At 44.8% G+C, this 144,179-nt stretch overlaps 2 protein-coding genes across 2 annotated transcripts; both read right to left on the reverse strand.

The window, feature by feature from the left end:
• Window positions 1-10,504: 10,504 nt before the first annotated feature.
• LOC138266562 (fetuin-B-like) lies at window positions 10,505-88,499 on the reverse strand. Its single transcript, XM_069215408.1, has 7 exons — window positions 88,203-88,499; window positions 64,858-64,965; window positions 63,920-64,007; window positions 63,357-63,520; window positions 50,313-50,420; window positions 31,001-31,084; window positions 10,505-11,344 (listed from the first exon to the last, which is right to left on the reverse strand). Exons 1-7 carry the CDS (start codon window positions 88,416-88,418, stop codon window positions 10,799-10,801), a joined length of 1,314 nt encoding a protein of 437 aa, XP_069071509.1. The 5' UTR covers window positions 88,419-88,499; the 3' UTR covers window positions 10,505-10,798.
• A 36,832-nt stretch (window positions 88,500-125,331) lies between these two features.
• On the reverse strand, window positions 125,332-143,833 carry LOC138266563 (fetuin-B-like). Its single transcript, XM_069215409.1, has 4 exons — window positions 143,699-143,833; window positions 141,079-141,186; window positions 130,950-131,033; window positions 125,332-126,097 (listed from the first exon to the last, which is right to left on the reverse strand). Exons 1-4 carry the CDS (start codon window positions 143,777-143,779, stop codon window positions 125,579-125,581), a joined length of 792 nt encoding a protein of 263 aa, XP_069071510.1. The 5' UTR covers window positions 143,780-143,833; the 3' UTR covers window positions 125,332-125,578.
• Window positions 143,834-144,179: the final 346 nt, after the last annotated feature.

A 144,179-nucleotide genomic window follows, 5' to 3' on the forward strand; every position in this document is an offset into this window, starting at 1 on the left:
TGATGCGCTGGCCAATCATTTGTCTTGTTCCATGAGTGGGATTTCAGTTTCTCAAAAGTTTTGAGTTGGCCAATGCTTATCCTATTGTATTATCTAGGGATTGTAGGTCATTCCTGTAGGCCCTGCAATGAAAACTGGGGTGAGTCATGTGGATAACACTTGTATCAACAAGAGTCGCACTGGAACTCATCTCAGATTTTGTCTGCATGTCAGACTCACATTCTCCCAGATTTGTACTGCAAATCGCTTTCCAAAAGACTTCTGCTTCCCTATTCACCAAAGTACTCATTAAACTGTAGGTTGAACTTTCTAGCAGCATGTACTTCCACATGTAGTGCTACAAGTATGTGGAACTTGAGTGCAATGGCCTAGGTGTGCATGCAAATCATGATCATGGGAGTTCTTGCAACTCTGTGTCTGTTGAAAGTCATGCCTTACTGGAAGTATATGATGTGGACCAAGGTCTGCATGTCCTGACGTGTGGCGCTAGGATTGGTCAAGGGTTTGCAGACTCCTAATTGATGATAGACCTTACCTGTGGTGTGTATAGAGCCAAACACGTGTTGAGCTTTCTATACTCTCCTGGGTGTGCATGTTGTTTGGAATTGTTTGTTGTTTCTCCCCCCCCCTCTCAAACACAGGCATCTGTTTGTGAATGGGGTACCTAGGACTGATGCTACCAGTATGTTAACCATACATGTGAATAAGTGAATGTTTGGTCGGAACCTAGTATACACACTCAGGTATGGCACATGAGTACTATACTAGCAAGTCCAATTACAATTTGCAGACCATGTGGCTTTAGTTTTTCATCACGTACACTGACATCTGTAGCCGAGGCATTGGCGGAGCATGTGCAGCATGATTGTTAGCTGACAACTGGCAGAACTCAGATGGCAAGTTAATGCCAGTTGTTACCCATCTTGTAGCTTTTGGATGTGCTATTTGTGAGATGACCTTTGTAGGCTGGCCTGCCATGTACTTCCTCAGGGACATTCGATGATCTGTATGGTGATATGAGCTGTTACAAGTACGGTAGATGTATTGTCTGATTTACTTCTTGTGCCATTTCACACAATGCAGTTCCTAAAGGTAAATTGTTGGCCTTTGTCTTCACAGCTGCAAACATGACACCCATCCAGGTCCATGAGTTCCAGAGGCGAGCCATGAGATGCCAACATATCCATCTGGTAGAGTCGGGGTTCAGGAGGATGGCCCGTAGATACCAGAATGAACGGGCCTCCGGAGCATGGTGGGCTTCACCACAGGGTGGCCCTACTTTGCCCACCACAGCCACCACCAGCACAACCACCAGTTCCACCCAGTTGGCACCACCCACAGCTGGGACTGTTGTCCCAACGTCTTCTCTTGTTGTTCCTGGCCCCAGCAGTGCAACACCTTCAGGGCAGCCCATAGGCATTGGCTCTACACGCCCACAAACCTCCTCCGCCAGTACCCAGACTGCACCAGCTGCTACAGTGGACCCTGCAGATTTCCAGGCAATGCAAAGAAAGATGGACCGCATCCTGAGGAAAATTAGTAGACTGAGCCAGGATGTTCGCCAGATGGACAGGCGTGTGCGGTCCATAAAGCGGACCCTCCGGAGGGCCAACCTCTAGACATTTTGTTATGGACATGATTCCCTCCCCTCCCTCCTCTTTCCTTGTTCTCATACTTAGTGGGCTTAGGGGGTTTAGTGTTAGGTTAGTATAGGCTGGTAGTTTAGTTAGTGTTAGTGGGTGGGGGGTCCTGAATCTTTCTATTTTTACTTATTAAGTGTGTGGGTGGGAGGGTGGGGGGCTATGTTGGGGTTCTTGTGTGTTTCAAACAAAAAAAACAAAAAAAATACCAAAAGAAATTAACAAATATCAACAAACTACAAAAAAATATATATTTGTTTAGGAAAGTATAGTATGTGTTTAGGTTAGTATCTGTTGTCCTCCATGTGTACCGTCTCATAAGGGGGGTGGGGGGGTTGATGTTTAGAACGTTTCGTTATATGTGATAAGTAAGTTTAGGTTAGGTTAGTTGGGGACAGTTGTGGGTAATGAGTAGCCACGGTAGATTAGGGTAGGTAAGACTTTTCCCTCAGTTTCCTCTTCTGTGATTACCATTTAATAAATATATATAGTGAACCCTTTACAGTATGTGTTAAATGCTTGTTGATCATGGCCTTGGCATTAGTGTACATGAATCTTGTACTATTACATTTGTGTCCTATGCTACGAACAAATGCCAACTGAGCTGTATGATTGGCAGCTACCCCAGAGCTACCTTGCAAAGATTCCACCATTCATTGCAACCACCAATCACAGTTAATATGGATCCCAAAATTTTGTTTTCTATAAGTATGTTTTCTAAGTCACAAACAGTGCTTCCAGATTTGGTATTGGGGGAACAGTTTTAGGTCTGACTGCAGTGTGATGTTCAAGGACACCCTTATAAGATGAGTTGTCGTAAGCACTCTTCTAGTGTCGTCTTCATGACTCACATAGATCATTTGTGACACTGTTCAGCATGATTACCTATTTGGATGTAAACTCAGACACCTTCTCTCATGCAGTTTTTGGAGTATTTGCTTAGATTTGTGTGCACTGTTATATGTGTTTGTATTGCATGGTGACAACATTTAGCGGACACTATTTGATGACTTAGATATCCCTTGAGGAAGCTTTATTCTGTCCAACACAGCATGATGGTGTATGGTTTCTCACTTCATCAGATATTACCCTCAGGAAGGGCAGAGTGTGATGCAATCCTGGCCACTGTGCATAGTTATCAGGCCACATTTTTTCAGAACAGTAGTATTGACAATCTACAATTATTGACAGGAGGCACATTTCAATTATCTACTGCACAGTTGATATGTCACATTACCCAGAGACAGATTTGTTGTGTAAGTGCTATTTATTGAAAAGTGCTGTAGTGCTATAAGTACATTGTCCATGATTGTGAGTCCATTATAGTGACATCTTCCATTGTGATCCTACACAAGTGGTAAAGGAAAATGCATTTGACATGCTGGGGTGATGTGTCAGACAGTGCAGAGGGACAGGATTTGCCAATGAGTAAGTGAGAGACAATCACTGGGCAGGATGACAAGGTAAACAGTGGTTTGCAGAACACTCATTGAGTAGAGTTGCTGTAAGACTGGCATGTTACAAAGCGCAGGACCTTGGTAATAGGTGGCCATGTGGCAGGGACTAGTGCTTCCGGTACTTTTCCGTGTGAAGGTGATCTGTTCCACGTCTCCATCTTCTGATGTGTGTGTTGCCTCCTCTGCGAAGGGGCTACACACACCTCAGTGTTAGAAGACGTGGAGTCAGACATCCTGGTCGCTGCTACCTGTGAAGGTCTTAAGGGCAGTACTGCTGCAAGGAGGATCTGCTGATTCTTAAGAATAGCAGCCACATCACGATGGTAGGCAGCCAGATCGGCCCTGAGGGGGTCATGATTGCATTCGTGCATGCAGTGGAAGGTTTGGGGTGCGAGGTGTTGTGGCAACTCCCTTACTGAAGTGGTGAATTCCTTTACAGTTTGTTGTAGTCCTTGCAGGATGGATGTTAGCGCTTGCATAGCTGCTGCCTGATCTGCAGATGACATCGTGCACGAACGCACCCCCTCTAGGCTGGCTGCCATAGTTTGCATCCCCACCCGCACCTCCTTGACCAGCTCCCGCTGTACTCCAACTACAGTCCTCTCAAAGCTGGTGCCTGTGTCGTCTGAGTCCTCAGCTGTATTTGAGCTGGCAGGACTTACAATTGGTGTTGTGGGTGTGTCCTCTGTGATGGCTGCTTGTTCTGAGCTGCTCCTTGTGACAGAAGGTGGGGTCTGGAGGGTTCCAAGGACCTCTTGGAGGGTCTGCTGGATGATGCTTGTCAGCTCATCATCCATGTCATCAGGGTATTCCTGGACAGGCATATCAGCAGGAGATCCATCGTCCTCTGCAATGAAATAGGGTACAATTAGTGTGTCAGTGTTGTGGGCTTTGTAATGTGACATGGCTGCCTTGTGTTGATTTGAACATTGTGCTCTTGTTTCCTGTTCATTGCTCCAGTCTTTCAGATGGACATTCTCCCAGGCCTATGGCCCACCTGCATGTCACATGTATAGTGGTAAGTTATTGGACTTGTCGGCATCATCTCCTCTAGTGTTGTGTTAGGCCAAATGGTGAATTGCCACCTTCTTGTCCTACTCAACCCTCAGTCTACGTGTATTCTAATGGTGAGGCCTTTCACTGGCTGTGGGTGTTCTGATGGCACTAGCAGCACACTTACTAATCTGGAACTGCCCCAGTCTCTGATCTTTCACATCCACTTATATGTAGTTGACATGTAGCGTATCCTATGCATAGCATTGCTATGGCACGATATGGATGATAGCACTGGTAATATATACAGCTGATGTTGGGTAATGTGTGGAGAGTGGATTGCCCTGATAGTTGTAGCAGTGTCCTATTTCCTCCTCTGACTGTGCAGGTGTATTTCAGTGACCAGTTACATGTGTCCTCCCCCTCAATGCTGTTGTCTGAGCAATATGTCATTTGGGATGTTGTATTGTGAGCCAGGCACAGGATGGACCCTGGCATATGCAGCATGGGTGTGTCCTTAGTGCTGTGTAGCTCCTACTGTTGATGACATTGGCTGTTGTTTTTGGCAACTATGGGCATTCACGATTGCAAGGATTGGAGCATTTCATTTGTTTCAGGGGATTGTTAAGAGCTGTCATCCTCTACCCACTAATTTAGGTGTGTATGATCCATGGGGACGTTAGTGCCATTGGCTACTTGAGCTGCACACAGAGCGGAGGTGGTAGTGGCAACTGTTGTTACTGTAACATTCCAGTTGTCGGTATGGCTAGGTGTTGTTAATTGGGCCCTAGTTAAAGTAGGGGGTATAGTGGCTGACGTGGCCGGGATGTCAGTTTGACATTGTGCTCTTCCATCCTAGCTTGGCTTTACCTTTGCTACATTGTTGGCATGGCAGCATGCCCCCATGGGACTGTTGTTGGTGTGGGGTTATGGTGTGCCCCAGATTCTCTCTGTACAGGCCATGCCCCCATGCAATACCCATTTACCCATGCCACTCCATGAATATCATGACTTCTATGCATTGTGTAGTAGGTATGTCCACCCCCCCGGTTGCAGTTGAGATTAGTGCTTTTTAATTTCCCATGCGACTTACCCTGCATGTGCGTTGTCTCCTGGTATTCTGCGCTGTCCTGTCCTTGAATCCCTGTGACGATCTCCTCAGGGATGACGGCTGCGACCATCTCCTCCATGTGGTCCAGGGCCTCCTGGTGTGCTGGACTCCCACCTCCAGTCTGCAGTGCTGCCTTCCTGTTCCTGACCATCTTTTCCTTGGTCCTGCGCTTGCAGTCATGCCAGCGTTTCTTGCACTCGATGACTGTTCTGTGTACTTCTGCCACACTGTTAATCTTGTCAACAATTTGTTGCCATATTGCCTCTCTCCTACTGGTTGGCAACTTTGAGGTGATAAACAGTTGGTACTGGTGTTCCGTCACCTCTTTAACCAGAATTTCCTGTTCCTCTGCACTGAAGCAACACTTCCTTTTCTTCTTCAGACTGTCCTGGGTCTTGTGTCTGTCCTCCTGGCTGGTTCCTGGTCTGTTGTCATCTTCCTGGGGGCTGTTCAGGCATCTGAGATCCATTTTGACTCTCCTCTGCTGAAATGGGTGTGTTTGCGGCGATTTTTGACGCTATTGCGCCGCATATCCGGTGTGCGGGGTCGTAAAGCGAGTTACGTCGCGTATGCGTTGTTTTGCTTTACGACTTGCCGCAGAGGTGTGCGTAAAAAAAAAGACTTACACCTGTGGTTTGCGCCGCGGCGGGCGACAAAGTATAAATTTGACGCCCGCATGGCGCACCGAAATGGCGTTAGCCTGCAGTAAAGAATTTTTACGCAAAACTGCGCCGGTGCAGTTTTGCGTCAAAAACTATAAATATGGGCCAGAGAGCCTACAGTAAACAGGCATGGCAAACACTTTTAAACAAATATTAAGATTTTCCAGAAAAATCTGGGGCTCCTTACCTACGTCTCCTAGGAATCTTTGATCACTGGGCTGTATTAGGGCACAGGGAAAAAGCTGGTCTCACAAAATGGAGTTGGCTGTCTTGGGGTTCCCTGCACAAACTTAAGGGGCCAGAGCAGGTGTGGAAGGAGGGCTCAAGTGGCCTGGGACTCAGGGAGCCAATCAGCTAAGCCCAACCCCTGTTTGAAGGGAGGAGGGAGCTGCTGCTCTATTCAGAATCTCCTTGGATACAGACAGGCTGAATCCACACTTCCAAGCCAGCAGAGTCTACTTTCCAGGTAAGTGAGAGATTATAAAAGACACTGAAATACTGCTTGTCGCGCACTCAGAAATTTGGCCTTTTTAAGGCAAAACAGGTGATGCAGACAGTTCCTAAACATAATTGAAATCACTGAAACATATTAACCAGTCTCCTAAACACACTCTGGTTAGCCACTGAGGTGTATGTAGCCCTTTTTACTTTAAAAAGGGGGGGCTTTATGTAGTCTTTTGCCACAAATTAGGAGGGAAATTTCAAACAGTCATGGCTAAAAAATAGCACTTTTAAAAGGCCAAGCTGCCTGAAACACAGAGAGTCTACAGTAAACAGATACGGCTAGCAGTAGAAAACACTTTTAAACAAATATTAAGATTTTCCAGAAAAATCTGGGTCTCCTTACCTAGGTCTCCTAGGAATCCTTGATCACTGGGCTGTATTAGGGCACAGGGAAAAAGCTGGGCTCACAAAATGGAGGTGGCTTTCTTGGGGCTGGCTCCACAAACTTAAAGGGCCAGAGCAGGGGTGGGAGGAATTCTCAGGTGGCCTGGGACTCAGAAAGCCAATCAGCTAAGCCCAGCCCCTGTGGGAAGGGAGGAGGGAGCTGATGCTCTATTCAGAATCTCCTTGGATACAGACATGCTGAATCCACACTTCCAAGCTAGCAGAGTCTACTTTCCAGGTAACGGAGAGATTGTAAGAAACACTGATATACTACTTGTTGCAAACTCGGAAATCTGGCTTTTTCAAGTCAAAACAGGTGATGCAGACAGTTCCTAAACACAATTTAAATCACAGACACAGAGTAAGCAGTCTCCTAAACACACCCTGGTTAGCCACTATGGTGTATGTAGCCTTTTTACTCTAAAAAGGAGGGGGGCTTTATGGAGTCTTTTGCCACAAACTAGGAGGGGAATTTCAAACAGTCACGGCTAAAAAACAGCACTTTTACATAGCCAAGCTGCCTGAAACACAGAGAGTCTACAGTAAACAGGTAAGGGTAGCAGTAGAAAACACTTTTAAACAAATATTAAGATTTCCCAGAAAAGTCTGGGGCTCCTTACGTAGGTCTCCTAGGAATCCTTGATCACTGGGCTGTATAAGCGTGCAGGGGAAAAGCTGGGCTCACAAAATGGAGTTGGCTGTCTTGGGGTTCCCTGCACAACCTTAAGGGGCCAGAGCAGGTGTGGAAGGAGGGCTCAGGTGGCCTGGGACTCAGGGAGCCAATCAGCTAAGCCCAACCCCTGTGGGAAGGGAGGAGGGAGCTGCCGCTCTATTCAGAATCTCCTTGGATACAGACGGGCTGAATCCACACTTCCAAGCCAGCAGAGTCTACTTTCCAGGTAAGGGAGAGATTATAAAAGACACTGAAATACTGCTTGTCGCGCACTCAGAAATTTGGCTTTTTCAAGTCAAAACAGGTGATGCAGACAGTTCCTAAACACAATTTAAATCACAGAAACAGAGTAAGCAGTCTCCTAAACACACTCTAGTTAGCCACCTAGGTTTATGTAGCCCTTTTTACTTTAAAAAGGAGGGGGGGGCTTTATGCAGCCTTTTGCCACAAACTATGAGGGAAATTTCAAACAGTCATCGCTAAAAAACAGCAATTTTAAAAGGCCAAGCTGCCCGAAACACAGAGAGTCTACAGTAAACAGGCACGGCTAGCAGTAGAAAACACTTTTAAACAAATATTACGATTTTCCAGAAAAATCTGGGGCTCCTTACCTAGGTCTCCTAGGAATCCTTGATCACTGGGCTGTATTAGGGCACAGGGAAAAAGCTGGGCTCACAAAATGGAGGTGGCTGTCTTGGGGCTGGCTCCACTAACTTAAAGGGCCAGAGCATGTGTGGGAGGAATTCTCAGGTGGCCTGGGACTCAGAAAGCCAATCAGCTAAGCCCAGCCCCTGTGGGAAGGGAGGAGGGAGCTGATGCTCTGTTCAGAATCTCCTTGGATACAGACATGCTGAATCCACACTTCCAAGCTAGCAGAGTCTACTTTCCAGGTAAGGGAGATATTGTAAAAAAACACTGAAATACTGCTTGTCGCACACTCAGAATTTTGCCTTTTTCAAGTCTAAACAGGTGATGCAGACAGTTCCTAAACACAATTTAAATCACAGAAACAGAGTAAGCAGTCTCCTAAACACACTCTAGTTAGCCACCTAGGTTTATGTAGCCTTTTTTACTTTGAAAAGGAGGAGGGCTTTATGCAGCCTTTTGCCACAAACTATGAGGGAAATTTCAAACAGTCATCGCTAAAAAAAAAGCACTTTTAAAAGGCCAAGCTGCCCGAAACACAGAGAGTCTACAGTAAATAGGCAAGGGTAGCAGTAGAAAACACTTTTAAACAAATATTAAGATTTCCCAGAAAAGTCTGGGGCTCCTTACCTAGGTCTCCTATGAATCCTTGATCACTGGGCTGTATTAGAACACAGGGAAAAAGCTTGGCTCACAAAATGGAGGTGGCTGTCTTGGGTTCTGTACCTTGAAACCTTATAAAAGCTGCTGTATGTTGAAGATCTCTCTGAATTTCATTAGAGAGGGCACTATATGTCAGTGTTTTCATTTGCTTTATATTTTGTGCTTGTTTTGGATTTCTTCAAAGACTGACCTTATTTTAATCCTCTTGTAGAATATGACTATTTTGTTTTAGCTCCAAGTTTTACCGTTAAATACAAACACAAAACAGTCTGTTTCCTGTCTGTATTTATGTTTAAAAGCATAAAAAGCTGTCTTTCATGATTACCAGGACAACAGCTGAGCAAAGAGCATGGGAAGTTTAAAAACAGGTTGAGAGTTCCCTAAATATAGGCATCTTAACATATGTTTGTATTATAATGCTGATATTTACCTGTGGATGTAGTGTTTTGCTATATTTGACTGCTTGTTTAGCTAAAATGCAACATGCAGCAAGGTAGGAGTGCATGTTTATCAGTTAAATAAATGTGGAATTATACCATTTTTTGACTCAATCTTCTCTCAAAACACAAAATAAATATGGATAAATACCAATATGATGGCCAAAAATAAATATGTATAAATACAGATGGAAATGATTAAAAAAATACCATAAAACCAGGTGCCTTTTGCTTTCTGTAATGACTATGGCCCTTTTTCTGACCCTGGCGGTCTACTGACCAACTGGCCGCCGGTGAAGACTGCCACAGGCCAACCCGCCACATCCCTACTCATACCGTCAGTGCGGTTGGACCCACCGGACCGGAGATGAGCAACTCCAATCCGGCGGTCCACAGAAGACCGCAGGCGGTATTTTGAGCCAGTTTTCCACCAGGGTTTCCGCGGAGGTAGCACCGACACAAAAACCCTGGTGGAAAGGCTACTGGTGACAGGGAATTTCTTCCCTGTCACCGGCAGACGACTCCCCTCCTCCCCCCAGCAAGCACAATACCCCCTTGCCCCCTCCAGGTGCTAACCCCCCACACCCGCTCCCTGCATACATGCACACCCACACAGACACCCACACGCACCCCACATACACTCATTCACCAACACTGACATACACGCATTCATACACATGCATCCAGACACACATTCACTTCAGCAGGGAACAGGCGCTTCCACCACTGGCAGCGCCCTGCCATCAGGACACCACCAGGCCCTATTACAGCTCGTAATACGGCTGGTTGAGTTCTTCTGGCAGGGTGGGCCGGTTGTGGACCCACCCATACACCTCTGCACACCAACTCGACTTCAGCTGGATTTCCACCCAAAATGTGGCAGAAATCCAGCAATACTCGTAATACGATCGGCGGAAGACCGCCAGCACTGGTCAAAATGAGGGCTTATATTTTTTAGTAAAACCATTAAGTTTTAACAGGAAATTCTGTTTTGCACAGGTTTATGTTCCTAAGCCTTTGGATAAGTGTTATGTTTGCTCACAAGTTCTTTCCAAGAATCAGACAGTCCCTATCTTGTGCATCGCCCCTTCTAATTAGCTAATTAGAGCACCTACACATTTTTTGCAGACTTCACTTGTGTTAATTTTACCCTTAAAAATAGATATTGTGGTCCTTTTTAAATAGTATGTTATCTGGGTTGTCTGCAGATGACATGTTCAAATCCCAGAATAACCAACTCTGCCATTTGCCCTTCTGAAATTTATAAAGTGAAAACCTTGGACTTTGGTGAGCGTGTCTGTCTTTGTGCACCAAAAAAAGTTCCTTTTGCGCATTACATCAGTGTCAATTTTAATAATGTTAATGGCTGAATCACAATCACAGCATTTCTGCTCTGCATCACATATACATATCAGACAGAGGTGCAAGCACAGCTGAAAGGGTAAGACAGAGGAATATAATCAGAACAAAAAATGAAACCAATGAAAGGTGATTTTTCATTTTTGCTTTTGACCATCCAGTACTGATAAAAATAGCAAGGTGCTGTGATCAAATTATGCTAATGAGAAAGAGTTTTCATTAACAGGGAATAAACATTAACTTAATTGCATTTATTACATCATTCTTCATTCAAGGTTTCGGGAATAAGGATGAAAGGTAGTGCCAAGTGTGGTCGGGATCTGAGGGGCACCCTGCTGAATCTGAAGGGTGAAGGGGAAATGGCTGTGGTTCTGGATCTTTAAATGGACTAATAAAACCTGGTACAACAGGTTGTTCTGGCTTAACAGGACTTTGAACTGGAGGAGATCCAGGGAAAACTATGGGGTGTGAGGGGCCAGGATTGCTTGGGGAAGGAAAAACATCAGTGTCATTCTTTATGTGGTAGTACTCCACTGACCCAACAGGTCCCCTGGGAGGTGGAGCAATCAGCTTTTGTCCTGTCTGTTCTGCCGATGAGCCTTCATCAGGTGTTTTGGCAGGGTGACTCTGAGGTTCACCAGCGGGAGATTTGTGTTCATGGTTTTCCTCATGCTTTTCCTTAGGGTAGTCTTTGCTGCCTTCTGGAAGATTGACAATTTTTCCACTAGAATCATATCGGTGTTTATGAAATATGTGAACATTCCCATGATCTTTACCGTGATGCTCATGTTGTCTAAAACGTGGAAGACCAAGTTTCTGTAACGGTAAGAAACACAACAAATGGAAAAATTAGAGATTTTTTTAATATACTAATGAAATTCTTGCCAATTTTAACATAATTATACCCAAATGATTGTCAGCATTACTTTTCACTTTGTTACACTCTTCTATAAAATCTAAGCTCCAGGCTTATGGACAGACGCGGAGAGTTGTTGCGTTACACCACCCCATCTAAATGTATTTTCTGTCAAATAGTTGAGGGAAGGGTCTTTCAATCGGGAATGGTGAGTTGTCTGTTGGATTTCACCAGCAATTTTTACATACGCAGAGACAAAACGACACATATCTTCTCTCGCTTTCTGTTTTGAAAGTCCTATAGAATTGTGTTTATTTTACACACTATTTTGTTTTCTCTCATTTAGAACCCCTATCAATTCCTCACCCTTTCCACTGCCTCTCACGCCCCAATCATGCACCCTGCTTGTACTGTAATGTATTAAACATTATGGTGGTCAATTTAACCCTGGCGGTACTAGACCGCCAGGGCGAAAATGACGGAAGTACCACCAACAGGCTGGCGGTGCTTCCTGGCCTATTTCGACCGCGGCGGAAGAGCCGTGGTCGCACCGTAGGGGCAAATCTGGCGGTATACAGCAGCGCTGCCCAGGGGATTACGAGTCCCCAACCGCCAGCATTTTTCTGGCGGTCTGAACCACCAGGAAAAGGCTGGCGGTACGAGGAGTCGTGGGGCCCATGGGGGCCCCTGCACTGCCCATGCCACTGTCTGCTATGCAGACAGTGAAAAGCGCGACGGGTGCAACTGCACCCGTCGCACGGCCGCAACACCGCCGGCTCCATTTGGAGCCGGCTCCCATGTTGCGGCCCACATCCCCGCTCGGTTTCTTGGTTTCTGCCCGCCGGCCCAGCGGGGATGTGCAAATGGGCACCGCGGGAGTGCGGGCGCATCGGCGGCCGCCTGGCGGTTACAGCTTGGCGGGCGGTAAAGTTGTAATGACCCACTATATGTCGGTATGATTGTTGAAAACGTGAAGCTCACACTCACCTCCCAGGCTCACTGACCAAGCTATACCCCTACGTATGGACACTGCACAAACTGAATGAAAAATGCAAGCACTTTACCCAAATGACAAGTATGCCTGTTTTTCATTTTAAAAGGTCAAGCCTTTTTTTTCAATTTAAATGTTGGTTTTATGGTATAGATACCATTCTGTGTGTGAGATGAAAACTTTTCAATTAGTTTTTCCTGCTTTTTGGTAGAAATGAATTCTATGAATATTATTTGGTTTCAAACTGAAATGCCACAACACTTGTTCTAACATGTTGCTTGGTCAAAAAGGTAATCAAAAAAATAATTAAAGCCCATCAAACAATTGAATGGACTATAGCAAAAGAAGGAAGTGGTGACCTGCCCACCCTTTACTATTTCATAGAGACAAGCCTTCGTTCCTCGCCTAAAATATTTTTTAAGTAGTGCATTAACTACCAAATTGTTTAATAGATTTCCATGTGAATTCTGTTTTCAAAAACATTAGGTCAAACTGCTCTACATTTTATTTATTTTCTGTGTGTCTTGCCTGTGGTTTAGACGTGTCACTAGTTTTTCTTTCATGCTGAAATTCATATTTTAAGAGCCTTTATTAAGTAACCCAAATTTAAAACAGATACATTTAGAACAGATGATTTTTGACCTTTTGAAGAAATACTTATCCTATGTCTGGAATAGTCAATGGGTAAGGGAGTAAGGTAGCATACAGAACATGGTCTTTGAAATCTGCGTCTTTATTTGGTTAACCATATGTCTTTTTTCGCTGTCCATTTACACTCCATGAACTCAGTATCCAACACCCATCTAGAAGTTACAAAGATTACATTTGCTGCAATAAGGATTAGAATCAGACTTATTGACCCACTCATGTAAAGTTCTGTATGCATGTAGTGCCCAGACTGTGCATTGACATCCCCATCTATTTGTCTGCCTTACACAAAGAATTGTTTGCCCTGTAGAAGTTAGAAAAAAGGGACCATCCCTAGCCAGTTCATGACAATAGACAGTGGACCCAAATCCCCTGTCTGAAAAGTATGTATAAAAGTGGGGGAACCAAATATTCTTACTTGGCTCCAGTTCCAGGATACTTTACTAACCAAGGACAGAGGTACTCCAGAGAGTTCTCAAAGAGCTGCTGTGATCCAGGGTTGGTATTATTGAAAGGCAGTCTACCAGAGGAGAGAGGTTATCACCTGAAATATGTACCTTTTGATGGAGAAACTCTGGGTCTGCCTGAGACCTGAGTGCCTTCCTGCCTACTGAGACTGGAGCAGGAAGTGCATTGTCGAGCATGAGCTGTCTGCCCAATAAGGAGAAGCCTAGCCACTGAGTCTGGGGAGAAAAGCAGACTAAGAGAAGAAGAATGCTAAAGGGATGTGTCAGGAGTTGACCAATGTGACATGAGAGTTTCATGGCCTTTCTGCCTGACCAAAACCCGACCAAGACCAACTTCATAAATAACGATCAATCAAAGAGCCTGCTCCAGTTACTGCCATGGAGGAACACAGAGTGCTGACTCTGCCTTCGCTGTACTCAAAGAGCTCACTCCAGTGCCACTGACAAGAGTGATGAATCCGTTTGTTCAGAACTACTGCGGTCTTCCCAGTCCCAAAAGGGCAAGAAGCAGGTAGGTCAGCTGAAACAAACTTCAGTGGCCAGGGGATGACTGCTCATCCTCTGACTATAACAGCTACACACTTGTAGTTGAACGTTCTGAGTGAGACACACATCAATGAATGAGAAACAATGACTCTTTATGGTATAAACTGATTTTGATGGGTGTAAGAAAATAACTGCAGCCCAAACTCAAGAAATGTCTAGTCAAACATTACAGGCTGAGTTATGGGTCAGTCAACACAGGAAAGCTACTCGACTTCTCAATAGTGAGCCTGCACCTGTGGATTAATATTAGGCTTTCTGTTGCTCTGTTAAATGAACCCAGTAACCACTAAAGCTTCTATTGTGCATCCAAATTGTACCGTTTCTTCTCTGTGTATTCTATTAAATTTTGGTGTACTAAAGTACTTCTTTTTTCTTAAATGAATGGCACTGACTTGACATTCACTTATTGTGCCTTTTGTTTAATTGCTGGTGTTCTGAGTCTCTAACCCATAATGCTACAGTCCTGAGACACCTTGCTCTCTCTACCCTGAGAGTCAAATGTTGTAGGGGTGTACCTGGTGCTGTTATAAAACAAACATATGTGGCAAAATGCCCAATTCTGGACATTTGAGACCCAGTAATCACCTCTTGCCCTGTTGTACCACCCCAATTTGGTTCTGACAATGGTTCACAGACAGACTCTATTCTAGCTAATAACATCTTCTTCTTCACTCTACACTGGGATATGACAGCTCATTTATGGATGAGATGCTTATTCTTGCACACCATCTGTACGGCATCCCACAAAAATAACTATTATTATATTTTAACATATTAATGGACACACCAATAGATTGCATTCCAGTTCTTTGTAGAATGCTCTGCTTGGAAGTAAAGCTACATATTAGAGTTAAAAATTTGATAATTGTTCATAAAGCAATGTTAGGACCAGACTATAATTACTTGAAAAATAGGTTGAACATCTACAGTTCTATTTGCTGTGGTGTACAAAAAGGACCCTGCAGCCCCTGTGGTGCAGGGGGTGGGGGGGCCTGAGCTCCAGGGGACGCCCTCAACACAATACACTGTGCAAAGAGGCAGGCCCCTGACCAGGTCCAGAAGGAAGGGGGCCACCTCCAGGTACGTTGCAGGGGGTCCCCTCAAGTTTCTTTACGCCACTGCCTATTTGGAATACACAATCTTTTGGTATATGTTGTGCAAATTTTCCTTAAGTGCAATACAGCATGTATTGGTAAGAAATCTTTTTTTGTCATGATAGTAAATTGTGCAGTCCACTCAAAACATACTGCCAGACTTTTGACATATAGAAGGATTAATAGAAACTTTCCTGTTTGGATCTATCATTGGCTGTGAAGTCATGTGCTGAGCACTTAAATACCCTTTTGGACTGTTTTTAGCACTTTAGTCAAAGTTGATAATGATGCTAAAGATGCCATCTGGCGACACATTTTCCTGATACTTCTTAGAGAATTTGGGAATGAGTTTCAACCAATTGGTGAACTGTCCTGCGCCCTAGGCAGATCACATTATACCTATTCGCTACAGTTAATTTTAAAGTCAAGGTAGCCACTCTTGAAAGAGAACTTCAGACATAGGTTGACTATTTAATAAATCTTAGTCTCAACCATCTATCTTCTATGGTTTCTTAACCATCTGAAGGTTTACTCTTTTTTGGGCAGACAACAAAATAAACATGAATGACTCACAGATTACCTATAACTCTTCACACTTGAACTTGAAGCCCACAAATAGTACTGGGTACAGGCTGAAGGACCTTTATCCCATTATAATTATGAGACCTGATGAGAATTCAGAACTGAACATAAAATTAAAACATTTAACAGCCTGTCCAGCAGAGAACTATCCATCACTAAATAAGGTAAGAAAAAACATTGGCATATGGCATTTATCTAGCAATTATACTGATGGAAAACAATGTAAAATATACATGTAAGGATACTCAAGCAGTGCAAAGGGTCATAATATTCCTTTGGGTAAAGATACCACTGATGCAGATAGATAATTTGCCCAACAACAAGGCTTAGGAGTGTCTTATGGTCCTAAAAGTTCTTGACCTGGTACAAAGATAAGGTAAACCCCCACTTGAAGGGACATTCTTTGGGATCGATTCTGGCTAGAGCCATGCAAAGTGTTTTTATCACTGATGTAATTTCAGATGTTGCAGATGTTATCAATGAACCTGTCATGTGGGATATATTATGTGAGATATTGAGAAATGTGTGGCAAGGGCATGAGTTATATTTACTTTAGGGCACCAGGTATAGTTATTTGAGATATTTATAATTGGTGAATTTCATTGCTGTTTAGTTCAAAATGGTAGTTTGTAACTGACATTCTCACCTAACTTTGATGTCACTTTAACCTTTGTTTTTCAGTAAATTTCTAGGTTTAAAAAAAAAAAAGTGCCACTTTAATCTTTGTTTTTTTCAGTGAATTTATAGAGTCTTATTTAATCTAAATTACTTTCATTATAAAAAAGGCAAGCATTTGAGTTTTGTCAAGAAGCATTTCAATAATGTATTTAAATAAATAGAATATATCAGTCACTTTTCAAAACTCCTCAGACCTCATAGTACAGCCATAAAGCCAACCAGAATGGGTCCCTGCATTCACAAGTAGAATAGAAAAAGCTCCAGCTCTGGGAATTACATTTCCAGGGGTCATATTCAATAGACCCCAGGAATCTTAGGGTTAATTTTTTAAGAAGTTGTGGGAAGTTGCAGAACTCCCAGCAGCCCACCCCACAACAGTTAAAGACATGCTGGTGGTGCCTCTGCCCATATTAGGGACATATGTAAATTAGCCCACGAAGGGCATTATAGGATGCTCTTGTTCAAAGCAGAGGATAACAAATGAGTGTCTCTGGCCACTCATTTATTGTTCTCCCCTTTTTTTAACATGTTTTTATTTTTTTGTTAGTGTTCTGCTTCCACCTGGGACACCTACAGCTTTATTCTTTTTTTTGCAGGCTGGGAGGAAGAGCCCCAGGGCCCTGCACCCTGCCCACTCCCTGCTAGCGGCCCCACTCCATGGGCTTCTGCAGGAGATGGCAACACTACATTTATTAAGTTCACCAAGGCACTCAGGTACTCACCAGGGGCACCCCACAACATTTTTTAAGTTAGGGGCCCCAGCGGGAGCCCCAGTGCCCCCACAGCCCCACCAGCTTCCTGCAAGAAGCCCCATACTACGGGGCTGCACAAAAGGCAAACATTATTTTTTACAGTGGCATTCCCCGGTGCCCACCCACGGCACCCCACAACATTTCCAATTTTGGAGGCTGTGGGGGAAGCTCATGGGCCCCACAGCCCCACCTGCTCCCCTGATAGCACTCATCCCTAGTGAAGGTGGAGCCAGCAATGCTCCCAACCGACTGGGCAACTTTTCTTTCTACTTCCACAGGTGGGAGCAATTTCCTCTGCCCGTGAGGGTTCAGGTAAGGAAAAACATTTGTGCTCCCACCCGGCGAGTGTCTCAGGGGATTGGGTCCCTGTAACAGCATCAATGAGCCGGCCCCAGGGGATGATGTTTCCAAGGCCATTCTATGGCTTGAGGAAGGGGGCCAGATGCTCCCATCCTAAATTTTATATATATCTCATGGGAATGGGGTCCTCAGGGCTTTAATGAGGCATGGGGAAGTGGCTGTATGCCCCATCTGCTAAAATGTTTACACGTCCCCAGGATTTGGGTGCATGGGGCCTCAATGAGACATGGGAGGGGGGCTGCACACCACCCTTCACTTAACTTAATTCTGGGCAGGGGGGTGTAGGCTTTGTTCTCTTTATAAATTAATTAACCCCGGAGAATGTGGTCCCCAGGGCCTAGAAAAGGTTTGAGAAGAGGAGCCACATCCATCCCAATTCAAAATATGTAGCACCCTCCCACCCCCCAGACTCTGGTCAAATAGTAAACATTTTTTCCTCAAAATACACCCACCTCTTTTGAAAAATGTTTTTCCTGTAGATTCACAGATCCTCCGTGAATTTGTGGTACTTGTTTTTAAAACATTATGGGCCTGATTTATTAAAAGTTAGTGCCGCCATTACTTCATTTTTTTAACCAAAAACGGTGCAAACTTACAAATTATTATATTTTGTGAGTTTGCACCATTTTTGCATCAACAAATGAATATTATACTTCTTAAGTTTGCACCGTAGCACACATCTACCCCTAGGGTATGTGTGTGCTTTACATGTGCACAATTGTTTTGGGGGGTGCATCAAAGGGGGCCTTAGGCGCTCAGCACCCTTAGTTTTGTAGGAAATCGTAAATTAGGAAATGTAAAACCATTCGCACCTATAGGCCTTCCCATAGGAACAAATGAAGTCGCAATCCCTAATAGTGATTGCGATTCTGTAGGAATCGCTATTAGGGAATCGCTATTTTGTTCCATAACATTTTGCATTCCCTAAATAGCAATTTCTTTAAATTCGCTATTTATGGAATGCAAAATGTGATTTTGATACATCTGGCCCAAACTTCCTTTACCCAGCATTCCCCAAGTCTCCCGATAAAACTGCTACCTCTGTTGTTTGGGTAGGCATAGTGCCTCAAATCAACATTGATAGATCACATTTTTCCTCTCAAAGTTGACCCTTTCTGCAAAGTGGGTAGGGGTGGATTTTGGGCCCTAGCTCAGCCGATACCCAGAGAAACCTAGCAAACCTGTACATTCTCAAACACCTGGGGGAATCTAGGCTGAGTGATCACCAGTTTTTAACCCAAGAATTCATTGCAAACCTCAAATGTTTACAAACAAAACACATGTTCTTCACATTTCTGTGATGGAAAGTTCTGGGATCTGTGGGGAGCCACAAATGTCCTTCCACCCAGCATTCCCCCAAGTTTCCTGATACAAATGGTACCTCACTTGTGTGGGTAGGCCTAGTGCCCGTGACAGGAAACGGCCCAAAACACAACATGGGAACATCACATTTTTCCCACTCAAAAGTGAACGCTTTTTTTTTGCAAAGTGGGTAGCTGTGGATTTGGGGCCCCAGCTCAGCTGGCACCTGTGGCAACTTGGCAAACCTGTACTTTTTTGTAAAGTAGACACCATGTTTTCTTGTTACCCCAGAATCCATTGCAAACCTCAAACTTTGACTCACAAAAACATTTTCCTCACATTAGCACAAGTGGGGTAATGCTGGGTGGAAGGATTCTTGTGGAATCCTGCAGTGTCCAGAACTTTCCATCACTGAAATGTAGAGACACTGCATGATTTCAGGCAAAGTTTCAGGTTTGCAGGGTATTGTGGGTAAGAAAACTTCAGGGGATTCACACAATGCACCCACTCTGGAATCCCCTGGTGGTCTACTTTTCAAAAATGTCTGTGGTTGGTAGGTTTCCATGGGTGGGGGCCGAGCATAGCTGAAAATCCCATAGCTACCCCTATTGCAAAATCTCCTCACATAGCATTTTAGGGCCTTTTGTGTCAAGGTCTCTTGGCCCACCCACACAAGTGAGGTACCATTTGTATTGGGAGACTTGAGGGAATGCTGTGTAGTAAGACATTTGTAGCTCCCCACAGATTTCAGACGTTTTCCTCACAGAAAATATGTTTTTAGTCAACGTTTGAGGTTTGCAGGGCATTGTGGGTAAGAAAATGGAGTGGAACGCATGCAAAACACAGCACCCTGGACTCCTGTGGATGTCTAGTTTTCAGAAGTGTCTGGGTATGGTAGGTTGAATACCCTATCCACCTGCCAGGAGTGATAGCAGATTTATTTGGCCCATGGTAGGGTGAAGCATGGGCCCATGCTAAGGGAGAGTCTCTCTTCCAAAAAATATTAGGAGAATCTAGTCCCTAGTGTCTAGTGGGCTTTATGCCCTCCAGGGTCAGATTGGGGTAATTGCCCCTATCCACCCCCAGTGCGCAGAAAGGCTGCCTGTATTGTTTTTGGGTTGGGGCATAGCCATACCCATTGTGGACAGCCTCACCCCTATACATCTTTTAAAATGAAATCCCTGGTATTTAGTGGGTTTTCTGCTCCCCCCACCCCCAGTGGGGCAGATCAGGGGTAATTTCCCCACTGGACCTGCCACAGGGAAGAAAGACTGAGGCCCCATTTAGTGGGAGTGGGGGCATGGCCATGCTTATGTTGAACAGCCTCCACTTCTATTTTGAATAACAACACTTTTCCTGTGTCTAGTGAGCTTTCTGCCCCTCTGGGGCAAATTAGGGGCCTTGGGTGGTGATAACACAGTCCTATGCCCAAGGGGACCCCTGCACCCTGAAAGCAATATTGCAGTACCTCGTGTCTAGTTTGATTTCCTGCCCCCCAGGGGAAGAAAATTAGGGGTAATTGCCCACATCCACCTCCCAGGGGTCAGAAAGACTGTTGAGCCTTTTATGGGGTGCCAGGCATTGCCATGCTTATGGTGGGTAGCCCCCACTTCTGTGTCTTTTTCCCTTGGTGTGTGGTGGACTTTCTGTAGCCCAAGGGGGACAGATTGGGGGGTAATAGTTCCCATCTGCCACCCAGCAATGCAGAAAGACTGTGTGTGCCATTTCTGGGGTGGGGTATGGCCATGCCCATGGTGGGCAGCCTCCACCCCTATGTTTATTTTTATTTTTTAAAACTATACCCCTGTGTAGGACCTGGAACAGGCTTCCATCGCCCTCAAGCTGCTCCTACCCTAGGAGAGGGCCAGCAGCCAGAAGACTGACAACCAGCAGATCCTAGTAGCTAGCCTCTGCGCCTGCCACCAACAGACCTTCCCCAGGCTTCCTGCCACTCGCTGTTCTCTGAGCGCCCTCCTTTTCCCACCTCCCACTCTTCCCTTTTTCCAGCCCTGCTCTTTTCCCTCAATGCCCAGCTCCCACCTCCTTGGGTCCCCCTCCCCCATCCCTGAGGACTATTAAATGAAGGCCGCAGCACTGTTAAACCACTGGTGCACCGAAGGCAAGCCCGTCTGCTCCCGTCTGAGCCTGGACCGTGGCCAGCGCCAGGACCCCTGGTCCTCTCACCATCCACTGCTACTCTGCTGACGTGCTCCTGGTCCTCAACACCGGATGTCAAGACTCCTGCTGCTGCACTTACTCCCCGCATACTGCTGAAGGACTATTCCCTGCCACCACTGCTGCTTCTCCTGCCTCCCAGGACCACCTACCCACAAAGGACCCAACACCACTGCTTCCTAGAACACCAGCATCAACCCAGAACTGCTAAACTGCATTCTGCTCAATGCCCGCTCCCTCAGCAAACTCGCCACGGATATCTGGGGCACCATCCTCACCCCAGACGTCGCCTTCAACACCAAAACATGGTTCAACCCTGCCTCCAATGCAGACATCACCACCACCACCCCTGATGGATACAAGATGCTACACTGGGACGGCCCCAACAAGCTTTACAGAGGAATCACCATAATATTCGAGGATACTATCCAATGCTCTGCCACGAATGACGACCCAGCACCAGTCATGGAGCATTTTAGCTTCCTACTACACATCAATGCCAAGACAACCATTAGAGGTACCCTCGCATATAGACCAACATGACCCCGGCCAGCATTCTCTGACATCATCAACAACATCATTGCCCCCCTCGCCATCGACTCCCTCGACTACATGCTGCTCTGCAACCTCAACTTCCACATCAAGGACCCCAATGACGCCAACTCTACATCCCTACTGGAGAACCGCAACAACATCAGACCCAACTAGTCTCCAAACCCAGCCACAGAGAGACGGACACACCCTCAACAAGATCTTCTCATCGAGCAACAGAATCAAATTCACCAACACCACGGAACTCTCCTGGAACGACCACACAATTATCCATTTTACCATCTCCAAGACCCAGCACACCATCACCAAGCACAAAAGCGACCCACACCGCAACTTTAGAGCCAATGTACGCAAGCTCTCAGCACCACACCACCCGACAAGTCAGCCAACCTCGACCATGTCATCCACAACTTCTCTGCCTGCATCAGCAAATATGCCAATAAAAGTCACCCCTCTGAAACCAGAAAAAGCCAACAGAATGCCAAGACAAGGCAGCTGGTAAACCCCAGAGCTCAGAACCACCAAGCGCAACTGTCTTCTACTCGAGGAGCGATGGCAAATCTCCAAGGACCCCTCCGACGGAGCTGCACACAAAAGAGCTCACATCGACTACCACCGGCGCAAAAGAGGCTAAAACAAGGAGGCTTAAAGAGCAGCCATTATAGACCACATCAACACTGCAGCCCACCCCACCAAGAAACTCTTCAAAATCATCATGGAATTCTCCAACAGACTACCACAGAAAACACAGTACACTCCTCCCAACAACTCTTCGACTTGTTATCCGACTACTTCCACAGCCTGATTGCCAGCATCTACAACAACTTTATCCCTCAACCCACCTCGTTCAGCCTCAACAACCTCATGCAACCAGCAAACCTCCGCCCAGCCATAAACACTGGATGTCCGGACAACCGCCACCATCATGTCCTCCATCCACTCCAGGGCACCCACTGGCCCCTGCCCCCACCATCTCTTCAACATCGGATCCAAAATAATCAGCACTGAACTCACCAACCTCCTCAACTATTCCATTTTCATAGCATCCTTCCCAGATGGATGGAAGCACGCAGACATCAGATCCCTCCTAAAGAAGCTCTTAGCTGACCCCAGCAACCTCAAGAACTACCAGCTGATCCCCCTGCCCACATACTCAGACAAAGTACTTGAGAAGGCCATCAACCGACAGCTCACTGACCACCTAAAACAAAACCACCTACTTGATGCATCATAATCAGGCTTCTGGGCCAACCATGGCACCGAGACTGCACTCATCGCTGCAGCAGATGAACTCAGACCCCGCCTCAACCAGTAGCTTATTTCTCCTCAACCTGTCTGCAGCATTCAACACCGTTGCCCAACATATCCTCATTGACCGACTCCACAACATCTGCATCCAACAATACGCCCACAAGTGGATTGTCTCATTATTCTCAGGACGCACTTAGAGCATCAATCTACCTCCTTTTACCTCTGCTCCCAAGAACATCATATGCGGTATGCCCCAAGGAGCATCACTCAGCCCCACTCTGTTCAACATCTACATGACCTGCCTCGCGGACAGCGTCAGATCCTACAGACTCAACATCATCTCCTTCGCCAACAGCACTCAGTTCATCCTCTCGCTCACCAAAGACCCCTCTAACTCCAAAACCAAGTTCCACAATGCCATGATGACGTAGCCAACTGGATGAGAGACAGCTGCCTCAAATTGATCTCCGACAAAACCGAGGTACTGTTCTTCGGATGAATATCTCCACTTGGGACCACAGCAGACCGAACCGGAAGAACTCAGATCCACTCCCACACCGACTGACAATGCTTCAACCCCGGCATAATCCTGGACAGCCAACTGACCATGAAACAACAAGTCAACGCAGTCGCCACCTCTTGTTTTCACACCCTCTGCATGCTCCACAAGATATTCAGATGGATCCCCAGAAACACCAGAAAGATTGTCGCACAAGCTCTTGTCACCAGCCACTTAACTATGGCAAAGCACTCTACACTGTTATGTCCTCCCAGCTCCTCAGAAGTCTCCAGACTGTACAGAACACGGCAGCCAGACTCATCCTGGATCTTCCCAAGCGAACCCACATCACTCCTCGCCTAAGGAAACTCCACTGGCTCCCTGTCCAGAAAAGATGCCAGTTCAAGACACTCACACACGCCTACAAAGCCCTCCACAAACAAGGATTTTCCTACATCAACCACCCGCTGAACTTCTATCTTCCCTCAAGACACCTGCACTCCACTTCATTCACCCTTGCACACGTCTTCCACAGCCATCGCACCCGTAGCGGGGCCACGCATTCTCGTACATCACCGCCAAGTCCTGGAATGACCTCCACTTACAAACGGCACCCTCCCTGGCAGACTTCAGAAAGCAACACAAGACCTGGCTTTTCGACGCAGACGCAGCAACCTCAGTGTCCAGATAACTCTAGGAGCAACTGGGTTGCCTGTTAAAAAAGACTGCTTGATTGAGTGATAGGTGTCTGCGGGGCAGAAAGACTGTCATATGTATATTTTAGGTGGGGTCATGTCGATATCCTCGTAGGCAGCCCCTTTCCTATATTTTTATATATATTTAAAAGTTCCCTAGTGTCTAGTGAGCTCCCTGCCCCAGGGGTGGCAGATCTTGTTAATTGCCCCCATGTACCCCCCAGGGGGGTTTAAAGACTTTTGCATTTTCATTGGGGAAGGGAAAAGGCCATGTCCTGGGGCCAGCCACATTCCTATATTTTTATATATACAAAAAATATCCCTGGTGTCTAGTGGGCTTTCTGCTCCCCCCTAGGGGCAGATCGGATGGAATGGTCACATCCACCCCCTGAGGGGCAGTAAGACTCTTATATGCAAATATGCTGGGGAGCACATGCCCTTGCCTAAGGGGCCGCTCCCCCCATCCCTGGTGTGTAGTGGGTGGATCCCTGCTTGGGAATTACTCTCCTGTAGTGATCCCCAAGTAGGGGTCTACTGGGCAGAGGTATCATTGGAATGGGGAGATTCTTCCATTTTCCAACAATACCTCTCCCATAAGAATCAGTGCTCAGTGGTCTGAGGTGTCCCCATGAGCACTGAATCAGTGAAAGTGCAACAGCCCTTTCGACCAAAATGACAAAAGGCCAGCTTGTAGAACCAGAGATATGCGATTTCAAAGATTTAGATAACACAGCGCTACTCACAGTTATCTGATAGTGCTATGGGGGAAAGACACAAGTTCAAGCCAACTGCGATGGAGCACGGGCTGGATACAGGGACCGGGTTAGTCCCACTGAATAAGTTACCTTCTCAAAGTACAATGCGTAGGATCTAGTTGGTGGTGGAGGTGACTTTGAGGAGCAGGGACAGCATTGCTGATGATCATAACTGTTGCAGGTCTGGTGCAACAGATCTGCTGGGCAGTTGCAGGGAAGCCTCAGGAGCTTTGTGTGTTCCTGTAGCCTTGGGGCCTTGGGGTGTTCCTATAGTTGAGAACAGAAGGTCAGCAGCTTGTACCCTGGAGTCACTCTGTCGGGGATGAAGATAGCAGGTCCAATCTTCCTTCTCAGAGAGTAGGGTAGGTCCCAAGCAGCAGAGAAGTCCTCTGGCCGGAGGGCCGTCCTTCTGTAGTATCCAAATGTCCAAGTGTGTACTGAAGAGCAGGTCTGAGGGACCTTTTTTTATAGCAGGTGTCCGATTTGAAGTGGAAGTAACTTCTGCAGTTTTCCCTTAACAAACAGTTCTGGAATTTCCTTCCTCCCTGCCTTGTCTTCAGGATATCTGGCATGACAAAATACGAAGCACATCTTCGCTCCTTCCATCCTAGCATGATAGCTCATCCTATCAACAGTCCTCCTTTGTGTCACTGGGAAGAATACACAAATGCCAACCGCCATACTAATCACAGTCATCTGACCCAAGACAGACGCTGCAGGCATCAAATGGTTAGGTGAAGGAAAGGCCAACTTTCTCAAAGCGTAATTTTCAGAATTGTAACTTAAAATCCAACTTTACGATTAAAGAGGATTTTACATTTTAACTCTTCATACACCAAACATGACATTTTGACCTGTTCCTAAAAAAATGTTATCGCACATTAAATGTAATATTGTAACCCAATGCTATCCCAAGAAAAAGGTAGGCCTCACAGTATTGAAAAACAAATGTAAAAGGTTTTCACTATCAGGGCATGTAAAACGTAGCAGTCCAACTTTTTCAATGCAACGTACCCTACCCTATGGGCTTTTTAGGGCCAACTGGGGGTTACATCTATGTAATATAAAAGGAGTTTTAGGCTTGGCGTTGGACATGGCCTTCTCTAAACCTTTTGCCCTTATCCTTCATTTTTTTCTGAATTCATTTTTGTAGCCCTTAGGACTCTTTTCACTTTACCACTACTAATCAGTGCTAAAGTGATTGTGCTCACTCTCTAAAACAGGTAAAATTAGCTTGCACATGATTGGTATATTTAATTTACTTATATGATCCTAGTAAAGTGATATACCATATACCCAGGGCTTGTAAATTAAATGCTAACAGTGGTCCTGCAGTACTGATTATGCCACCAACTTAAGTAGCCTCTTAAAACATGTATCAGATCTGCCATTACAGCTTGAACACAGTTTTAAACTACAAGTTTGAGTAAGCAAAATAAACCCCTTGCCAGGCCTTAAACACCCCATTTATTGCACAGGGCCCCCCTCCCTAAAAATAATTTAAATAATTAGGCAGGTCCCCTGTGGATGGGGTCCCCGGGGCCAACATCAGCCTTAGGGAGGGGGACCATGCAGCCCCTCTTCCCCAAAACAAAATTAATAGTTATGCCGGGTCCCGGGGCATGGGGTCCACGGGTCCGAGATAAGCCCTGGGGCGGGGGGGCATGCGGTCCCCCAACCCCCCAAAAACATACTAATTAGGACAGGCCCTGAAGGATGGGGTCCCAGGGCTGAAATTGATCCTGGGGAGAGGGGCCTCACAGCCGCCCTCTACCCTACAAAATTACTAATTAGGCCAGACCCCGGGGGATGGGGTCCCTTTGGCACAGATTAGCCCTGGGGAGGGGGGAACACAGCCACAGTCCCCCCAAAAATTTACTAATTAGGCCAGGCCCCAGGGGACAGGGTTCCCGGCGCCAATATCAGCCTGGGGAGGGGGCCATGCGGCCCACCTCCCCAAAGAAAATGTAATAACTAGGCTCTGCACTGGGGAGGGGGACAACACACACTTCCTTACCAAAAAAATAATAATGAGATCCCCAGATCGATATGTGCCTGGGTAGGAGGACCACGCAACCCTCTTCCCACAAAAAATAATTAGGCCGGGCCCTGGGGGATGGAATCCTCAGGGCCAAGGTCGGCCTGGGGAGCGGGGTAGCAGACCAGGTGTAGTGGCCAACCTCTGGTGCTCATGGCCTTTGGCCATGCACAGCATGGGGTTAGGTGGTTATAGGGTTATGGGGTTAAGTGGTTATAGGGTTTGGCCGCAGGACCTGGCCACAGGCTGGGCCCTGTGGGCAACCCATGCTGGGAACAGCTGTATGCTGTGCGCAATGTGGGGTTGGGTGGTTATAGGGGTTGGCCACACGGCCTCAGTGCACAGCGTGGGGATGGGTGGTTATAGAGGTTGTCACAGGGACTGCCCTGTGGCCAGGCCCTTCAGCCAACTTCAGCCAACCCCTTCAGCCAACTTCCACCGCGGAAAGCCAAAGGCCGTACGCAGTGGAGGTTGGATTAACGTATAGTAATGAAAATCACTGAAAAAACAAAGCTTACAGGGATGTTATAGTTAAGAAATAGATTAGAAAAAAAAAGAAATTCACTAAAAAAACTAAGGTTACTGGACACTAGTGAAATTCAGCAGTTATAATTACCTCAGCTAACTATAACTTGCGCGCCCGTATTGCACTGCTTATGACCTCACATATAACATCAATCATGACATGGTCAGTGACATCACCGATAACATCAATGATGGCATCTCAAATGACATCACTGAGACATCATCCAGTGAGTGTAAATGGTTGTATCGATGGGTGAGTGGGTGCGTGAGTGGGTCTATGGGTGAGTGAGTGGTTGAGTCATTTATTGTATGGGAGAGTGAGTGGATGTGTAAGTTGCTGTATGGGTGAGCAAGTGACTGTGAGTGGCTGTATTTGGTTCAGTGAGTGGCTGTATGAGTGAGTGGGTGTGTGAGTGCTTGTATGGGTGAGTGAATGGGTGTCACTGTATTGTGAGTGAATTGGTGAGTCAATGACTGTACTATTGAGTCAGTGGCTGTGTGTACAAGTGAGTGGCTCTGTCAGTGACTGTATGCAAGAGTTAGTAGATGTGTGAGTGCTGTTTCAGTGAGTGAGTGTGTGAAGGGTATGCCCAGACGTGGGTCCAGTGCTCGCTATGCCACCAGAGTCAAGCTAGTCTGGCTGAAGAGGGGTGATACCCCAAAACCAGTCACATGGTGCTTGTTTCTAGTCCAGGGAGAGCCTGGCCTGACAGTTCAGGCTTGACTGTTACCACGGGGAACAGGGTCAAGACTGATTTGCACATGGCTGGGTCCTAACTGGAATGGCATGGCAAGCAAAAAAAATGATGGATTAAACCCAGATCTGTCACAGGGGGAATGTTTATTTTGTTCCGCATTCTGTCCATTATCTGTTCTTTTTGGGTATGTGTGAGTGGCCGCATGGGTGAGTGAGTGGGTGTGTGAGTGCCGGTGCAGGTAAGCGAGTGGGTGTGTGAGTGGTTGTAAGGGTATGTGAATGGTTGTGTAAGTGACTGTATTGTTGAGTGAGTGGCTGTGTCTGTGACTGTATGGCTTAGTGTGCAGGTGTGTGAGTGATTGTATGTGTGAGAGAGTGGGGGTGTGAGTAACTGTGGGTCTGTTAGTGGGTATGTGAGTGGTTGCATGGGTGTATGAGTGGCTGTATGGGTCTGTGAGTGGGTGTGTGAGTAGATGTATGAGTTTGTAAATACCTGAGTTAGTTCTGTATAGATGGGTAAGTAGTTGTGTTAGTTGCTGTGTGAGTGAGTGGCAGCGTGCCAGTCGTTTTAAGGGTCTGTGAATGAGTGAGTAGCTGTATGTGGATGTACGAGAGTTTGTACAGAGGTATAACTGGGTGTGTGAGTGGTTCTGTGGATGATGTCATCAGTGATGTCATTTGAGATGTCACTGACCATGTCATGCGTAATGTAAAATGTGAGGTCATACGCAAGGGCGCAAGTCATAGTAAGCTGAAGTAACTATCACTGCTGAATTTCACTGGTTTTGTACATTGAAATGTGAGCCTAACTATAGTGTCCCTGTAACCTTTGTTTTTTAATACTTCTCAATTATTTATGTATTATTATTTTTAGATTCTTATCAATATATATATATATATATATATTATAATAAAATAAATAATTAAGAAGTATTAAAGTGTCACCACTGTGGCATCACATAGAGCAAATCACCCTGATAATGTTCCACCTTGTATATATGTAATATCTATCATATTGACTACAAACATATTGTCAATGTGAGTAAATTAATTTGTCCATAAATACATTTACCTAGAAAATAAGTTGGTATTCAAAGCATGGATGAGATATATGTGAGGATCGATATAAAACACACTGAATCCGTACCTACAACTACTCTGATCAAAAGACCACATAATCAAGTTCTGTAGTCTGAACCCTGGCAAATAAATGTTTGCAACTTTGACAGTTAGCTAGTTAGGTCTTTTGAAGTTTTTCAGAAAGAAAGAGATTAGACACCTGTCTTCTTGGTTTTACAAGTATTAGGATTGATTTAGACAGCAAAGGAAGCCTATCTACTGGGAAATTGAAGCTGCTTTGGGTTGAGTCATGCACCAATACTACTAGTTTAATATATAAATGGAATAACAGATAATGGTCATGATGTCCTTCCATTTTATTCCTTTCTTTGTTTTACTGATTGATGGTGGAATAGAGTCAAACCCCTGATAAATCCAACTAGTCATATCCCTTCATTCTTCCATTCTCTACATCCCAAATCAGAAACTCAAACCATTTTATTTTCCCTTATCCGGAAATACACTTTCCCAGAGGCAGAAATAAAGTGACTTTAAGATACTCCATCATTTTTTCTTAAGCATTTCTGTTACCCTTTTTACCATCCAGGCCAGGTTTAGAGACCTATAGATGACATCTTCCTTCTTGCTCACACATGTGAGTGATAGGACAATATGTGTTGTTCTCCAGTTTTTTTGTAATCCCTTAAAGAACATTAAATCCTTCCCATGTATCCTCAGTGTTGGACCTGGCCCTTTTTGCAGGGTCATCCTTAAACTTTTTGCCTCCTTCCTCCTATTTTTCCTGACCTGTTTTTGTTGGCTTTTGAACTCTGAGCACTTTACCACTGCTAACCAGTGCTAAAGTGCATATGCTCTCTGTGTAAATTGTACTGTTAATTGGTTTATCCATGATTGACATATTGCACAAATACTTTACACATTGCCTTCTAATTTAAGCCTGACTGCTCAGTGCCTAGCTACCAGAGAGTGGGCACAGGATAATTTGGATTGTGTGTGACTTACCCTGACTAGAGTGAGGGTCCTTGCTTTAACAGGGGTAACCTGACTGCCAACCAAAGACCCCATTTCTAACACTCAGTATCATACATTAAATACTATCTTGCAAAATAACATCAAGCACCTTTAGGTTTCCACATTTCAATGTAGTCCCACATCACTCGAACACTGAGGTCCTGATTATGGCCCTGGCGGTCTTAAGACCGCCAGGGTTGCAGTGGGGGTCGGACCTCCGCCAATGTGGCGGTCTGGCCTCCACATTACGACCGTTGTGGATGTGCTATGGTCAGACCGCCGGCACTCCCACGTTTCCACCGGCCAATTGCCTGGTGGTGCAGGTGGTCTCAATCCGCCAGGGCAGCACTGCAAGAAGCGCTGCCCTGGGGATTACGACTCCTCTCTCCACCAGCATTTACATGGCGTTTGAACCGCCATGTAAATGCTGGCAGATATGCAGGGGGTCCCAAGGGGGCCCCTGCACTGCCCATGCACTTGGCATGGGCAGTGCAGGGACCCCCATGGTCAGCCCCGTCGCACTTTTCACTGTCTGCTTTGCAGACAGTGAAAAGTGCGTTGGGTGCTGGTGCACCCTACGCACCGGAACATTGCCGCCGACTCAATTATGAGGCGGCGTCAATGTTGTGGCCTGTTTCCCACTGGGCGAGAGGGCGGAAACTCAGTTTCTGCCCGCTGACCCAGCGGGAAACTCTTAATGGGGCAGCTGGAAGGGGACCCACTGGCAGTAACCCGACTGCAGGAGTTTGCCGGGCGGGTGCCCTTTTCCTCCTGCCAAACTCATAACGAGGGGCTGAAAACCAAGCATGGTGTGAATGGATACCATCATTTGTTTTATATCAGTCATGCATTACCATCACTTGATGTGAATATGTCTGAGACAATTTGCTATATATATATTTGTAGAGCCGACAGTACCTTGGGTTCATAGATGTCACAGGAAACAGATAAACCATCCTCCCCAAGTCTGCTTATTTGGCTTCCTTTGCAGTATCCAACGTGCTGTTCAGGCAAGAAAACACATTATTATTCTTAGTTGTTAATATAGCCTATTGATGTCATTTTGAAAAAATTATGTTTTCTTTCTACAGTGATTTTGAACATTGTAGATCTCTGAATGAGCCATTTATGCCAACAGGGTTCAAGTTTCTGCTTTTATTTTCAGAACAAACCATTGCAATCAGTGTTCCCATTCTAAGGCAGGTGACCTTGCATAGGCATCGGCATCTGGAGTAGAATTAGGTTTTGCAAAATCTTTAAACAATCTATAAGTTTCCCTTGGAATTTGAGGCAGTCAAAGTGTCTCAGGAAGTAATTATATGCATAAATGTACATGTGTACTTTACATATATTTACACTTTGTAAACGTGCATTCGTGCATGCTATGTTTTTTGGGATGTTCACACTCCCTACTTAAAGAGTTATTGACAGGAGCAAATCTCTATTTGTACCCTGGGTACAAATGTGCCACCATGCAAACGTTTCTAAATAGCAACACATGAAGAGGTTTGGGGTGTTCTCACGTTGGAGCATCAGTTCCCTGAGCTGGTAGCACATCCCCCATACCATTTTATATGGTGGTACTAGCACAATCTGCCTCAGTAAATCAATTTCTGCACATTCACATTGTATGAATTGTAAGCATGAATTTAAAGCATGCTATTTTTGCACATAAGTTGAACTTAGTTCAGAACTGGTCTTGTCAGACTCAACATGTGAGTGAAAATGTATAAAATTTCTTGTCCTGTAATAAAGTGCTGTAAGATGAGAACAAGGAACCTGGTGCATCAAAGAGCTTTACCCATTCTGTACCCATAGTCCTTTATGGCCTAAGGGTCTTGTATTATTTGTAATCTCTTCTGAAAAGTAATCCTTAAGCAGCTGAAAAAGCTATGACTTGGCATCTTCCATTTAGTAACCCACTTTTCTATGTTTAATAGTTTTTATTGAAATAACTCAGATAGCATTTAGACTAGTGCAGGGTTGTAAGTATCCAACCACGATCTTCGAGAGAAGGAGCATTTTCCTCTAATGACTCCTCACATCCTAAACATTGATGTCTGTAAGACTTCAAACATCACAGACTGCTTCTGTCAACCAGTACCTAGCCCAGGGGTCTTCAATCTTTTTTGTAAAGAGAGCTACTTCTGGCCTCGGAAAAGCACACTGAGCTACCACCTAATAAATGGCTGTTAGACAAGGGTACATAGAGACCAAGTAAGATAAAAACCGTCCCTACTGTGTCACATTCCTGCTCCAGTCAGCACACAGCATTAATGCTAACTGAGCTCTATAGCAAATGTTATTTTGAAAGACCCCCAAGGAAAAATGTTGTCCTTTGTTTATTAATCGCATTGAAAGGTGAGAGTTAATTTAGTACTGTGTTTTCATAGTCATGCAGTGCATAAGAGGACTCTGCTCTCACTTTGTAAGTTAGGGCACGAAGAGACACTAGCAAGTTTACATTTTTGCGAGGCATATACAGACTTCATATCTGTGGCTAGCACACTATACAACAGCCAGACAATAATGACACACAAATTAATGTATGAAAAGATTGCTTAAGGAGGCGAGGCACTCTTTAAACTCAGGAAGAAAGAAAAGGGAAAAGATAGTAATATAACAATAAAGAATGCAAGAAAAGGGGGAGAGGAATAAATGATAAGGAAGAAGAGGGAAAAATAAAAGGAAATGCGAGGGGAAAAAGAAGGAGAGGAAAAGAAGCAAGAGAGAAGAAATGGAGGAAAGTGGAAAGAAAGGAAGCGGCAGGGTAATCCAAGAAAAGCCAGAAAGACAGAGAAACATACAAAAGAGAAGAAAGAAGAGGATAAGAGAAGAATAAAAAAAATAGAAAATAAGAGAAAAAAGACACAAGAGAGGCAGAATAAAAAGAAAGTGTGAGAATAGAAAAGAAAAAGAAGGCAAGCTAAACAAAGGAGAAAAGGAAATGAAGAAGAAAAGGATGTAAAGAATGAAACAGAGGAAAAAGTGAAAGGAGAGAGAGAGAGTAAAACTAGGTACAAAAAGAAGACTGAAACAATGAAAAACATGTCAGGAAGAAAACCGAGCAAAGGAAACAGAAAATGAGAGCATGTAGAGTACAAGACGAGAAGCAAAGACAGGTAGAAAACAGTAGACCAAAAAAAAGTGAAAAAGACAAACAGGAAAGGAGAGTAAGGTGTGAAAGAAAGGTATGAGAGAAGTAAAAAAAAGGAAAGCAACAAAGAAAGGAAAGAGAGAAAAGGGATAAGCGTAAAAGAAAGAAACAAAGTTGTGAATAAAGAAAATGAAAGAAAAGAGACAGAAATGATACAAGTAACGAATGTTTCAGAAGTGTGTAGGCTACATGATCATATATTTTCAGACTCCCGGGCCCCACAGAATGTGATGCACTGGGTTTTAAAGAGCTGCCTTAGCATTTCGATAGTTGCAAATTGTCGAACCAACGGACAGGTACTTATCATGCACAACTACGCAGAAGTACACTGAGAGCTACTGGTAGCTTGCGATCAACCTATTCGAGACCCATGACCTAGTAACTTCAATATTCCTGGTTATTCAAACCTTGAAAGCCCCAGTCCTTCAAACTGCAGAGAGGCAAAAGATCTGTTGGCTGTTCACTCCACACTGTCTCCTACAAGCACATATTGAGGCTGATTCACAAATGTAAACTTTTGTTTATGATTTCACCAATATGTATGATGAGTAGTATCTTTATGACTGCACTGGTGGTGGAGACTCCACCCATAAAAAGATATGACAATCCTATCTTTTGTGCGGAGACTTCAGAGAGTCATAAAGACACTACTCGTAAAATTCCTTTGGGAATACTAAAAAATTGTACACTTACAAAAAGGTGTGAATTTACTTTTGTGAAACATGCCAAATGTTAGCAATAGACTGGAGAACGAGGAAATATGATGACAATGCAATAAATGTTACTATACATTAAGCTAGAGGAACTTGATTTTGCTTGCATACCTATGCTGCTACAATCCATCTCTCTACATACCCACAAAAGAATTATGCTTTATTATTCCTGCTAATCAACGTAGTAATTTACTGTGGGATAGGGCACCATTTCATCACCACAAGTACAATAGTATTCAATAGTATATGAACTGTAACAAAATACAGGATAAATATTACAAGCAGTGACAGAGAACTATAATGAATAATAAACCTGATTACAAATGGTCAACACATTACATAGGTACTTAGAGACAGGTAAGACGTAACATAAAGAAAAGGCAGTTTAGGAGAAAAGAAAATCGGAAACAGTGAGAAAATAAAAGACAGAACAAAGAGAAAGAAACTGAACATCGGATAGCATGATCTGAATAATATGTTACAATTGATGGAAATAAGTGATACATTAAAATTAAAAAAGAAATCTATATAATGTTGTTGGATTCTTCAAGAAAAAAAGAAAGGTAATAGAAATGTGCATACATATGTATATAAATAAATATATATATATTTCATTGAAAAAAACTAAGGTTAAGGATCTTTGCAGTCAAACCAAAATTAAACTACACAAACACTAGAAATTGGAAAGTTATAGTTATAAAAATAAATGTCTAACCTATTCACCACCACAGCGTGGCTACCACTGCTCTGTATTATATATATATATATATATATATATATATATATATATATATATATATATATATTCACTGAAAAAAAGGTTAAAGTAATGTAAATTTGTCAGTGACAACATTGTTTTGAAACACAAAACACAGAAATTCACCAATAATAGCTAACTTTAACTTGCGCCCGCCATGCACTGCTTATGACTTCACATCACTCAATGCATGTTCTATTAAATCATTTATGACATCACTGATGACATCTCAAATGACATCAAAGATGACATCACAACTTATTGAAACTGGTGAATTTCAGTTTTTTAAAAGTTCAAAACATTAATGTTTTCACTAACAAATTCACCTATTAAGTTTCTTTAACCTTTATTTTTTCAGTGAGTTTCTAAGGCTTTCTTTTTTTCTAAAAACAAAAAATAGATCTTTTTATCACACCTAACTAAAACTTTACTATCCCCTTTGGTTTTTTTCAGTGAATTTCTAGGGTTTTTTGAGGTACATTAATACTAAATTGCCAAAGGTAAATGCAACACCCGCTGCGCATGGCCTTTGGCCAGTCCCTGGAGCCAACATCCTCCCACATCCCTCATGCTGCGCACAAACTTCCGCCATGTGCTGTGTGAAGTTGGTCATGGGGTCTGACCCTTGCAAGCCCATTCCCCAGGGCCATTTGTTTTTTACCACGTGGTCCCCTCCTCAAGCCTTTTTAGGCCCACACCCCAGAGCCAATTCTAAGAAACAAAATAGGGACCAAACAGACCCCTTCCCCAAGCCGTTATCAGCCCCGGAGATGCTATTCCCTGTGCCAATTATTTAAATTAAGATGAGGGGGGCCACATGCTCCTCATCTCCTAGGCCCAATTCTAAAAATTAAGGGAAGGGGAGAGGCGCACAGCCTCCCGAGCTGCTATCGGCCCCAGGGACCCCATTTTCTGTGGCCACTTTTTCGTTCAGCGGGAGTTGGCATTGCTCCTGCCGGCAGGGAGCAGCTCCTAATGCTGTGCCCTCTGGGTGGGAACAGTCTATTGATGTCTCCCTGCCAAATTCATTTTCTAGGCAGGGAAACATATCAGAAGTCCGCTTCTAGTGGGCGGGAGCATTTGTGAAGCTCCTGCCAGCTGGGAGCGATCATGGTGTTTGCTCCAGCTTGCAGGAATTTTGAAAATGCTCCGCGAAGAAAGAGCAAAGACAGGTTTCAATGCCCGTGCTGCTGCAGGCAGAGAAACTGATATATCTTGGGATGGGCTCCCCGGAATGGATTATATAACATGGAGCTGGCCCTGCGGGTTGGGGTCCCTGGGGCCATTAACAGCTTGAGGAGGGGGCTCCTTTCCTCCCTTCAAGAAATTGGCCCACATGAGCTGGCTCTCTTGGGCTTTCAAACTCAGGGAGGACACGCTACCCCCTCCTCAGTTTCTAAAATTTTGACCCTATCCCCCACGACCCAGCACAATTTGCAGGGAGGCTGCTATTTGACCCTGGGGACCCCACTCCCCAGGGCCTGCACTGTGAAAAGTGGGTGCCCTGGTGACCACACAAGTCACCCGCCATACTGTTGTTGGAGGGCGGCATGGATGGTCATAAGAGCTCCATCGGAAGCCAGATTTGTTCCTACCTGCAGGGAGCAGCTCCTAATGCTGCTCCCTCTACATGGGAGCAATCTTTTGATCTGTTTCCCTGCTCACTTCGGTGCATAGTTTGTGAGCCGGCCCGAGGGATAGAGTCCCAGGGGTCATCAATGGCTCGAGGAGGGAGCCTTCCCCTCCCTTCAATTACTTGGCCCTGGAGTGGGCTCCCCGGGGCCTTTTCAGGCTCTGGATGGTGCCACGCTGCCCCCACCCCATTTTCTTAAATTTTGGCCACCAGGGTGGACAGGGGACTGAGTCCCTGAGTTTTGTAATGGCTGATAGCAACATTTTTCTCATGTTGCTGGCAGCCTATAATAGTGCTTGCTGTCACAGGAGTCTGACTACCACAGGAGTGAGTTGGTCGATGGGAAATAAAGCTTCCTGGGCCAATCAGAACGCTCTGTTTCTAAATTGCAGCACCTGTGAGAGTCTCCCAGGACTCGCGCGAGCCCAGCTGTCTAGATGTCCACATATACAATTACTTTTGGCTCTTAATTTCTCAAAGTCTACTGAAAAGATTTAGACTAAATCACATAAAACACAATTTGCTGGCCAAGATCTAGTTTCCTGTCGAATTTGGTATAATTCTGTTCAGCTGTTTTTGCTGTAGCCTTGTGTAAAGGAGTCTCTGGAAAATTCACGGGGATTTTGCGTTTTGGAACTCCCCTTTTTTCACAGCCCCTGCTTGATGCATCATCCCAATCTTTCCAGTGGCTGAGGCGGTTGACCTTTTTTTTTGGGAAAGTTTTGTGAAGATTTGTCAAATGAGGACAAAGTTATTAGCAAAGTAAAAACAAAATGCTCCTTCTTTTGAAAAGCAGACCTAACATATCTGCCTAATATCGACTGCCACTAGTTTTACATATATATACATATATATATATGTATATATATATATATATTATTATATAGATATATATGGTCACTGAAAAAAACAAAGTTTACAGGGAAATTTTACTTAGGTTCTGATTTTAGCCATGCAAAACCTTAGAAATTCAGCAGTTATAGTTATTTCAAGTAACTATAACTCGCGCCCTGCGGTCACTATAACTCGCACCCCGCCATGCACAATTTATTCTTCATTAATTTGACTGCTAATACTTTGTTTATATTTATGTAACGTTATAGAAGTTGTCATGAGTGCTGTAATATCTGGAGTAATTAGCAGTGCATGGCCAGGGCGCGAGTTATAGTTACCTTAGGGAAATTACTCTAACTATTACTGCTGAATTTCTAAGGATTTGTATGAGTACATTCAGAACTATAACGTCCCTATAACTTTGTTTTTTTAGGTGAATTTCTGTGTTTTTTGTAATAGAAGTTCCTAACTTTAACGTCCCTGTAATCTTTGTTTTTTCAGTGAATTTCTATTTTATTTTAAACGTAAAGTGATTTTAATTACTGTATGTTAATCCAAACACCACCACATATGGAAACCTGGCCGGTCAAACTCCTATAAGCACCCAATCCCGTGCAGCACACTGCCTTCGGCTAGGCCCTGAGGCCGGCCCCCATAACCCCCTAACCACGTGCAGTGCACTGCCTTTGGCCATACACATCGGGGGTTGGGTGCAGGGCCTGTCTCTCTGGGTGTGAGAATAGGTGTGAAAGGGTGTCGTTGGGTGTAAGAGTGGGTGTGAGAGTGTCTATGTGGGTGTGAGAGTGGGTGTGAGAGTGTCTGTCTGGGTGTGAGAGTAGGTGTGAGATCCAGTTTCTGGGTGTGAGAGTGGGTGTGAGGGTGTCTCTGTGAGTGGGTGCGTGAATGTCTGAAACTATGGCTCATGTAAGTGAATGCTAAGCTCTTCTTCAGTGTTCCACCCATTGGGGATTTTTGCCCCAAAGTCAATAATCTACCTGGATTCTTTCTGCCTTAACTTAAGTTCTCTGTTCCCTCAACAGATGGAGGAATATATTCAATGGCAAAATATGAAAGAAGATTTCTGACCTGGAAATGTTAAGATGCAAAATGCCTCTTCATGGGATAGTGTTGATCCCCCTTTATCTATAGCCCACATTTACATCAATATATGCTTCTAAGCAGGATGAATGGTGCTACCTATGTACCGCTTCTTACAGGGGCATTTCAAAGCATAGATGGTATACTGTGTATTGCTAGTTAGAAACTGCCTAATCTCTCTTACCCCTCTGCCAAACAGTACAGTATGAGATCTTCCACTTGGGCTGTTTTGGAAAGCCCTGCAATTTTTGCAAAGATGAAAGCTACTAAGTTCCTGTTCTTTAGAGGCCAGGGTGGTGATGTCACACTTGACTTGGAAGTCCCTCAGGGTTTTCCCTCTTTTAAAAGCAAAATTATGTTTTTCTTGAATCAGGGGGCCTAATGTGGGATCTGCAGTCAAACAATTTTAGTGTTAATGCCTATGTTGGAAACTTTCTTGGTGGCAGAGCTATATGCTGTGATCAGTCTAGGGTTGGGATTGTTCTCTTCAGTGGTTCTAGGAGGTTCTTTGGATAGAAAAATATCCCTAGTAATTGCCCTGACACTTTTTTGGCTTTATTCAGAACCCAGTCTGGGTAGCCCCCTTTCATTAAACCTCTCACACATAACTTCTTATTTTTTAAATAGGAGGAGGGATCACTGTAGTTACATTTGGCTCACATAGGTTCCCCATAGGGAATGTTCCATTTCATGGTATCCGAGTGGCTACTTAGAGCATGCAAGATGGTGTTCCCTGCCGTGGATTTCCTGTGTGAGGAAGTAGTGAAAATCCCTCTCCTAATTATTTCTACAGTGATGTCCACGAACACAATTTTCTATTTGTATATATTCAAGGTAAAACCTAAGTTCTAGTTGCTTTTTTCAGTTTGGAGACAAAATCCCTTGTGGATTTCTCTGTGGCTTGCAATACGATGAATAGGTCATCTATATAGCACAGCCACTTAATGACTGAGCCCATGTCTTTGGTGGTCTTATCTGCCATGGCCACTTGCTCATCCACCAGAATAAATTTGTGAAGCTGGGTGTGAAACAGGTGCCCATCACAGTTCCTGTCTTCTGTCTAAACAATTCTCCATTGAAGAGAATCATGTTATTTTCTAAACATAGGTATGTCATTTCCAAAAGCATGTTAGTGTGGGACAAGAGGTGAAAGGAACATGCTCGGAGGAAGTGTCTATAAGCTTCAATACCCTGGTCAAGATTAACACCTGTATACAAAGAACAGACATCCAGGGTTATCAGTAAATAGTCATTATCACATTCAATGCCCTCCACCTTTCTCAGGAAATCCTTGGTGTCTTTAAGATAAGAAGTCAGAGCTGTAATAAAATCCCTCACAAAATCATCAATATATTTGGACATGTTCTCTAGTAGGCCTGTGCGGAGTTGACCGAGTTCCACTCCGCGGAATTCCTCAGAGTTGATAAAAACTCAGTGGAATTCTACAGAGGCAGAGTTCCATGTGCCGTGGAGTGCGGGTCTCAGGTGCAGCAGGGACTCAGGGAGCCAATCAGCTAAGTCCAGTCCCTGTGATCAGGGGGAAAGGCAACTGCTGCTCTATTCAGAATCTCCTTCGATACAGACAGGCTGAATCCACACTTCCAAGCTAGGAGAGTCTACTTTCCAGGAAAGGGGGAGACTGTTTAAGATACAAACACTGCGATAGTGCTGGGCGCACACTCTAAAATCGGGCTTTTTTAAAGGCAATAATACAGGGGGGCAGGCTGTTCTGCAGAAACGCGTCGCATGGGCTGGATTTACTGAATTTACTACAGTAAACACTACAACTTTTGCAACATCGAGTGGGCATGCTTTCTCCTTTAGAGTACAAGCTGGTGTATACATTGTTGGGAGCCCCCGATACCACTCGCTACTTCCGTATGATCTGCTTGGTAATGGCGGCATGCTTTGAGTGCATGTATATATGCATATATATATATATACATATATATATATACATATGTATTTATATGCCTGTATTTTTTATATATTTACACATACATAAATACAGAAGAATGTGCATGTGTGCGTATATATATATATATATGTATATATGTATATATATATATATATATATATATGTATAGTAAATACACACACACATTTATATATAAATATCCTTTAAACACCACAACCCCTCAACACATACCCACCTTAAATCCTAAGATTACCCTTGCCACCCACAACACATACCCACTCCAATTTTGGGGTCCTATTTTTTGTATAGGAGATCTGCCAAGGAGATAACGTATTCATCTTCCATAAATTGAGAGACTAAGAGAATTTTCTTCATTTCCAAACAAATCACCTTATCATTTATTATAATTCATTTGTAATACCAGATTAAAGTTCCTTTGAATTGTTCCAGGGATGAAATGTTATCAACAACAAAAACCTCTAATTAGGGAACATAAGTGCTTAAGTTTTGATGGTATCCAAAACTTTGGGAGCCTGGGACATTGAGATGATGAGCTTGTGAGAAAAGGGAGGGGTAAAAGAGTGTTCCAAGCAAAACCACAATTTAATATTAATTATGTTTGGATCAATAATATAAGAGATTTTGGGCCTGATTTAGATCTCGGTGGAGGGGTTACTCCGTCGTAACAGTGACGGATATCACGTCCACCGAAGTCTAAATACGATAGAAAACAATGGTATTTAGATTTCGGCGGGTGGGAATCTGTCACCATTGCCACGGAGTAACCCCTACGCTGAGATCTAAATCAGTTCCTATATATTATAAGCTGAAAGCAGTGTGATACTTAGCAAAATCTGAAAAAATGTACTCTCCAATTTCAGCGTTTTTAAGTTTATTAAGAAATATTTTCACTTCTTTATTATCCCATTCAAATCTAGAACGTTTAACTGGTAACACCAAAAGAAATAGGTTTATGATGAGTAAGCTCATCATTTTGATTGTGTTGAAATGTTCCCATGAAGAGAAACTCAAAGGGAGCCATTTTTTCATGAAACGTCTAACTTTCAATTGTACCTCATTAAGGTTAATAGTTAATGCATCACTCACTGAAGTACAATATCAAATTCCTAGGCATTAACTTTTGGCAGAGCTTCAGGATAAACCGTATTTCTGAAAAGATCCCTGAATGCAAAATTTACTTAGAGGCAACACTTTAGACGTATCAAATTTTAGTGTATAACAAAGGAGACAGTAAATATAAAAACACAGGCAAGGATTGTTCAGGTTTAGAGACAGAATGCAAAATGTCATCGGCATAAACGGTTTGATACTTTGAATGTTAAAAATTAAGCTGGTATGATCAACAGATCTTTTAAGCTTTTCTAAAAATGGTTCTAAGACTAGGGAGAAAAGGGCAGCCTTGTCTTGTTCCCCTGAGTTACACCCACATTTCAATCTGCTTTCTTGGCACTCTAGTTAAATGTCTATTTGTAAGAAGTTCTAGGTGAAACTATGAGTTCAGGTTCCTGGGTTATATATTTCAATCAATAATGTTCATATCAATTTTGAGCCTTACATACAGAAGAGAAATTAGTGCTGATTACTGCATTTGGGATAGTCTTCTCTCATTGAAATGCCTGTTTTTCTGAAAATGTTACATATGACCCTGCCCACTTCACTGATTTTTAGATGTGAGGCATATAATTTAAGAGGTACCATATCTCAGACTTGCTAATCTTGGCATGGCATTTTCTGTCTAGTGCTCTCTAATATCACTATTTAACTTTCTTTTATTGCAATACTTCACCTTCACCTAGCACATTACAGGCACATAGAATGATATTGAACAGCTATTGGTGAGACTAGGAGGGAGCCACTTCCAAGCCATGTAATTACCCTATATATATTCTCATAATTTAAAGGACACAAAGATTTTCTTTAAGTTAAGCAATTTTTCTCCCTATATTAAACTGCACCTATGCAGACTCTATTGGATTCCGCTGAAATTACTAAAAGTAATCGTTTAGATTTTCATAGTGGTTTGTATGATGTACGTGGCATCATCCAATGCAATTTATTCTGTTTGTTTAACCGCTTTAATGACCCTTTGGTATCTTATTACATCAGGAGTGAATTGCTTAGGGTGCAACAGGGAACTCGTATCAATCGGTTCAGGTTGTCTGTCACCAAACTGCATGGCTGAGTTTCAGGTGTTCTAATGTCATATAACTTACTATCAATGATATTTGGAAGGAAGGGCAGAGGAGTGTAGCCTAGTGATGTCTGGTAGTCCCTGTGAAAAGAAACTGTGGATCAATAGTTAAACTTGATCTTCAGATCCTTAGATTTGAGACTGAGGCCCTCATTACGACTTCGGCAGAATTTTGGAAAGACTGCTATTGTCGCGGGTGCCCAAAGACCGCCAGTATTGGTGGTCCGAAGACCGCTGTATTATGACTCATCCAAGGATTTCCGCCCATTTAAGGGCAGAAATCCGACACCGACGGCGGGTGAGAGGCATTTTTCCACCGCCAGCACTGCCTCGCCAAAAGGACTCCGCCCACTGTATTACAAGACGTAATACAGCACAGCAGTCCCTGCACAGCGGTGCGGCACTGGCTGTGGAAACGCCAACACCTATCCCCTCTCGGATGACCACTTCACCCAGAGTGGTAGGTGGACCATCTGAAAGGGGGAGGAGGGGGGGAGGGTGTCTTGTGTGCATGTGTGTGGTGTGTGCGTGTATGTGTAGCAGTATGGGTGTGCGTGAGTGAGTGTGTAAGTATGTGTGTGTGGAGGGTGTGCGTGTCTGATTGGAAGCAGAGGGGAGAGGGGTGTGTCGGGTGCGAGTAAGTAGGTGTGTGTATTGGGATGCATGCGAGTATGGGTGTTTGTATGGGTGCGAGCAAGTGGGGGTGTATGTCAGGGAGTGTGTTGATGAGTGGGGGTGTGTGTATGAAAGTGTGCGGATGAGTGGGGTGTGTGTATGAAGGTGTGCATGTATGAAGGTGTGCAGGTGTGCAGGTGCATGTACGAAGGTGTGTGGATGAGTGGGTGTGCGTGTATGAAGGTGTGCGGATGAGTGGGGGGAGCATGTATGAAGGTGTGTGGATGAGTGTGGGTGCGTGTATGTCAGTGTGAGAGCGAGTGGGGGTGAGTGTATGTCAGTGTGAAAGCGAGTGGGTGTGTTTCTACGTATGCGTGCGGTCAGGTGGCGGTGTGTGTCTGCAAGTGTGTGGATGGGTGGGGGGTGTTTGCAAGTGGGTGGACAGGTGGGGGTGTTTGCAAGTGTGTGGACGGGTGGGGGGGTGTTTTTAAGTGGATGGACAGGTGGGGGGGGTTTGCAAGTGTGTGGACGAGTGGGCTGGGGTGTTTGCAAGTACGTGGACATGTGTGGGTGCACGTGCCGGTAACAGGAATGGGGATTCCTGTCACCGGGTGCGTTACCACCAGGGTTTTTGTGGCTGGGCGACTGCTGTGAAAAGCCTGGTGGTTTGCTGCCTCCTAATACGGCCGGCGGTCTTAGGCCTCCCGCTGGCACAGAGGAGCTCACCGCCAGCCACGGCGGTCCGACCAGACCAGCGGGACTGGCGGCGTTGTGGCGGTTTGGCTTCAGCCAAACTACCAGACTCGTAATGCGACTGTCTTTACCGCCGGGTCCGCGGCGATAAGACCACCCCTGCGAATGTGGGTATCTTAAGACTGCCACACTTGTAATGAGGGCCTGAGTGTGTAATTTAGAAGGAGTGCCACTTTTCATTCTCTAACGCCTAACCTTTAGCTGTGTTGCTGAGATGAGAGAGGATACTGAGAATTTAAACTGGAGGAGTTTATATACGCTCCCAATCATCTCTTGACCCTCGCTTCCCACCCATGCAAAAGGCAATCAACAGCTGGCTACTGTGTGTTTAAGTTGAGGCTCTGCTACAAATCTCTAAACGTCTGGTTGGCAATGGCATAGAGTGAGGAGGCATGACGTCCTCTAGTCACATATCAGAATATCACAATTATTCCCATGAACTGTTTCAGGCACACAATAGTCCCTATGTGATAGACTCCAAAACTAAAATTGATAGCAAAAAATCTGACTTAATTTATACTTAATGGGAAATGTTAAGTTTGGCAGACAATTTTCAGACCATGTCTTCATTTCCGCTAGCTATTGGCAGTTCACCCACTACATTATGCTTTAGTAATGGTTTTTCAGTGAAATGTAAGGGTCATTTATGTTTTTCCCTGCAAAGTCCTCCATGACATACATGGCAGACTCAATGAGCAAAAAATGAACACTGGAAGGCCTTCTCTAAATAGGGTGCTTCTTACAACATCCAGACTCATACACCCCTTGCAGTGAATGGGCAACTAGCTTAGAGGGGGTGGAGAAAGCTGATGCCCTGCTGTCAGAAACCCAGTTGTTTCTGCATCTCTAAATCAGGTGGGGAACCACAGGCTAGGGGCTGCAGCATGTCTCACTTTGGGCAAACTTTAAGTGGCTACTTCAGTTGTTCTAGGCCAAGCTGTCATTAGGTTTAAAATATGCAATTTCAATTGTTGCCATCGCTACTGAGAGCCAAATTAAGGATTTCTTTATAGTTTATCCTTATGTAACATTGGTTCCGGTTGTAGAGCTGTTACTGGTGAGTGCAGCTCTCTAAACTGCATGAATTTCCGCTTTACAATCGGATAAGTGGCCCAGATAGTATGGATAGTGTGACCTGAACGTTTACACACTATGCTGTACCAATTATTAATATATTATCAGTGGCGGCCACCACAACTCTCAAGGGGAATTGGGGTGATGGGGATGGAGAGGGGGAAACAAGAAAACAAAATGATAAAAAATAAAAACTTTCTTTTTTGATGCTGGCTGCCTCACTCCTCTTCTTCGCTTTCGATGGTGTTGGTGTCCCAGTTCTCCCTGGGACACCAGTGCAGACTCTCCATGCAATCCTGGCGCTGCTCTCATGCTACACCTAGCATTAGAACAGCATCAGGATTAGCTAGCTGTGGGTTGGAGAAACCTAAGTGCGCATGTCTATTTGGCTGGCCTAACAGGGCCGGTGAAACAGACATGTGCACTTAGTGCACTGCACTCCCCGTCCCCGCTCCCTCCTACCATGGCCCAGCCCTACCCCTCCCTCCACTGCTGGCTGAGCCAGCAGCTGAAAAATAAAACAATAGTAAACTACTGTTTTATTTTTCAGCTGCTGGCTCTTAGCCAGGGAGGGGAACGCTCCTTTACCACTGCGAAGGAGCCACCCCTGTACATCACTGTTGTGAAGCCTGAAACCCTAACAGCCTGAGGCCCTCACAGCCTGAGGCCCACACAGGGAGTCAAGTCAGTTTCAGATTCGCAGGGCCGCACTGAGATAGAAAATACAAACAATACAATTTTATATTAGGCACCTCATATATTTAGCAATCATCTAATAATATCCAGTAGTAAGAGGGGTAAAATTTAGCAAGCTTTAGTAGGGAAACTTACTACAAATGTTGCTACCTATCCTAACAAGCATTTGCAATGCAATCGGTCACGCATTTGCAAGAGTTAGAGCTATTGACGTTGTAAATGACAATGGGCCTGATTACAAGTACGGAGGTTCTGAGTCCGCCACGTCCGTGGTGGGGGTACGACCGCCTCATCCTCAAGTGACGTTCGCACTGCCACAGGATCACTACAACCACCAGGATCGCAAATCCCACGGCAGCAGTGGTGGGGAAGGCCATGGTCAATTGCAGCAGTACTGATGCCGGCACTGCCGTGCTGATCAACCTGCCTTTCTACTGACCTTTTCATGGTGGGATCCCTGTCATGAAAAGCATGGCCGAAAGGCATGGAAGGGGCCCCAAACACGGCCTGGGGCGATTCTGTCCATGGGGCAGTGTACCTGGGGCATATGTTGTGCCCCCTATGCATGCACTCTCAGTGCACACTGTTGCACCAAAGTGCATCAGGCGGTATCACTGCAGCGACATGTGCTTCAGGCTCACTTTATGAGCTGAAGCGTGCCGCCGCAGTAACACCGCCGCAGACACTACTTCCTGCCTGGTGGTAGTGACGTAATACGGAGGCTGGGAGGCTGCCGGTTTGACAGTGTGCTCCCGATCACAGTATTGGTAGACTGGCAGTCCGACCGCCAGACTCCAAATCGAGCCCAATGTCTTTTACCCATGTCTTTTGGTTTAGAGTGGAGTGGATGTATGTGGTGTGGAATTATGTGGGTTGAATTGGAATTGTTAGTTGTGGCATTGTGTGCGGTGGAATTGTCTGGTGTGTAGTGCATTTGTGCAGTGGAATTATGTGTCATGGTGAATAGATAGGGGAGACAACTGCACAGAATGGATAGGAAGGAAGATGGAGATGGATAGGTAGTTTGTGCACGAAGTGCTGAATGAACTCCGGACAGAGGAGCAGAAAAGGTGTGTGAGAAATAGAGAAAGAAGGGGATAGCAGGCCCAAGATGCATAAAGAGGTTGCGCCTGTGTATGCAGATGACACCCCAAGAAGAGGAAGAGAGAATGGTTTTGAGGGATGGAAATCTTGAAAAGGCACAGGAAAGAAACTGTGCTCGAAGACCTGAAGTGGACCAATACGAGAGAGGCAGGAAGAGTGTTTGAAAGAGCGAGAGAGAGGCATGAGAGAGAGTACGAGAGCGAGAGAGAGATGAGTGGGAGGGACTCCCGGGGAGGGGAGAGGTGGATCAGTGCACAGCATGAGGATGTACTGGAAGGTAGCATGTGTGAGCATGCAGTATAGAGAGGAGAGGGAGTGTGAGGGAGGGATGAGAGGGGGCAGTGTAATTGTGAGATGAGATGGGGTAGTGGAAGTGTGAGGGAGAGATGAGCAGGGCAGTGGGTGTGTGGGGGAGAGATGAAAGGGTTGGTGGAAGTGCAATGTAGAGATGGGTTAAATTGGAATTGTTTGCTGTGGAATTGTGTGGTGTGGGATTGTGAGGTGTGGTGTGGAGCTGTGTAGTAGAAATATGTGGCATGATGTGCTGTAGAATTATGTGGATAGTAATTGAATGGAATTATTTAGAGTGAGATTGTGTGTAATGGAGTTAATTATGTGTAATGGTATATGGAGTTGAATTGTGTTGTGTTGGACCAAATAGTACCACAGTTCGCATACTATGCCATCGGTTATCCTCAAATCACCAGTGTTATAAAATGGAGATTTACATAGAGGAAGGCATAGACTTCTACGTTTTGGAGTTAAATGTGCAGCAATATTTCATCTCCATAACAGTACATTTGTTTTAAAAGTACCAATCAAAATCTTAGGCAACATTATCGGCCACCTCAGTTAAGCAGTAAACTAGGACATTGCAGGGTGCCTCGCTGATGCCGTTATATTTAAAACTCGACAAAAAAACAGCAGTTTGACAGAGCATGACACCATTTTTTGATAACAGCAACTCACTGCATCCAAATAGGTAAACTCATAAACTAGCTTTTTCTAGATAGCGAACAAAATAATACAGCAGAAGTGCTGTCATACTATTAACAAGCATTTTCAAAGCAACGGGTCTCGCATTTGCTCGAGTTAGAGCTATTAGCGGTGTAAAGAAAAATAAAACGCAGCACGATCGCACTATGTAAAATGCAGCGCGATCGTGCTGCGTGGAAAATAAACAGATAAAGTAGTCCGGACACCATGCTGAAAACATCGAGCCTCATAAGTTTTTAGTAGTTTACCGGTGCTGTGTAGGTGGGCTAAATACCGGAAAAGGCTTGACGTATGCATGCCTTTCACAAATGAAAGCAAGCAGATTTTAAAAGGCAAGCCCATAAACCAATGAAAGTGTCTGACATGACATGGGCGTGGTTGGAAGCCCAAAGAGAGATTACAGAATGGGACGGAGCGCTTTGCGCTCGCCCATAAAAAGCAATGTAAGATCAATGGCATGCAAACAAGGCCCTGTCCTTCCCATGCACAATTAAAAACGTGCACTCCAAGGCAGACCTACGAAAGAAAAGGTCATATCATGGGTCCCAAGTGGTTCCTATATGTATGTATATATATTTTTTTCATAAAAAATGGTACAGTCAACATGCACACCAAACCATGCATCTGAACAGTCTTTCTCACTGAAGGCAGCAAACTGACTGTCAACGCAGACTAGAATGAATTGAAAAAAAAACGCACCAGAGACATACTGACTGTCCTCATGAGGGATACATTAAGGCATACGCAACAATCCAATTTGTCTTTCACCAACTATAATACATCAATGGTGACATTTCTGCACTACTAGCAAAGAGGCACTAAAGTCAATCAACCGTGGCAATAGGTATTAATTATAGTAAATAACCTCAAAATTACCGAAGGGCAAATATGACGATAAAACACTAACCTCAATTTCTGGGCAGGATGGACAAAATCTGTAAATCTTTGAAACTTAGATCACAAAAAATCCAAAAGTGACAAAAACCTTGTTTTAACTACAGGTATCACAACACTTGATGAAAAAACATAAAGATGTCCTATACACCCACATAAGCAAATTTACATTTTAACTGAAAGAGGGCATTTACACTTTGGTAATCAAATGTCTGAGACAGGAAGTGAGTGCAGCTGGGGAAGGGGGCTACTTCAAGGAAAGAGGATCGGTGCCCAGTGCTATGGATCCTGAAGTAGGACATGGGCATGCCCAGCTCCCTCCACAAGTCACATTCCTGTGGGGAAAGGAAGGGGCAAGGAGCCTGGTGAGCACTGGCAGGGCCTAGAGAGACTACGTCAAGAACTTGCATACAGCAAAACAGCCACAACCCGACCAAGACACCACCACGTCAAAATAGAAAGTTCGCGGCATGGATTAGATATCCCAACTCAGAGGTAGGAGCTTCAAAAGCATTCTTTTTGAAGTTTTATATAGCAAGAACTCGACCTGAAACTATAGGAGCACTTTACATGAACACCAGTTACATTTCACAAGCATACATTCTTTAATTTATTTGCTCTACAGAACCTTCTTCAACTGAGGTAAGGGGATTGTGCAGGGGAGATTAACAGCAATAAGGATGATGCAGCCACATGTATAACTGGTTGGATTTTTGGGTGGCAGTGAGGGCACCCTCGATGTTACTCTAAACCTGCGATCCACGCAAAGATCTCATTTGAGCTACTGGGTACCGTGGAAAGAACTATGTTCAAAGGACCTTCAGTGGAACATAGAAGAACACTGGTTCCCTTACAAATAAGTGTGCACATTTGAGAGGGCAGTTTTTACATAACCATGTCCACCAGGATTAACTACGCTCTGTAGACAGAGCTCAAAGTATAGACACTATCCTGGCAGAAGATCAGGAATATGTATGCAGAGCATCCCAGAAAATGATTTAAATAAGTCCACTCTTTTCAAAATATGAGCAACTCTGCATGCACTGAGAGTGAAAGGCAAAGTGCAAACCCGTTGTGCTTCTGCTTGAACAAGCACACTTGAAAAGATAAGACAAGAGTTGGGGTGAGAGAAGCATATGAAGCAGGTAAAGTAATTAAAAAAAAAATTATAATCACAGCGCAAACATATAAATATCAAATAGAATGTGGGTATGAGGTGGTGGGGGGACAGCGCCGCACAGGGAGATTAACAGAATAGTGACAGGGGCTGACACGAACAGGAAACACAGCGATGGGCAGGTGGTAGTGGGGGGATGGTGCCGCACGAGGATATGAACTGAATTGCGACAAGTGAAACATGAACAGGAAACGCAGCAAGGGGCGGGAGGTGGAAGGGGGACAGCACTGCAAGCTGAGTCAGACAGCACTGCAAGCTGAGTCAAAAGAAACCAGCAGGGAAGAAATAATAAAAATAGTCACTCCAAGAAACAGATTAAGATTCAAAGCTCAAAGATACAGAAGTTGGTCACTGCTCCCTGGGTGTAAACGAAAGTCAAAAAGGAGGGACAAAGAGGAAGGATTGCCCATTAGCAAGTATTTTTAAAGGATGCTCACATAGACAAATGACAAGCAATGGGTGGAGCTGAACCCCACAAAGCATACACAAAAGACTCAAACTAAAAAGGGAGCACATATTGTAATTTAATAAGATGTATTATATCATTTGTATGGATTAGCTATCATTTACAAGGATTGCATTTTGAATTCTGCACTTACAGCTTGTTCATCCTCCAGGAAGTGACAGTCAGTAATATGAGTTTCTGAATTAGAGCAGTTTGTTTCCTTTATGACGAATTCCACATAATATGATGGCTCAGCCCCTGACTGAAAGAGATAAAATACATTTGTCAATTATATCCAAATGATAGTAAACATTTAATGTAATAGCTTAAATGTAAAATTTTATTAATGTACATTGCAAACAATTTTTGAAATTGCACTTTTACATTTCGCATTAGTGATGAAGCATACATCCCTTATTTTGCTGCACAATGATGGTACCTATCCAACACCTAAAATGGGATTAGCCAGTAGAGCTGCAGCTTAGAAAGGAATATTTTCACTGTGATTTTAGCACCACAACTAAGTTGCCTGTAACTACATCACACATCCTCCAATGTATCCCCAATTATGTCATGCCAGTGGGACACTTCAGGGAGGTAAGAACCAACAACTTAGTGTTAGAATAAGAATTAGTAAAACCTCCTTTATACAATACCCAGAAATTGCAAAACGGATGTGTGAAGTGTTTAAGTAATAACCAGTCTTGATGTTGTTTAGTGCTTAGACAATGAAACGTGCCAACATTGTAATAACCAGTTATCGTTAGACCTACATAAAAAGAAAGTCATTATAACTTTCATTCTCAATGTGGCCTTCACAGCAGAGACAGCAATTTCAGCCTTCCCCTTCAAACAATGTATGCATGTTAGTAATTGGGTTGTTGGTTTTGTGGGGTGTGAACCCTGCTCAAACAACAGCCACAACCCCTTTCAGGGTGACTCACTAAAGTCACTAAATTATTTTATGCTTAATCTTCTGATAGCTTGGAACAAAGCAGCCAGGCTGAACTAGAGGCAATGTGCAAAGTAGTTATGCAGCACACAAACAGCAAAAAGTGAAAAAACAAGACAAGAAAAATCCCACACCAATTTAGAAAAACAGAGTATATTTTCATAAACTATTTGGCACCAAAACAACAAAAATCAAATCAGTAGAACTGAAGTTATGAATTTATGAAGTTTAAGGTAAAAACTTGTGCCTAAAATATCAAAGTGGTAACTGCTGACATCTAGTCGTGTGAGACTGGATCAAAGTCGAAAAATATGTCTGACTACAGTAAAGCACAGATAAGACACAAAAGTGGATCGGGCCTGGTCCGGTTGGTGCTCACTTTTGAACTTGGAAGAGACTCCAGCAAAAAGTGTCTGAGAAGGTAGAAGTTCAGTGGGGAAACCTTTTAACTACAATACACCCTGCCCTTTGCGCTACCTAGGGCCTACCCTAGGTAATAGGCTTATAGGTAATAAAAAGAGAGTTTGAGGCTTGGCAAGGGGTTTATTTTGCAAAGTTGGATTAGCAGTTTAAAACTACATCTAGGCTGCAATAGCAGACCCGGGACAATTTTTAAGGGGCTACCTACGAGGGTGTAACAATAAGTGCTGCAGGCACACTAGTAGCATTTAATTTACAGGCAGTAGGTTTATGGTATACCACTTTATTAGGGACTTATTGTTGGAAAATGGGTTATTGGTAGGGCAGGTAGGTACCTACACCTAGCAACAAGCCACTAACCTCCACATAGGTACAGTTAGGTCTCAGTAAATTAATCCCAGCTCATCCCTTGGTAGCTTGGCAACGAGCGTCAAGGCTTAACTTAGGAGACAAAGTGTAAAGCATTCAAATATCACAAAACAGTAATTAAATAAAACACAGGAAACAGTTTAAAACTCCAAAACCAATTTAGAAAAATAGTTTATATTTTTATCTTTAAAATGACACAAAAACGATTAAAATCGGTTCAGGGGAACCGGAGATATGAATTTTTTAAGAATTATTACTTTTCTAGCGCTTAGAAACAAAAAGCGCCAATCGGGTCATCTGTTTGCACCTCGACCGGGGCAAAGTCAAACTTTCAGGCCGACCGCGATGGAGCCCTGCTCGGCTACAGGTCGCGGGAGGCCTCGGTTAAAAAGTTACCTTCTGACTTAGTCTTTATTTTGAAGTTTTTCTTCACCGGGACGAACCTGCCAGTTGAATCCGACCTCCTGGAGCCCTTGTCCGGATACGCGATGTGGGTTTCCTCGGTGGAGACTTTTACCTTCGGACTTAGTCGTTTTTTCGAGATGAAAATCCTTCGACCGGGGTAAACCTGGATCTTGATCCGACGTCCATGGAGCCCTTCTCGGATACGATGGCTGGGAGGTCCCGGTCAACTTTTTACGTTCGGACTTAGTCTCTTTTTTGGATGTTTTTCTTTACCGGGACGAACCACGAAGTCAGGCCGGGTCGCGGTTGAGGCAAGCCGGCTAGAATTTCCGCGGCGGGTCGGTCCCTCTCTGGAGCTTTTTTCCAAAAATTCTCAAATCTTTTCCAAACTTCTGGGGCTTCACCCAGATGTTCTTTTAAGGTTCTTTTGGGGTCCACAGCTCACCCCAAGGGTCCAGAAGTTCTGTGATGGTCCTTGGGGGGTGCGGACTTCAACTCCCAGAATGCACCTGGCGCAAACTCCTTTTTGGCCACTGGACAGTGGTCAGCTGGTCGCTTTCTTCAGGAGTTGGTGCAGGGGACTCTGGTTTAGCAATTTTTCACCTGTAGCAAACAGGGAGTCCCTCCTTGAACCAGTTGAAGCCAGGCAAAGTCCTTCTTGTGGTGAAGCCCAAGTGTGCAGCTGGTGCAGTCCTTCTGAGTGCAGGGTCCAGGTGCAGGCCAGGGGTCCAGCAGGGCAGTCCTTCTTCTCCTTAAGTTCTTTCTTCTTGAAATTTGGTGGGGATCTGAGGTGTGGGTGCAGGTCTGCCAGTTTTATCCTTGCTCCTGGGTGAAAAGCAGGGGGGCCCTGGTTCTCCAATCAGGGACAGGGTCGTCCCCCTGTGACGACCACTTCCTGGGAAGTGTGGCAAAAATCCATCCCAGAAGGCAACAGTCTCTAAAAATCCAACATGGATGAATCTGATTTTTGGAGGTTACATCTGGCTGAGCCCACCCACTGGTGTGGCTAAAAATCATAAACACACCCCTCTCCTGCCCTCTCCTAATCTAATCAAGGGGGCACCTAGCTGTCTGGGGTTGCAGGATGTGGGGGTGTTGCTGGGTGCTGCAAATGTCCTTCTCTGCCTTTGAAGACCAGTTTGGCAGCCCTCCCCCTTCCTGCCTCACCATCTGCTGAGGGGAGATTCTCTCCCCCAAGCACATTCCTTTGTGTGAAGTCTGGCCACTTCACACCTCATCAAGGCAGCCTGGCAGAAGCTGCTGCAGGCTGGCCAATCAGAGCACAGCAGCAAAAACAATGCAGAGCTGAAATTGGCAACTTTTTAGGTAAAGTCTAAACTTTTTACCTGGACAAGTTATATTAAATCCAACAACTGGAAGTTGTGGGATTTATTACAACAATCAATTTGATACCAAATTCTTGGTATGTAACATTTAAGGAGACTTTAAAATTTAAAATAAAGTCTGCCCATTCTAGCCTATGAAGGCCATTTACTTCAATGAGGGAAAAACGAATTTGGCTGTTTTTGCCTCACCAGGGCTTATAAATCTATTTTTATAAAGTCCCTGCTTATAGTTACATGGCACCCAGCCCTAGGGGCACATAGGGCACACCTTAGGGGTGACTTATATGTAAAAATAAGGTAGTTTAAGACTTTGGAAGTACCTTTAATTCCAAAGTCGAATTTGCATATAACTTTAATTTAAAAGCAGCCAGCAAGGCAGGTTTGCTTTTAAAATGACACTGGGCACCTCAGCAATGCACCTAGGTGTGCACCACCTATGCTGTGGTCCCTAAACCTACATGCCCTACCATATACTAGGGACTTATAGGTAGGTTAACTTAGCCAATTATAATTAGCCTAATTTGCATATCCATTTTACACAGATCACAGGCCCTGGGACTGGTTAGCAGTACCCAGGGCACCTTTAAAGTCAGGAAAACACCAGCAAAAAGTGGAAAATGGGGGCAAAAAGTTATGGGGCCTCTGCAATCAGCCCTGTTTTCTCACACTTATAGGTAAATGAACTTCGGTAATCAGTTGTAAACCAATTAGCCCCTGCTTTAGGGAGTGAACATAAGCTCTTTGCCACTGGTTAGCAGTGATAAAGTTTACAGAGTCCTAATGCCAGCAAAAGCAAATTCAGAATAATGGGAAGGTGAAAGCAAAGGGTTTGGGGGAAGATCACCCCAAGGCTGATAGGTCTAACACTTGCCCCCCTGCTGCTGAAAGTGGGGAAAACTACTCAATCTCCTGGCAGTTTTTATCACTAAGGTGGAAAAAACTGGAAAGACCTTTAGCACTGGCGTGGTCTGACCCCAGACGGTGTTCCACCATGAATTCCATGCCCTATAGGGAGATGTACCACCTCAACAGTTTTAGATTCTCATTCTTCAGTGCCAAGATGACTGCAAAGGATTCCCTTTCAACAACACTCCGCCTCAATTCCCTTGGAAGTAGCCTCCTAGAGATGAAAGCTATAGGTTGGTCTAGGCTCTCCTTATTTAACTGTGATAAAAATGTCCCTATGCCATGCTTTGAGGGATCAGTTTGCACAATTAATTCCTGCTAAAAGACAGGATCATTGAGTAAAGGAGCTGCACACATAGCCTGTTTACAGGTGGCAAAGCCTTTCTGACTGTCCTCTGTCCAGAACACCGCTTTCAGCTGCTTCATGGAAGTCAGCTCAGTTAAGGGAGCAACAATGGTGCCATATTCCTCAACAAACCTCCAGTTGTACCCAGTGATGGCCAAGTGCCTCCTCAGTTCTCTCTGGGTTTTCAATGGCTCCGCCAAGATGGTCTCTATTTTGGTCTGGAGGACCCTCCCACAGGGCTATCCCAAGTACACCACAGAACCCTGCCCTATCTGGCACTTAGTAGCCTTGATAGACAGGTCTACCTGTTGCAAGGCCTGAAGCACTGCTGGAGGTAAAATAGGTGGTCCTCCCAGTTGCCACTGCAGACAGCTATGCCATTCAAATATGCAGCACTGATGCCTCAATCCCAGCTTAGACCTGGTTAACCAACCTCTGGAAGATGGCAGGAGTATTCTTCAGGTCAAAGGACATCCCTTTAAATTGACACTGGCCCTCAGGGGTAGAGAATGCTGTCCACTCTTTGCCCTCTTTAGTTGCACCAATCGGCCAGTTCCCTGAAGTAAGGTCAAAAGAACTCAGGAACTTGGCAGTCTCTTACTTATCAATGAGCTCATCAGCTCTGGGGATGTGGTGAGCATCAGTCTTGGTGACTTAGTTGAGCCCCCTTTAGGCCTCACAGAACCTGAATTCTGGTGCCGTGCCCGGAGGGGAGCTTTGGGTGCTGGCACCACTGGGTTGAACCAGGGACTACTGGAGTGCTCAATCACTCCTAATTTCAAGATCTTGGAGACTTCCTCCTTAACGATGGCATTCACTTTATTCGAAGGCCTATAGATTTTCTTCTTCACAGGCAAGCTATCCCCAGTATCAATATCATTGATACACAAGTGTGTAATTCCAGGAGTAAGGGAAAACAGTGATGCAAATTGTCCCACCAACTGGTGACAGTCCCCCTGCTCATCTTGGGGTCAGGATTGGAGAGAGGTTGACACCTTCCATGGACCCATCTTTCTTCTTAGATGATATGAGGTCAGGAAGGAGTTCACTCTCCTATTCCTCTCCATTATCGGTCACCAGCATGGTGACCTGAGACCTCTCGTAGTGTGGAGTTTGAAGCAATTGTGATGGAGGACCCTTAAGGAGTGTCTAGCAGTCTTGAAGTCCACCAGGTAAGTGGACTTCCCATTTCCTCTCAATCACCTCATAGGGCCCTGTCCAACAGTCTTGGAGGATCCTGCGCTCCACAGGCTCCATAAGCCACACCTGACTGGTTTGGAACTCTACCAGAGTGAAGTTGAAGATATACCAGAGTTTCATGACTTACTGGATAGCTTCCAAGTTCTCTGAAGCCTTCTTTCAGACCTTGGTCATCTGGCTTCTGAGTGGTAGCATGTAGCTAACCACCTCTTGGGGTAGTGTATGCTCCCACTCCCCCTTCGACTGAGAGGTCCCCTAACAGTGTGTCCATACAGATGTTTGAATGGGCTATACCCAACTCCCTTCTGTCATATCTCCCTGTAGGCAAAGAGCAGTCATGGTAAGAGGATGTCCAATTTCCTCCTCATGGCCTCAGGCAGGCCAATATTCGTGCCTTTTAGCGACTTGTTAAAATCATTAGAGAACGTGTAGCTTACTCCACACTCTTCTCCCGTGGGCTTCATGTAGGCAGACATGAAGTTGGTGCCCCTGCCACACACCATTTCCTTGGGGAACCTTTCCAGGGTGAAAATCGCAGTCTCCCAATAGATGAGGTGATCTCCAGAGGTTCTCCCAGGTGTCCCACCTCACACCCTCTAGGGTTAGGCACTCCCACTGTGTCTTATATACACCATTCCTCTGTCCCCCAGGGACAGTAAGGTAACCTCAGCTCCCCCCTACAATAACTGTGGGTATCTTCTCCTCAAGCACTACACTGGCCAACTCAGGGGTATGCCCACCACTGGTGGGGCTCTTGACATCATCCTTGGTAGAATGCCAACACTGGAAACACTCATAGCGCTTAGGGACAAACTTACCAGTATACTTAGCTACTAATCCTTTTCTCTGGTCTGATTGGATTTGGGTCCTTGTCGCCTGTCACTTAGTTTGGGGGCCTTGAGAGAATTCGTTCCTAGTTTTTTATGGGCGCACCCTTGCGTTGGCCAAAGTAGCACTTGGGGATGAGATGGCCTCAGTTATTGTGGGGGAGACAGTTGAAGTTACCCTAGTACCCTCTGCTGACAGTGAGATGGTGCCTTCTAATACTTCCAAGTACACGCAGTGGGACACCATCAATTGGAAGAGGCTGCGGCCGACGAGGGCTCCACAAGGCTGGATATCCCTTTTGCAAAGGACTGCTGAACAGTATTTGCAGCTGCGGAGAAGAAAGTAGCGGGAGCTGCCCCAAAGTCAATGCGATTCATCTTGGGCAGAAAGGCAAGCACGTTGCTCCCAGTCTCTTGTCAGTTCTCAGTGCAGTTTGTAGTTAAAAATGTTCTCAATCTTGTCCTTGGCTCAAGACGTGGAACAGGGCTCAAGCAGCAGGGAAGGCCTTTGACGGTGCAAGGCAGCTTCAGGCAGCAGAGCTGTCCTGCCAGGTGCAACAAAGCAGTCTTTTGAAGTACACAGCAGGACACAGTCCTCTGAGAGTCCTTCTGAAGGTCCAGAAAGTGAACTCAAGAGTTGGTCTGAGGGTCCTAGTTTTGTACCTAGTACCTAGTACCTTCTTTGAAGTAGAAAACGTTTCTAAAACAGTGGTTCTTAACCTGAGGTCCTGGGGCGGACACCTGGGGAACCAAGAAGCCTTCTCAGGGGGTCTGAGCTGCTTATAAAATTAAATAACCTAACAGATAACTAGAGTGTATATAAATGAAGAACAAAATGCAAAATTAAATTTAACATGATGTGTAAGGGTGGAGGATTTTAAAATTGGGGGCTAGAAATTAAGTTAGCATCCTCAGATTGATTTGTGGGAGCTGTGTAAATGCAAACAACTATAGTATGGATGATGAGTGGCCTCAACTGAAATTAGAAAAGCTCAAAACTTCCCATTAAAACTTCAATATTTATTTGTTTGTTAATTAAAGAAAATATGTCATCATTTGTGTGTTTGATAAATGCTTGTTTCAGGTTTTTTTTAGTATTGTTTGACTGTTTCAATCATTGAAAATGCTTATCCTGGGTCCCTGCATTCCAATAATGACTCAGTTGGGGGTTCTTGGATTCCAATAATGATTCAGTGGGGTTCCTCAAGTTCCAGTAATGATTTTGAGGTGGTCACAGAAGTCAAAAGGGTAGGAACCACTGTCCTTAAGAATTTCCTTTGAAGTGCTTGAAGTTTCCTGCCTTCCCTACCCTGGCTACAGCCGACTGCCTGAACAATGAAGTGGTGAGAAATCCTTTGTGTGAAGGCAGGGCAAAGCCTATTATTGATTTGCCAGTGGGGCTGTGCCTAGCTCCTTCCCCCATTCTGCCAGTGATTACCCATTCAGGCACACCTAATCCCTCTACTGTGTGGCTGTCCGGTAGGAATAATTAAAGTCCAACTGCCAAGTACACCAGGTCATGTGACCCAAAAATTGGCTGCAGGCACAAAATAACTAGGGCAGGAAAAGGCCAACTTTCTAAAAGAAGCATTTTCAAAACTGCATCTTAAAATCTGACTTTATCATTAAAGAGGATTTTAAAATACAATTTCTTAGACACATATTATGAAATCTTCCCCTGTTCCCACTCAAATGTTAGCACTTACTAAATGTAATGAGGCACCCCAATGGTATCCTTGGAGCGAGGTAGCTGTCACCATAGTGAAAAATAAAATGTAGGAGATTTCTATACAAGGACATGTAAAACTTGTCTAATGAGACACTCTTGGATCCACCTGACCAGTGGCCTGGGAAATGGGCAAGATTTTCCTGTTCCACAGAGTTTTCAATACAGGGATACTGGTAACTTGGAGTGGAGAAAGTCAGCCCTTTATGAGTTGGACCCTGAGTATGCACTATGAAATGAGGAATTACCAGGAAAGTTGATAATTCTAAGTTTGATTCCTAAGTAATTCCTCACGTTGGATTGCCTTTCACCTAGGGATTTTGGCCACTAAGCTCTGAACAAACATTAACCTCCCCAAACTGTTCCCACAGTTCCAATGGGGCTGGTGCTGCTCTCACCAGCCCCAAAGGAATTAAGTGGTCACCCACAATGATGGACTACATAGTTCCAATATTACTGCCTCATGAGAGGACAACTTGTACAGCAATGTAATTGAGAAGTTCAAAGCCTTTCCTCTCAATTCTCAGTCAGCTATAAAAAAAACGGAATCCTTATGTATGATCTCCTTCTAGTACAGAGTACTGAATTGCTATTTATCTCCACCCGAACTACAGAAGTCAAGGATTGTTGGGCTCATGAAAACAAATTTCATATTTACATTTGGCATCTTCAATCCCCAATTACTTCCCCTATGTTTCCCAGGAAGCTGCTTCTGTGTTTATGGGCCACCTCGTAAATTTGCTTGAACCACATCACTCTTTTTTTTAACCACTTGACAGTCCTAGGTGATTTTAATATATGGATTGACAATCCATCTCAGGCTCATGGGTGCTTATTTATGGATAACATTAGACTTTAATTTATTACAGAACATCAAGTCCACAGTGCACCATGGGGAGTCACAATATTGATACTTTAATATTAACCTACAACTGTATTGACACCACAATATCGACTACACTATATTGTCAAGGGAAGTAGAAGTGAAGATGGAATAGCAGATCTATACTTACTTACATGTACTTGACAATATATTGTAAGCTGATATTGTGAAGCAGATATTTGTGTAGGTTGGTATGTTTGTGTTTGATGTAGTGACATTAAACACATTTCATTTTGCAGAATATACTCATGTCTTATCCCATGGATTTTCCTTGTAAAATTCTTGACCAGATGCTTACCGCAGTTGGGCCTCCCTGTAAGTTTGGTAGCTATTCTTTGCAGGATACACTATTAGGAAAATGTGGACCAATCTTGTGAGCCATCTTTCACCGAATTAGGAAAATGTACAAATGAGCCATCGCACTGTCTTCTTTCTCTAAATAATAAGAATGACAAACCTGCTTCCATAATACCTGTTGAATTAAAAACATACCGTGCGCAGGTCTACTGCCACACTATAAAGAAGAGGCAAAACTATAATGGATGGCAGTAGGATGAAAGCACTGTATTTTACTGGATTTATCTGCAGCATTTGACACCATCCAGTCCTCCTTTAACTCAGGCAGAGGGCCTATAGATACAGGTATAGCTCTTGGAAGAGTCCTACCTAGCTAGCACTACTTATACACAGTTGATTCCAAGTGTCAAGGCTAAGGATTTTTCCATTCTATTTGTTAGACCCCCATCCTATCAAAGGTTTGGAGATTACTGTCTAGCAATTTCTGAAAAATGAGCTCCACAAAGTCCGTAATTCTGTTCAGCAAAAAAAAAATCACCCCTTTGCAGGACCAATGTTAGGCAACAATGAGTGGTCAATGCCACAACTACATCGAGGACAGGTGTGAAAAACTGTGCTTTCCTGTTGATCATCGCTTCTTAACACCTTAAATGGGAGTAGTGTTGTAAAAGTGTTTAATCCAACACAGGCAATTTTAATATTTTAATACAAATTGTTCTTTCTTTTCCCCAGAATGGTGGCTGCAAAATGCAGGTGCTTCCTCAGAGATGATTTATGATAAATCAATTTATCTGTGGATGCTTGACTAGGCTATGCACAGATTTCAGCACATTCAGATCAGTGCTGCACTTCTATTGAAAGTGAAGAAATATGACTGCATTACACAAATTCTTGCGCAACCTCATTGGCCTCCTGTGGTTTAAGTCCCTCCACTTTGTGGCACTACACCAGAACTGCTGGAGGTCACTTTATTCAAATATATAACATTTTGCAACTTGAGGTCCTCCTCTCATCTCTTCCCTGACATCCCTTCCTGTAGTCTGGAGAGATCTTTGGTGGTGCTTTTTGTAGTTAAGCTGCCAGAGCCGGGAACAATCTACATTTGTTCTTGATAGGCGAGAAAGTGCATCCATTTGTCTGTAGGGTTTTGAAAAGTTTTTGTGACAACCATTTACTCGCCCCTCTGGAGTTGTTATGGTTCTCATGTATGCCAGTCTCCATCCTAAAATACAGTGAGACTATCACAGGTGGCCCTGTAGGAGGCTGGCCTGATTTGTAGTGGATACCAAAGGTACTTACACCTTATACCAGGTCCAGCTATCCCTTATTAGTGAAACATAGTCAGTGTCTAGGCGCCAGGCTGTCTCCAGGTAGCTGTAGGCAGAGCAGCAAAGGCTGCACTAGGAGACATGCAAAGCTCTTGCAACCACTGTAATCACACAGTACTCACACACATGAAAGACAATACTCAGTGTTACAAAAATAAAAGTACTTTATTTTAGTGACACAATGCCAAAAATACTTTGGAGACTATACTCCCTTAGGAGGTAGGTAAATTACACAATATATATACTAGTAACCAAAAACAGGTAAGTACACAGTAGGAAAACAGTGCAAATGGTGAAAATCACCATAGGTTGCAATGGGCCTCGGGGGGACACAACCCATATACTAAAATAGTGGAATGCGAAAGTTGGTTTCCCACCTAGGCAAGTGTAGTGTTTAGAGGGGTGTTGGAAGTGTAAGAAAACACCAAAGGTTAGTAATGTACCCCACCCCAGATCCCAGGAAAGCAAGACTAAAACACAGCAAGTTTCCTAAAACACACTAGAATTCGTGATAGAAGATAATGCAAGAACCAGAAGAGACTGCAAGACACAAACAATGAATTCCTGGACCTGAAGACATGTGGAAGAAGGGGACCAAGTCCAAGAAGCACTGAAGAGTCCAGAGAGAACAGGAGCCCTTCTAACCCGGATGAAGGTGCAAAAGAAGAACCACCGGTGAGAAGACAAAGTCAGTATTGCACCAAAGAAGACAGATGCGGGTTCCTTGTTGGTGCAGATATTCCACACCGGATGGATGAATGCAGTCTGGTTTGTGTCGCTGGATTTCGCCAACAAACATTGGCACATGCAAAGCTCACAGGTAGTGGAAAATGGTGCTACCCGAGACCAGGAAGGAGCTGATGGCCTCTACCCAGGAGGGGGAGACAGAGGGGGCTCTCAGCAACTCAGAGAGCCCTCAGAAGACCAGGCAGCACGCACAGGAGTCCCACAGCACGGGGACAAAGAAGGTGCAAATGGAGGCCCACGCAGCACAACACAAAGGATTCCCATGCCACTCAGGAAGCTGTGCGTCGCAGGATGGTGTGCTGGGGGCCCAAGCTGTGCTGTGCATGAAGAAGTTCTTGGAAGGTCGCACACAAGCCTTGGCAACTGCAAGTCATGCGGTGCACGGGGGTACTGTCTTGCGTGGGGAGGCAAGCCCTTACCTCCACCAAAGTTGGACAGCTGGACGTTGGGACTGCCAGAGTCACTTTAGTACACCACCAGTGTTGCTGGATCCACACGTGTCATCTGGAGAGGGGACCCAAGCCACCGGTCGTCGCTGCAGAGAGGTGCCTGCTGAAGCAGAGAAGTGACTCTGTCACTCCACAGGAGATTCCTTTGGATCTTCTTGTGCAGGCAGTTGATAGACACCTTACATGGCCATATTTGGAGTTACCATTGTGAAGCTGGACATAGGTATTGAGCTATGTCCAGTGCACACTTAAAATGGTGTCCTCGCACTCACGAAGTCTTGGAAAATGGACCTGGACAGCGTGGGGGCACCTCTGCTAGTGCAGGGGTGCCCTCACACCCAGGTACTTTGCACCCATCCTTCAGGGTCTGAAGGCCTGACATATAGATGACTTATAGGTGACCTGATGCAGTGTAAATGGCTGTGAAAAAGTGCATGCACTATTTCACACAATCTGCAATGGCAGTCCTGTAGAAGCCTTTGTATTGGCTCCTTATGGTTGCCAAAGGAAATGCTGCAGCCCATAGGGATCCCCTGGAACCCCAATGCCCTGGGTACCTAGGTACCATGTTCTAGGGACTTATAATGGGGTGGCCAGTATGCCAATTTGGAGTGAAATACTGGGTTACCAATATGTAAGGACAAATTCGGAACCAGAAAGAGCGTAAGCACTGGGGTCCTGGTTAGCAGGATCCCAGTGACACAGTAAAGCATACTGACGAAAACAGTGAAACATACTGACAAGTAGGCCACATTTCTTAAGCACTGGGGTCCTGACTAGCAGGGTCCCAGTGACACAGTCAAAACACACTGACAAACATGCCAAAAATGGGGGGACCCATGCTAGAAAGAGGCTACTTTCTCACAGCCCTTATGAAAACTACAGAATAATATCAATTACGACAAATAAATAATATACCATGTAACTTAAACCAGGATAACAGTTCTGAAGCATTTATCAGTTTTTGAGGTCTAGTGAGAAAACATTTTGTAGTTACCTCCATGTATGAAAATTCTGCCATATAAACTTTGTAGTAGTGGGTGTTATTACTTTCTTTGTTGTATTTTGCAACCATGGTATCTGCTAGTGGTTCGTAGAAAGTAGGATCTTTGCACAAAGTGAAGCGGTCTCCATGCGTTGAGGAATTTAAAGGTCGAGGAACTGTGAAAAAAAACAGTTTGTTTTTTCTGAGCCGCAGTTCACATGCTACATTATGCCAGCTTGTATAGTTGGTTTTACGCTACATGCATTTCTCATGTATGGCTCATGGTATAGTGACAAAAAGATAAAGTTATAGCTGTCACCTGAGTTAGATTTCAGTTCACATGTTAAATTACTAAACATTATGGCCCATATTTATACTTTTTTTGCGCCGCATTTGCGTCATTTTTTGACGTAAAAGCGGTGCAAACTTACAAAATATAATTGACTAAATATGGGTCTTTATTTACTGTTTATTGATGCGCCAGGCCTTTTTTTAAGCTACGTACTCCTCGAAATGGCATTCCTGGTGTATCACATACATATAGAGGACATCTTAAAATGGAAACAACACCGTACCTGTGTAAAGGATACAGTTATAATCGTACAGTTTGACTCTCCTCCAAGGCAAACTCAGATAGAGGATAGCTTTACACTGTCCATAAATCTGGAAATAAAAGTTTAGCCAGTTAGACATAGAACACAAATATTTTCTTTTAATTTTGAACAGCTTTATTTTTTTTGTTTTTTGGTATGTACTGCAATAAAAAACGTAACCTTTTTTTGGCATCATTTTTGGACACCAATCTTTAGCGACCTGGGTCTAAGGACCCAAATTTACTAAGGCTTTAGCTACATTGCATTTTTAAATGCTGTAAATGTTTCTTATTTTGTAATTTGTAATGCAGTTTGGAATATTTTGAAGTAATCCTGCATTTATTGCTTGGATGATGAGTTTTAATATAAGCAACTTGTTGACTTGATCCCAGCTAGCTTGTGTTTCCTTTTTGACCTTCAACAGAGCTAAAGGAAGGGTGTGCCTCTGATGCATGTGTATGCTTATGTGATGGACATCTCAAGTCAGTGAAGTGCTCATTGCATTCTTTCCTACTGTAGGACATGCTGCCAAGTGCATAGTTAAAACCTATTATGTTGCCTAGCTCTGACATATTTTTATGCTGAGAGATCAGTTTATATGTTACCCACTAGGTCATGTTTTGGTGCAATACCCCAAACTCAGGAAGCAGAAGCTTCATTCAGTGTGTAATGAATATGATTGCTCAGAAGCCCTGGTAGCATTATTTGGTGTTGGTATAATGTGGTGCAAGGCTTTACAAACTGGTGCAATTGCACTGCGTCAAAAGAAATAACTCATCAGTGTTGCAAGGGGCTTGTAAATAAGCCCCTTAATATTGAAACATGTCAAAGAAATACCAAACTGTGTACTCTATTAGTATTTCAAATACGCCTTATGTGAAGCGTACATTCTGCTTATATCTTGCTCTCGGTGTACTTACTGTGGAATTGAGGAGTGTAAGATTGCAATCCTTCCAACTTTTTCGACTTACAAGATGGCAGCCTGTTTCAAACACATCAATTGTGAAATAATAGATATTTCCAGCACCCTAAAAAACAGGAGCAAGAGCTGATTTATAAACAGGGATAAACGTTTTGAATCAAACTAACCACCCAGTCCAGTTCTTGAAACTCAATACATTAAAATTGCTTTTCCATCTATACCAGCCCCTTTCATCTCCGTGCGATAAATCTTGTGCTAATGACCGCCAGTGGTAATTACTTTCCCACATGTATTAGCAGGATATAGGTCCAAGAAGGTAATAGGTTTTTTAATTAGAGGATAACACAGTTATGGTTGATGTATTCCGCACACACGTTTTTTATATGATGATTACTAAAGAGACTTTTGTTGGTGGTAATCATAACAAAATTGCCATGGAATAAGTATGGGAAAAGTCGTTGTTTGCAATTGTTTATTTAGAGCTCAAAATATCTTCATCAAAAAGAAGGCATAGGAGCATGCCACTCGGCCCAGGTATGGCCCTCTAGCAAGCGTTGTTGACTCCAGAAGCACTGAAGGACAGATAGGACGTCAGTCAGGGGTGTACGTGGCAACAACCATTAAACGTTTCAAAAATCATGTAAGCTACGAAAGTTGACACTCAAATAGCAGGTAAAAATGACACACTGGGCCGATTCACAAAGGCATTTAGGAGTATGAAGTAGTACCCCTGTAGTAGTCTTTTATGTGCTCTTACATGCATGTATGAATTACCCAAAAAGAATTAATAAATGGGAATATTCAGCTAATACTCACAGACAAATTTTACATACTGTTAGACTTTTCATCCTTGGCGTGGTCTCCCTTAACTTTTTGCCTCTGTTCCCGAGGTTATTGATGTGTGCTGGACTCTGATTTTGCTGTTTTATTACTCTGGGCACTTTACCACCGCTAACCAGTGCTAAAGTGCAAGTGCTCCTCTTTAAAATGTGGATGTAATTGGTTCTCCATGATTGGCATATTTGTTTTACTGTTAAGTCCCTAGTAAAGTGCACTAGAGGTGCCCAGGGCCTGTAAATCAAATGGTACTAGTGGGCCTGCAGCACTGGTTGTGCCACCCACACAAGTAACCCTGTAATCATGTCTCAGACCTGCCACTGCAGTGTCTGTGTGTGTAAATGTGCACTGTAAATTCGACTTGGCAAGTGTACCCACTTGCCAGGCCTAAACCTTCCCTTTTCTTACATGTAAGGCACCCTTAAGGTAGCCCCTAGGTAGCCCCAAGGGCAGGGTGCAGTGTATTGATAAGGTAGGACATATAGTAATGTGGTTTATATGTCCTGACAGTGAAATACTGCCAATTTCGTTTTTCACTGTTGCAAGGTCTGTCTCTCTCATAGGATAATATGGGGGCTACCTTTAAATATGATTAAAGTGTAGATTCCCCTAGAGAGTAGATGGACATGTGGAGTTTGGGGTCCCTGAACTCACAATTTAAAAATACATCTTTTAGTAAAGTTGGTTTTGAGATTGTGTGTTTGAAAATGACACTTTTAGAAAGTGAGCATTTTCTTGCTTAAACCATTCTGTGACTCTGCCTTGTTTGTGGATTCCCTGTCTGGGTCAGTTTGACAGTTGGGTTGTTTTTCACCTCACACTAGACAGTGACACAAAGGGAGCTGGGGTGTAACCTGCATTTCCTGATTAGCCATCTCTGCTAGGAGGGAGGGGTGGAGTGGTCACTCTCATCTGAAAGGACTGTGCCTGCCTCTGACAATGCAGACTCCAACCCCCTGGTGTGTGTCTGAGGCCTTGCCTGGGCAAGGCAGGATTTCCAAAGTAGGTGTGAGTCCCCTTTGAAGAAAGGTGACTTCAAAGACTAAAATGGGTATAAGAAGGGCACCCAAATCTACAGACTTTAGAAACACTTCTGGAAACAAGAGGAACCTCTGCCTGGAGAAGAGCTGATAGCTGAGGAAGAAGTGATGCCCTGCCTGTGACTGTGCTTTGTGGAGCTTTCCTGCAGCGCTGCTTCTGCCAGAGTAAGAGGGCAAAGACTGGACTTTGTGTGCCTTCCATCTTGTGAAGAAATCTCCAAGGGCTTGATTTAGAGCTTGCCTCCTGTTGTTCGAAGTCTCAGAGACAGCAAAGACTTCTCTCTGCCAGCACCTAGAGTCTCTGGAGAGACTCCTGCTCTGAGAAGTGGTGCCCTACCCAGTCCCTGGGCCCTTGAAAGGAAAGCTGGTGGAAATCCAAGGAAATCGACTTCGGACGACTTCAGACCGACGCCGCTGCTGAATTCGGTGACGCCGCCTGCACCCGACGATCTTCGCAGGCCCGATGCTGCTGCAGCCCTGCTGAAGTCCGCGACTCCGTGGAAGTCGCCGCACCACGTTGTGACCGACGCCGCTCGAAGTGCGCGGATTCAATGTTTCGCACAGATGCCGCGATCCCCGACTTCGCGCATCGGCTTGTTTTCACTCTTCACCAAAGGTACTGTACTTGGGGGTCTACGTGACTCCATGTCCGGCGCCGCTGGTGTTGGCTTGTTGGGAACGACTCCGTCACGACACCGTGTTAACACCTCATCGAAGCATTTTTGCTTCTAAGCGCTATTTTTTAGTTTAATCTTTAAAAATTCATAACTTGACTTGTGTATGTTGGATGTTTGTCATTTTGGTCTTGTTTTGTTTAGATAAATATTTCCTATTTTTCTAAACTGGTGTTGTGTCATTTTGTAGTGTTTTCATTAAGTTACTGTGTGTGTTGGTACAAATACTTTACATCTAGCACTCTGAAGTTAAGCCTACTGCTCTGCCAAGCTACCAAGGGGGTAAGCAGGGGTTAGCTGAGGGTGATTCTCTTTTACCCTGACTAGAGTGAGGGTCCTTGCTTGAACAGGGGTAACCTGACTGTCAACCAAAGACCCCATTTCTAAAACATACAAAAAGGACTCTGCCCTTATTCAGTTTTTTTAGATTAATGTCGCACAGATTCACAAAGGTACCTATGAGTACGTAAAAGCATGCTCCTGAGAAACCACTTTCCAAATACCTTAGTGAATTGTCCCTGAAGGAGATTTGGACTTTCTAAGACTGAAATAACTTAAAGCAGTGCTGAGGATGTAACTGTTCTGTCCTCAGCCATGGTGGGCATGTGCTGAGGGCAAAACCATTCTGTCCTAACACCCATTCATGGGGCTGGTGGTCCCCCTGTGGGTCACCCATATCCACCCGCCCACCAGGGATGACAACAGAAGTGCTTTGGCTGCCACTGCTAATATGTGTTTTTGTAAGGCACGCATTCTTCCAGAAGGGTATCTTGGCACTGAATAACAGATGTTTATTATTATCCAGTTCAATGGTACTCATTTCATTGACCTCAGAAGGATTAAAGGCTGAGTGGACCCACCAGGATTTGAGCCTGTGACCCTGAGGTCGAACACAGGCCCCTACAGTGGATACATTAGTCCACTAAGCCACCAGAACCTACCACTACCCCCCCATCAGCGATCTGATGACGTTGACGCACCCAAGGCCTGCCAATCTCATTTCATGCAGCCGTTCACCCTGGAAACCACTTCTGCTTCCAGCTCATTGGAGAGAGGCACGGTAAGTGCTTCTCTGGGGTTCGGGGGGAGCATTTTTTTTTCTCCAAAAACAGACCCAGGGGAAAGGAAGGAGTTGTTTCATGCCCCCTGTGCCTGTTTTGAACTGATTCCTGCTCTGCGATCGCAGGTAAGCACCCGATCGCGGAGCAGGAATCAATCCACTAGGCCACCGGGAATTGTTTTGTGTTTTTAGGCAAGGGTTACTTCCTGGGGGCAATGTTTATTTGTGTTTAGGCACCCCTTAGGGGTAACTCAGCCATTTCTTCAGCTGATCTGCCCTCCAAGGGGGTCGAAATCCACTAGGCCACCAAGGATCTTTTATTTAGGCTAAATAAGGGACTGAACCCTTATACACGGATTGCTCTCTGGGGGCAATGTTTCTCCTGTGTTTCAACCCCCTCCATTAGCCATTTTTTAGCCTACATTCCCCTCTGGGGGGTTGAAACCCACGAGGCCACCATGGATTTCTTTTATAAATTTATGGGGAGCGACCCACTAGACACTAGTCCAGGGAAAGTTTCTTTCTAATCCAGGGAAAGTTTCAGTCTCCGTGTACTGGCGTTTGGCTAACAGTGTGTGTATTGGCATTGGAGTGATGATGGGTAGTGGTTTATCATGTTAACTGTTTTATTTCTTGTCATCATTTGCATTTGTGATTGTAATGTTTTATTGCTCCTTTTTATTCTAGTGCAAAGCTTTTGATATCCTTTGCTGCAACTCCTACTTGTGGTATTGGCACTGTAGATCTGCCAGTTGTGTAGTTGCATATGTTTGGTAAGAAAACATTGTTTGCACTGTTTTCTCTAAATGAGTATCTTTTCCCTGTGTAAATGTGTTTATTGTGAATGATAAAATAATAGCAGCATATTTAGCTTCTGTTTTATTGTGTGTGAAATTCTCCTTGGATTTGTGCATGATGTGTGTTGTGTTGTCTTATGCGTCATTTTCTTTTGTTTTTCCTTTGTAGTGGGATATCATTGGTGCTTGCTCTGTGCAGAGTAGGTGCTGGTGAGTCTAGCTGTCTCTGCTAAGTGAGTGGTATCGTTTTTGAGTATATAGGTGGTTTTTGATAAAGTCACACTTTGTTTATTTTTGTTTATTACTGATTGTACACAGTGTTGGTTATTGTTGACATATTTGTCAAGTTACTTTCATTAGTAAGGATTAAGGCTAGCCCCAGATTTTGGAAATACTTAGCTTTCCTTTACACCTATTTTCCCTCTCCATAGCTTACCAAATGAAATGCTGTATACCCTGTAGACAGTGAAAAGCCATTGCAAGGGGCAGCTCAGTTATTGCCTCTGGGTACCTTGGGTTCTTGGTGAACATACAAGCCCTATATATCCCAGCAACAAAAAGGGTCCAGCAGACAGAACAGTATGTTGCTTTCAAAAATCTGCCATAGTTAAAAAAAAGTTACAGATAAAAACTTAGACACAAGTGGCTGGTTTTTTTCAACTCAATGTCAATATTATTTTATTTCAACTGTTACTTTCTGTAGGAAAACCTTGAAGGATCTACACAATGCTCAATTTAGAAGTTTATCTACTTTTCAGAAATGTAAAGCTTTCCAGGGCCCACCAATGGTTTCACACCCATTTCTACCACTAACTGGAAGGAGATTGAAAACACAAAATACAGAAAAAATTGGCTATGTCCCGGTAAAATGCCAAAACTGGGTTGAAAAATTCAGTTTTCTGATTGAAGTCTGTCTGTTTCTGAAAGCTGGGATGGTGGTGAGTTTAGCAGCACAAACCGTTTGTTGATGCTATTTACAGGGAATAAGAAGACACTTTCTTCTGCAGCACTTTTTCCCCATTTTCCCCTGAACCGCTGAAACCTAGCTGTATTTCGGCAATATCTTGGTCCCCTCCAGGGTGATCTACAAACCATGGAAACCTGTAGAATTCCAAGGATGTTGGAAAAAAGGACACAAATTTGGATAGGACACCTTATGTGGACAAAACGTTATGGGGGCCTAAGCGCTAACTACCCCAAATAGGCAAAGAAAGGCTTTGCACAGGGTTGGAAAAGGCCTTGCAGCGAAGGGGTTAACCTGTGGTCCAGGGACCCTTGGGAGACCGCGAATCCTACTCAGGGGGTCTGTGACTCTTTAGAAAATTAAACAGTATTAACTGAGTAATAAAATGTATATAAATAAAGAAGCAAGATGTATAAAACGTAAGTATGAGGGAATTTGAAATTGGAGGCTAAAAATCAAATAAGTATTCTCAGATTGAGTTGTGGGAGCAGTGTAAGTGCATCAAACAGATTACACTATGGGTGATTAGTGGCCTTGATTAACTTTACAAAAGCTCCAACATTCTCATGTACAATTAAACTATTGATTTTCTTTTAATCTTTGTTAATTAAATGAACTATTTTAGCATTTCTGGTAAGTGCTTACTTCTGTATTTTTTGTGTATTATTTTGTTGTTCAAGTCATCACTGATTCCTAGGCCAGGGTTGTCGGCTTCCAGTAATGACTCAGTGGGGTTTCCTGGGTTCCAGTAATCATTAACTGGGGTTCCACAGAAGTCAAAATGTTAAGAACCACTGATTTAATGTATTCTGCTATATCCCATCCTGTGAGACATGAATATCTCGATGTACATGGCAAAAACCAAAGGAAAGAGGCAGCAGCACTGGTGGATAACCCTTTCTACATAGGATCCCTCTGAAATCTCAAATTGATAAAAGGGTGCCAATGGACACTCATAGAGACACATTAAATACCCAATAAATAGCTGAGGCAAGAATTGGTAAGACTAAACCCACAAATAGACACATTTGACCTTGCTGAATGCATTTTTCTCATCCAGTATTTGGAAGGAGATCTCCAGTGCCCGGTCTAAAAGAGACACGTGATAAGCGAGTTCCTTCATAGATGGGCAAGAATAAACTCACATTGCACCTTGGAGTGGGCAATACAAACGCCAAATAGATGTAGAAACATGTATTAATGAAAATACATTGTTCGACACAAGTTTTGCAAATACCTTAACTTCACAGTTTAACAGGGACTTTAGTTCAAAGGACAGACAAAGACATTTGCATGGATTTTACCCTAGAAAGCCGACAATGTTTGCCTTTAACCAATCAGTTGTCATTTTACTGAGATCACACCCCTAAGTAAGGGAATCCAGAAACAGAGAAAACAAACTTGGAAAATATATAATGTAAGTCACTTGTAATCTAGCCTTCCCTGTTTACTTGTCTCCTAGAATGTGATACACTTAATTATTTTAGTCATTTTAAAAACCTATTCAAACATTGCGGTCGAGGGCCCACCACAACTTCTCAGTGCATGCTCCCTTGTATAAACATGCACCCTTGTTGGGCAATTCCAGCCTCGTATTGGTGGCAAGGTGCTTAACTGAATGGTGTTGCGCACTGCGGAAATCCACACTGTACACTACATGCTTGCCTAAGGCACCACTTTTGAGGCACCCCAAGATGAGTGTGCCTCCCACTTCACCAATCATGGCGTTATCTCCAGTTGCAACACTGCCTCACCCGCCATCTGGACCCAGCGCCCTGGTTCCTCCAGCCTTCCCCATTGGTCTTCTATCTGCAGCATGAGGCAGCTTTTGAGGGGGATGTCTGGCTTCTGCAGCCTCCTGACATGTCACCTATATTCCACACCCCTGAGGGACTATCTACGTATTAAGTGGCAGACTCACCTACAAGTGGAATACGAGCCGGAGGAAATGTCAGAACTGCTGGGAATGCTGGACCACAGGGCCAGAGAAGCGCAGCTGAAATTCTGTCTTTTGACAAAACTGGAAGTGGCGTGGCTCGATACCCATCCTAACTGTTGACAATGCAACAGTGATCTCTGTAACCAGGTCGGTATCCTCTGTGATTGTCCCACTGTTTGACGCTTCTGGGTGGCGGTTGGGCCACGTTGAGTACAACTCTACCGGTCTCTGTGTCCTTGGCCTGAAGAGTGATCTTGCTCCATGATCTCACTGATTCTCCTGCCCTGTCGCGGCATGAAGGCCGACTGCTCCATGTCGCTCTTGCAACAGCAAAGAACTTTAGCACTGGCACTCCCCCCAAACCTACACACATGACAAATGGCTATCAACGATGTATCAGACAGCCTAGTGTGAACATGTCATTTATAATCTACAGGACAAGACAGACACCTTCCTCTTCGTCTCAGATCCCTATCTGTAAGACAGTAGGCAGCTGACACAGACTGCTGGATGTCTGCACTTGTGGGGCTAACATGGCTCCCCAGAACTAATCCCATCCCGCCTCCTTATTTCCTCATCTTTTTCATCATCCATTCCTGCACCCCCTGGCCCATTCTCTCTCCATTCCTCTCTTTCCTATTTGTTACCTCCCCTCACCCCAAACCATGAGCCTCTGGGCCTTTCCCTCCTCCACCCACCTTCTGACCTATCCTTCCCTCTACCCTCAGCTAGTCTGCCCACCATTTGCTGCTACAGGCCACTGTGTCACCCCTGGGCTGTATCCCAGTTATGTTCCTATTCAGCCTACATGTGTATTGCAATTGGGGTGCTGCAGTAGTTTTGCACTGTAAGATGTACTCTGTTTTCTATTTTGCCTTCCTTTTCAAGGAAATACAGAATTATGAAATACTAAAACCGATTCAAACTATCGGTTTTTGATGTTTTCATTGTTAGATTTTTTTCTTTTTCATCAGACATCTTCTTCCAACCTCCCACAGTTTATGATGGGGTAAATAGGAAACAATGTCTCCTTCTGATTTATTTATAGAGAAACATAACAAGCATGGGGCCTAGCAGTGTATCTGATTTGACAAGATTACCCCCATAATTTGTTTAAAATTAAATAATGTCCCCCTCAATAGTTTTTCCTTCATGTTGTGTATTATTTGACAACAGATATTCATAGTGATTCAAATAAAGGGCCTCATTATGAGTTTGGAAGAGGGGATTAATCAGTCACAAATATGACAGATATCCCGCCACTTGTATTACAAGTTCCATTATATCCTATGGAACTTGTAACATGGCGGACGGGATATCCGTCATGTTTGTGACGGAGTAATCTCCTTCATCAAACTCATAATGAGGCCCAAAGTGCTTTGAAGATTGATGGCCCACGGCAGAAGTTCTTTATCTAACAGTGGGTGTTTTTTTGTCAGAATGTGAAATTTGTACAAGACTCTAGCAAATCTGACTCTTCTGTATTGTCACACCAGATTTTTCACCTTCTTTTGACCGTGTTTTTGCTGTTTTTTCAACTCTGTGAACCTTACTCCTTCTAAACAGGAGTAAAGTGCCTGTTCTCTTCCTTTAGTATGTTGGTAAATTTGCGTACCATGATGGACATATTTAGTTTGTCTATATGGCCCAAGTATGGTGAAAGAAATACACACAGGGTGTAGAAGTTAAATGCCTCCTGTGGACTGAAACACTTACGGTACCATCCATAGGGTTGGCCTCTAAAACAAAGTTTCAGGCCTACCATGTGTGACCTGACTAAAGCAGCCTAAAAATGTGCTGCCAAACCTGACAACATAATAGTGTTGAACAGTCAAGAAGCCCTTCTTTTAAATAGGTAACCCCAAGAACACCTTGTCATCCACAAGGTAGGGTGTCTCATATTTACAAGTTGAACATACATGAAATTACAATTGGCATGTTCCTCCAGTGACTATACCCAAAAACTATTTTCAGTGGCATAGCTGTGGCTGGATCCTAGAAAATGTCAAGTACAGACTATAAACTTTAATCTGTAACTTTTGACAAGAAACAGGTGAAAGAAGTTATTCAAATACTATTTTTCATATTTATTAAAAAGTCAAAATCATTGGTGAAGGTATATTATTAATAAATATTTAGGAAAAGGTATTTTTTTTAGAAAGTTTGCTTTTCCCTGCCTGAAACTCCAGGAAACTGAATATCATGAGCCTACCAGCAGCTGCCTAACAATTGCTTGACCTTAATGAGATGTGTAAAATGCTTCCAAAGGAGAATAATGGCTGATGCCTGATGTCAGGTTGAAATAAATGGAGAAAGGGCAACTGATTCCTATGAGCACAGGAAGGACAGTTGGCTGGACCATGGAATTTCATTGTCTTGCAAGGGACATATGTAAAGTTTGCTCATTTATAGTTTAGTGTAAGGAAACCCTGAAGAATGAAAATCCTTTGTCCCCAGGGCTCACACAAACTAGGCTGGAGCTGAACCCAGTGGGTGGTAAGCCACCCCAAGAAATGGTTTGGAGTTGGCACAGGGAAGAGCACTGGTCATTTAACTGGCTAAAACTCCGGGTCTTCACAAGACATCTGCACAAAGGAGGAAGGGTTCTTCATCTTGGATTTTAGGACTGTGGGAGTGGGAGTGGGAGCTTGATCCTGTAACCTTTTCCTCAGTGGTTAAGGAGTGCCCGTTACATCCACTCACTGGCTAGTGCAAACTACAAACTACAAAAGTAGCACTTCAAAGAACCCTCCTCAGAACACTCTCTGGTCCTGTCAAAGATCAGAAGAGGATTAGACCTGCAGTTTGAGACCTAAGAAGAGCCATAAAAGGACTGCACCTACTCCCTTTTGTTCCCGGGGCAAGGAAGTGAACTCCAAGGGTCAGTTGGCTGACTTCCTGTGTGGCTCAATTGACACAACATGGACTGTCTGTGTAATTAGCACTATATATTCAACATATTACCTCTAAGTAGCTAGTTATTATATGTATTTGAATTGTTTTTTATTCTTATGACAAGTGTTGGACCTGACCCTTTCTGCAGGGTCATCCCCAGACATTTTGACTTCCTCATTCTATTTTTTGCTACATTTGTTTTTCAGGACTCTGTGCCCTTTACCAGTGCTGCAGGACCGCTAACCAGTGCTAAAGTGCTTGTGCTCGCTCCTTAAAACATGGTAGAATAGGCTTACACCTAATTGGCCTCTTTAATTTCCTTACACGTCCCTAGTAAAGTGATACTACATGTGCCCAGGGCCTGTAAATTAAATGCTACTTGTGGGTCTGCAGCACGGATTGTGACACCCTCCTGTGTCTCTGGCCTTCCAATGCAGAGCCTGAGTGTGCAGTTTTATACTGCCATTTCGACTTGGCAAAATAAACCAATTGCCAGGCCCACCTTTTCCCTTTTAAAACTTATAAGTCATCCCTAGTGTAGGCCCTGGACAGCCCAGACGGCAGGGTGTAATGTACTTAAAAAGTTGGACATGTACTTTTAAGTTTCACATGTCCTGGTAGTGAAAAACTCCTACATTTGTTTTCCACTACTGCAAGGCTAATCTCTTCCATTCGATAACATTGAAGTTGCCTTATTACATTATTAGTGTAATTTCCAATGTGAAGAGATAACCAGTTCATGTTTGGTGTGTCTAGAATCACAATGTAAAATCCTAAATATGGTGAAGTTGGATTTCAAATAGCAATTCTGAAAATGCCACCTTTAGAAAGTTATTATTTTCTTGTTTTAGCCATTTGCTGCCTGCAGCCTCTCTAGGGTCACATGACTGGGTGCAGCTGACAGCTGGGCTTTGTGTATTCCTCCTACGCAGCCGCACACAATGGAGAGCTTAGTTGTGACTGGATGGGCAATCACTGGTAGGATGGGAGAGAGGAGCTGGGCACAACCATACTTACACTTGAAAAGGCTATTTCCTGTCTTCACTCAAAGGACTGTATACCCCTGTAGCTAGGCTGGAGCCAGGGCCAGGAAGGCAGGACCTCTATGCACTTCAAAGGCACAGCTGTGCATAAATGAGGGACTTCAGACCAAGCTCTTCAGTATATTTCTAGACCTGTGGCTACAATGCCAGGAACACAGTCTGCTGTGCTGCTACAAGAACTGGCACTCTGAGCCTCAGGGGCTTAAAAGGCTCCCTAACCAGCTCCTGATTTGAGCTGCAGCGAGTTCCTGACCCGCAAGTGGTGTCTCTTAGGTCCTAAATCCTTTGTGTGGCTCACAGGCTTTTGAAATCAAACTTTTTGGCTTGTCGCGAACAGCACCATTCGCACCGGAACCATGACGTTTGCATAAAAAATCAGCACAAACCACTGCCAACCCGTCTCTTTGCACAGCAAGCATTGATTGCCCACAGAGGACCACTGTTGGAAATGGCCTTCTCTACAGGGTCACTCCCAATCTTTTAGCCTTCCTCCTCCTACTTTTTCCTAGATTTTTGCTTGCTGGCCCCAGGCCTCTGTGCACTTTACTACTGCTAAACAGTGCTAAAGTGCTTGTGTTCTCTCCCTAAAATATGATTTGATTGGCATATACCTGATTGGCAAATTTAATTTACATGTAAGTCCCTTGTAGATTTGTATACCATATACCAAGGGCCTGTAAATTAAATGCTACCAGTGGCCATGTAGCACTAATTGTGCAACCCATTTAAGTAGCACCTTAAAGCTTGTCCCATGCCTGCCATTGCAGCCTAAAGGCAGTTTCCTAAAGCCATGTCGACTTGGCATATAAATACTGTTTGCCAAGCCTTAAACTCCCCTTTTATTGCATATATCACCCCTAAGGTAGGCCCTAAGTATCCCATAGGGAAGGGTGCTAATTAATTAAAAGGTAGGACATGTACTTTTTAGCTTTACATGCCCTAGTAGTGAAAATCTCCCAAGGGGCGTGGTATGGCCACGATCCAGGATGGCTGCCTAGGAGCCGAGCTCCGCGAGGCGACGGGCCGCGGGGCGAGAGTGGCGGCGCCGGGGGCGCATCGGAGCCCTCCCGGGCAACGCCGGAGCAAATGTGAGGGACCAGAGGCGGTGGGGGGCCGATGCCCGGTACGAAGTAGAAGCGCTCTCCCTTGATGCACCGTGGGGGAGAGCGGAGCACGGATCTGAGGCCTGCGGCAGGAGCACGAGCCACGGCCTCGAGTGGCGGGCCGGCCCACGGCGGAGGGACGCGCCTCCCGCAGACTCGCGGTAAGAGGCGTGCCCCCCCTCTGCCCTCGCTGCCGCGACCACCGGAAAAAGCGCTGAGCAGGCCGACGCCTCGCCCGCCTGCCCCCGTGTGCGGTGACCGCTCTCCCCTGGGCTTGGGGAGAGCAGAGGACGGGACACAGATCCGCGGCGAGAGGGCCACGACCCGGAACAAAGGGGAGGCCCGGCGCCGGAGACGCACCTCCTTCCTCTTTGGACCCCGAGGGCGGCGGGCGTTGTTGGGCTCCCCCGCTGGCCCCGACGGCATCCCCCCCCCACTAACCTGGCTGGAGATCGGAGGCCTTGCATCTACGGCCTCGTGGTGCGCTGCACCACGGCGGAGACCTGCGCGGGGGGGGAAAACAGAAAACAAAAAACGAATCACCACAAGACAAAATAAAACAGAAGGAAAACAAACCAAAACAGAAAGCAACCAGGAAATAAGGATAAAGAACAAAGAGGGGGGGGAGAGGAGGGAGGAGGGAAGAGGGGACAAGGAGATGGGGGGAGACAACGGGGGCACCCACAGTCCACCAGCAGGAAGGACAGCATGATAATAACAGGGGAGCAATTAAACAAAGGGATAAAAAAGGAAAAACAAAACAAGGAGAGAACTAACGAACATTGAAGCACGGGGAGAGCAACAAGGAGCAGCAAAAGATATATATAATAAAAGGACAAAAGGACAATAATAAGTAACACCCAACCACCCACGAACAGCTCACAAAACAGCCCAAGGAATACAACAGAACCAGACAACAGTACGCAGGAGGAGAGGGGAAACAATACACGGCAATAACGACAAAACAAGAGACTACAGAAGTACAGTACAGCAAAGGAGGAGGAGAGACGGACGGTGGGAGAGGGGAACGGGGGGGAAGGAAGAAAGCCAGGAATATCCGCAGTGAAAGTACCTCCAACCTAAGAGACGCACCTCATCCTCACTCCTACTCCTTCTCCTTCACTGCGACCCCCCAAGCCAACGCAGGGCGTGGAAGATGGCAAGAGGCCTCTCTCCCCCCACCCCCGAAATGACGACGAGGCACTGTCTACACCCGAGCCCGTGCCCAGACTTACATTCTGTCCAAGCAACTGGATGTTGACTTTCTGAGGTCATCTAGAGGGACCAGCTATTGCCCATTTGAATCTGCTGCTCAACCAGGGCTTCCTCTCTCCTCAACCCCCCCCCCATCACTTTCTACGCTCTCAGCTTGTGCTAAGACCAGGACAAGTACCCTCCAGACCCACCCCAGCACGGGGAAATCTGCAATGCCTAGGGGCAGGACGACGGGCAAAGCACCGGGTAAACCAGCTCGTCAACTGCTTTTTTCCGAAGCCCTTCGCCAACAGAAACACTCCCCTGCAGTGGACCTCCTAATCCCCCCGCATACCAACATGACAGAGGATACGCAAGGTGCGTCAATGGATCGAATACTGCAGGAGATATCAGTGGTGGGCCGCAAACTGGAAGGTATGGACAATGCCATGGTGGCGCTGACGGCAGAGACAAGATCTATGCGCCTAGAAATAGCAGGCTTCCAGTCGCAAATCTCCGGGCTGGACCGACGAGTGACGACAGTGGAAGCCCAAGCTGCTTCCTGGGCCAACAGAGACCAGGAACTCCTGCACCTTCGCAGCAGGCTAACCGATCTAGAGGACAGAAGCCGCAGAAACAACATCCGCCTTCTCGGAATTCCGGAAGGGACGGAGGGTGCGGACATCCCCTCCTACCTGCGAGACATGCTCCCCCAAATTAACCGACACAACATTTGATCCACCTCTGGAATTCCAACGGGCGCATAGACTCGGTCCCAAGAGACAAGATGGGAAGGGCCACCCTCGCCCAATAATAGCCTGCATGCTGCGCCATGGACAGGCTCGCCAACTGCTACAGACAGCCCAACACAAGGCCCACTCCGGTTGGGTACCCTGGAAATACGACTCTCGGCTGATTTCTCCAGAGAGACTGCACAACGAAGGAGAGCTGTTCTCTCCCTTCGCCCCCACCTCTGTCACCTAGACGTGAAATTCGGTTATTCAAACCAGCAAGGATGTGGATCACCAAGAACGGAGAGTCGCGGACCTACTATGAGCCAGAGGACCTGAGAATGTTTTTAGAGGGACTGCACGACACGTCACAAATCATGGAAACAACGGCACAGCCCACCCCCCCCCCCTCCCAGGACGTACAGGGCCAAGCCCTGGGAGCTGGCCAGCCAGAAGCTGAACTAGACCCTGACAGAAGAACAGCTACGGATTCTCAAACCAGGGGGAGAGACTAACAAAAAACTATGACGACAGGGGTCAAGTACTACAGAAGGTGGCGATGTATACTCAGATGTCCGATAGAGATAAATCCCGATCCCCTTTGAAACCCACAGGGCCCTCCGCCTGAGGCCAAGCGGGCACAATCCTCCCCTATGGGTCTCCGCCGTCGTGAACCATGGGCTATCGTAGAAGCGCTACAGAGGCCCTACAGCGGAGACGGCCAGGTGGAGAGATGAGTATCGGTTCTATGTGCATCTCTAAGACACTATAACGCTGAGTGCCAGTGCCTTTAACAGACCTCGAATGTTTTTGATTGTTTTGATTGTTCTTGACTGCTACTTATGCCCTTGCTTATTCCCATTTGCCCCTGGATGTCCCTCCCCGCCCTCCCCTCCCTCGGAGGCCCAGAAACCTATCTTACCCCCTCTCCCGCCCCCTCCCCCTCCGCTCTTACTCAGAAACGATAACCCTACCCCACCTCATTTATCCTCTCTGGAGTACCGGTCTTGTGCACTTCCTAGGACTTGCGGGAATCACTTTATCACTTTATCATTTTATCAGCATACTACTCCCACTGATGGCTAGTTTATCCTGGTTAGAGATGGGGCGCTAGATTTGAGGGGGGACTCAAGACCCTGGTCTTCAAGTGAGTGCCAAGGAGGGCCTACCGTGGGTGAAGGGGGGGAGTAGAGCAGACCACGGACATACCTACCTAGCGCAAAGGAACATCATCACACTTCAGGGGAGGGGGAGGGGAGAGGGGGAGGGGGGAACGAGGGAGGACATATGAAAGAGGGAAAACCATGGCACACAAGCCTTTCTTTCTTTCAATGACACAACTTTACCCCACCCCCAGATCTGGGTTGCTAAAGGAGTAGTGTACGCCCTCTACATGTCCTCCCCTCTTCCCCCCCCTTCCCTCTTCCTTTCCTTTCCTTTCCTCTCCTTTTCTTGGGCCACCTGCCCCCACCGGGCACGATCCAGATCCGCGTGCGGGCGATGATGCCTGCACAGGGGGGACCTGGGCGCCCCACGCGCGCCGCCTTTCTCGGCGCGGGGCCCGCTGGCCGAGCGTCGATGCTCACTTGGCCTACGTTTTAGACCCGCCGGTTAAAGTTCGCGGATATCGGGACCCCAGTCCTGATCTTTTCTTTTATCTTCTTAGACTTCCAATAGTTTCCCCTTTTCCACTGATACGCCTCTTTCTTTCTTTCTCTTCCTACTATCCTACACGTCTACTGCCTTCCCCCCCTCCTTTTTCCCTCTACCCTCTCTCTCCGTCTAAAGACTCCTACCCCTGTCCCCACTTACCTCCATCCCCCGACCCCTACCCTTAATCCGCTACCCTACCCCACGTGCTCATACCCCCGGGAGGGTCGACAAAAGAAGGGGGGATGCCCAACACGAATAAGGCACCGGCAGTACCCCTAGGGATAGTTTCATGGAATGTAAACGGCCTCACCCATTACATTAAATGGAAAAAAGTCTTATCCTATCTTAACTCCAAACAGGCTGACATTGCCCTATTGCAAGAGACACACCTGGACAGACTCAAATCGGATAAACTACAACGGGACTGGGTTGGTACCATCTTGTTTAGTTGTAACCCACCTCTATCCAATACGGAGAGCACCCCAAGAAAGTGTGGGGTGGCGATCTTACTGCGCAAAACCCTCCCTTTCACGATCATCAAATCATGGACCGACCCTGAAGGCCGCTATGTATTCGTCAAACTGAAGATTGGAGACTCTACACTATGTGTGGGCTCCGTCTATGCACCAACGGGTCCTAAACTCCTCTTCTTTCTACAGCTCAATCGACTCCTGACCGAGATAGGGGCATCTCGCTATGTAATAGGAGGTGATTGGAACATAGCTAGAGACACGGTACTGGACAGAACGGGACCCCTGGACACATGTAACAACGCAGACAGGGCCCTACAGACTGATATACTTTCGGACAATGGCCTAGTAGACCACTGGAGGTTGACTCACCCAGCAGAGAGAGAATTTACTTTTCTCTCACCGGTACACGGTACCCAATCCCGGCTTGATTACTTTCTTCTATCTCACAATCTAGTAGCCCTTTCTTTTGACGATAGCATACTAGAGGGAGGCCTTTCGGACCATGCTCCCACTCTTGTAGCTATCCAGTTGGGTCTAATATCCCCGGGCCGCAAACCCTGGAGGCTACCAATCCATCGCTATCGATCCCCCCAGGGTAAGCTACGATTGCAGGACCATGCAACCACTTTCGCCCAGGATAACCTGGGCACTGTAAATTCAAGTCGAATCATGTGGGCCGCAGCTATGGCCTCGATACGAGGCCAGCTCACGCGAGATGCCGCACTGGCAAATAAAGATAGGAAAGAGCAAAAGGCGGCACTGGAACTCGACATTCGTCGACTTACTAGACAATATACGGCGCATCCCTCCCTTACAGGGTGCCGAACTCTAGAGCGCGCCCAAATGGCTCTCGAGCTATATGCCGCCCAGGCTGAATATGTACTGCAGAAGCTACAAGGGAGACATTACGAACAAGGCGAGAAGGCCGGACGATTGCTGGCAGCCCAACTTCGTCAAAGAACAGCCGATTTGGCTATCCCGGCTATCTGATCCTCCTCTGGGGAAATACTGACACACCCGCAATCTATTGCAAATGAATTTGCGCTGTTTTACAGACGCCTCTATACACCGGAAACAACAGCTAGCCCGACACAGACTGCCACCTTCCTAGAGGGCCTTGCTCTCCCCTCCCTATCAGAGGAGGGACGCAGTCTCCTGGAAGGGGAAATAAGCAGGCCGGAATTAGATAGAGTCATCTCCGACCTCCCCTACCACAAATCACCCGGGGAAGACGGATACCCGGCAGAATTCTACAACTGGGTAGGGAAAGAGGAGATTGATATCCTGCACGAGGCCCTGAATGAAGCCTGTGAAACCCAGACACTGGGAGCCATATCCAATAACGCCACGATAGCCATTATACCAAAACCCGGCAGAGACCCTCTACTATGTGGCAGCTACTGACCCATCTCTCTCCTAAACGGAGACATCAAAATTCTAGCAAGCGTTTTGGCAAACAGACTGCGCAAAGTAATACCTTCCTTAATTCACCATACGCAGGTGGGATTTGTACCAGGCCGCACCTCTAGGAACGACCTGCGCACCCTATGTCATACCCTATGGACTGCAAGGGACTCACCGGAGACGGCGTTAGCCCTGTCCCTAGACGCTGAAAAGGCGTTTGACCGCATAGAATGGCCCTACCTGTTCACGGCTATGGAGAGATTCGGCCTGGGAGACAAATTTATCTCTATGGTACGGCTGCTTTATGACCAGCCTGCGGCCAGAGTCAACTGTGGAGGCTTCCTCTCTGACCCTTTCCCTATCTGTAGAGGCACACAACAGGGCTGTCCCCTCTCGCCCCTTTTGTTCCTGCTAGCGATGGAGCCCTTGGCCGTAGCTATTTGATCCTCTCCCCTCATATCCGGCCGACCGTTAGCTGGAGGTATTTCCAAAATTTACCTGTCCGCCGATGACGTTCTACTAACCCTCACGGACCTAGAACGATCCATACCAGCCTTGCTAGAAGGTCATCGAGGAATTCGCAACCCTCTCTGGCTATCGCATTAATTGGGATAAGAGTGAGGCACTTCCCCTTTCGCAAGTAACCACAAAGGCAGCACTTCTAGGTTATCCATTCCGCTGGACGCCGAAACGCCTCAAATATTTGGGAGTACTAGTCAATCCAGGCTTGGCACACATGGTGGCGGACAATATCGAACCCCTCATTGCGCGGACAAAACTTGACTTTGCAAAATGGACCCAATTGGGCCTTTCAATGTGGGGCCGAGTGCAGGCGGTCAGGATGGTCGCAGTACCCCACTTCACCTACATACTGGGACTCCTCCCCTTACAGGTACCCCTCTCCACACTACGAGGCATAGATGCGCTCATTAGATCATTCGTGTGGGGCCAAATGCGACTGCGGCTATCACCTGCCAAGCTCCGAGCCCGCCGTTCACACGGGGGCATGGGGCTCCCGTCGGTAGAGCATTACTCTCTAGCTTTGCAACTGTCCCAACTGTCCCAAACATTGTCAAAAGTGCCAGACCCGCCTCTATGGACCGCAGTGGAAAGACAGTTGTTGTTTGCAAATGAGGGCCTCGGGGGAACTTACCGTGACGATCTTCCATCCGTCACCTCGGTGAGTCCTATTCTGAAAGCGTCCAGGGCAGCCTGGCGAAGGGTCCACAGATTACTTGGGGTTCATTCCCTCATCCATGCCCAGGCGCCCCTATGGCGCAACAGCGGTCTCCGGATAGGCGGTGAGGTACTCAACTGGCTACAATGGAGGAGGGCCGGCATCCTTACCCTCTCGCAGGTCCTAGAAAATGATGTGCTCAAACCCTTCCCCAGGCTGCGGGAAGAGTTTGGTCTCCATCCAAGCCAGGAATGGAGATATCTACAACTTAAACACTGTGGGGGTCATCGACCGCGGAAGCACCGCCAACAGGCTGGCGGTGCTTCCTGGGTCATTCTGACCGCGGCGGTAAAGCCGCGGTCAGAAAAGGGGAACCGGCGGTTTCCCGCCGGTTTTCCCCTGGCCCAGGGAATCCTCCGTGGCGGCGCTGCTTGCTTGGGGATTCCGACCCCCTTCCCGCCACCCTGTTCCTGGCGGTTGTTACCGCCAGGAACAGGATGGCGGGAACGGGTGTCGTGGGGCCCCTGGGGGCCCCTGCACTGCCCATGCCACTGGCATGGGCAGTGCAGGGGCTCCCTAACAGGGCCCCATAAAGATTTTCAGTGTCTGCTTTGCAGACACTGAAAATCGTGACGGGTGCCACTGCCACTGCACCCGTCGCACCCCTTCAACTCCGCCGGCTCCATTCGGAGCCGGCTTCATTGTTGAAGGGGCTTTCCCGCTGGGCCGGCGGGTGGCCTTCTGGCAGTCGCCCGCCGGCCCAGCGGGAAAGTCAGAATGACCGCCGCTGTCATTTGACCACGGTACGGTCTTCTGGCACTGCACTAGCTACTGCAAAAATATGCATATTCCGCCATTGGCAGTCAGAGGCCCCACCAGCCCCGGAGGAATGGGTCGTAGCCATGACCCGCATGGCCACGCATGAGAGAATTATCTATAACCTACAGGACCGAGCCCAAGTATTTATTCAGGTGTGGGCTCCCTTCCTCACAGTGGGAAGATAGCAAACCACCCGGAAACTACACCCACCCCCCCCCACTCTCCCCCACCTCTGTCCCCTCTCCCCTCCCTATCTCCTTCCTATCCTCCTCTTCCTCTTCCGTCTAGTACTCTTTCTCTTTCTCTTCCTTATTACTCTTATCCCTCTTCTTTCTTTTCTTCCCTATTCTGATTCCCTCTTTTTTCCTTTCTCTTTCTTAACCTCGCTAGAGGCTACATATAGATCCTTTCCATCATCTTCATGTGAACTTTTACGTAGATCCCTCAACACGTGCCATGAGTAGAATACATGGCACCAGCATGAACTAGCCAAGCGGCGACAGGAGACCCACATCCTATTATTTTCACCATGCAGTTACCCTGACAATCCACAACCCTAGCAAAAACAACCTAGAGCATACTAATATATATGTGTTGTGACCCCCAAGGTTAAGATGTTAGGCTGAGCGCCCCGCGGCACTGGCGCTCCCTGACCTGTTCCGGTTCCAGTTATCGGCACAGCGACAAACCTATTTTATGCCCTTGGGAAAACAGGTGCTTTTGCCTTCAAATCCTTGCTGCACGACTAGCTCGCCCGTTTGTCTCCTTTCCTTATCCTTTTTTGTCCACATCCTGAGTGACCGTCGACACGAAACCCTGTTTGCCCGCCCATTTGTTTACTCCCTCTTTCTCACCCCTATCTATATTTCTCTTAACCCCCTTTTCCCACTGCACGTCCGATTTGAACAGTAAATCATGTTCTCGTAGTACAAATGTCACTATCCTATTATTTCGTCCGTTCTTTCCTATTCTTTGATATACAATTGTTTATAAATGCCAAGACTTTGATCCCATTTGGTTTTGTAGTGTACTGCAGTGTCTATAATACAATTAAAAAAAATATTTAAAAAAAAAAATCTCCCAAATTCATTTTTCACTACTGTGAGGCCTACCATTCTCATAGGAAAACTTGGGGATTCCTTAATATATTTGATAAGCCATAATTCCTAAACATGAGAAGGTAGCTATATCTTTTTTGGTACCTATGAACTTGAAATGATAAACCCTCTTTATCGGTAAAGTCAAATTTATCATTACAAGTTTGAAAATGCAACTTTTAGAAAGTTGGCATTTTCCTGCCCTTAGCCCTCTGTGCCTGCAGTCTGCCTTAGGTCACATGACTGGGTGTAACTGGTGGTTAGGACTTTGTGGATTTCTCTCAGGCAGTCACACAATATTGGGATTAGCAGAGCCTGAAATGGCTTTTAACTGACTTGAGGGGTGGAGCTAAGCACAGCCCACTTGCACTGAATATGCTGTTCTCTGCCACCACACAATAGGCTTAACAACCCTGTATTGTCAGTGCAGCCAGCTAAGAGCCAGGGCAGGGGAGGCAGGAAACTCCTGCAACTTCAATTAACTTTTCTGGAAACTTCTTTCACCTTTTAGGAGCAGGGCAACAGGGTATAAAAATAGGATAATCAGACCCAGTTTTCAGTTCACTACTGGACCTGCGGAAGGACTCTCAGAGGACTGCCTGCTGCTGTGACCTTCTTTGCACTCTGCTATACTGCTGCTGTACCTGGAAGGACTGCTTTGATGCCTGGAGCCTGCCTTGAACCTTCAGAGGTCAGCCCTTCTGTGGAACCATGTATCTTCACTTCCACCCAGGACTTCCAGAAGGGACTCCAAGGGCTAGATTTGCTGGTCTCATGTTCAGAGCCACAGAGCCATAACAGGCTTCCAAAATCTTGAACTCGCACCTGGACCCAGCCTGAGTGACTCTTGAAACCCCAAGAGGTCTCCATCCAATTCTAGACCCTTGGTTGTGGTGCTAAAGGTGCCCAGGTGTCCATTATCCAAAACTGAGGATTTGCTATTTTGAACCATAAACTAAAAATCCATAACTCCGGTTATACTAATTGAATTTTGATGGTTTTGGTGTCAAATAATTTATTGAAATTTTCTCTATGTTTCCAAATTTGTTTGGGATTTTTATTGTGTTGTGTTTTCACTCTATTGCTGTTTATGTGCTGCATAAATACTTAACACATTGACTCTAAGTTACCCTGACTGCTTTTTGTGCCAAGCTACCCAGGGTTAAGCACAGGTTAAATTAGTGACTTTTTGTGGTTCACCCTGCAAGGGACTGTGGCTGTTTCTTGACCAGGACTCATACCCCAGTCAACTAACCACCCAATTTCTCAAAACCGCGAACTCAAAGCTCTGCTCATCGCGCCATGCCCTTCATCGTCTGGGACATTCTCCTTGCTACCTGATACCCTCTCCAATGTGAACAGGACTTTTGACACAAAACTTGAGAAAGTAATCTGTCAGTGGGACTCATCAGGGAAAGTATCTGACTCATGCTGCACCGCGGTCAGCCTGAACTTTTGACTTTGACCCAGTCCAGCTCAACCAGATAGCTGCGGTTGGGGTTTTATGCTTTTAGGCACTATTTTACACTTTATTCTTCAGAAAATCATATCTCCGGCTCTCATGACTGGATTTTTTCGTTTTTGTCTTGTTTTATTCATTACATTTAGCTCTATTTTGCACACGATGTGGGATCCTTTTTGTGTGATGTTTTCACTGTATTACTGTTTGAAGTGTTGTACAAATACTTTACAAATTACCACGGGCTGAGCAAAGGTTAATTAGGGGTTTGTTTGTGCCTTGCCCTGACAAGGATTGTGGTTGCTGCTTGACCAGGGCTCACACCCCCAGACAACCAGTACCCCTATATCCCACAGCATGTTTGGTGGTATTTTATCGCTTGACTTTATTTTGCAGACAACTGCACCTTTACCTTTTTGGGTGCGGTTTTCTGCCTCTTTTATTGTTCTTGAAAATTTAATAAAATTGTTTTAGTACAAAACTGAATAAATAACTACACGTGTGAAACGACTGTAGTTAGTTAAAACTGAGCTTGGTAATGATGGATATTGATGAAAGACTTAATGGTCCGAACAATGGAAATGTGAAGGGAAATATGCTTTGGAAACAGTTATATTTCTACCTCCCCAACTAAATGCATTGCGGAAAGAACTTATTAAATGAACTTGTAAAAACACATATGCCTGAGACAAGACACAAATCATAAAACGGCGCCCCTTAGCCTCGCCCACTTAAATGCGACAAGAGAAACTGAGCCATGATATGGTAAGGATGAATCATGAACTTGATAGCACCGCATGTAAGATGGCTGAGAGAGCTAAATGCTTACTTCTGTAGAAAGCTAGTTCGAATCCTGGCAAGACCATTTTTTTTTGTAGTACGTGAGTATGTGTGCTGCAGAGAATACCCCCCTCCGCGTTTTCTCAGCCTTTCATCTTCCCAGAGACGATAATAAAGGGATCGAAAAGGTAATAATTTTCTTACCACGGGTTGGCGGTGCGCGTCAGCTACACGATAAAGGCCCAAAACGTATCCTTCATCTCGGTCTTTATTCATTTCTTCCAGGGCCAGACCTGCTTGAAATACTGTAGCGTTGCAGTCTTCGGGTATCAGAGGCGTGGGGGGAATGGGGGGCACAGAGCCGAGGGCACCGCTCAGGAAGAGCAGTGAGAGACATAGGAAAGGGGCAAACTGCTTCATGTTCGAAGCCTGAAGGAGGGTTCTTTCCACTCTGAGCTGCAGAACCGACTACTACGAGAACTAAACGTTGATGGGAATAAATGAAAAATGTTACTCATGTTGACATGGTTTTATGCAACCATACTGATCAGAGGTAAACACAGCCTTGACGTTAACCCGAGCTGAACCAGCACAGTCTGGGTAAATGATTGATTGGTGATATTTAGCCAAAGTCAAAACTCATGAGCAACAGGTCACTCTCATGCAAAGGGTTAGCCTCTGATATAAGGTACCAAAAAGTTCTAAGTCTCGGGCCCTGCCTAATTTTTTGCCTTTTAAAGCATTTCAGGTACCAATTAAAACTATAAATTCAGGTATGTATTTATTAAAATGATTGATGAAACACACATTTTATATTTGTTCGTTATTTTTAGTGTTCCAAAAAATCTTTGCTTTTAGAATTCAAAAGAAAACAAACAATAGAAAAGTAGATGTTGGAGACAAGATGTTTGTCTAATCAGCAAAGCTCCTGCAAAATCTAAAAGTGATTCGAGATCACAGAGGAAGCTGGTGGTTAGGGAACTGTAGTGCTTCACTACTTATCTCGTTTTTAGCACTTACATAACATACCAGGAATGCACTTCTGAGTTCAAAGAAGACTTTTATTGTTGTTAATTCTTTTCTAGCGCAATATCGTGAATGACGAATCAGTAGATTTCAAGCACACTTTAATGCACAGTTTGCAATATACACAGCAGGTTATATTTATAAGATATTGAATGCAAAGCAAAACAAATACTTCACCCTGTGAGAAACTATTTACAGCTTCATCTTTCTAGGGTCTGCAAGCTGATGACTCCTTGTCAGCTGCGAGAAAGAGATTTATCTACCCACACGGGATGCTGGCAACTGGCGCCTAGCTCCAGCACGAAGTCAGGCAGATTCGAATCTAATTCTCTGAAGCCTGTGACATTCGTTACAAAGGTGTGCCCCCTCCTCTCAGACTCGGGAAAACTACGCAAGCCTTTGGAGACTGGCCAGATCTCCGAGACTGCTCCTCTTCCCAAGCTCAAGCAGAGAGAAAAACAACCAATGTACCCTCTCTTATCAGGTCTAGTCTACTGTGAGAAGAAAACAGCTTGATTCATCTTGTGCAAAAACACAGCTTGGAAAAATACAGCTTGGATTCTCAACTGCAATGTCTAACTCCACGTTAAAGGCAATAGGCAGCTAACCTAAATATCAAATGCAATGTCTAATGTCATATCAAAGCCAATAGGCAGCTGAGCTGAATACCAAATGCAATGTATAATATCATGGCAAAGCCAATAGGCAGCTGAGCTGAATACAAAATGTAATGTCAAATATCATGTCAAAGCCAATAGGCAGCTAAGCTGAATACAGCATGTCAAAGCCAATAGGCAGAATACAGAATGTAATGGCTAATGCAATGTCAAAGCCAATAGGCGGCGAAACTGGATACAGAAAGTAATGGCTAATGCCATGTCAAAGCCAATAGGCGGCTCAACTGAACAAAACATACAATGTGCTACTGGTGAACATTGAGCAACTAATATGCACAGTGGTGAAACACAAAGTCATTGGTCAAACTTAATCAATGGCAGGACAGGAACTCAGGCATGAATTTCTCAAAAGCGTTGTATATCAGAATATCTTATACATAAATATCGTGTGTCTCAAAACCTATGTCATAGATATTGTTGACGAAAATATTGTCTTACTACCTTTAGATTTTTTTTATTAACTTCAGAAAGGCTAAATTTTGCAGAAGCTATTTAGGACACAATATTTACATCAGACAATTTTCTCACCACAGTATTCAGGTACATACTCACAAAAGCCTATGGATGACTCTGGATCTATGATTCAGCCTCCTCTGAAATATGGCCTGAATTTCTGAGCAACTGGCTTTAAGGGTGTGTCACGCTAAGCCAGGGTTCTGCAAAGTTGGTCCTGGAGAACCGGGTCCATGCCAGATTTTTAGCATATCCACATTTAGAAAAATGTAGATATCTGAAACATCTTTTTTCTAAATTTGGATATGCTAAAAACGTGGCATGGACCCGGCTCTCCAGGACCGACTTTGCAGAACCCTGCGCGAAGCCAAAAAGTGGCTGAAGGTGTAGTGCATGAGAGAAGGTACCTGCTGCAGACCCTGATAAAAAGGCAGCTAAGAAGGTTGAGGGCAGGTTGACAGTCTTGCAGAGTCCCAACCCCTATCTTGACCTGGATCTAATGAATCCATTGCTTGAAGCCATCTACTGCTACACCTGGTGATAAGGCAGCTACGTGAGATCTCGGCTAGTCAACGCTTTTTTTTTACAGAGTACCAGCTCCCAGGTTGAACCCTACCTAATGAGTCTTGGAGAAATCTTGGGACCTATCCAGTCACATAAATGTAGAGTGCCCTAAAGAGGTGATGGCTGACGGTCACTAAGGACTTGCCACAGAGAAGATGAATACTTGGAACCAGATTTACTAACACTTCACACTGTGTTTATATCACATAAGTGTTGCAAACCCAGCACAAAGAGTTGGAGTACGATTTACCACCCAACACAAACGAGGATTTTTGTGGGAACGTTCCCCAAAGTAATGCAAAAGTTCTGGTGTGTGTTACGTTGTGCTACTTTGCATCAAGAAGGCATTTATGGGTGGTACAGGGGTGTTCGCATGCAACCACACAGAATCAATTTGCAGTGGAGTCAGTCTCTAAGGGAGAGTGGCCCTTTAAGGAAAAAAGAAAAGCATTGACAGTGGGGGTCTACGTTGCTTCTAAGCACCCTTTGCGTAAAATAAAGATTAAGGAATTGGTTATCAGCAAAGTAAAGTGGTAAAATGTGTGATGGTGAAATATGGGTATTGCTCGCATATAGCTTTAAAGGCTAAGAGATTTTTTGAGACTAAAACAACATGCAATTCAGCAGTGTGCAAACTATACACTCTAAAATATTAAGGTTATCATTATGAGTGACCCTGTTATGTGAAGGATTTTCTCAACCTCCAGAGTTACTGAAGTTGGAGCTCCAGTAACTCCTAGCAGCATTTCTAACGCCTGCACAGAGCAGGCATTAAAAGGAGGCATACCTTTATTTTTAATGGGCCTCTACGTACTTTGCAGGATTAGCAGCAACATTTTTGGTGCTAATCCTGCAAAGTACAACAATAACGTCAAAAATGATGATGCTATTGTCCCTACCCTGCACCATGGTGTGCAGTATGTTAAATACGGCGCACACATGATGGAGTTAGGGGGGGCGCAAAGGGCTGCAAGAAAAGTGGCGCTTCATGAAATGAAGCACCACTTTCCTTAAATCTGGGCCCAAGTATTATGGCGGGGCCTGCTGAGTGGTTCTCTAACCCCAGTAGTGTAGGTAGGCGTGGGGATGGCAGATCTCTTCCATGGGACGCGTATGTCCATGACAGTGTTTGCGGTTGACTGCATAAGAACAGAGGTCTACACTGTGTTCCTTCAGTCCCATCAGTGCATGTTGAAAGGAGGGAGGTTGGCAGAGACCTGAACACGTTGTGGGACCAGGAGCCTGCTCCTAGACCATCTGTCAGCCCTTGGAGGCGTTGACAAGTTATCCAGTCACTTGCAATCACAGATTGTTCACTCAGACTTCACCGGACGTCTTTTACTCTCAGCTGACATCTAGGCCTGATAATGAGAGTGAATTGGATTTACCATGCAATTGCCCTTTGATTCAATACATTTTGTGCTGTTTGTGCATTTGAGAATTGCTATCTAGAGTTTTTGATCTCAAATTAGTCCTACATTTCTTCTATCAAACTACAGCTAAACATGTGTAATATCAAAGCAATCGCCAGTGCGCCTAAGGTACTTGAACATAGTCTTTCTACTATGGTATAAGGATCTGGATGAATACACTGCTGGCTTACCAGATTAGTTCTCATAATGCAGACATAGGACTGCAAAAGGGAACGATTTCATGCATTTGACTTTTGCTTTTCCAGAGGAACGTGCGACCAGAATCATGTATTTGTTATTACAAAACACTCTTGCACTTATGAGTCCACCCTCCGCATTTAAGACCTCTGGCTTCCAGCACAGCAGTCCCGTGTAAATGATGTCTGTGGTAGTGTTTCAATAACTCGAGGTGTGATGAGAGTTAAACACATACTTTAGCCCAGGTGCTTGGATCAGGACTTGGACCTCGTGCTCTGCTCTACGTAGTTGAAACTTGTCTACAATTTGCACATTTTGATCCATTATCTTACTGATTCTGAAACACTGTCTGAGTCATGTCAGTGCTCGTCTTTGGCATGTCCTGACATTACCTTTACCATAACAATCCATGGACATGTGGGATGCCCACTATAACAACTTTAGTCGTGTGCTACCAGTGTGTCACTACCAGAAAAAACATTCATAACACCACTCTTGGTTATTGGTATTCCTCTTGGTGCATGTTTCGTGTTAGTGAGGGGGGATCTCTGAAGGTATTTCTAATTGTAGCACACCCACTTCGGTTTCATCTTGGAGGATGCTTTGCCATTTGCAGGAAATGCTAACGTGTTCGTCTTGTGCAGCAAATATTGGCAAATTTCCAAATGACTACTAGGGACTGGCTATATAGGTATTGTTCTCCACCAATATCACTAGCATGGCTATATGTTTATATTCAGAAGTATCTTTCGAACAGGTCAATTTGTCAATTTATCAATTGTGTTCAAGTGTGCATCATACTCACTGACACATCTCAGCTCTGTGAACAAAACGGACACAGACATGCAATTCACTCTCTGAAACAGCTGAACGTGAAAATGAAAACATACTGCTGACAGGGCTAAGGCTAACACTCTAGTCTCAAATTAAACAACATTATGATGTTCTGTCCCTGAATTTGCCAAATTACAATGCTGCAGATGGACCTCCAAAGTGACTCCTTGAAGATTCTAGATTAGGGACTTCAAAGAGCTTGTACAAAGTGTATTATAGTGATACCCTGTGCTTACTCTACACTGAAAGGACTCAATGCTCAAAGCGAGGCTGGTGGCCACTTTTAGTATAGTTTTTGACACTCAACCAAGAAAAGTGTGCATTAAAGGCTAGCTGAGCCTGAACAGGACACGTCTGGTCTAGGATATACTCTTCAGACCATGGAACAGCATTTGGACAACCTTTGCTTGTACGAACGCTTTAAACCCAAGGTGGACTCAATGTGAATTACCCATGACTAGCACTTTTTTAAGGAAAGGACTTACCTTACTTTGTTAAGGAAAGGAAACTTAATTGACTCTGCGGCCTGTCACATTTCTACTGCAGACAAAATAAGTCTCACACAGGTAATCATACCCTTTGTTTAGGCCAGATACCAAGGGCTCAGGGCTCACGATCAAGATAGTCTACACTAAACGTGAAATCGTTTTAGCATAGTGTCTTCTCAGAATTGACCAAAATGGTAGTCTTAAATCTCTTCACATCCCATTCCCTCAAAGAATTAAATTATATTTTGTGTATCGTCTCCGGTTTTTCCTTAAAAATATAGGTTTGACAAAATCGATTTCCCATTTAACTTGGTTACCCTATCTCGGCCCAAAAAAGCTCTTCTTTTTGGAGTAATTTATCTTCTAGGAACTGCTAAGATTATTTCCAACAATATGTTGGCATTTTTATCACAGCAGTTTTTTTCTAGGTTACTCATAAGTCAAAACATTTGAGCTTTAGGCAGTGTGCATATAATCAAGATATTTCATTTTCATGGGATCCTTTGTCAGAAGATTAGATTTGAGTTAGACATCATTCCCTTTTAATGCTTCACAGGATCTCCTCATTTCCTGCGCTTTCACTTTGTGATGATGTGAGCGCCCGCCCTATTTTCATTAGATTGACAAAACCAAGAAGAATCATGATTGACTCACTGGCTGTTAATATCTACACTCAGGGTAAGACATTCCAATAACATTCTTATGCACTTGGTATTTTCATTATGGCCTGCTTCTGTTTTCAGAATGATTGTTATCCTGTCTGATGGATGACAATTTTCATGATCCAGTCTCTGCACCAGTTTGTCAGTGAGAGCCTTTTAGGTATATCTTCAAAGGTTAGATGTTTTAGATTTGTCTATTGGCGTGCATAAAAGCAGTCCCACCAGGCATCTGCAAAGGCAGCAATTCTGGAAATGGAATCGCAGTGCCCAGGTGACCCTGACCAATTCCCACTGACACGCCTCTGGAGAACTCTTTACTGAAAACCACAACTCTACAAGTCCCCTTGAGAGATTTAGGTACAACAGTGCTGCAGTGCCGCAGTCTTTTTACTGTTTCGTATGCCCTGTGAGTACGCGGGTTATGACGGTCTCTCTCTCAGTTCTTAGGTGTCCCTCTTTCAAAAATGTATAAGCCGTTAGTAGCTTCCACTTTCTTGGAACACCAAGTTGTAATCTATCTGCAGTAAGACAGCTAGGTGAGGTGAACACTTGCCATTCACATTTACTGTAGTCTGAAGGTCGCAAGTTTGTGCAAATCCAGATAACCATAAGCACGTTGGGGGCTAATGCGCCAATTTGACCATACAAGTGATTAAGTTAGGCCAAGTTTTATGTCAAGGACATAGGAAGATAAATTGTGTGAATCTATGAAATGAATTATTTAAAAAAAACATAGGGGGTCATTATGACCCCGGCGGTCTTCGGTAATATGGAGGAAAGTACTGCCAACAGGCTGGCGGTACTTTCCTCCATTCTATGACATTGGTGGTTTGGCTGAAGCCAAACCGCCAATGTACAACACGGACCGACATCAATCTCCAGCCCGGCGGCCGTCACTGTACTGCCTGCGGGATTATGACCCCGCCTACTGCCATGGTTTTCGGGGCTTCCTTACCTCCACAAAAACCATGGCTGTAGGCACTGTTAGTGACAGGGAATCCCTGATAGGGGTCTTCCCCACCACCTGCCCCCTCCACAGGTTGCCCTCCACCCCCTTATTCCCCTAACCCACCCTTCATACACGCCCCTCCCTTCAAACACACACACACACACATACACACACCAATTCCCACATTCATCCACGCATGCATACATCCATTCACACACACAACTGCACACACTTACATACATACACGCAGACATGCATTCACACAACTCAACATACAGGCACTCACACCCCTAAACATGACTTTATTTTCAAGAAAGAACAAAAGTTTTGAGGTTGATTAAGAGAGTGTACAGAAATGCTTGAAGCTTTGACATTTATTGTGCATCTGTACCCTGCCTTCTTGATTCATTATAAAATCTGAAAAGTCATCAGCACACAAAAAGACTGTTGTGAGATGAACAACCTTCATATGTGTGACATCGCTAATTACATGTGAGTTGCATGTTATGATAACGATCCTCATTTTGCAGGAACTCTTTTAGTATTGTCTAGAATTGATATAAGTGATTCCGCTAAAAAACAACAGAAAAAGCAGGTTTTCACTTGACTGTATAAATCAGTGTACATTTATTCCTTTTTGGAAAGAGTTTCTGTTGTATGTTTGAGTGCTATAAGGTTTCAGTGTGAACAACTATACCAAGAGTGATTACTCTAAGTAGTTTGAGACAAAGAGAAGATCCAGGCAATGATGGTGCATTCCTGTAAGCCCAATTGAGTAGAGAGGAAGTGCGAGGAACATGTTGAGTGAAAGGTGATTAGCTGAGATAATAGACTGTGTGCAAAAATACTGCACAAGAGTGCCCCCAACACATCACTCATCCCTATCCTATTCTTTATAGCTCTGGACACTCAACAACTAATGCTGACAGCGATTACCTGCACCCCAAAGCATTGGGAGCCGGCTGGACCAGGCAGCAGAGACAATATCTTTCTTCCCTCTCTCTCATCCAAACCCCCACCCTTTTGGGGACACTTGCCGGACTCCTGTATTACGGCGGTAGTGCCGAGAGGTGTTCCGGAAGGACTGCGGAACAGTCATCGCCCCTGCAGACAACCTGCCTTTGTGAATGAGTGGTCAAGCTCTTACACAGTCATCCTGCGCCTACCTTGATCAAAGTCAGAGCCTTTATAAAATTGATAAAACCAAACTAAATAGTATTCTTGTGAAGTCTGGACCCATTTTGGATAATAACATAGACATAGTGACCACCTCATTTTTTAACTGGATTGATTTACCAGTTTTTTAGCTACCCCCTCTAAAGATGATTAAAAACTCACGAAAGAAAGCTCTCGATCCTGTGGCATTCACAAGATCTATTATTAAAACAAAAATGTAGACATCAGGAACAAAAATCGAGAAACAACTATTGCCCTGAGGAAAGGAACAAATACAAACAACTTCTCCGCAAATCTAAAGCCCAGATTATACCAGAAAATGTAACATCTAACACCTGTAGCAGTTCAATTATCAAAACAAGATTATAACCTCAGGGCATTTCACTTTAACCTAGAAGAAGGCATTGGTGCTTCCCCTACTCAACTCCCCTTCCTTTGACCCCCTAGGTGTAACAATTATAAGCCCATCTTCAACCTTCCTCTGTTGGCCAAGATTCTTGAGAAAACATTGAACATGGATCTCATGGCTTTCCTTGACAACACCACATCCTAGATAGCACCCAGTACGTTTTCAGTCTTAATCACTGTACTGAATAAGCACCAGTGGCCACTGCAAAATAAATCAGGTCTTTGGTCAATTAGGGTTGGTAACGCGGCTTTGATTATTCTGGACTTATCAACCTCCTTTGATACTGTCAACCACTCAGTGTTAATCAACCGGCTAGAATCCATAGGTATCAGAGATTCCTCCCTCTCCCTTTTAAGTTCTTTTCTGGTGGATAGAGCACAAGTGGTATCTCTGCACAATTTTACATCTAAGCCTTTTTCCCACCCATGTGGGGTCCCTCAGGGGTCATCTTTAAGCCCCACTCTCTTCAGTATCTAGGTGATCCATTTGTGAACCTGATTCAATCATTTGGAATCTTTGTGATCTCCTATGCCGACGACATGCAGATTGTAGTCTCAGTCTCCTATGATGTCCTATCAGTTACCAAAAAGTTTAACTGAATTGGAAGCAAGGTATGTCCATTCATGTGAGGAGTACCTCCAACAGGTTACTTTTGCTCTCTTTGATCTCCGCACTACTGGCCCTTCATAGCACTGCCATTTAGACCAGATTCCTAAGTGTCTTCTGGGATTATATGTGGTACTCTCACTTCAGGCAAACTCAGTCATTACTCAAGTTACTGCAGCCGTAGGCCCTTCACCAGGGTCTGAATCTGGCACAGTCAACACTACAGGATGGGACCCTCTTGCTCGTCCTTCAACTGTTAACTCATTCAGACCACCCCACCTCCGGCTGAACATGTGCTGTCATAGACTCTTGTTGATCCCCAACAGCTTGACTACCATGATCCTTTTGTCTCCCTGTAACCACTGGCACCTCAGGGAGAGGTACTGTTACATCATCAAGGGGACAAGGGACTCTGCAAGTATGCACGGCATGCACCCCGTTGGGGAGATCTCCACACTTCACAGCTGTTGCAGTGACCAAGTTGATTTGGTAGGGTCCTCTCCACCAAGCCTCAAAGCACGTTTTGTGCATGTGCTTCTTCACCATAACCCAGTCACGGGGACTGAGGTCATGATAGTGCTTCTGTTGAGGTGGGGCTGTAGCCTCTCCAACCTGAGGAGCCACATAACGCACCATATCAGCCAGTCCTTTGCAGTAATCAAGAACCATGTCATCTATAATTTTCACAAGTACTTTTGCAGCACAGCTGGCAATCTCATGGGTCTGCCCATAATTATCTCATGTGGAGATAATCATCTGCTGACACACAACAAGCCTGTGACATAACACTTCAGCCAACAGTGTGAACCTAGGATTAAACCATGTCTGCTGAAACAGATGCACCACGGTATTGCTACCTACGTGAGCAGGTCCATGATAATCTCTAGCCATTGGGGGCAACAAACTGTCTGCAATACAGGTCTTCCATCTCCTAAAACCCAAATGTCATCCTCGTCTCTCTTTACACAACCTGCTCTCACCCAGCTTTGCTGTTCTGCTTCTGCAGCCTTTTAACTTCCTCCCATGTATCGGCTGCAGTTAGCAAAAGGTTTTAATTGGTCTCATCTGATCCCCTGTTTTAACATTCACCATTGAAAGTAGAAGCATTTAAGGCACAATATCTGGCGACCTCACCAGCATACCTGTTTCCTACAGTTACATGCTCATCCCCTTTGAGTGTGCAGAGCATTTCACAACTGTGATCGAGCAAGTAGCTGTACTGCGTTTATGAAGTTATGCACACTTTCCCCATTCCTATCTGGGAACCTCGAAGAGGTCATAAATTCCTGTTGTGACCATAACTGTCCAAAGTCATGGACGACACCAAAGCTATACTGACTATGAGTGAAAATGATCACTGTCAGGTAGGCTAAAACACAACATGCTATAGTAAGAGCAATCAATTCAGCCACTTGTGCAGAAAGCACTCCATGAAGCTAGGAGACTTTGACTAAACCTGAGACCGTCCAGGCTACATCGGCAGCTCCCAGCCTTCCTTCATGTATGGTGTCCATTTTGTAGTGTTTTCACTGTATTACTGTGTGTTTTGGTACAAATACTTTACACATTGCCTTTGAGATAGGCCTGACCGCTTGTGCCAGGCTACCAAGGGGGTGAGCAGGGGTTATCTTAAGTGAGTCTCTCCTTTGTCCTGACTAGAGTGAGGGTCCCTGCTTGGACAGAGGGCAAACTGAGTGCCAATCAGAGACCCCATTTCTAACAGTCCTTGACTATCAGTTGTGGCTAATATCACTCCAGCGCTGCAAGAAAGGCCACGGACATTACCTCAGATTTTCTCGCCTTGATGTTAGAGGGATGGCCCAGCCTTCTCCGGCCCACACCCCATCCCACATTGTGGAGATGTGTCCAGTGCTATATAGCGCTCAGAGGTGTTACAAGTGGCAGCAGCCGAGGATGGGAGGGCTGCCTCCAGGCGCCAAGATCAAGCTGGGACATTGGTCCCCCTTCACAGCATCACAGAGATGTGTCAAGTGCTATGTAGCGCTTACAGGTGTTACAAGTGGCAGCAGCCGAGGAAGGAAGTGCCGCCTCCAGGGGCCAAGAGCAAGCTGGAAAATTGAGTCCCCCTTCACTTGAGCCCCCCTTCACAGTGCTGGTGAGATGTGTCTAGCGCAACAGAACTCTCACAGGTGTTATAAGTGGCAGGAGCTGTGGAGGGGAGGGTCACCTCCAGGGGCGAACACTAAGCTGGTAAATGGAGTCCCCATTCATTTATTTGCTCTCTGACTGAGGAAGGTGCTACAACTGGTGACGGTTAGGGGATATGTGTCCCAAAGACACACAACTGCTCTCCCTGAGAGTTCGCCAATGGCAGCAAACTGCTGGTGCGTGCCACCTGTGCCCTATAATCAATGCAAAGTGGTTTGCGGTTGGCACACGTGGAGTTAAAGTCCTACTCCAGCCAAGACACAGCCATCGAAAAAGTGAAAGGCGCTGCAGAGGAGCACACTCAAAAAGCCTGCCAAAAACCTGTTGGTGAGGCTGAAAGAAGAGATACTGCACTGCACCATAACACAGAGCCATCATCAAAACGAAGCAAACTCTAAAGGCAGTGATGACCAAGTACGAAAACAGAAATGTACTTACTGATGCAGGCAATTGAAGCACCACATAACCTCAAACTGGACGTGAAGACCCAGGCTTAGGTGCGAGGCCGATGAGTGCAGCAGTTGCAACTGGCATCCTGTGCAGTGAATGCTGGCTGAACAGCATGGGCTCTCAATGGTGGCAGAAGAGAGCACAAAGTACAACACAGCTACATTCCTGAGGCCACTACCTTTGTTTGAGACTGCAAAGAAACAAAATGTTGGTGTCAGATGGACTCAATGGATCAAAACATTCAATGACTTCATAGATGTGCTAGGGGAGAAGATAATAAGAAAATAATTAAGTATTTGAACATCTTTGCTCGTGATTGAGTGAAAAAAAGTGCTAAAGAAGGTCTCACAAGCTGATTCAACATCATACCAAAAGGAAAAAAAAGTTGGATGCCACATTTAATCTGATGCCAAATGTCGATTATGAGAGTTACTTACCAAACCAAGCACAACAACATGCTGGTGAAACAATGGTTGAATTTGTTGAGAGAATTGAGACACTCTCAAACACTGTAAGTTCTGTGACTTAATGATGAGGAAGCCACACGCCTCAGAGTCATTGATGGCTGCCTTTCAGATTTCTTCAGAAGACTCATGTTTAGAGAGTTACTCAGTTGCTAGAAAATGGTAGTGCATGGAAGGGCAGAATAATGAGCAGATCGACAAGTTACTTATATGGAAGGAGTAGCAGCACGTAATGAATCAGCACTGATCATGAAAAGCAAGCAAAAGCACAAAATAGATGCACACAAGTTGACATCTCAGAAGAAGAAAAAGTTATACTTCCGATGTGGGTTTGCATTTCTCCATGAAGGTAAATGTATAGCCGTAGGATAGAAATGGAAGGGCTGCTAAAAAAAAAACACTTCATAACGGTCTGCAAAGCAAAAGAGAAACCAAATGTGTCGCAGTGAGAGGAGAAAATGGATGCCAGAAGTTTCCAGAAGCATTCTCTCCCCACCACAAGGCCAAAAAGCAACACCAGTTACAACAAGTAGAAACCAAGAACAGCTGATCATTGTCAAGTTCATCATACAAAGGCTTTTCAACGTCATTGTCAAGTGCTAGCGAAGAAGACAGATCTGCATGGATGATATCAACTAAGGAACGACATTCACATGTAGGATTAGCTGCTTGCAAGAAAGATCAAAAGTCAAAAAAGAATCACCAAACAAGAGACAAATTTCATTTGGACACAGTCCTAAATTTACATTAAAGATGAATGGTCATCCCATAACCTTCATTACAGACAGTGGTGTGTTGATTAACATCATGCTAGCAAAAAAGTTCAATAGCCTTTCTCCTGTGCCACACCTTACTCCATCAAACATGAAGGTATACTTGTGGGCTGCTCCTAAACCGTTAGAGTCAAGGATCATTTACAACATCTTTGCAACATAAAACGATGTCAGTGCAAGCACCAATTCATGTTCTGCAGGGAACTTCATCTAGTGCATGCTTACTTAGCTTTGTCACTGCTGGTGACATGGCACTGATATCCCTCAACTACAAAAGTCATGCTCAGGCTGAAATTGTAAATCAGTTACCGTCATTGTTTCATGATTTAGTAAGACTAAAAAGATGAAAGTGCAACTTCATGTCAATGAGGACATTCACCCTGTTGCCCAACCGCACCTCAGAATCTCTTTTCATTTACAAACAGCTGTTGAGAAAGAACTAGAAACACTGTTCAAGCATTACATCATTGAATGCTCCAATGGTCATACGCGGAGGGTTTCACCTATAGTTGTGGTACCAAAAAAGTACAGTGGAAGTACAGTGAGCATTTGTGTTGATACACGCCAGGTCAATAAAGGGATGGAGAAAGACATCCTGGTCCCCACATAGTGGACATGATCATGCAGCTTAACTGACCCAAATCGTCTCCCGTCTTGACCTGAACAAAGGATACTTTCAACTTGAGCTGCAAGAGAACTGTAGGTACATTACTACTTTTTCGATTCACATTGTTTTTCTCAGATACAGAATTACTGGGTGTGATCACAAAGGTAAACTTAGACAAAATGTCTAAATTTAGACTAAAAGCATAAGTTTAGACCTAAAGTCTAACTTTATTCAAAGCAAAGTTAGACTTTTGGTCTAACTTTACACCTTTGGTCTAACCTTAGACCAAAAGTGTAAACTTAGACCAAAAGTCTAACTTTACTATGAGCAATTTGAGCAGACTGCGATAGTATGTTGAAGAATAAAGATGTCCATTATAGAGTTCCGTGGGTAGCCTATCAATTTGCAGGCTCCCAGGTGCGGGAAGACGCTACAATGAATATGCAGCATTTGCCTCCTAAATGTCTCACAATATCAGGGAAAGACAGGAAATTTATCACTAAATATTATATTAAGGATATACCTATGTATAGGGACTTTCAGCCAGCCCTCTTCTTCTATTGGTCTATTGTTGTGTCATTCACATTTGTCTTCCACCCACCACAGAATACAGTATGGGGCAGTCGGTCCACCCACTTTAGTCACTGACTAATTTAACTGTGAGTGACATCATTTGGTCTTTTCACGATGAACATATCCACACACAAAGCAGGTCCCTTCAGTGCCAGGGCATACGTTCTGCTTCTTTTTCAAAATACATATGTATTCATCAGGAAAAATAAAATTTCATGATTCTCTTCACATCCAGTAAAACCACTTCACCAGGAGAAGCACCTGAAATGCTCTTTCTTGAAGTGTGGAATGACGTTATACCCTATCTTCCTCAATGGCCCCTCTCTTCTATAGTTCGTATTACTTAAGCAAATTACATGGGTATTGAGCAACGTGAAAATGCCACAAAGCACCTTACATTTCTTTTACGGCATTCTTTTTCTCTTAAAATGCAGCCACTGAAGTAGCACCATGTACTGGGAATCCTGCTAGCACCAGCACCTGAAGCTCTCTTTCTGCCCTGAGGAACACGGCCCGTTGAGACATAAGGCCTTATCTTCCTCACGGGCTCTTCTCTCAGCAATAATGAGAATCATTAAGTGAAGAGCAATCCTGCCTTCCAGTCATTTGTTTCTGCACAGAAACAGAACTTCAATTCTTCTTCCTCTCTCCACCATTTGTGTATTGATGTCTTCCCAGTCATTTTGTTGCTGCGAAGGCTTCACTGAGGTCACTGCTTCAGCTGCAGCATGAGAGGCCAACAGGTTTCTGCGAAGACTGTGACACATAGTCACAATCTCTAAATCTGAAGTCCAATTAATCTTTTCTTTCTGTGTTCCTAGGGGTGAGGAGACTCAAATTAAATATTTGAATCCAATTTCAGTACAACCACCGGGTCACACATTCAATCTTGGAGATCAATTTAAAGTTTCAAAATAGATTCAAAGTCAAGCTTACGTAAATGAGTCTCCAAATCATAGTGTAGATATACAAAATCACTAAAAGAGAATTAAAACTTTACACAATATTAAATTAGACTAGCATATGTAAAACCAATACTTCAAGCATGACAATACAGAAAATCAAGGACAGAGTTTGATGTTTAAAATCTAAAATCAAATTCTCCTGCCTAACCATTGAATCTAGATTCCTAACTATTCTAACGTTAATGTGGATTTAAAGGAAAGGTCAGCAAAACGGAACATCTGTAGAAGATTCCGTCAAGAGAGGTGTGTGTAGCATAAAGTCGCTAAGTCTTTATGAATAAGAGGTCTTTACCTCAGAGAAGTCCGCTCTCACAGATGGAAAAAGGTGTCTGTGCTTTTCTCCGACTACACCACACTTAAATCTTGGTTCTTCCAAAAATGACATCTCTGGCAAACTCTTTCACTGAAAAACAACTTCTGAATAGAATGTTAATTGATAATAGTAGTCCCCTTGGACTCCTCTTTGTGGCCTTGGTGCACCCTTGCCCTCAGGAATTTCAAAGTGATAACTGCCAATACAGGATACTCCTTCTATCTTTGTGCCGCTTTATCAGGCTTTTTTTATCTCTCTCACACAATATGCTCCTTATTAACTCCGGCACCTGAAGCTTAAAAAAACATGCAAAAGCAGACTTCACATTCAAGATTAGAAATTCGAAGAACTCAGGCCTTCACTCTGGCCAATTAAAATAGACAAAATTATACCTCAGTTTAAATGATTTTCCACATGTTTTCTCATAAACACCAGGAATATAAAATGCTTACGAAATAGCATTTATAAATTGCTACAACATAAACATACTTGCAATACGATTATTAAAAGTGGTTTACACAAAGATATATTCATTGTGCACTTCACTTGTATACATTTCAGTGCTTCATGTTACATAGAAGTTACTTCACACGTCTACTTAAGAAAATAAGCACTCTCTTATTTCACGTTTATGAAACACAGAGGCACACTGAGTTATGCTCTCTCAACCCTCCCGCTGATATCTTTTGAAGTCATCACAAACCCATTCCATTCTCAAATGAGGCTCTATAAAACCCAGTTGTTTTTAACAAGTTGTGTCTGGAGTCCTCCAAACATTTCATAGCATCATAATATTTATACTAGCTATCTTCCAGCTCAACACCTGCTCTCTTTCTAACTTTCTGAATCCTTCGCCTCTGGAAAATTTTATATCCAACTGACAAAACTATTTCCACTATTGCCATGATCAACAATAGTTTAAACACAAGACCTACAGCTCCACTTCCCAAATTCCCAAACCATCTGCCTATAGCAGAAAATCCATCACCAATTGCTCCTTATGCACCAGTTTCTTCCAACTCCTTCAAATTCGTTGTCAACCATGTAATATTCCGGATATACATCTGCAAATCTTTACTGCTATTCGTAAGAAAAGAACAACATTGTTGGACTTTCAACATTCTACAGACCTGCCCTCTTTTGCGTGCAACAAATCTAGAACAAGTCTACATTGTAAAACCATTTATCTTATCGCTACCATCTCTGTTTATATCAACAACAATGAATTTGCTGTGCCAGTAGCTAGCTTATCCACAATCATAGACAACCTTCTAATCTTCAGAACATTTAGGGTCAGTCCTACTGATGGAATCAATGTGTCAAAGACATCTCCCACTATACCTGCAGTACTAGCTACTCATCGAGTTCTAGTTTTAGTCTTCCACACAGGATCTTCAAGATGCTACACATGATAGATCTTTGCAAATACTATTGCTAAATAACACGTACCATACCATCCTTTCTGTAACTTAAAATATGCATACCGTCCACAAATTAAATACACTCCAGGAATCACAAGATCTGTCCATCCAAAAAGGACTTACCTTTTCCTCTAACATCAAAACATGCTCACAATCACTCAACCGTATGAATAATGGATCTATGTGGCACTGATCAATGTGTATACACAATTTCCCGTGTTGTTGCCTGTCTAATTTGAAAGCTGGTAAATTCCCTTGCACTTGATATTCTATCTCTTCTTTCTTCCATTTGTGTTGGGCCCTTAAATCTGTATCTGTTTTTGATCTAGCGTATAATTCCCTCCTTTGACCTGCCACTAAATTGAGGAGTTTCTTTCACTGAACATGTAAGATTGTGTCTGTGTGCATATGCAGTGTCTAAAGGTTTCGATGATATGAAGTATTTTCCTGCAATTGCGGTGCCCTTAAAGTAAGGACTCTTGTTTGAATGCTTAAACAAAGGAACTTTTGGCAACACTATGTCATAATTTGAAACATAATATTGAAAACGTCCCTCATAGTAGAATATTACAATAATATTACAATATTACTTAATTGCAAGCTACAAGAAATACCCTAGGTTAACAGAATATGATGATATGTGATACCCTGTGATACAGAAGCAGGTAACTCTGTACAGACATAACAGTCCCTAGTTTCCATTGTTTTCCATATTTGTATAAAAGTTTAATGCATACAATGGCTGAATAATCTCCTCTAGACTCATCTAAGTGTAATGCTTTTTCATTTAACATATAAAGGTTACTGCCCCTAGGACTAAGAGTTTGTGAGGAAACACCAATACGGACAGCAAAAGAAGTTCTCAGTTAATTTATCATCAACAAGTAAATCCTTGTGAGACTTCCCTAGATCTACTTCATGTTCTTCAAAATAGCAACCCTCTTTCTTCTTTACTGTGGCTTGGGGAATCTTCCAAATTCTCTATTCCAATCATTGCAAATGTCTCTAATATTCACACAAGCAAGTTCATTCATGGATGCGAAAATTCAAGATGCATCTCGAATACAATGTTCAATTCATGGCGGTCCAGCTGAGCCAGTATGCTGATTCTAATATTCCCAGAACTCTTTGTCTTCATCATTTGCAAAGAAGGTTCACTCCGGTGAAGAATACCTATGACTAGGCACTATTGTTCTCCTTGACCTTCTCACTGCCTCCCCTTCGTTTTCTCCTTTGCTCAAATCAAAGTTTTCAGTTTCTTTTGGGATCATTGGTGGTGCATGTTCTTTCGGCAACCTCACTTTGTCCCTCTTTCCCTTCTGGGTCAACGGTCTCCAGTTTCCACTCACATTCGTCCAGCACTAGTTCCTTCTTCAGGGTCTGATTCTGAGTCTGACTCATTCACCGCGGGGCAAGGCTCGATTGTCACTGTTTCAGTTTCAGTTGCAACTTGTTCTAGATCCTCTTCAGCTTGTCCAAATGTTTGGTCCCCGACAGCTTGGCTGACCTGCTCCTCTCATCTCTCTTGCACCACCAGTACTTCTGGAACAGGTGCTTTTGTATCAAGGGGACATTCAACTTTGTGAGTGTGGGTAGCGTGGATTCAATTGGGGAGAACTTCACACTTCCCAGCAGTTGTCATAACCTAGGCCACCTGGTAAGGCCCATGCCAACGGGGTTCTAGACATGTATTTCTGATGTGTTTCTTCACCAAGACTCAATTGCTGGGATAAAGGTCATGGCATTATTCTTGATGTGATGGGGCTACGGCTGCTCTGACCTGGTGAGACGCAGAACACACTACATCAGCTAGTCCTTTGCAATAGTCTAAGACCATAGCATCAGTAATGTTAACAAGTGCACTAGCAGGTTTCGCAGGCAGTCTCATCACCCTCCCCTGTTAGAATCTCATGGGGGGACAGTCCACAGTCCATTCTTTCGATCGGGTACACTCTGAAGACTCATTCACACAAGAGGCAAGGCATCAGGCCATTTTAGCAATTTCAAAGCACATACTTTTGCCAATCTGGATTTCAGAGTGTCATTCGGGTCTATAACTGCAAAGCAATCTTGGCTCCATCTGCAATGCTGAGCACAACAGTTTTAGAACCTCATTATTGAAATGGGCTCCTTGAGCTGATTCCAAAGAGGTTGGAAAACCAAACCTTGGTATTAGCTCTCTTAATAACATTTTAGCTACAGTGCAGATATCATTTTATCTAGTTGGATAAGCTTCAACCCAATGAGAAAAGATACACACCATGCCCAAAACATATCTCAATCCACTGTACACAGGCATCTCACGGAAATCCATCTGTATCCTACTAAAAGGTATCTCCTGACTTTGCTATGTAATTCAATGTACAGCAGTTCTCTTCCAAACATTATTCTGTTGACACACAATGCACCTGTGCCACAACGCCTCAGCCATCAACCTGAATCTGGGTTTGAACCAAGTCTGTCTGAATAACCTCACTATTGTATGCCTACCAGTTTGAGCTGGCCCAAGGAAATACCTAGCCATAGAAGGTAATAGAGTATTTGGCAGCACTGGTCTTCCATCCATTGAAACTCACATGTCATCATCTCTTATGACACAGCCTGCTCTGATGAAACTCTGCTGTGCTTCCTTAGAAACTTCCTCCTGAAGCCTTTTTACTTCATTCCAAGTATCCACTGTTGTCAGCAAGAGTTTAAAGTTAGTCTCATCCATTTTCTTGACTGTGAATTCACCATTAAATGTACAAACATTGTGGGCACAGTACTTGGCAGCTTCATTGGCATCCCTATTGCCCAAAGTCAAAGGATCATCTCCAGAGCGATGTGCAGGGCACTTGACCTCTGCAACTTGTTCAGGCAATTGTAATGCGTCAAGAAGGTTTCTAACTTGTTTGCTGTACTGGATCAGAGAACCAGAGGAAGTCATGAATCCTCTCTGAGACCACAGTTGTTTGAAGTTGTGAACAACACCAAGGCCACATTGACTATTGGTAAATATTGTAACTTTCAGTTGCTCGGAAACACAGCATGCTCTAGTAAAAGAAATCAACTCAGCTACTTGGGCAGAAAATATTCCTTGAAGCCAGGAAGCTTCAACAACTCCAGAAAGGGTACAAAAAGCTTAGGCTGCCCTCACACTTCCTTCATTGTCTCTCAAGCATGAGCCATCAACATAGAGGGCAAAATCAGATTTAGGTAGTGGTTCATCTCGTACATCGGGTCTCGGCTTGGTGAGCAGTTTAGTAACTACAAAACAATTGTGGTCGCCTTCACAATCTTCCTCTGTGTCAGCCTCTGTAAAGACTTGGGCCCACGATTGGCACCAGAGTAGCAGGATTCAAAATCCTGCAATGTTTGATTGTTGCATTCTCTGCAGCCAAAATCACTTGCTCATATTTAGTAAGTTGACTGCTAGTCAAATATTGGGTTCTGTTCAACAAAAGCTGAGCAGAGTGGGGCATGTAGATTGTCAAAGGGTGACCCATAACAATATTTTCACAACTCTCAATATTAGTGCTGACTGCTGCTACTGATTTAATACAGCCAGGCAATGCAGAAGCAACAGGATCTAATGTGGCAGAAAAATATGCATTTTCATGCATTTAAATTAGCACTGAAAAATCACAGCCCTCCATCTCACTGCAGAAAACACTAATGATTTGCCATGATCAGGCATCCCTAGAGCCGGGGAACAAAAGAGACATTTTCTCAGCTCCAGAAATGTGACAAGGCAATCATTTTCCCATGGTACGGGATCAAACACATCCTTGTGTGTCAGCCTCTGTATGGGCTTGGTCACCAGGGAAAAGTTAGGTATCCTTTGTCGACAGTAACCCACAATTCCCCGAAACATCCTGACTTCTGTCTGCGTAGTTGGCAGACTCATTTTTAGTACGGCTAAAATCTTCTCTTGTGACACCTTTGTCACTCCTTTTTCAATATTGAGTCCAAGATATTTGACTTCTTTTTGGCAATATTGTAACTTCCCTGGGGATACTTTATGTCCATTCGTAGCCAGGTGGTTCACTAATGCAATGGTGTCATGTTTACAAGCTTCCTGAGTATTCAATGCGACCATTAGGTCGTCAAGTAGTGGATCAGGACTGAATTGCAAGGCATGACCAAAGACTCCATATATTTCTTTAAAATCTGATTAAAAATAGATGGAAATTCAGTATTCCCTTGTGGAACTCAGCACCATGGTAAAACCATGTTTCCGAGACGGAATACAAAAAAGGAACTGACTGTCCTCATGCAACGGTATCACCACTCAGCTTCACATGGAATCTGGACCCGTATTACAGTTCAATTCGGTACCACAGGACAACATGGAACAACAATATTATTTATTTTCCTAAGATCCTGCCAATTCTGTATTTGCTACTCAGTTTCTAAAGACTCATATTAAAAGAGTTACAAGGACTTCCTATTATCTCCTTCAGAATTCCCTGCTGTATCCTGGACTTGATTACAAGAGTTATTCCAGCCATCATATCAGGGGTCGAATTGTACTGTGGTTCTCTCAGGAATTCAGCATTAGGTCTAACAGTGATTTGAACAGGTTCTACACCTTTTATCAGTCTGATGTCCTTTCCTGTAAAATCCCACCCTTTACATTTGACAGTTTCCCCCAAATCTGGGGGCAAATCATCAACCGTTAGCAATGTCAATAGCATACAACGTGATTCATTTTTCACCACCTTAAAGACAGCATCCTCATCCTTGCAAGTTCACCATGCCCCATCACCCCCAATCTAATTGTCTAGTTGAGAGATTCAACAAGACCTTGAAGGGCATGATTGCAGGCCTCCCTGAAGCCATGAGGCATAAGTGGGACGTCCTCTTGCCATGCCTTCTCTTTGCCTACATGAAGGTGCCACTGAAAGGAGTGGGGTTCAGCCCCTTTGAACTCCCCTATAACTACCTTGTCAGGGGACCTCTAAGCATTGTCAAGGAGGGGTGGGAGATAGCTCCCAGGAAACCCTCCCAGGATGTGGTCAGCTACATGTTGGCCCGCCACAACCAGATGCACCGCTTCTGGAAAAACACTAAAAGCAACTTTGAGGCCAATCAAGAGGTAATGAAACACTGGTATGACCAGAAGGCTACTCTTGTGGAGTTTCAACCTGGCAACAAAGTATGGGTCATGGAGCCAGTGGAGCCCAGAGTTCTCCAGGATTTCTGGACCGGCCCATACGAAATCAAGGAGCATAAGGGGAGGCCACTTACCTAATGGACCTCCACCCCCTAGAAACCCCTAAGGGTGCTCCATGTAAACAGACTCAAGCCTCACTTTGAGAGGTCCAAAGTGAGCATGCTCCTTGTGACACATAAGGGTGTGGAGGAGGAGAGTGAACCTCTCCTTGACCTCCTCTCAGCACAGGAAAGTGATGGGTCAGTGGAGGGTGTCAACCTCTCTGACTCCCTGACCTTTAGAGCAGCAGAGTATGCTACCAGTTGGTGGGACAGTTTGCCTCACTGTTCTCCCTCACCCCTGGACTCACACATCTGTGTGTCAATGACATTAACACGGGAGACAGTCCCATTGCAAAGAACAAAGGGCCATATCTATAACACCCCTGTGCCACCAGAGCATCACTTTCAGTGATGCCCTAGAGGCACTTTCACTGCACTTTTTGTGGCTTAAAGCCTCCTTGGAAATATGGGGCCCTCCGATGCAGTTTTCTGCATCAGAGGGGCGTGCAATCGGTGTTGCTGTGGGTTTTCCACTGCAACACCCATTGCTTTTGACGCTGCCTCATATTTACAAGAAGGCGCAAATCTGAGGCAGCGCCAAAAACTAACACCACCCCAGGGGTAGCATTAGCATGGCACAACAAGGAAGAATACTTTTATTCCTCCTTGTTTATTGCTCTTCCATGTGTGCTGCAGAATTGTGCCACCCACATGAGTAGTCCTGTAAACATGTCTCAGCCATGCCACTGCAGTGTCTGTGTGTGCAGTCCTGCACTGTCAATTTGACCTGGCAAGTGTACCCACTTGCCAGGCCCAAGCCTTCCCTTTTACTACATGTAAGTCACCCCTAAAGTAGGCCCAAGGCAGCCCATGGGTATGCTGCAGTGTATTTAAAAGGTAGGACATGCACTCTTGTGTTTTACATGTCCTGATAGTGAAATACTGCCAAATGTGGTTTTCACAATGGCAAGGCCTATATCTCCCATAGGTTAATACGGGGACTGTCTTTGAATATCTTTTAAGTGTAGTTTCCCTTTGGGAGCAGATAGTGATGTGGAGTTTGGGTTCTCTGAACTCACAATTTAAAGATACATCTTTTGGTAAAGTTGTTTTTTAGATTGTCAGTTTGAAAATGCAACTTTTAGAAAGTGTGCATTTTCATGATTAACCATTCTGTGCCTCTGCCTGCCTATGGAATCCATGTCTGGGTAAGACTGACAGTTGTCAGGGCTGTGCCTGTCCTCACACAATGCAGTCTCCAACCCCGTAGTGTGTTTCTGGGACCAGGCCTGGGCAAGGCATGATCTTGTGAACAACAGAGGCTCTCCATTGAAGTTTGCCTACTTCTAAGGCAGAAATTAGTATAAGTGGTGGACCCAAAACCCCAATTCTTTTTAATGCTTTTAGATCAAGAGGAGCATCTGCCAAGAAGAAGAACTGGAGGAGGAGTATTGCCCCTTTGCTGTGTGTGTTTTGCTGGGTTGGACTGCAATTGCTGTTTCTGCCTTAAAGAGGACAAAGACTGGACTTTGATGTGTATCCTGCTTGTGAAGATTCTCCAAAGGCTTGGACTGAGCTTGCCCCCTGCTCTGAAGTCTCAGGGCCATCATGGACTTCATCTGCCAGCACATAGGCTCTCTTGCTGAGACCCCCTACCCTGCCAAGTGGTGCCACATCCAGACCCTGAAAGGAGAAGCTGGTGAACCGAGTGTGAAAATCCATGCACCGGAGCCGAGAGGCAGAAAAATCATTGCTGTGCCGCTGAAATCGACACATCACCAGCTCAGCGCGGATTCAACACTGCTGTGCATCCGGATTTTCCACGCATTGTCCCTGGGCATAAAAACGTAAACATCATCTCACAGACCAGAGGCTGTTGATCAGGAGACCGACACATCGCTTACCCAGCGGAGAAAGAATCAACGCATGGCCTCACTTGCAAGTATGGAATTGATGCATCGCTTGCTTTTCCGATGCAGGCTCACCCGTGAGGCTTTAATTTAGATGTATACTAGGTACTTAGGCTAAAACATCTTATCCATTGATTTCAATGGATTAAGACTGTTTCTACTTTAAAAAGTCATATCTTTGTTTGTGTACGTTGTATTTTTGTCATTTTGTTCTTGTTTAATCTAGATAAATATTAGCTATTTTTCTAAACTGTCGAGGAGTCTTTTTGTGGTGTTTTCATTGTTTTGCTGTGTGTGTTGGTACAAACGCTTTACACATTGCCTTTGAGTTATGCCTGACTGCTTGTGTCAAGCTACCAAGGGGGTGAGCAGGAGTTATCTGAGCTATGTTTCTCCCTTACCTTAACTATAGTGAGGGTCCCTACTTGGTCAGGGTGCAAACTGACCTTTAACTAGAGACCCCATTTCAAACATGGGGGCAGTGGTGGGATAGGAATTTCATTTGTACTTGACATACAGTGATTGGTGTACACTACTATTTTATTGCAGACCATTACACAACCACATACTGTTTTTTCTATTGGGTTTCTTTTGCTTTTCTTTTTGACCTTTTTGGGATCTCTCTGCCTTTGAGACTTTGCACCTTTATTGAACCTTGTCCACAAAGATGTCTCAGTCTGGGGAGCCATCAGAAGTTGCTGCAACAGTAGCGTTTGAGCTGGAGAAATTGGAGGATTACACAGTGGCCCAGCTCAAGCATTTCTGTAAGGCGTTCCAATGCCCAATCAAAAGTTCCACTAAGAAGGATGAGCTGCAAAAGGCACCGGGGGACTAGTTGGCAGCAAAGAGGCTGAGGGGCACACAGCGGAAGAGAATATGGCAGTGGATGACGATGTGCAGAGCATGCATGGTGATTTGGTGGATAATCTGGACCTGCCTGGAGGGAGGCCCTCAAGGGCAGGCAGCAGTGTTTCTTCTAAAGGTCTGACCCCAGATCAACTGAGGGACAGACAGAAAGAGAGGCAACATCATTTGGAGCTTGAGAAGCTTCCTCTGGGACTGGCCAAACTGAACAGAGAGACAGAAACAAAGAAAATGGCTCTGGCCATGGAGGAGAGAAAAATGTTGTTGGCTCATGACCTGAGTTTAAAGGAGCTGGATCTGAAGGGCAAGTCCGGCACAGATGGTGGCAGCAATACCCCGGCGCAACCTGAGAAAAGAGCGCACAGTCCCAAAGACCTGGAAAAGATTATAAGAGGGAAGATGACATACACTTGTGGTTTAAAGGATATGAATCAGCTCTTCACACGAACCTGGTCCCTGAGGTACACTGGGGGTCGGGTCTGTGGAAGCACTTTGAGGTAGAGGGGAGGGACACTCTGACAGCCCTATTGGATCCTCAAGGACTCACCGAGTCTTCCGTGAAGGATGCCCTACTTACTAGATTTGGTCTCACTCCACAACAGTACAAAACAAGATTCAGGTTTTACAAAAAGGGGATACTCAAACATGGTTAGAATGTGTTAATTTGTTTTGCAGAGCACTGTATGGTTGGATGAAGGGTAATAGGGTAACAGATTATGAAGGGCTGTACAATTTGATTGTGTGCTAGCACTTGCATAGTCTTTGTTTTCCAGAGCTGGGCCAGCACCTGATTAACAGCAAGCTGACTGCCCCCAGGAAGCTTGCCCAAGAGGCGGACCAGTGGGAGAGCACCAGGGTCCAAAAGAGGTATGGGGGAGACTTTGCCAAGGGTAATCAGGGTGCCCATCAGAAGAAGTGGGGGGTAAGGGTAAACAGGGGGAGTTCCCTGAAAGGCCCCAACCTAGTTACCAGGGTAAAGATTCCTAGCCCGCAGGTGAGAGGAAGCCATGGACCTCTACAGGGAAGCCTGCAGAGAGGGGTCCCCGTAAGTACGATGCCTGTGATCATGAGGATCACATGAAGGGTGTTCCCAAGTGTCCCAAACGGGCACCCACTGGTGCGCAGTCACAGGTTTTGGCCAGTGTAGCGCTTGGGGAGGAGTTGGTCCGAGGAGAAGGGTGGGAGCCATCTGAGATGACCCGTATCTTACTAGGGGACAGTGAGATGGTCCAGAGGACCTCCTGTCTGAAAACACTAAGAAATACAGGCAGTGGGTGACCATCATTGGACAGAGGGTGGAGGCTCTGAGAGACACTGGATCCTGTGTGACTACTGGCAGGTGTCACCTGGTGTTTGAAGAGCACGTGGTCCCTAATGTGCTTCTCCATGTAGTTGACATAGACAACTGAGAGTGCCTGGGTAAGGTGGCACAGGTTCCCTTTGAATGGGGGGGGGGGGTTTCAGGGTCCTTGAGGGTAGCTGTGAGTCCAACCATGGCTTTTGCTTGTCTGCTAGGTAATATCCTGGAGGATTCAACTTGCAGTGAGGTCTAACACCGGTCACACTTGGAGATGCTGGGTCTGCCTGGGTGGGCATGCGTGACCACCCGGTCGACAGCAGCCCGTGAGGGTGATCAGGTGGCCCTGGAACCTGAAAGAGTGGCCCAGGTGCCTGCCAGGAAGAGGAAGGGCAAGGGGCACGGGAAATCCACCCCAGACGTTCCCATGGTCCGGGAGGAGGTTGAACCTAGGGGGAGGCCCCAGATCCTACAGGGGAACAAGTGGTTCAACTACGGGAGGTGCCTGAGCTGACCCATTGGCAGCAGGAAGGGGGGTTCCACCAGAGAGTTCTGCAAGGCGCAGAAGTCATGTTCTACTCATGAGGGTCTTGGACGGCAGGCAGCAGACAAAGCATCTGGCAAGGAGAAGGGATCACACTGGATTTACTGGGAGGATGGCCTCCTGTATAGTGAGCCTAAGGTTGCTGAGCCTGGGGTAGCACATGTGCAGGTGGGACCTGAGCGCTTCAGAACCTTCCTACTGGGGCTGGCTCATGATGTGCCTTTGGCAGGACATTTGGGGTAGAACAAAACTTTTGAGAGGATTGTCACCCTCTTTTACTGGCCCCATATGCGCAGGCACTCTGACACCTATTGTAGGTCTTACCAGACTTGCCAGGCAAGTGACAAGAGTGGGAGGAGATGCAAGACTCCTCTCCAACATTCCCTGTTGTTAGCACTCCTTTTAAGCGAGTGGGAATTGGCATTTTGGGGCCTCTGGACCCAAAGACAGCCATGGGCAACAGGTTTATCCTGATCTTGGTGGACCATGCCACACAGCACCCGGAGGCCATTCGTCTGAGGTGAGTGACAGCCCCCATGATGGGCCGGGCATTGATGGGGATTTTTACCTGCATGGGATTCCCCAAGGAGATGGTATCTGACTGGCGTACCAACTTCGTATCTGCCTATATGAAGTCTCTGTGGAAGGAGTGTGTGGTAACCTACGAGAGGACCTCTGAGTCTGGTGAAGGAGGGCTGGGAGAAAGCTCCCAATAGCCAACCCTAGGATGTATTTAGCTATGTGCTGGCCTTTAGGAACCAGACTGCCCGCTTCAGAACCTCGCTCAGGCGAACCTAGACGCCAAGCAGAAGGACATGAAATGGTGGTATGTCAAGAATGTCACTCTGGTTTAGTTTCAGCCTGGCCATAAAGTGTGGGTCATGGCCTCACTGGAGCCTCATGATCTCCAGGACAAGTGTACTGGACCTTTTGAGGTGGTAGAGCTCAAGAGTTATATCTCATATCTGGTAAACTTGCAGACTCCCAGGACCCCTTTGAGGTTCCCACATGTAAACCTTTTTGAACCGCATTTTGAGAGGTCTGAACTGACCATACTCTTAGCAACAGATGATGGGATGGAGGAGGAAAGCGACCCTCTTCCTGACATCCTGTCTGCCCAAGACAAAGAAGGGTCTGTGGAGGGTGTGAACCTCTCCCCAACACTGACCCTGGAACAGCAGAGGGACTGTCACCAGTTGCTCGGGCAGTTTGCCTCCTTTTTTTCCTTGCCCCCATGGGTCACTCATTTGTGTACACATGATGTGGACACTGGGGATAGTCCACTTATGAAGCATAAGAGCTACAGGGTGACTAACAAGGCTAGAGCCAGTATCAAAGGTGAGGTTTCCAAGACGCTAGCATTAGGGGTGATAGAGTTCTCCAGCAGTCCTTGGTCCAGCCAAGTGGTCTTGGTTCCAAAGTTTGCTACACCCGGTATCACTCCTGAACTTAGGTTCTGTGTGGACTATTGCATACTCAACGCCATCATGATGACTGACGTGCACCCCATTCGGCGAGCTGATGAGCTCAGAGATCGGTTAGGAGCTGCCAAGTTCCTCAGCATGTTTGACTCAACGTCTGGGTATTGGCAGATTGCCTTGACTGATGGAGCCAGGGAGAGGACAGCATTTTCAATATCAGAGGAGCATTACCCGTTCAGGGTCATGCCATTGCACCTTTCAGAGGTTGACCAACCAGGTTTTGGCTGGGCTGGAGGATTTCAGCGCTACTACTTGGAAGACATTGCAGTGTTCAGCTCCAACTGGGAGGATCACATGCATCACCTCTGCAAATTGTTGGAGGCCCTGCAAAAGGCAGGCCACACTATTAAGGCTTGTTAGTGCCAAATAGGGCAGTGCTCTGTGGTTTACCTGGGACACCAGGTGGGGAGTGGCCAGATGACCCTCCCTACAACCTAAAATTGATGCCATCTTGGCTTGGGAATGCCACAAGACCCAGGCAGAGGTGAGAGCCTTCTTAGGTCTCACTGGTTACTACAGGAGGTTTGTCAGGGGGTATGGCACCATTGTTGCCCACTGACAGATCTGGCTTCCGGAAAGCAGCCCAAGAAAGAGATCTGTACTGATGCTTGTCAAACTGCTTTTGATGCCCTGAAGGCACAGCACCCGACTTCTCAAAAGGAATTAGTTGTACAGACTCATGCGTCAGAGCATGGTGTGGGGGTAGTTCTAACACAGCTAAACAAAGGGGGCCTAGAACAGCCTCTAGCCTTCTATAGCAGGAGGTTACTCACCAGTGAACAGAAGTGGAGAGCAATTGGGAAATAAGCTTTTGCTGTGGTTTGGGCACTGAAGAAGCTAAGACCCTACTTGTTTGGGACTCACGTCTGGGTTTAGGCAGATCACAGGCTCCCCAGATGGTTAATGCAAATGAGGGGTAAGAACCCAAAACTGTTGAGGTGGTCCATCTCCTTACAGGGTATGGACTTCATGGAGGAACACCGTCCTCGTACCGAACATACCAATGCTGATGGTCTGCCCAGATTCTTCTGCCTTAGTGATAAGAACTCCCATGAGGTTGGGTAGTTCTCCCCACTTTCAGCTGGTGGGGACACATGTTAGACCGGGCATCCTTGGCGTGGTTTCTTGCATCTGCTTCCTGTATTTTTGACCGTGTGCTGGACTTTGTTTTTGCTGGTTATAGGTACTCTGGGCACTTTACCACTGCTGACCAGTGCTAAAGTGAAAGTGCTCCCTGTATAAACAGTGATCATGGTTACGTATCCCTTATTGGCATATTTGATTTACTAGTACATCCCTATTAAGGTGCACTAGAGGTGCCCAGGGCCTGTAAATCAAATGCTATTAGTGGACCTGCAGCACTGATTGTGCCACCCACATGAGTAGCCATGTCAACATGTCTCAGACCTGCACTGCAGTGTCTGTGTGTGCAGTTTTGCACTGCTAATTCAACATGGCAAGTGTATTCACTTGCCAGGACCACACCTTCCCCTTTACTACATGTAAGTCACCCCCAAGGCAGCCCCAGAGGCAGGGTGCAGTGTATTTAAAATGTAGGACGTGCACTGTTGTGTTTTACATGTCCCGATAGTGAAATACTGCCAAATTCGTTTTTCACTATTGCAAGGCCTATCTCTCCTATAAGTTAACCTGGGGACTGTCTTTAAATACCTATTAAGTGCCATTTCTCATAGGGAGCAGAAAGAGATATGGGAGGTCATTTTGACCCCGGCGGTCGGAGATAATGTGGCGGTAGTACCGCCAACAGGCTCGGGGTACTTACCGCCATATTATGACATTGGTGGGTTGGCTGAAGCCAACCCGCCAATGTACCACTCCGAACGCCATGGCGGTAGCAGCTGCCGGGCTGGAGATAACAATCTCAAGCATGGCAGCTGCTATTGTGCCACAGGTGGTATCATGACCCTGTCTACCGCTATGGTTTCCGAGGCGTTCGTAACGCCACGAAAACCATGGCGGTAGGCCCTATCAGTGACAAGGAATTCCTTCCCTGTCACTGATAAGAGACCCCTCCCCCCAACACTCCCCAGACACCCCACTCACCCCCCCTTCATCCACGCTCCCCCTCCCTTCCATCTCCCCCATACACACACACACACACACACGCAGACACACACTCATTCACACAGATATACACGCATACATACACGCATGCATTCATTCATTCACGCACACACATCCGCAGTTACACGCAGACACGCATTCACATTTCCATTCATACACACACTCACACACATGCATACACTCACACAAACAACACTAAATACAAACTCATATTCACAAGCACACTCGCACATACATGCACATACCCCCAACACACACACAACACCCTCACTCCCCTCCCTGTCGGAAATCCAACTTACCTGTATCCAGGAGATCTTCTGGCAGGGGACGGGATGGTACGCTGCTACCGCCAGCAGCACCAGCCAGCAGAACACCGCCAGGCCGTATTATTTTTCATAATATGGCTGGCGGCGGTCTACTGGCGTGTCGCTGCTGGTGGTAGCAGCGCCACCTTACCACTATCCGCCAGTGTGGCCACAGCCGGATTTCCGCCCTTCTTTTGGCAGAAATCCATCTGTGGTCATAATTTTGTGAATGGATTGTAGCCACAGCGACGGTCTTTTGGCGGCCGTCGCTGCGGTAGTAGGCGGTTTTTACCTCCATTGTCATAATGAGGGCAATGGAGTTGTGGGTCTCTGAACTCATAATTTAAACGTACATCTTTTGGTAAAGTTGTTTTTTTGAGTGTTAGTTTGAAAATGCCACTTTTAGAAAGTGGGCATTTTCTTGCTTAACCATTCTGTGCTACAGCCTGCCTGTGGAATCCACATCTGGGTCCGACTGGCAGTTGGGCTGTTTGTGAATTCCCTCTAGACAGTGACACAAAGGGAGGTGAAGTGTGTCCTGCATATCCTGATGAGTCTCCTGGTCTAGAGTGGGGAGGGAGGAACTCACACTTGCACCTGAAAGGGCAGTGCCTGTCTTCACACAATGCAGTATCCCACCCCACTGGTATGTGTCTGGGGCCAGGACTGGGTAGGGCAGGATCTTGGGAACAACAGAGAATTGCCTTTGATGTTTGCCTACTTCGAAGGCAGAAATAGTATAAGTAGTGGACCCAAAACCCTGGATTGCTAGAATAGTACTGCATCAAGAGGATCCTCTGCCAAGGAGAAGAGCTGGAGGAGGAGTAAGTTCCTGCTTCTGCCTTAAGGAGGACTAAGAATGGACTTTTCTGTGTATTCTGCTTGTGAAGATTCTCCAAGGGCTTGGACTGAGCTTTCCCCCTGTTCTGAAGTCTCAGGGTCATAAAGATGTCATCTGCAAGTACCTGGGATCCCTTGCTGAGACCCCTACCCTGCCAAGTGGTGCCACATCCAGTCCTTGGGCCCTTAAAAATGAGAAGCTAGTGAACCCAATGAGAAAATCCACTCACCAGAGCTGAGCGGCAGAAAAATTGATGCAGCGTTGGTGAAATCAAAGCATTGCAAGCTCAGTAGGGATTCATCACTGCAGTGCATCTGGATTTTCCACGCATCATCCCTGGGTGTCAAAATCTTCAGTATCATCGCATAGACCTAAGGCTACTGGTCTGGAAACCGACGCATCGCTTACTCGTCAGAGAAAGAATTCTTGTATGCACTCACTTTCAAGTAAGGAATTGACGCATTGTTTGTTTTTCGGATGAACGCTTGTTCGTGATGCTTTATTTTTGATGCATACCAGGTACTTTAAATGAGTCTCAATCCTTATGAATCAGTGGTTGTATCCGTTTAACACACAGTACCTGGGATGCATCCATTGATCCATTGATTTCTATGGATTAAGACTTTTCTTAATTTAAAAATTCATTTCTTTGCTTGTGTATGTTGGATTTTTGTCATTTGGGTATTCTTCGATTTAGATAAATATTGGCTATTTTTCTAAAATGGCAAGGAGTATTTTTTGGTGTTTTTACTGTATTACTGTGTGTGTTGGTTCAAATACTTTACACATCATCTCTGAGATAAGCCTGACTGCTTGTGACAAGCTACCAATGGGGTGAGTAGGGGTTATCTGAGCTGTGTATCTCCCTTACCCTGACTAGAAGGAGGGCCCCTTCTTGGACAGGGTGTAAACTGATTTCCAACTCGAGACCCCATTTCTAACACCCCCACTTCAAAAGCATTTTTGGGTACATATACTGGGTCTCGGTCCCTCCAAAATCAGACACTTCTGGACCTGCAACTGGACTCTGTCAGAGGGACTACCTGGCTGCCCAAAGGACTCATCTGGACTGCTTTGCTACTGGGAAGACAGCTGCTCTGCTGCCTGCTGGCCCCTTACTCTGCTGGAAGGACTCTGCCTTCCCCAGAAGTGAGCTCCAAGGGCTTAGATTGAGCTTGTCTCCTGTTCTGAAGTGTCAGGGCCACAAAAGACTTCAGCAATGAGAAGAAAATCCCTGTGCTTCGGAGGATCGTCGGAATGTCTGCCGGAATGGATGCAGCGCCTGCCTCGTGGCTAAGAAATCACCACATTGCCCACCGGATCGATGCAGCACCTGCTCCTACTGACCAGCGCATCTAGGATTTTCAACACATAGTCCCTGGGCATTAAAATATCTCTGCATCGCAGTGAGGAACCAAGGCAGCGCTCCTGGAAATCGACGCACCACCTTGCAGCGTGGAAAGAAATTATAAATTGTTTGTGCCTCGCAAGAAAATCTGAAGTGTTAAACGGATACAACCACTGATTCTTAAGGATTGAGACTCATTTAAACTTTTAAAAAGTAATATCTTGACTTGTGCATATTGGATCTTGATCGTTTTGATTTTATTCAGAAACTGGTGTGGAGTACTTTTTGTGATGTTTTCACTGTGATACTGTAGGAGCTATTGCACAAATACTTTACACATTGACGTTTAAGTTAAGCCTGCCTGCTCTGTGCCAAGCTACCAGAGGGTGAGCACAGGATAATTTGGATTGTGTTGTGACTTAGCCTGACTGGGATTGTGGTCCCTGCTTGGAGAAGGGTGTATACCTCTGCCAACTAGGGACCCAATTTCTATCATTGGTGATCAGTGATGATCAGCGGTGAGTACAGGACTTGTGTTTGTGCAGAGCCATACAATAACTATGTGTACACTACCTACCCACATTTAAAGACCGTTTTGATTTTTTCTGCAATTTTCCCTGCTTTGCATCTTTCGTCCTATACACTATAGCCCTCATTACGAACATGGCGGTCTGGACCTCCATGCCGGTGGTGGCGGTAATTACCAACACCGGCATGGCAGTCCAGACCACCATATAATAAATGTGGCAGAACCGCCACTTTTGTAACTCCACCACCCCCAGGCTTCTGCCATCAGGCAGCCTGGCGATGGTGGATTTACATATCTGACAGGGCAGCCCTACAAGCAGCGCTACCCGACGGATAATGTTTCAGGTTCCACCAGTCTTTCCCTGGTGGTTTACCCCACCAGGGAAGGGCTGACAGAATGGGTGTCATGGGGCCCCCCTGCACAGCCCTGTAGAGCATTTCACTGCCCGATTTACGGACAGTGAAATGCGCGACGGGTGCTGCTGCACCCGCCGCACTTCTATATTGCCATTTGAAGCCAGTGTCAATGTTCAGGCCCTGCATTCAGCTGGGCCGGCTGGCAGAAACACTCTTTCCGCCTGCTGGCCCAGCTGAATGTTAATTATGTGGCTGGCAGGGGGTCTATAATGGCTACCTATGTCTCTCGCTGGGTCCACATGTGGAGCTGAGGTGTTTGACCTGGCTAAGCCGGAGGATTACACAATCTCCCAGCTATAGAGTTTTTGAAAAGGGATAGGGGGTACCTACTCGTGGAGCCTCCAAGAAGGGGGAGTACCAAAAGGTGCTGAGGGCCTGGTCAGAATTCCACTCCCAAAAGCTGATGAGTTGGGAAAGAATAAGAATTGCTCTCCCGAGGTGTTGTTAATAGTGGCCCTGAGGGTGAGGGAAATGCCACGAGTAGGACCAGATCTACATCCTCGTCATCATCAGATTCTTCCTCCAGTGGCCACTCCCTAGTGGTGGTGGACCCATCAATACATACCCATGTACCATCTTTGTCCGCCATCCCCAGCTTTTTCGCCACCCTGCTAGTTGCTCCCCACCCTGTTGTCCGTGCCCGCTCACCCAAGAGTGTGAGCGTCTCTTTTGCCACAGGCACCTCCACCCCAGCCCCTGTCACCACTGCTGCCCTCAGTGAGGAGGCTATTGATCTGAGAAGTATCTCTACCTATCCCAAGCATGCAGACCAATCTACACGCACTCACCTCAACACACAAGAGCAGCACACAAAAACACAAACACCACAAAACACACCAACATGCATGCACTCAACAGAAACCCACACATGCACATCAGTCACTAATTCTGCAGACACCCACACCACCCCCACTGTACCACACACCACATCAAGCATACCCACAGGCACCACCACAAGAGTCAGTGACACACCCTTGACACCTACCATACCCGCACTCGCACAGACATCCACCACATCTACCATGCCTGCAGACACCACTCCAACAGACACACACACATCCACCACTACAAACTTACCCGCAGACCCTACCTCAACAGACACACACATCCAGCACTCCATCACCCAGCACCTCCATCTCCCAGCTCCAAAGACACGAAAAAGCCCACACTCACACATGCAACAGACACCACCCACTCGGGATACCTCACACGTGCACACACCCAAGACATCCACACTGACATAACACCCACCAACCCCTCGACCTTCAAATCTCCACCCCTTCTGCTGGACATCCATGTGTTACTAAGACAGTTTTTTTTGTTTGGCTATCCCTTTCCCATGTTCCCTCCTTCCCCTGTCCCAAACTCAAGACGCCTACCCACCTCCAACCTATTCGATCTGATGTCCCATCCCTATTCCATAGTGAGCTTTGTATATTTGCCTCTCTGTCCATTGTGCATCCCATTGTCCTTCCATTGTGTTGCAATGTGGGTGATGTGTGTGTCGATTGCAGGGGTATTTAATGGGAGTGGTGCCTGTGTCCCATGCCACATCCATACATATGTGTGTTGAAGGTGATGACTGTCCATGGCATGTGTGCAATGTCAGTGTGTCAGTTGTATTGTTAGAAGTGATGTTGCTGTGTTGTTGGTGTATGTGAGATAGTGGTGTGTACACTTCACTGTCTCTGTGCCTGAGATGAGCAGATGTGTGTTTTTGTGTGGTGCTGTAGTGCAGTGTGAGTGACCTGCCGAAAGGTGTTATTTTATGACTGTGATTATGTCGTTCTTTGTGTATGATACTGACCTGGGACACAATTACACATGTACTTGGTGACTGTAGCATGACCCCCAAATGATGTGGCTGACTGTGCGATGATCTGTTTGTGAGTGTAATGACAGAGATAGGTGTGTGTACTTATGGCTGGTTGTCTCCACAGCAGCATGGATTTTGTGCACCTTTGATATTTGGCAGCAGCAGCTGCAGGATATGTGTGATGGGCTCTATGGCGGCACCAGATGTGTGAGGTTGCCTGCAGGTGAGTGTCTCCCATTATACTCTCTGGTCCTGGTTGCTGAGAAGTGGTAGTTGGACCACGTGGTCACACTGGTGATGTGAACCTCATAATGTGACTTATGGAAACACTGGCTCCGCTGGCCTGTTTGTGCTGCCTCGTGTCTGTGGCGGTCTGTGCTGCCTGGCAGTGCCAGCAGAACCACAGCGGTCTGTACTAAATAGGCTTACATGACTTGTAATACGGCGGTCCGACCAACAACCCAACGGTGGTTGGACCACCAATGCCACCACAGAGGTCCATGGACCGCCAAACTCGTAATGTGGCCCATTCTCTGTGATGTAAAAAACAATATAACAATCTAAATTCAAGGGGGCGAGCATGCATATCAATTCACTAAAATGCCAGGGGTAGCAGAAGTGACATCACACACCATTTGACTCACACACACACACACATACTTACACAAACACACACATTCGCACTTCAACACAAACCCTCTCACATAAACACTCTCTCACCCGCAAGCATGCACACAACATAAATTTAAAAGCAATTTTTACTAACACACTGCCAGGAGATGTCATATTCCAGCTAACTGAGCTTCATCTTTTGTTATACTAATGGTGAAAGATATAGATAGATAGATAGATAGATAGATAGATAGATAGATAGATAGATAGATAGATAGATAGATAGATAGATAGATAGATAGATAGATAGATAGAGTTTTCACTACTAGTGTAATATTTTTTTTTGAAAGAATACAAAGAGAGGGCAGTCCCAAACTGACGTCCAAAAGGACAAGCTGCCATTGTGTTCCTGCACTGATTTTGCAACCTCTGAGGCCAGGGGTCACAAGGGGCAAATCATGGGTTGCAGCTGTGACCCCTGGCGACCTCTAAATAACATCCATGGGGGCAAGACATAGGGCCTGATTAGGGTTTGGGAGATGGGTTACTCCATAACAAATATGATGGGTATCCTGTCCACCTGTATTAGGATTCCCATAGGATATAATGGGATCGTAATATGGCAGATGGTATATCTGTCACATATGTGAGGAGTAGCACGTCCGCCAAACTTTAAGTAGGGCCCATTTTCAAGCATGAGGAAGAATGTATTGCCAGAGGTGACAAAGAACCAACAGCCTCTAAGGTGGAGCTCTGGGACAACAAGGTGAAGTGCAATGTACATTCAAATAACCACGAAGAAGGAAACACTGCTGTTGCTTCCTAAACATATATTTACAATGCAATATACTGACTTGTAGTCATCATATAACAAAAGATAATTTTTGTATGTGTACCACATATACATATAAAATGTGCCACCATGAGTCATCAATAATTAAATACACATCTGATAGGAAATTAAAGAGGTATTTTATTACCACAAAAAACGAAATCAGAGAAAGATGCTATTTTTCATCTCTTCATTGCTTCTGACCCTCGTACTGGCAACAATAGCAAGGTGTTGTGGTCAAATTATGCAACAGAGAAGGAGCACTTATTCATGTCAACGTTATATGCTACTTTCATTTATTGCATCAACATTCATTTAAGGTTTGGGCAATAAGGATGCAATGTGGGGCATCGTGTGCTTGGGATTTGAGGGACATCCTGTGGATTCTGAAGGATGAAGGGGAAATGGCTGGGGTTCTGGATCCTGAAATGGACCAATAAAACCAGAGTCAATAGGGTGTTCTGGCTCAACAAGCTTATGAGTTTGAGAAGATCCAGGGAGAACTTTGTGATGTGAGGGGACAGGATTACTTGGGGAAGGAAAAACATCAGTCTCATTGATCATATGATAGTACTCCACTGATCCAACAGGTCCTCTGGGATATGGAGGGATCGGCTTTCGTCCAGGTTTTTGGGTAGGGTGATTTTGAGGTTCACCCGAGGGAGATCCGTTTCCATGAGCCTCCTCGTGCTTTTCCTCATGGGGGATCTTGGTGCCTTTCGGTAGACGGGCAATTTTTCCACCAGAGTCATATTGATGTTTGTGAAATATGTCAACTTTCCCATGATCTTCACCGTAATGCTCATGGTCTCTATAACGTGGAAGACTGAGTTTCTGCAACAACAGGAAGCACAAAACCCGGAAACATGAGATTTTTTTCAAATAGCCATACCAATATAATTCTCAGTCATTTTAGAATGATATGATTCTCACTATTGATGTTACTTTGTTGCACACTTCTATAAAATCAAAACTTCAGGCTACTGTTTCTGCACAAACTAAATGAAAAATAAAAGCACTTAACCCAAATGACATGCATGTCTGCTTTTTTTTGGAATTTCATGTCTTTTTGTACTTGAAATGCCATTTGTGTGGTACAGATACCATTGTGTTTGTGAGATGAAAACCTTTTGGTATTTGTTTTTCCTGCTTTTTGATAGAAATTCATTGCATTCATACTTTTGGTCTCGAAAATGTACTAGTGGCAACGCTTGATCAAAGATGTTGTTCGGTCAAAATGTAATCCACAAAAAAGTTAAAACCCACTAACCAATACACTGATTATATCCAAAAACGGAAGTGTGACCCATCCAACCTCAATTGTTTCCTAGAGACAACTCTCCCTTCCTCACTCAAAACATGTTTTTCATAGCGTAGTACCCACCAAACAAACTAGTTGTATTTCCATATGAATTTTGTTTAAAAAACTTTAAGTGGTAAATGTTATGTAATGCTACCTTAAGTGCAACACAACATGTAACAAATGGTTTTGTACCATGATAGTATATTGTGGAGTCCTCGCAACATATGCGACCAGCAGTTTGGTCTTCAAAAAATTAATAGAAGCTTTTTCTATTCTGATCCATCTTTGGCTATGATGTAATGTACCTACCACTCTAATAACTTTTTAGATTTGGAGGTCAAGAGGGTCAGATGAAGACAAAAGTGTTTATAGAACCCAGGGGCAGAATTAAGAGCCCCTTGCACCATAATATCAATATTTTATTGATGCTAATGTGGCGATATTATGGCAAAAATGCACCACCAGATTTACAAAGTGGCACAATGCATGCATTGCGCCTCTTTGTAACCCCTTGCACCAAATTATGACTGCGCCAGGCATAATGTATGCAATGGGGACATTCCCCCATTAGGGTGGCCAAAACAATGGCGCAAAGAAATCTAAAAGATTTCTTTGCTCCATTTTATTCTGCATTTTCTACACCTGCCCAGAGCAGGCGTTAAAAGGGGGCACACCATTTGTTACAATGGGCCCCTATGTACTATTCAGGGTTAGCGCTAAACTTTTAGCACTAACCCTGAACAGTACATCAATAGCGTCAGAAATTCTGTCGCTATTGCCCCCACCCTACCCGTGGTGCGCACACATGGTGGTGGTAGCGGAGAGCTAAGGAGTGCAAGGAAAGTAGCGCTGCACTGGGCGCAGCACCACTTTTCTTAAATCTGCCCTCTCCCACCCCCCCCAGTTCGTATTGATAGGAAGACTCATAGATAAGATACGACTAATTACTTCTACTCTACAATGATTGAGATAGAGAGCTATACTCAGACCTTATTCTCACAATTTAAATATTTTGGTTGTGCCACCAGCTGTGCACAGCTTATGCCCTCAAATAAAACATCACTCGTTATGTTCAATGACATCATTAACATCACTGATGACATCAATGTAATCGCTGTTGACGTACCTGATTACATCCTCTAATGCCTCTAATAGGTGTGAGAGTTTGCAATACACTTAACACACTGAAATATGTTTAGTAAGCTTCATCTACAGGAATGTTTCTATACCTTTTATACTACTAACAAGTGTAATATTTTGCAAAATGCTTCTCCTTGTAAAGAGGTTTGGATGTTTGAAGAGTGTGGAATTTCTGCTAAGAGCTTTGCACAGAACAAAGGTTTTTTAGAGGGTATGGTCACCTAATGTGGTTGGTTGTCTGAAGACAGTGCACTCTCTTTGAAGACTTGCACACAGGATCAAGACGTTGCATAGTAGGGGTTTGGCCATCTATTGGTCCTTGGGTGTCTGGAAGGAGTGGCCTCTATATCAAGTGCTGTTTACAGGGTGAAGGCTGTAAGTAGTATGCTTTTAGTCTCTAAATAGGGCTTGATGAGAGTGTGATCTCTGTAAAGAGCTGTGTAGAGAGTAAAGATTATGTGTAATAGGGGCTTAGACACCTAATGGGGCATGTGGGGGGTAGTGACATCTCCGTAAAGAGTTGTGCACAGGGTAACGGCTGTGCATATTTGGAGCACAGCCAATTAATGGGGCTTGTGCGTCCAAAGAGACTGTCCTCTCTGTGAATAGTTGCCTAAAGAGTAAAGGCTATGTGTAGAGGGGCTTGGCCAACTAATGACCTTTGGCTGTACCAATAGAGAAGACATTTTGTAAAGAGCAGAGCACAGGGTGATGGCTGAGAATAGTAGGGGCTTTCTATGTAATAATTCTGGCATGTAGACAAGTGTGGTACAGCATAATTATTTTATACAAGTACATATCTGCATGTAATTTCTGCTATTCATCATTCCTTACAGTGTAGCAGTTATTGACATATCTGAACGGCTTTATTGGTTTGTACAGTAAATTGAACCACTGTAGGTTGTATGATGTCATCAGTGATATCATCAATGATGGCATTGAACATGCCACGAATGTTGTAATATACAAAGTCATAACAGGTTATGGCAGGAACATAAGTGATAGGTAGCTCGCTGAAATATAACTGGCTAATTTCTTTGTTTTTCTGTTTTTTAAGTGTTCATTTTTAACTCATTTCAAAACCTAACTATAATGTTACTTTAACCTTTGTTTTTTCATTGAATGCCTAGGGTTTTTTAAAGGTAACCTAAGACCTTATCACTATACCTAAATGTAGCTTCACTTTAATTATTGCTGCCTTCCCTACTGCCGTACATTGGTTGAGTCCACACCCCTATCCCTTCTCTCCTGCACTCCATGGTCCACTGCGCTGCCTATCCATGCTTCCCTCTATGGTCCATTGTGCTGCCATTGCCCCTTCTGCCTGACCTACATGGTTTGTTGCACTGCCACAGCTCCTCTTGTTGGTCCTGAGTGGTCTGCTTGCTGCCCATGCTCCTGTCCCCTTTTCTGTGCTCTCTGAGGCCAGCTCCAATCCCCTTCCTTCTGCCCTCCATGGTGCTTTGAGCATGGGTCAGCCCCCTTCCATGTTCCCACTGTGGTCCATTGTGCTGCCACTTATCTTCCCATTTTAAATACGTGGTGGATTGTGCTGCCAATGCCCCTTCCACCTGCCCTGCGTGGTAAACTGGCAAACCATCCCACTTTCCCTTCATTGTCTGTGTGCGCTCCCCTATCTATTCCCTCCTGCCCTCCGTGGTGCATTGTGCTTCCACTGTCCCTCCTGCATGCCCTGCAAGACCATCTTACTGCTCCTGCAGTTGCCCTCTCCTTGCTGCTCTCAATGGTCTGTTGTCCTGCCACTCCAGCCCTCAGAGAATGATCAGCTTGATTCCCTTGTCTCCCTCACCTTTGCCCTCCATTGTCGATATCCATGCCCCTGCCCCCTCCTCCCCTATTATCCATTGTCCTTTGTGCTGCCACTGCTCCTCCAGCCTGCACTTTGTGGTCAGCTTGCTGCCCCGCCACCTCCCTTCCTCACTTACCTCCATTGTCCAAGTCTGTGCCCCTAAACCCTCCCTCCTGTTTTCTATGGTCTGTTGTGTTGTCACTGCCCCTCCATCCTGGCCTCCATGGTCTATTGTACTGCCACTTCTCCTCCTGCTTTCTCTGCATGGTCTATGCTGCTGCCACTGCCCCTTTCACCTTTCCTGAATGGTCAGAATGATGCCCCTCCCTCCTTCCACTCTGGCCTCAATTGTCTGAATCTTTGCCCCTATCCCCTCCCTTCTGCCCTTCTTGGTCCGTTGTGCTACCACTGCCTCTACTGATTTCTCTGCATGGCCAGATTGCTGCTGTTCCCTCCCTCTACCCTCTGTTGGCTGTGTGCATACCCCTGTTTTCTCCCTTTCACTCTCCATGGTACATTGTGCTGTCACTGCCCCTCCCAAGTGCCATCTGAAGTCAGCTTGCTGCCAAAGCCCCCCATTTACCTGCCCTCTGTAGTCCATGTGCATATCCCTGCCCCTCCTTATTCCATAGTGCGTTGCGGTACCATCACCCTCCCACCTGACCTGTGTGATCTATTCTGCTGCCATTTCCCTGCCACCTGCATTATGTGGTCAGCTTGCTACCCCTGCCACCTACCTCCTGTTTTCCATAGACCAAATCTGTGCTCCTAACCCAGCCCTCCTGCCCTCCATGGTCCATTGTGCTACTGCTGTCTATTCTTAGAGACCTCCATAGTTTGTTGTGCTGCCACTGCCTTTCTTGCCTATCCTGCACACAGTTGGCTTTTTGCCCCTCCCTGCCGGTCCTTCACGGTTTGTTGTTCTGCCACTGCCCCTTCCGCATATCCTGTGTTGTGCTGCTACTGGTCCTCCCTCTTGCCCATCATGGTCTGTTTGCTGCCTCTTTCCCTGCCTTCGCCCAGCCATCCGTTGCAACCATTTGTCTAGTGCATTTACTTTAACCTTTTCTCCACCCTGGACAGTTTTATACACATATAGATGTCACCCTCATTCCTACTTACATAATTGAGAGGAAGGAAAATGTGTGCTGTTCTTCAGGTTCATTGTAATTGTATGAAGAGCCTTCAAACTCCCTATGGTCCCTCAATATCGTACAGCGAATCTCATCATGTAGTTACTTCACACAACTTTAGGATTCCAAATTTCAGTGTAGTTCCGCATCACTCCAACAGTGAATGTGATACATCTATACGGGTGGACAGATGTGGTGTGAATGGCTACTATAATTTATTTTATATCAGTAGTGCATTACCATCACCTGAAAGGGCTATATCTGAGACAATTTATTAGATGTAAGCAGAGCAGAAAGTACCGTGGGTTCATAGATTTCACAGGAAACAGTTACACCATCCTCTCCAAGCTTGCTTATTTGGCTCCCCTTGCAGAATCCAACATGCTGTTCAGGAAAGAAATCAAAGTATTGCTCTCAGTTGTTACTGCAGCATTTTGATGTCATTTTTAAAAAACAATCTGTGTTTTTTTTCTACAGTCACTTTGAAATTTGATGATACCTGCAACAGCCAGTTATGCCGGTAGCATTCATGTTTATACCATTATATTTAGTACAAACCACTGTATATAAAACAAGCACAAGAGCCCGTGGCTGTTGTTTTTTCAAATTTTCCCTTGGACTGTGAATCCACCATGAATCACAGTGAAAATTTAAAAAAAAATGCTTTTTAGCTCTGGCGGGGTCCCTCTGTGTCCCCCAGCACTGGAGCTAAGGGGTCAGGGTGACTCTACCCTGACCCCTTGCTTTTCTTTCTACTTTTTTTGTGGGACTCTGAAGCAGATTCCCATGATGGCTTCCAATGCTTCCTGGTTTGAAGTGTTGGCAGCCAATCAGAGCTGTGCATTTCCCTGCATGAGCTCATCATTATTCGGGCTGAAGGCCTGTCTAAAAGTCCTATGGGAATTAACAAGTAAACAAAACTTTTATGACCCCACTTTTCTCAGCCCCCGCTTGACAGATCACCCCGAAAATTTCTGTGAGCAACAAGAATCACCAGCACACTTTTTTTGCAAAATGTCATGAAGATTCATCAAACAGTGCCAAAGATATAGGCAAGTCAAAAAACGATTTTTCTATGGAATCATGGTCGTGACTCTAACTACCTAGTGGCGACTATATGTATAACCTGCTGGTGGTCGCCAATAGGTAGCTATAGTTAGGACCTTCCATAGGAAGATTGTTTATTGTTTTGCCAATAACTTTGGTACCGCTTAGGTTATGGGGGTGTTATAGTTAGGAAATAGAATTTAAAATGACATAGAAACTCACTTAAAAAACAAAGGTTACAGGGACTGTTAGAAATGGGGTTTCCAGTTGGCAGTGGGTTGCACCCTGTCCAAGTAGGGAGTCACACTCTGCTCTGGTTAAGGAAGTCACACATCTGAGATAACCCCTGTTCAGCCCCTTGATAGCTTGGCATGAGCAGTCAGGCTTATCTCAGAGACAATGTGTAAAGTATTTGTACACACACACACATACAGAAACACAGTGAAAACATCACAAAAGTACTCCACACCAGTTTAGAAAAACAACCCATATTTATCTTAGTAAAACAAGACCAAAATAACAAAAATCCAGCATACACAAGCCAAGATACACATTTTTAAAGGCTAAGGTGGTCATTATGAACACGGCGGAAACAACCGCCGTGTTCATGCTGGCGGTCAAAACACTGACCGCCAGTGACCCCGGAACCCAGCAGGCCAGATTATGAACATTTCTGAGAGCCAGCGGGCAGAAACATTGTTTCCGCCCGCCGGCCCACAGAAAGGTTCAGCCGGGACATTGACGGCGGCTCCACATGGCCGTCAATCCCTCTGTGCGGCAGTGCAGTTGCACCCGTCGCGCAGATCACTGCCTGAAATTCGGGCAGTGACCTGCGCGACGGGGCTCTGCACCGGGGCCCCTTGCTCTGCCACTGCACAGTGCATGGGCAGTGCAGGGCCCCCCACCGCCAGCCTTTTCCTGGTGGGACATCTCGCCAGGAAAAGACTGGCAGGAAAGGAAACATTATCTGCAGGGTAGCGCAGCTACCCTGGCGGATAGTGTTTCATCCCGCCACCAATCTGCCTGGCGGTGGGTGATGGCTGCCACTGGCGGTCGTCATCATGTGCATAATATGGCGGTTCGGCCCGCCATGCCTGCTGGCGGCTTCAGCCGCCACTGCCGGCATGGCGGGCCAACTGCCATGATCATAATGAGGCCCTAAATCTCAATAAAGTGCTAAGAAACACAATAACTCCAACTGGGTCTATCACAACTTCTTGACAGAGTTGTTCCCAATAGTCTGATGCCAGTCGCCAGGGAGTTAGGGATGGTCACAGAGTCGTACAGACCCACAGTAACTTTGGAAAACGAGGAAACAAAGAGGTTGCGTATTGTCGGAGAGGTGAGGTGTCGTTGGAGCTGGTGCTGCATCAGTTCCTTACTGCTAATAGGTAGGTGAGGTGTTGGTTCCTTACTGCTAGGCAGGGGAGGTAAGGTGTCGGTTCCTTACTGTTGCAGGGGTGGTGATGCGGCGGGGTCAATTAATCCAGCAGGTCAAGACTTGATGCGTCAACTATGCAACTTCAACGATCACACCATGAGTCCAGGGGATAAAACGCCTTCCAGATTCCGAGTTCCTTTGGCCTTGTTTCTCCTCCTCGTCGTCCTCTCGTTCCTCTTTGCTGCCTTCTCGTTGTTCCTCGACTCCGTCCCTCTCCTCGTCATCTTCTTCCTCTCCTTGCTCTGCCAACGCCGACCTTTTTGTCCCTCCTCCTTCCTGCGTCGTGTCTGGACCTCGTCCCTCATTGGTGCTCGCTCTGTGGTGTTCCTGAACACCACAAGCAGCGTCAGCACCAGTCGGCCTTGTGTGCGGAATGGTTCCGGACAGCCCTTCACACTCCCATAAATTGAGAGACTAAGAGAATTCCCCTTTGCTTCTAGAAAATCACTCGACCATTTATTGTAATCCATTTTTATAGCAACTAGAACTGCCTTTTCCTTGTTCTAGGGAGGAAATATTATCAAGTAAAAAGGTTTAAGTAGTGAGTACATAATTGCTGATGGTATCCAAACTGTGAGAGCCTGAGACATGAAGATGATGTGTGTGTGGGGAAGTGGGACTGTGAAACAGTGTCCTAGGCAAAATCACAATTTAGTATTAGTTATGTCTGGATCAATATTATATGAGATTATTTATTTTAGGGTGAACGCAGTGTAATACTTAGCAAAACCTGGAAAGTTAACCCTCCATTTGATTCAGATTCTTAAAGTTTATTAAGAGATCTTCTTGCTTCAATATTATTTCTTTAAACTCTAGAAAAGATACCATAAATTCTAGAATAAAATGTTTTTTGCATTTTAACTGGTTACATCTTAAAAAGGACGTTTACAACGAGTAAGATCATCATTTTGATTTTGTCTAAATGTTCCCACCAAGAGAGGTATCATGGGGGTAATTTTTCTATGAGTTCTAATTTTCAGTTGTAGTTCATTGATGTTGATAGTTAATGAATCCCCCACTGAATTGTAATACCAAATTCCCAGGTATTTCATTTTAGGAGAGATCCAGGATAAATCACAGTTCTGCAAAGGTTCCCTTAAGTAAAATTTATTTACAGGCAATACTTCAGATATCTCGACATTTATTTATAACCCAAAGTATTAGAACAGGAGGACATTGGAAACAAAAGCAGAAGTCCATTTGCATACACAATAAATGTAATACCTTGATCGCTGAGGAAGTCCTTGTAATCGACCGACCTTTTAAGACTTTCTAAAAATGATTCCCAGATACGGATAAACAATTAGGGAGAAAGAGGGCAGCATTGTCTAGTTGCCCTATGTTACACCTGCATATCTGCTTCTTTAACCCTCTAGCTAAATGTGTGTGTATGAAAAGCTCCACGTGAAACTATTAGCTTAGGTTTGTGGGTTGAATATTTGAATCAAGTTTGTTAATATTGATACATAAGAGAAGTTAGTGCTGATTATTGCATTTGGGATCTTATGCTCTCATTGAAATAACGGTTTTCCTGAAAATGTTTCATATGCCCAATATCAGTTCACCGATGCTGTTTTGTTAGATGCGAGGCACATCACTCACAAGTTACCATATCCGAAACTGTGATCCAGGCATGACATTTCCTGTCTAAAGGTCGTGTGGTAGCACCAAAAAACTAAAAAGTAAATGTAGGTCTCTCATAGTCACAGTTAATGATCTTTTCTTGCAAAACGTCACTTTATGTTTGAACATTACTGACATATATATCATCGAACATCTATGGGTGAGGCAAGAGATAGAAACTACCATCCCATGCCATTAACCTAGTCCATCAGTAAACTCATATTTGCTGCTGAGGGACTAGGTGATGGGCAAAATAAATTAGCTTTTCTATTCCCTGCTACTCAGGAACATAAGGGATTGGGGCAGAATCTGATACTCCTGCAAGTGCCTATGAAGAAACCGTATGACACAGCTTGCCCTTTCATCAGTCTTCAGCAATATCAGGATTAATTAGAGCCCTGTTATTGTTGTCTTCTTTCCTTCTCAACAAGAGATGACACTACAGTGGGGTTGGGTGTGGTGCTGGGTGAGGCAATTTACAACTATGATTCTGGCAGTATCCCTAGAAGATTCCCTCCTGCGCCTTATAATAGATAAAGAAGAGAAGGGGAGAGGGCATGTAAGCAATACCTCTGAAGACCTATAAAGGTGAGATTGCCCTAAGGATGTGAAGCTGCTCGGAGCTTCTGTAGTTACGTATGGTAATATGAAGTCATGCGTAGGCTTTGGGACACAGGTATATAAGAGTCTACACTGCCATCTGTGACTAAGCTTGCACATATTGGCCTGTACTTGTTCAATGAGTGGCTGAAGCTTGTATACCAGAATGTGGAAGTCATAAATATCAACATGCACATTTTTTTGTTTCTAATTACTGAATTCCACATGTATTGGTATTTTTTGTGCATTTTCTGTTGATACAGTTTGGGAGGTTTAAGCCTTCAAAATTTGCGGTGTGGCATTATTGGCTGCATTTCCTTGATTTCTGGTCCCTTTTCAAATAAGATTGGGGAGGGATCAGAATTAGGAATTGGCTGCTTCATTTCTGATTGAAATACCAGAGCATTATCAAGTCCAAAATACTGAGTGTCACATTGGTTCACTCTATCTCCTTTCATACCTAGGCCACGACCCCAAGTGGGCTCAATGGGGGTGAAGTATTTATTGCACTCAGTTAATATCAACATCAGTTAAAGTGTTTATCATGTGTGGTAAATTCTTTAGATTCGGAGTTTCACCTGGAAAATGGGACATAATATGAGGAATTTGGTACTTACCACATCAAATTCCATATGTACTCATATTTATCATTTAAGGAGTATTTTCTCTAGGGAAATGTTAGCAGGTTGTCAGGCCAAACAAAACCTGGAGAGAGGTGTAGTAGTTTGGTTACAAACACACACCTCAGAATTCTGATCCATGTGAAACAGGGATTTGTGCAGGGTTTGGAAATTCTGGAAAAGGGAACTTGCCATCTATAGTTATCTACTTGCTGAGATCATGTAAGACCATGCATTTTACCTGAAAACACTTCATACATAGAGCACAATCCAGTATGGGATGTGATACGCTACAGCCATGGAGTCATTGTGAGGAAGCAGTCATGACTCTCGTGTATTCCTTTCTATTTGAGCAAATCTCCATTTGGTTGGCTGTTTTGGGGTAGGATTGCAGGTTAGTTTGCAGGGAAATGCTTCTCAAATTTGGAGGTTAATTTTCCTATACAGCACCCGCAGGGTAAATACCAACACAATTCAGTGTGTCCTGTCAATGTAAATCCCCGGATGGTGCTGTCAAAGACTATGGAAGGGCTGCCAGTCACCTCCCTCTTATGATAGAAAAACAAACTTATCTGAGTGAATTTCAGCCCAAGATAAGCCTCGGAAGTAAACATGTTTTCACCCAAACCCTTTTTTCTCCAAATACTATGGGGGATGAAACTGTCTTTCCAGGGAGTTGTTCCTTTAAGAGCTAATAACTGAAATACTTCAATAAACAAGGAGGGTAGGGGAGAAAAAAGGGAGAAGCTAAAACCAAAGAGGGAAGACAGTGTGAATCAGTTGGAGTTTTGAGAGTACATAAACAGGGACTTTCTGTCAGTTCAAAAGAAGCTGTGATTCTGAGGGGAAGTATCTTGAAAGTGTCTCTTTCCCAGACACTACGGAATCCTAAGGAACAGGTTGGCGGTAGAAGAGGAGAAAGTGTGGACCTCAGAGGAAGCGTCCATACAGCCCCATTCTCTTATTCAGGAAGTGGACCTTAGAGAAAAGCCACGGTAAAAAGGATTTTCCCACAGGAGTAAAACACCACAAGAGGGGAAACAGTTGAAATTTGAGCTGAACCTGCTAAAAATTATAATTTCAAGTTCAAAGAAAGAAGAGATGGGAAGCTTGAAGGGACAAGTCAAAACTGAGAGGGGAAGGGGTAGTGTGAATCAGTTTGAGTTTTTGATGGTACACAAACAGGGGGTTTCTCTCAAAAAGAAGCTGTGATTCTGGGACGAAGTATCATGACAGTGTCTGTCTCTTTCCCAGACAAGTGGCAATCCTAAGGAACAGCTTGGATGAGGAAGAGGAGAAGCTGTAGGCCCCATAGGAAGCCCGGACAGTTCCATTCTCTTTTTCATGAGGTGAACTTAGAGAGGAAAGCCATGTTAAAAAAGCCTTTTCCCACAGGAGCAGTGTACCAAAAGAGACGAAATAGTGAAAATCTGAGCTGAGCTTGCTAACAATTATAATTTCAAGCACCGAGAAAGTCAAGTCACTCCTTACTATTGTAGTATGTCAGTCTAGGGTTCCTTTATTGACCAATAAAACAGTGTGGTGTGTGGTACAGTGTCCGTATGCAAGTTATGGACGTCAAGCAACAGTACTGTGAATTTCATCTTTATTTACTAATCACTAAATGAAACCTGGAGTCAATAAATGCAAAGTGTATGCTTCAGGCCGGCTAGTACCTGCCATCAAAATGATGGTGCCTACATTTCCCTAATAACTACTGTCAGTGACAGGCTCCATTTGCCCCCTCCTTCAGATCCAGCATCAACTGTTTGAAACCTGGACCTCCTATGTTTGAGACCCAGATTGGTCAAGCTTCCAAGAAGTAACAAATTAAGCAATGTTCATGCCTGTGTTAAATTGCACCCAGCCATTCTGTATTGGGTGCTGGTGAAGTTACTAAAATTACTAATTTGGAATTTCAAAATATCTTGCAGAATTTACAGGTCATACATTCAATTGTCTATTGTTTGTTTAAGCCCTTTAATACCCCTTTGGTATACTATTACATTAGGAGTGCCACTTAGGGCAACATATTAAAGTATACACAAAAGTGCACCACTCTATACCTGATTGTAGAGCCCATGACAAGGGTGAAGCTAGTTCTGGGCTGTTTCTGTTCCGGTTCAGGGAGGACCTGGTTTGGAAGATCAACCTTGACTGTTCCCATTGGAGCAGAGAGAAGACTGATTTGCCTATAACTGGGTCAAAACTGAAGTGGCATGGTGTACAAAATAACAATGGACTGGGATGCAGCCCGAGTAATCCCATGGATGAGATTATCCATCACTTTTGGTATACTTTAGTATGACGGGTATGCCCAGATGTGGGTACCGTGCACTCTGTCTGGCTGGAACCAAGCTATACCGGGCTGATGAGCCCATAACAAGGGCAAAACTAGTTCTGGATTGTTGTGTTCTGGTTCAGGGAGGACATGGCATGGCAGTTCAAGCTGTATTATTCCCATTGGAGCAGAATTGAGACAGATTTGCATATAACTTGATCTAAACTGAGGTGGCATGGTGTGCAAAATAACGATGGACTAGGATGGGGCTCTGACTAATTACCAGTGGCTGAGATTAATTCATGCATTCCATGCATCACCTTTTGTATATTTTAGTATGATGCCTAAGTGAGAAGGGTGTGCCCACATGTGGGTCAGACGCACACTATGTTGCTGGAACTAAGCTATTCCTGGCTGATGAACCCATACCAAAGGAGTAACTAGTCCTGGGTTGCTTGTGTTCCGGTTCAGGTAGGACCTGGCTTGGCAGTTTCGACTAGGCTGTTCCCATTAGAGCAGGGTCGAGGTTAATTTGCGTACATCTGGGTCAAAACTGAGGTGGCATGGTGTGCAAAATAAGGATTAATAGGGATGCAGCGCAAGTAATTATCAGTGGCTGAGATTAATTTAGGCATTCCATCCATCACTTTTTGTATACTTTAGTACGTCACCCTGAGCAGGACGGGCATCCCCATACATGAACCCCGTTTACACTGTGTCATTAGAATCAAGCTAAACCTGGCTGATGAGCCTACAACAAAGGCAAAACTGGTCCTAGGTTGCTTGTGTTCAGGTTCAAGAGGACCTGGCTTGGATGTTCAGGCTGGATTCTTCCACTGGGAGCAGGTTCAAGCCTGATTTGCATGTAGTTGGGTAAAAACTGAGGTGGCATGGTGTGCAAAATAACAATGGATTGGGATGTGGCCCCTGAGTAACTACCAGTGGCTACGATTAATTCCATCTAGCATTTTTTTGTGTACTGCTAAACAGTCATAAGGCAGGGTGTATTGTAATTTAAATATTGGAAATGTAATTTTTAAAATGTATATTTCCCTGTAGTGTAAATCAACCAAATGGGTTTTTCACTACTTTGAGGCCAACCTCTCCCATTGGATAACAATGGGTTAAATTATTGCATTTAATAAGAGCTAAGGTGTGATTGTGAGCAGAGAGAAAAGTCATATTTAGAATCTGAGAAATTGTAATTTAAAATCGTCTTTAATGGTAAAGTCGGATGTTATGTCACAATTTTGAAAATGCCACTTTTAGAAAGTGAGCATTTCCCTGCCCTAACTATTTGGTGCCTGAAGCTTGTTTCTGGTTCACATGACTGGGTGTTATTTCCTCACAGACAGCCACTTGTTAGAGGGATTAGGTGAGCCTGAGTCGATCATCTCAGGCAACAAGGGAGGGCGGAGCACTGATTGCAAGTCAATAGGGTGTGCCCTGCCTTCATACAAAGAACCTCTCAATAGGTCTGACCTGTTCTTCTCCTTGAACCGAGGACTACCAGAATGATGCCAAGGGCTTGTTGGCTGGCCTTTTGCTCAGAGCCTCAGGGCTCCAACGATCTTGAACGCACCCCTGGATTGGACCTGAGTGAGTCCTGACCTTCCAAGTGGTGCCTCCCCAGGGCTGGACCCTTGGAGGTGGTGCTCAAGGTGCCCAGATAGCAAAAATTCAAAACTCGGGGGCTTAACATTATTTTTTGCTAAAACGTGCTCTGAGAACCAACAGCAGAGCAGGACCAATTGCTCTTCTATCCACCCAAGGTGCATCGCGGGTCAGCCTGTCTTCAAGGCAACTCCCATTATGTGCTTCTCCATAGAATCAAATTCTGTTCAGCTGCCCCTGGCAGAAGGAGTATCACTTGGAACCCTCGTCAGCTATACCCTTCAGCTTCACCAGCTGTAGATCTTCAACTTCCAAAAGATGCCTTCAGCCAGCAGCTCGTCGAAGATGACGCATCCTCCTTGGACACTGCCAGCTGCCTTGCCCAGCTGAGCTGTATCTCCTCAGAATATTTTTCTACAGAATTTCTTCTAAGTCCAAAGGTAAGCCGAAACGGGACCTAACCCAGTTTCTGTACCCAAAACCTGCTGCATCACAGTCGACAATACTTCCAACTTTGCCCCATTCTCCCATGATGACATGTCTACAGATGGCGCTTTGATCTTTTAGGCGCTAGTTTTTGCCATAAACTTTAGATTTTCATAACTACGGTTCTACTGATTGGTTTCGTGTTGTTTTATTGTCAAATATATTCTATTTTTCTAAATTGGTGGTATTTTTCTTGTTTTGTGTTGTCACTTTATTGTTGTTTGGGGTCTGCATAAATACTTTACACATTCCTCTAAGTTAAGGCTGACTGCTTTTGTGGCAAGACATTAAAGGGTTAAGCACAGGTTAATCTATTAATATTGGTAGTTCACTCTGATGGGGATTGTGGCTGTTGCTTGAGAAAGGCCCACACCCCCCTAAACCAACAACCCAACTTCCCACACTGACTAAAAAACAACCTATGCGTAATCAAGATTTTAAGCTCCTCTGATTCCAAATTGGTGCTCAAAATTATTTTATTAGGCAATGTTGTTGATCAGATTACATACTTGGCACCTCAAACATATAGCAATTGATCATGAAAATATAGCAGCAAAATGTCTACAATTGTAGCAAGCTTTTTTTAGGGAAACGTTCTTCAAATATTACCAGCTATCCCAAAAGGGTAACATATATTGAAATACAATAAGATAAATGATACCGCTGCTATAGATTAGCTGTCATTTACAAGGATTGTATTTTGAATTCTGCACTTACAGCTTGTTCATCCTGCAGAAAGTGACAGTCAGTAACATTAGTTTCTGATTTCGAGCAGTTTGTTTCCTTAATAACGATTTCCACAAAATATGATGGACCCATCTCCCACTGAAAGAGATCACATGCATTTTTCAGTGATATCTAATTGATGATCAACATCTAATGCAGTACCCAAAATTTACAATTTTATTAATGCATGTTACATACAATTTATGAAAATGCATTTAACCACGTTATAGCCTTTGCATTAGTCAGCAATCAAATTTCCCTTATTTCACTGATGATGATAATGCTACCTATCCAAAACTTATTATGAAAATGACCAGTAGAGCTGCTGTATTGAAAGGCTAAATTTCTATTGAAATCATAAGCCCAGTGTTTAGGTAACTAAATTACACTTCCTCCACTGAGTCTCAACATATGTCTTGACAGCAGGGAGGTAAGTGGGGATCACTTAGGGCCAGCAGAGGAAATACTCCGTCACAAACATGACCGATTTCTCGCCTGCCATATTATGATCTCCATAGGATATAATAGGATAGTAATACAGCAGACAGGATATCCGTCATGTTTGTGACAGATTATTCCTCTCTGCCGAGATTTAAATCAGGCCCTTAACGTTAATGTGTCAAGTGCTTCATAAAAAAGGTCATGGTGTTTTGTTGTTCTTGGCAGACTATATGCCCTTCATTGCGGAAACAGCACATTCAGCCATCCCCTTTTAACAATGAATACACTCTTAGGTGCTCATTACAAGTGTCCTGTGAAATGGGAGAGATTTTCCCGTTACGTAAGCTACCGATATCTGGGGTACCAGTGACTGAGGGAGTGGGACTATCCATCCATTTACAAGTTGGACCCTCGGAATCCACTAAGGAATCAGGAATTATTAGACAAATTGCTAAATATAGGATTTTCCCCTCAATAATTTCTCATTTTGGGCTTGAGTTTGAGCCGCACTTTGGCTACATTCAGCAGCCAAAATCTCTAAACGAAAGTTCCACTGATTTGCAGTGTTTCTACAGTTCCGATGGGGCTGGTAATTGCTGTCACCGGACACATAGAAATCAAGAGATCTTGTGTGATGAGATCCTTAATGGTTATGATAATGTTGACCTCAGAAATGACAACTTTTTCAAGTGTTTAAAAATGTCTTCTATATTTAACTCAAGCACATAACAGTAACTGGGAGGTTTAAAGCCTTTCTTTTCAATACCCACTCAGCTATAAAAACACTGAGGGCCTGATTTATGAAAAGTTTGCACCGCCTTAATGTCATTTTTTTATGTAAAAGCCGTGCAAGTTTACAAAATATAATAGTATTTTGTAAATTTGCACCTCTTTTACGTCAAAAAATGACGTTAAGGCGGCACTAACTTTTCATAAACCAGGTCCTAAGGGGCTCATTACGAGTTTGGGTGTGGGGGTTGACAAACCGACCATCAAACTCATGGGAATGAGTTGGCCATCAACCCGGCTGCTTCCCCCCCACCCGCCGTAGCATGGTGGGAACATCCTATTACGACATTACCGCTGGTCAGCCTGGCAGGAACAGTGCTATGGTATTCGCCCCGACTCCCTTAAGGGAGCCAAGGCCAATACCACAACACACCAGCACCCTTGAAATGTGCACTGTCTGAACTCACCACTCCCGTGGCTGAGAACGACTCAGACTGCCGTCAGCCCGTCGGGAACCATGTTACTGGCAGTCGGACCACCGTGGTCATAAAGTGGTGGTCAGACAATCTGGAATGCAGCAGTCCGACGGCGTCCATGAGTCTGGCAGTCCTTGAACCACCAGACCAGTAATGAGGCACTTAAGCATTTCACATATATAATCTACTTCTAGTACACAAACATGAATTGGTAAGTATATAAATTCTGGCTCATGGCAGTGTTTTTCATTTTAACATATTTTTACTACAGAAGTCAAATTTTGCTGGGTTCATGCAAAACTATTTTTACGTGTCTGTTATCTCTCTGTACCTCCGCCAGTGCTTGAATACCATTTCACTGTTTTAGCCACTTGATAGTCTTGCGTGAGTTTAATATCTGGATTTATAAGCCATATTAGGTTGCAGGTTTATTTACTGAAGACAATAGGCTTTAAGTTACATGTCAACATCACACAAGCTCTGGTTAAACTTCATTGGCCTACTGTGGTTTAAGTCCCTCCACTTTGCACCAAGGATCTTCTGTGGCAGTGGACAAGAACATCTGGAGGACAAATTATTCAAATATTTACCTCTTTGCAGCTTGAGGTCTTCCTCTATTCCCTTAACTTGCAGCCATGTTTTCAATCTGAATATATCAGTGGTGGAGATTTTAGTATCTAAGCTGGCACAGATGAAAGATCTGTTTCTATCCAGGGTTTTGAACAACTTGTGTGATAACCACATAATTGCTTCTCTGGAGTTGTTATGGTTCTCATATATGCCTGTCTCTGTCCTAAAGTGCCATGCCACTTCCACAGGTATAGGTACATCTTTATGAATAGTGCAGAGTAATAACAAGAAATAAAGAGAAAATAAATAATGTATCATGTGACTTAAAACAGGAAAGCGACTTCTGAAGCACCTATCAGCTTTTAAAGTCTAGTGAGAAAACATTTTGTAGTTACCTGCGTATTTGAGTTTTCTACCATATAAACCTTGTAGTAGTGGGTGTTATTACTTTCTTTGTTGTATTTTGCAATCATCATATCAGCTATTGGTTCGTAGAAAGTAGGATCGTTGCCTGGTGTGGGGCAATCTGGACACATGGAGTGAACTAAACGTTTAGGAACTGTGAGGGTGAAAAAAAGAAATTAGCTTTTCCGAACTGCAGTTCACTTTCTACACTCTACCAACTTGTATGGTTGGCTTTACATTACATGTCTTTCTCGCCGATGGATCATGCTACAGTGATATAAATGTAAATATATTGAAGTCACTTGAGTTAGATTTCAGTTCACATGATAAATTACTAAACATCATATTTAGGGTCTGATGACGACTTCGGCGGAGGGGATTACTCCGAACCAAATGTGACAGATATCCCGCCAGCCGAATTATGAGTCCATTATATCCTATGGAATTCGTAATACGGCGGGTGGGATATCC

This window comes from Pleurodeles waltl, chromosome 11 (assembly GCF_031143425.1).
Source record: "Pleurodeles waltl isolate 20211129_DDA chromosome 11, aPleWal1.hap1.20221129, whole genome shotgun sequence".
NCBI lineage: Eukaryota > Metazoa > Chordata > Amphibia > Caudata > Salamandridae > Pleurodeles > Pleurodeles waltl.

What these genes read in the sequence shown, in the direction of transcription:
- LOC138266563 (XM_069215409.1), bottom strand. Translation starts at nt 143,779, where the DNA reads ATGATGATTGCAAAATACAACAAAGAAAGTAATAACACCCACTACTAC. An exon ending in TTCTGCAGGATGAACAAGCT is followed by an intron (nt 131,034 to 141,078) that starts GTAAGTGCAGAA and finishes TTTCCTGAACAG; the next exon opens with CATGTTGGATTCTGCAAGGG. An exon ending in GTGAAATCTATGAACCCACG is followed by an intron (nt 126,098 to 130,949) that starts GTACTTTCTGCT and finishes CTGTTGTTGCAG; the next exon opens with AAACTCAGTCTTCCACGTTA.
- LOC138266562 (XM_069215408.1), bottom strand. Translation starts at nt 88,418, where the DNA reads ATGAAGCAGTTTGCCCCTTTCCTATGTCTCTCACTGCTCTTCCTGAGC. An exon ending in CAGAATTTTCATACATGGAG is followed by an intron (nt 50,421 to 63,356) that starts GTAACTACAAAA and finishes TATCTCTTTCAG; the next exon opens with TCAGGGGCTGAGCCATCATA. An exon ending in TCCTGGAGGATGAACAAGCT is followed by an intron (nt 31,085 to 50,312) that starts GTAAGTGCAGAA and finishes TTGCCTGAACAG; the next exon opens with CACGTTGGATACTGCAAAGG.